We start from the raw sequence: 124,007 nt of genomic DNA, 5'->3' as shown, positions 1-124,007 counted from the left end.
TTTCGAGGAGGCATGTTTTCGGATATTTTTGAGTTCTAATTTGGAGCAGGTTAAGATTAGGATTAGGAAAGCATAAATGTGAGATTTTTGAAATTATCCATGCGCCAGGTACCAAGAAATAACAAATGACTGGCTACCTTCCAAAAAAAAATTCTTATCCACCATTCGTCCAGAAATCGGAGAAAATAGAAAATGATGACAACCTTTAATTACTACTTAAATATTTAATACACACATACGTGACAACTTGTTAATGATAATTTAAAACTGAATGAAATAGGACCCACGACGTATAATTACGGCCGAAAATTAACGACCGCATCTTTTTGAGTACATTTAGTTAGACACGTCTTTGATTGATAGTGAAATTCTAACCGTAATTGTTCCCTTGAATTGTGGAAGTAGAGAAAAAGCATTGTTATTGTTATTCAAGAATACGTTTTTTCTGTGTTCAAGGAGACAATGAATTTTATTGCTTACATTGAGCAATATTATTAATCGATCTATTACCGCTGTTGCCAATGTTTAGTTCATAGCGTATTTATTAGTGATCTTTTTAGTAAGAATTCTAATTTGACACTAACATTACTTGTAAGAAATTTCACATATATTTGTTTTATACTATACAAATCAATAAATTTGAACTGTGACAATGCCGCCACACCCCATGCGCCATCGCATTATTGCATTAAAACCAGAATATTTAAATATAACGGTTTTTTTAAATTGGCACCTATATTTCGTTTTTTATAATCTCAGGTCAAATCCTTAATTTAATTGCAAAAAATGGGTTTTCAAGATAACATAAATTCCTAAAAGCACATATAACACTGACAATTAAATTTTACAAACATTTATTAGCATTGAATCGAAGCACTCATCGACCCATTAGCGACATTGCCAGTTGTAAGTTTGTAGTGTGATTAATCTTAAATTGGTTTTTTTAAGACCTCTTCTTTGTCAATCAAAATAAAAAAATGAGAGATATGTAGTCTCTTTAATTAAAGGGATTATTGCGATGTGATAGCAACAAACACTGTTTTTAACAAATCTTCACTTAAACAAATTTATTCAGTATTAGAAAATAGTGAAAATACCAATATCCTCTCTTTTACACTGTTTTCACAGGCCAAAATGTCATACAATGCCGATTCAGATCTGGAGGTAATGGTACGAAAAGGTAATAGGCAATCAAGTAAATTCCATATCAGAACTCTTTACAACAATCTCCTTATAGCCACTGAAAGAATATCTGAGAATATGCACATAGTAGCAAATGAGCCGTCTCTGGCATTTTATAGACTGCAGCAACATGTGCGAAAGGCAATAAATCCCATGGTAGATCTTCGATCAGAAGTGAACAAATTACATACAGAATTGCAAGGGCGGTGTTACGATATGGAATATGCAGCAGGGTCAGTTTTATATTGCAATAGTTAAGAATGGATAAATTTTCTGCATTTCACCTACGACTTTAGCAACATTGTACTTGGAATAAACTATGTTCCTTTTTTTTCTAGAGCCCTTAAATCAATGAAAAATGCAGATGAAAGTTTTGCAAACATACGTGAAAACTTAAAAAATGCTATCTTCCTAAAGCAACAACTCAAATATGAGAAATCAAGAAGAAAGAAGGTTGACTCAAGTTCTGTTTACAAGAGACTGTCTGCACATATTACACTTGATTTGCCTGAGCTTCCTGAACTTTCAGATGTAGTAAGAGAAACTGCTAATCGTGTAGAGAGTATTATGAGTAAGGCAACCCATTCAAATACGAGTTAATTAAAACTATGTATATGGGAATTGGCTCTTTACCTAGGCAGAAATAGCAACTTATTGCCTCTTAAATAATGTGACACCATGATTGTCTCAATTGATTATGAAAATCTCATGGACATTGGTGCAAACTAGTGGTTTCTGCTTTTGCGGCTGGTTCCCAGGTTTTGGGTTTTGTATTCTTTCAAAGGACCACTCTTGTTTTTGTCAGGCCAAGAAAAACTTAATTGAACTGACTTGGATTTTAATACTTAAATGATTTATTTACAACTGAACCCTTAATTTAAATGATTTTTGCAAATGGTGCAAGTATTGTACATGATTTAGTTATGGGTTGTGAGTACCTCACTTCTGGGGGTTGCAGCAATATATTTACTCTACCTGAATTGTTGTGGACTTGAGCAATCTTAAATTTCGTCTGTGTCTCCTCCTTTCTTTTTTTCAAGTTCTTTCTCCTGCTACACTTAGGTGGAGGTTGGATTTCCCAGTCATAAAATCGGGCGTAACAGAAGGATAACACAACCTTTGTTTGTTAGTTGTCCGTGCCCTTGTCGGCCCATGGTTCTTTTACTTTAATTTTTTGCAACCATCAAATGTTGACCCTTACCTATAGTCCATTGGAGTCGAGTATCTGGGAAGATTCTGAGTTCCTTAATTGCGTGCAATAAACCATTCAGCCCGGACCCTTGAGCCAAGTCGGGAATTTTACCCGTGTTTATGATAGGTATTCGGCTTTCGGCATTTTTTTTTAAAGGAATTAGGAATTTTCCCAAAAGTCTGAATGAAATTCAGACAATTTGCATTGCACCAGGCAAAGCTTGATGTAGCCTACTTCACAACTTTCCTGAATATTCCAAGATTTCAATTCTATCACTCTGACAAACCCAGTTGGGAGAAAAGTTTTGCTTATGACGTAAGATATGATTATTTGCGTTAGGAAGTATCAGTGTATTTTATGAACACATTGGATTTGGACATTCAGTTTATATAGCTGAGTTCTTTTAACTCTAGTATCTCATATGCTGCTCTTGGACATCTGAAGCTTATGTTATCAGTGTTGTCCCCAGAGCTAGACCATATTGTTTTGTGAACATAAACATGGTAGTGGATTTGCCTGGAGTGTTTTTTAAGGAGAATTTTTTACGTTTTTAATATACATCAGGCAGGATAAAGTTGCCTAAGAGTTTGTGAAATAAATGAGAGACGTTATGACTAAATGCAATATAGAGGTAAAAAATCTCTCTGCGAACTGTAAAATGGGCAGGATAATTAGATGCTGCATATCTAAAAGGAATCAAGCGCCTTGTGTTTGTAACTTCTCTAATATACAGGGTGAGTCGGGAGGATCGTGCCAAACTTCAGGAGCGTGTTGTATATGAAAAATAAATGTAAAAAAACTCAAATGTTGTTATCCGATTTTCGTTTTTTTACAAGTTATAGCGTAAATAAAATTTTTTAACTAGGATTCTATTTACCATAAGCGTACCTTTGGTATTAGTGATATTGATACTGCTTGATGTTTATTTTCGAGTTCAATTAAAGTGTTACAAGATGCCAAACATTTATTCAAATTTAGAATATGCAAATATGGTGTTTGTTTATGGTTTTTGTAATGGGAATGCTAGAGCTGCTGCTGAAGAATATCGTCAACGGTTTCCACATCAAAGACATCCTTCTAAAAACGTATTTATCCGAGTGTTCAACAATTTGTGCGAGACCGGAAAGCTTCCCAGTGCCAACATATCATCTGAACGATCTACTGAAGAAAGCTTGGAAGAAGTAGAAAATATCCTGGATCCAGTAGAAGAAGATGCAACGACCAACTCACGAAGAGTTGCTACTCAATTGGGCATTCCACAAAAAAGAGTAATAAACACATTTCACGAGCAAGGCTTATATCCATATCACGTACAGAGAGTACAGCACTTACAACCCGGAGATTATGCTAAACGTAGGGAATTTTGTGGATGGATCAATAATAATCATGGTGTTGTATCAAGCATTCTTTTTATGGATGAAGCAACATTCACCCGTGACGGCATTAATAATACACGTAATTGTCATGTATGGTCAGACGAAAATCCTCACGCAACAGTCGAAAGTAATTTTCAACATAAGTTTTCAGTAAACGTGTGGTGTGGTATGATTGAAAGTTATTTAATTGACCCTTTTATTTTGGAGAATCGCCTCACGGGAGAACGCTACTTGAATTTCCTTCAAAATGAATTGCAGAGACTTTTTGAGAATGTTCCTTTAAACATCCGAATCCAAATGTACTATCAGCAGGATGGAGCTCTCGCACATTCTGCTCGACAGGTTAAGCAACATTTAGACGAAACGTTTCCTGGACGTTGGATTGGTCGTGGTGGCCCTATTAGTTGGCCTCCAAGGTCTCCAGACCTCACACCACTAGACTATTGTTTGTGGGGTTGGTTTAAAACTGAAGTGTACAGAGTAAAAGTGAACACTCAAGATGCACTAATTCAACGCATTAGAAATGCTGCAGCTGCTATTAAAGAAAGACATGAAACAATCAGGAGCGCAAGGAATGCTCTTCATAGACGACGCCGAAAATGTTTAGAAGTTAATGGCAATATTTTTGAACATTTACTATGATATCCAAACGTTAATTTATGGAATTTATAAATTTATAATTTTTTTTAATTTTATGTTTTAATTTTATTTACGCTATAACTTGTAAACAAACGAAAATCGGATAACAACATTTGAGTTTTTTTACATTTATTTTTCATGTACAACACGCTCTTGAAGTTTGGCACGATCCTCCCGACTCACCCTGTATATGTATATACGTTTATCCAGTCATTGGACCAAACACCATTCCGTAAAGAGCCTGGTACCTACAAACATGCAAAAGATTTTTGTAGAAATATGTAAAAATCATTCAATTTCTTTTAGATAAACATTTCTGAATTATCGATCGTTTGCTAATTTGTTTCCAATGCTTCTAATTCATTTTTAATAAAAATATTGAAAAAACAGGATGAGTATACGCGTAATGATTGTTTCTTTGAAGTGTAATTGATTTACTAAATAAACTGCAGCTCAGTTCGACTTAGATATGTCAACATTTTAATCTCTTCTTGTACTAAATCGCGAATCTTATAAAATACGTCAGTTAATTATCGAAATTTTAACTGCGACCTTTAACACCCACGTTTGGACTGTTTGAATATTGGATAAATAATGTCTGTATATCCGAAGAAATACGCAACCTTGATGAAATTTGTTTTCAGACTGCGGAAATATCACTTAATCCCACAAAAGCCCCAAAAAATAGAAAATATATAAAGCACAATAGAAGGCTAATTGAAGAGCAGGTGTCGAAGGTTAATGTGATGTGTTCGAGCGGAACGCTTTAGATGATGAGTAGTCGCACATCATACGCGACTTCCGTTACAGCTAATATATAGGAAACATCGTAATCTGGGTTTTTCGCTAGAATTGGGATCAATAAAACCTTCGACTGAATCTTGAAAATATTGTCAAGATCAACTACACCGGCTTCCGAAAGTGGGGATGTGGGAACCAATACAATGCGATATACCTATATATACTATATATATGCTTATAATACGTTTATTACCAAAAAGCGTCTGAAGAAAATCTTTTAAGTTGAGTCATATTTTTGTGGTATCATGATCACCTTTAGACTTTTGGTTCTTTCAGCACTTTTAGCACTTACAGCGACATTTCCTCTGAGTAAGTGTTTTTATTTGAATGAGTAATAATTTTAAGATATTGATATAGGTACATTGATATTGTCCATTTAACTTCACTTTTAAGAGAAGGTATGTATTTATTTCCCGGTGTCCTAAATGGATTATTTTTCATGTTAAAAGAAATATCTGTATTTTTCAATCATAAAAGGACAGCTAGGTTTTCTTTTGCTTATTTTGTATTGATGCTATTAGTTATTAAATTTTCATTGCAAGTAGTGCAAATTTTAGCAATCATTATAAGTACAAATCTACCTATTTGTCATTGGAAATTAACTCTTTTTACTAGTGTTTTTTATTTTATTACATCAACTGCTTTTGGACACAATTGTGGATAAAATAAAAACTCAGCTGATACATACAACTACTATGAGGGTTGTTATACTCCACACCCCAAAATGCCCCATTTGACACCTATTCCCAAACCATATTCCCTTTACCCCTAATCACCGTCAAAAAATCCACCGCACTAATCTTTTTGTCTCACCCAAACCATTGGAAAAACTTTTAAGCAAAGGCATCAAAAACCTGGGGAAAATGAAATAAATTTATTCAGAATTTTTTTTTAATCTAGAAATTTGAAATTGATTTAGAAAATGAAAATAAAAATAAGTAATTCAAAATAATATTTTATTAAATCTTACACTTTTTCATGCGAACTATTACTACTATTGTGCATACTTGCACCACTACTACTTGGTTCGCCATTACTATCAGTGCTACTTGGGGGTATAGGTAAATTTCCAACTTCCTCTCTGAAAAAACATTAAAGAGTTAGTGTAGATATTTCCCACAAAAAGTCAGAAAAGACTTTTTAAAAGTATTGTATGTATATAAAATGTTACAATCACGTTGCCTTATTACCTTAAAAAAATTTCCAATTCTCTCAAGGCTGCTGTGTAATAAACCGGTGTTTGAAACCTAAGTATAGCTCGCATTTGTTCTCTACACAATATTTCTATTGTGCCCTCTCTTTCATTGGGTGTATACCCATTGACTCATTCCAAAAATATAACATACTGTAATTCGTGATTACCTGAAAATACAATTTTTTTCTCCCCTTGTATTATAAAATTTAAATTTGCATCAATGTTTGTGTGTATTGTTGGATTCGATAATTCTAATTTGCATAGATGGTTAATTTTTAGTTTTTTTTTTCAATTTACCCCACTGGAATCTTCTAAACTCTTCTATTAAGATTTCGTCTGAAAATGAAAAGATTATTTTGTGTTCAAAAGGTGTTCGTTATAATTACTTTTTATCATGATTATAAAAAATCACTACAGATAAGTTAAAGGTTAGTGTTATTGTTTAATGTGAAATGTCAAAATAAGTGCGTACGTAGCGTTGGCCAGAATTTTATTATAGATTGATGCAGGAAACTGTAATGTAGGAGGTTATTCTTATGTAATATATCTTTTTGCCATAAGATGACGCGACCATATTGAAAATATACGTAAAAAGTTAAAAAAATGTATAAAGGAGTATTTATAATGAATTCATTAATGCAATTTATTGTGTAGATTTGTCTCGCCAGCCTGTCAATATTTTTGGCTTCAAAAACAAAATTATTCTTCATGTGGATTTTAGTAAAACTGTCACTGCTCCAACGGGCACCTCAGAAGGAACAAAATAGATAGATACAGATAACTATTTTTTCAAATCTAAGTTTTCATCACGATATACTAAAAAATACTCTAAAAGAGGAACTTTCATGTTTTAAAGTAAGTTTAATCTGTTATATTACTGTTACATTTACGTTATACGATTATATTGTTAATGTTTCGGTAATGTTATAAAATTTTTATTTTAATATTAATAAATATTGTTAAAATGGGTCCTGAACAAAAATTCGAAATTTACGAACTAGTTGAGTACGAAAAGTGTTCTATAACAGAAATAGGACGTAATTTTAACACTTCTAGAGCGAATGTGTTACGAATTTATAATCAAATTAAACCGCTATATGAATATATGATGAATAAACATGGACTAAAAGATCCTGTAACTAAGTTGAAAGAGGAACTTGAAAACGTTACTACTCAAATGCAACAAATGCGTAGTAGTACTGAAGCGCAAACAAAATGTGATGATAATGATAATGTAATTAACAGTAACAAAGAGATAACGAGAAGTGAACAAAGTGAGCAATTGAGGCAATCATCGAAACAGTCAAATGATAATCATCAACCTGTGAAAAATGAATCTGAATTGTGTAACGCTGTAATAACAGAAAATGAACATGTGCCTGACAAATTTATATACAATTCAAACGACAAATATATAAATGGTAATTTAACCAAAAAACAAGTTGAGGAAGAAATTAAAAATTTAAAAACCAAACCACAAATGTGTTTGTATGTAACTAAACATCAAATATGCACCACAAAAGGGAGATCAAAAGTTTGAAATGTTTTGCACATTGCACATTGCAACATTAAACAATTGCTTATTATGATTATAAAAGTATGTGTTTCTAGAAAGAATGCTAATAAAATAATAAAAAATATTCCAATATATTTATAATGAATTAGTGACTTCATTATAAATACTCCTTTATTCGTTCTAACTTTTTACGTATATTTTCATTATGGTCGCGCCATCTTATGGCAAAAAGATATACTACATAAGAATAACTTCCCTACATTACAGTTTCCTGCATCAATCAATAATAAATTTTGGCCGACGCTACGCACGCGCTTATTTTGACATTTCTCATTAAACAATAACACTAACCTTTAACTTATCTGAAATGATTTTTTATAATCATGATAAAAAGTAATTATAGCGAACACCTTTTGAACAAAAAATAATCTTTTCATTTTCAGAAGAAATCTTAATAGAAGAGTGGAGAAAATTCCAAAGCGTTAAATTACAAAAGCGACTCAAAATGAATCATCCCTGCAGATTGGAAGTAATGAATCCAATAATAGTAATTGATACTACTTTAAAATTTATAACACAAGGAGAGAGAAAAATTGTGTTTTCTGGTGATCAAGAATTTCAGTATGTAATATTAATGGAACATATTAATGGATATATGCCCAACCAAAGGGAGGGTACGATTCAAATATCATACAGAAACCAAATGCAAGCTGTACTTACCTTTCCCACACCCATTTATTACACAGCTGCCTTAAGGGCATTAGAAAATGTTTTAAGGTAATAAGGCAACGTGATTGTAACATTTTATATACTATCGGCCACAAAAGTGGTCGACCAGTTTCCAATCAAAATCGCTTGCGGTATTGTGGGTCGGATACCTTTTTTTGTCACGCTTGACCTAGATTACTTTTTGTTGGATCCTCCTTTTTGTGTAATATACATCAATATTTTGCACACAAACATGTATTGCTGGCCCAATTCATTGAGACAATTTCATTTTTTGGAATTTTCTCAGTTTATCGTTAAGACGCAATGGCTCCGAATCTGGGTAAAGATATTAAAACTAGTATAGTACTTTTGTACGAACAAGGGTGCAATATTTCCGAAATTAGTCGTGAGTTGAATATTATGGTACATAATCACATTGTCTTTTTTCAATTATGCTAACTTTATCACTGGCTTAAATTTGGGGACGTTTTTTTGTTTATATTGTTACTTCTGGCAAGAAATTCATCTTGAGTTGAGCGAAAAGTCTGTGAGAGGTAGGAAACAGTCGGACTAGTTAATTCCTAATTCCCAGCAAAATATTATTGTTAATAAAAGTCTTGAAGTTTAGTAAGTTTTACTACAGTGTTTTGTAAATTGTTGGTCTTGTTTATAATTGAATTTAACATTTATTTTTTTAGTTTTCATCTTAAACAATTATATAGCCATATCAACTTTTGCAATTTACAATATTCAATGTTAATATAGTGATGTTTCCATACAATTACTAGCAGAATTGATTTATTTGAAATTATCATCCTGAAAATATTCCGGCAAACTTGGTATTCGATGTAAGATTCTAAATTTATTCGCTAGACACGTTTTTGTTGTGGATCATTTTTTGTGAACTGATAAGGTACCTCCGCTCAGAATACGCGTCAAGCGATTTTGAACCTTAGCGTGGTCGACCACTTTTGTGGCCGATAGTACATACAATACTTTTAAAAAGTCTCTTCTGACTTTTTATGTGAAATGTCCACATTAATACTTTAATGTTTCTTCAGGGACGAAATTGGAAATGCACTCACACCACCATCAAGTGGTGAAAGTAGACACAATAATAGTAATAGTTCCAATGAAGATATATGAGATTGAATAAAATATATAAGAAAAACAAAATATTATTTTGAATTACCTATTTTTATTTTCTTTCTCTAAATTTAATCTAATGAAAGTTTTTGATGCCTTTGCTTAATAGTTTTTTCAATGGTTTGGGTGAGATGAAAAGATTAGTGCGGTGGATTTTTTGGCGGTAATTGGGGGTAGGTAGGTACCTCAAGGTAAAGGGAATATGGTTTGGAAGTAGGTGCCAAATGGAATATTTTGGGGTGTGGGGTCTAACAGCCCTCATAGTAGTCGTACATGTAGTGTGTAAAGGATGTTTCAACAGGAAAAGCCTATTTCCTGATTAGATAGAAGAAAATTAATTTCGATGTCACAGGCTCGATTTTTGACAAATGTTTCATGTCAAAAACCATTTTTCAACATCGTCACAGCTTATCAAGGTAGAGAAGGTTTTTCGATTTTTTACTATTTTGAAAATACAACGTATTAGTTTTTTTAACATAAGTTGGCTATAAAAATTGCTGTTGCTGTTGTGTTGTGTACCAATGCCACATATGATTTATATTTGAAAAAATGAGGTTGTAACAATTTGTAGGAAAACAGTGAACAACAGAAAAAATTTGAGCACTCCATTAGATTCCTCTCAAAAAATAAAAATGTTTTTTACGCAATTCCAATACTTTAATAAAGAATAAAGTTATTGGCGGTTTTCAAAATAGCCAAAAATCGAAAAACCTTCTGTATCTAAGTGGGCTGTGACGATATCGGAAAGTGGTTTTTGACATTAAACATTTTTCGAAAATTGAATCCGTGACACCTAAATCACTTTTCTTCTATCTACTCAGGAAATAAGTTTTTCTTGTCAAAACGTTTCAAATTGAAACATCCTGTACATAAAGCATCAAACAAATTAATTTTCTCAATCTGGAATTAAAATAAAAAAAAAATTTTGGACGCGTCGACTTCAGCTTAATATTTTACATGTTTTGGTTGGATAATATTAGCTATGACGTCATCATTGTTCTAGATATGACGTCAGTATTAAATTTTTTTAATGATTTTTGATAATTTTATGTGAAATGGTGTCCTTTTTTACGCATAAAACATAAACTTTTTTACTACGTTACATAACTGATTTTTGAAAAATTCTCAAAATCATATTTTTCTTTGCGGTAGCTCGTTAGGTACAGCAACTTCTTTTATCGTTATGAAAGATAGACATCGACTAAACGAATCGGGGTAGTCTTTTGTTGATTTATTTGGTAGACTTGTTTACTTATTTTCATAGAAAATGCATTTTTATTCGTTTAATGCACAACATTCCAATAATGTTTAAATTTTCATATTTGTTAGTTTTGGTCTGACTTCGTGAAGGTTTAATTTCAAATAAAAATTTTATTACAATGCGTTTACCATAACAAAGAATAGAAATTGTTATGATGATCAGCTATGATGATAGAGTGCGAACAACGGGAGGTGTGTGTTTTATTTAACTACAAATATCCGGTTAGAAAATATGTTTTTGAAAATTTATCAAAAAATCTGTTATGGAACATAATAAAATAGTTTATGTCCTGATTGGAAAAAAGTGCACCCTTTTTCATAAAATTGTTAAAAACCATCAAAAATGTAACACTGACGTCACATCTGAAACGATGATGACGTCACAGCTAATGTTATCCAACCAAAAGATGTTCAATTTTAAACTGAAGTCGCCGTGCCCAAGCAACCTTTTTATTTTAATTCCAAACCGAGAAAATGAAGTTATTCCATACTTTATGTACGCACTGTATATTTCACGTAGACAACAAACAACTTCATGCCACTATCTTCGTATTCTCAGAGCTCAACAGATTATCTCGTTCAGCATCTCCCCACCATTTCAAGAAACACGGAGGAAACCCACTTTTCAACGGGATTCTAGGTGGGTACGGAGGTCATGGGTATGAAGGGAACTACGGGGGTCATGGGGGATACCCGATAGGAGGATACAATATCGGATACGGAGGACATCCAGGGGGGTATAGCGGACAAGCTCAGGCACAAGGTAAGCATCAATGTCATTTCACTTTTATTGCTGAAAATGTTATGTTTCATGACAAAATTCCCAAAATGTTACGAAGTTAGGTAATTTGCGAATTTTTTTAATTAATAAAACCATTTGGTAGCTCAAGCGGGAGCGATTGCAGGCGGACATGGAGGAGCTAGTGCAATATCGCAAGCTCAATCTCAGTCGGCTTCCTTTGGGTTCGGTCCATTTTCTGCGACAATCTCTCAGGCCCAGGCGCAGGCTTCGGCAAATGCAGGCGGCGGTGGCCAATTGTAAGACCTTTGACTGTTTTCTTATGATAATCCTGAATTATTTTATTTTTTAGTTACTGAGCTGGTGTTTACGAAATGTTATATACTTTAGAATTCCTTTGGTAGTTAGTATTGATAAGTGTTAACTAGTCGTTTTTATACTGTAATTTATTTATAATAAAAACTTTTTCTTGAAGTAAGAATCTATATAACACTTTCCATCTCTCATCAATAAAGAGATGTTATTATACAAGATGTCACTGAACATAGTACCATAAATTCAACCACGTATTCTAAGTCCCAAAATATGACAAAAACTTCATATAAAGATATATCAAAAGGCGCTTTGTTTTCTATATACAGGGTGTGGAAAGTTGATTCCTGGGGATGGTTTTTTATTACTATTATTTTCCAAACATTTCGAGACAAATTAATGAAATTTTGTACTTTATTATAACTTTTTGTGCTCTTACTGAATCTTTATAAAGAAATTGCCACATTTTTCCAAAGGCGAGTAATATATAGTAATAATAATATAGTGCGTAAAAAGTACCTAAATGTTTTTGTATTTAACTTTATTGACGGTGTTATAGGAAAAATATTAAATTTAAACTTTTTTATTTAAAACAGATTCTCTTATAAAAAATCGAAGTCTCTAATAATTTTTGAGAAAATAGAAATTTAACAAATCGGTGGAAACTGTGTTTATTTAATAAACATCAGATTGAAAACCCAGTTGGCTTTAAAATGAAACAAAAAAATATTTTTGACACTTCCGCATACGACATTTATTTATAAAGTCGATGATTTTTCATTGTTACCAAAATAATGTTTAATTATAATTATTATTAAAGAAAAGGAATAAAAAAGGGTTTTTAATCTGATATTTATTTAATAAAACATAGTATCCACCGATTTAAGAAATATAAGTTTTCTTAAAAGCTCTTGAAGATTTCGACTTTCAATAAGATTACTGTTTTATGTAAAAATCTTCAAAATTTAATATTTTTCCTACAAAATCGTCAATAAAATTGGGTACAAAAAATTATAGATATTTTTTAAGCACTACTCCCATGGAAAAATGTGTAAATTTCTTTATAGAGATTCAAAAAAAGCACAAAAAGTTATCATAACCTACACAATTTCATTAATTTATTTCGAAACTTTTCAAAAATATTAATAGAAACCATCCTCAGAAACCAACTTTTCACATCCATTATATAGAAAACGAAGTGTTTTTCAATATATATTTATATGAAGTTTTCGTCATATTTTAGGACCTAGAACATATGTATAATTGAATTTGTGGCATAATGTTCAGGTTAGTTCAAGTTACACCTTGTAGGTCTCATAACACCCTTCCTAATTTTGCTATCTATTCGTTGTGGAGTAGGAGATATAATAGCGGGTACGTGGTATGATTCCAAATAGTGTGGTAAACATCTTACAAAATACTAATATACGGTGTATTTTCGGGTTGCCAAGGGTTGTTCACAAGGGACTGCGTTTGTACGTTAACAATACAATAATTCTCATTTTATTATTTATTTGGAAATAATACTTCACAAATCAGTAGAGGTTGTCGAAGCGGTGGAATTGTATAATATTCTCAGTTAAAACTAACTGAAAATAACATTTACGCTTCCCTAAGGGTGCGAACAAACACCCTCGTCTGACTGGACGCTTACTGGTGTGTGTAAAGTTATTTCCAAAAATGAAAAACAATTAACAATCCGCTTCAAGAATATAAAACGTGTTATATTTACACTCTTCTCAGTTAAAACTAACTAAGAATAACATTCGCACTTTAACAAGGACTAGAAGGTAAATTCTCGTTAACGTTTCGGCGGAAAATCTGGAAGGAAAAATTAGTAGAAAAAGGTAAATTAACGGTTAACTACCATACATGGAAGGTAAATATCTACAATGTGCGAGGTATTCTAAAATTATCTTTTTAAATCGCTAAAGAATAAGAGTTTATTTTACATAAATTATTGTCATTATTCCCAACTATTGATTAGAGGTCAGTGGTTGGTGATTAAAAATATTAGATGATTTAAAGAAAAATTGAAAGATATGGCTTTAGACCCAACACAGAATCCACAAAAAACTTGTATCTCTAACGGTTGTCGAGATATTTTCAATTAAAGTAAATCCGTGCATTTAAAATTTTTAATTAATGTTATTTTCTTGATACGTCTCGCCTGTCAATAAAAATGCGAAAACCACAAATTTTTTGTTTAGTTGAGTTTAAAAATAAAGTTTGCTTTTATTTAAAAAAATACAAAAAAATTAATTAAAGTAAATTTTCGAAATGTCAACTGTCTACACCAATACGTTTAATAAATTTTCATTCATTTTATTTTAATCATTTTTAAAATTTTAGAAAGACTTGAAGTTCTAAACAAAAATTCATATTCAAGAATTCCCTTACACGTATAGGGTAATGAGCAATTCCAAAACTAAAGATAACAATGAAAACGTCAAGCAATACTCCGAATTTGCTTCAAAGACCGCTTGCAAATTAATATTTGATTTATGCAAGACGTTCAGACGAATGTAATTTACGATTATGAGAGCATTAAACGCGGAAAAAATCATTCTAAAAGACGTCCGGTTTATCTATTAAGCCCTTTGTGAAAGAGTTGACTATTAAGTAGATACTGTTACATTTTTCTGCGCAGCTGATTTGAACGGACAACACCTATAGTGAATATATGCAACTTACCCTCTAAAACAATAATTATGAACTGTCAAAATATAAAATCATGTGTTTTGAAAAAATGCGACACACAGTTGCAATTATCTTCTTATATTTTGTTTTTGCTATGTATGTTTTCTTAAATATTCGCAAAGATGCACGAAATTCAACAATTTTACCTTAAATCAGTACATGGAGCCTATACCTTCTTCTTTAGTGTCAGAGAAATGCAAAAAAAAACGAAATCCTTCAACCAAAATTAGTAATAAAAGTGGAAATTTCGATCACGGTGTCATGCGAGTTGCCATTTGCTCGCAACGTAATTTTCTATTCATCTATATTCCGTATTTCGAAATCGACAATTTTTCAAAAATTGATAGTAAAAATCAACGCTTTCCCTTAGATCTACCTACGAGTACATTAAAATTTTATTCTGGGACGTCATGGAATATACTGTGCTACTATAAATACTATCTTTTGGCGTTTGTTCATTTCTCTAAATGTTGTTTGCGTCAACGGTAGGGCAAAATGGCGGATTTTTTTAAATTTAAGCAAGAGTCAATGACGTTTCAAATTAAATGTGTTTCAAAACTGCATTTAATGGTGTAATGCGATTTAAAATCGATCAATTAGTTTATGAGAAAAATAGCATAAATAGAAAAAAAAAACAAAACATAAAACATGCAATGCAAAGTCAGTTTCATAGTACATAAACAATTTTAAAAAATTGTTTGTTAAAAAAAAGAAGATAATTAATACTACCTTCGTTCGGAAATAAGTGCCGATTTCAAAGATTTTTTTTCACAAATAAATGTCCAGTTTTACATAAAATATTTATTAGCGTTAAAATAAAGACGAAATACTTAGTCTATTGGAGTATTCTATCGCTAAATACTCGTATCACTCACATTTAATTCTTCGGTGATATGATTTTTAGTGTTTTGAACAACATTAATATCACGTAGCAGGCTAAGTGGCAGCTGGTCTCGACAAATCAGACGATCTTTCCCCAAATGGGGTATTTTGTAGTTACTATCGCCATTGATCATGCTCTTGTGTTATTAGACATATTTAATTTTTAATTTGTTGGGTTAACCATATTTTCGTCCTCACCTTTCATATTTTTCTTAGAGTGGTATTTCGAACTTTAGACATAAAATTGGATATGTATTAAAGGTAAAAGAATTATAATATAACTTTGCTTACATCATAGTATATACTGTTACGTTTATGAAGTAATCAAACATCCGGTAAAAAAAATCAAAGTTAGTAAAACTAACTTCATTTCTGAAAAAAAGGAAATCGAACACCTATTTTCGAACGGAAAATAATATTAAAATAATATTTTAACGTGGCCATATTACAATTCTTTAATGTTCCAACTAAGTCCCTATCGAAAGTATGGGTACTTGAAGATGAGGAAACTCCAACGGTGGTAAAACAAGCTAGATCTGTTTGCAGACAAATGATCGGTGTTTTCGTAGCAAAACGCGAAATAATTAGTCGTGTTTTATTAGATAGTCAAAAAACTGTTACTGCAAAATGGTATACCGAACATTGCCTGCCTCAAGTTGTTCAGTCTCTTAAAAACTTTCGACCAAATTCACGACTCGACACCTGGTTTCTTCATCACGACAATGCAACGGTACACCGTGCTCAACTAACTACAACATTTTTGGAAAACTCTGGGTTGCAGCTACTAGAACATCCTCCTTACAGCTCAGATCTTGCTACCTGTGATTTCGTACTTTTCTCCTATGCAAAAAAACAATTAAAAGATCGATTTTCCAAATGCAGATGAAATGATAGCTGCCTGGGATGAAATGTACTCCGAGATGCCTCCAGAAAAGTGGGAGCAAATATTTGCAGAGTGGTTTCGGCGTACATTGAAGTGTATTAGTTGTGATGAAAAATATTTTGAAAATGTTTATTAATAAAGTCATACAACAAGACTTTCTTAGTACCTTACTTATGTGTTTCCATGTAAAATTCTTTGTGTGGAGTTTATTCCACACAAAGATCTCCAATTTTATTCCACACAAAATGTTCGGTGTTGAATCCGGATTCTCGGCATCAGAAATATGGGAGTTATATGCTGCTTTATCAAATCCGAGTTATCCAATGATTGCGCATAGATAAATTATTGAAATATGTAGACAGTTTATTTACAACATTCTGAATTAAACAAGTCCTAATCTCAGTGAAGGCTGATGCCTGCTAAATTACCAACGTAAGTCAGACAGTTTTATTAGGTGTACAACTTTGCTTCCGCCGTTTTTGAATAGATGTATGTAGCGGTAAGTAATGATCGAAATAAATAACCCCATGTGGGCATGCAGGAGCCTTGGGCACCTGTTAACATAACCTCATAAAAATATTAGTCTATTTGTGTCTTCATCATAAAGTTATTCGCAATTGAAAATGTCAGTGTACGAGCCAAATTCTCGTCATTTGCGGGAGGTTTTACTTTTCTGCTTCAATATGAAGAAATCTGCTGCTGAGGCTCATCGAATGCTCTCAGATACTTATGGGGAAGCCACTATTAGTGAAAGGACATGTCGTGAGTGGTTTCAGCGCTTCAAGAACGGTGATTTTCACGTCGAAGACCAACATAGCGGTGGAAGAAAGAAGGTTTTCCAAGATGCGAACTTGGAAGCATTACTTGACGAAGACTCGTGTCAAAGTCAACAAGAATTGGCACAATCATTGGGAGTGACTCAACAAACAATCTCAAAACGCCTCAAAGACATGGGAATGATTCAGAAGCAAGGATATTGGGTGCCGTACGAGTTGAAACCAAGAGATATTGACAGGCGTCTGTTCGCTTGTGAACAGTTGCTTGCAAGGCAAAGACGGAAGGGATTTCTGCATCGTATTGTGACTGGGGACGAGAAATGGGTTCATTACGATAATCCCAAACGCAAAAAGACTTGGGGATATCCCGGCCATGCTTCCACGTCGACGGCCAAACCGTCTATTCATGGTTCCAAAATCATGCTCTGTATTTGGTGGGATCAACTCGGCGTAATATATTATGAGCTGTTACAACCAACTGAAACAATCACAGGTGCTCTTTATCGAACCCAATTAATGCGTTTGAGCCGAGCATTGAAAAAGAAACGGCTGCAATACAACGAGAGACATGATAAAGTGATTTTGCAGCACGATAATGCTCGACCCCATGTTGCGCAAGTGGTCAAGAAATACTTGGAAACATTGAAATGGGAAGTCCTACCCCACCCGCCATATTCTCCTGACCTAGCTCCTTCTGATTATCACTTGTTTCGATCCATGGCACATGGGCTAGCTGACCAACACTTCCGGTCTTATGAAGAAGTAAGAAATTGGATAGAATCGTGGATCGCTTCAAAAGATGTCCAATTTTTTCAACACGGGATTCGTATGCTGCCCGAAAGATGGGAGAAAGTAGTGGCCAGCGATGGACAATACTTTGGATCCTAAAGGTATAATTAGTTTTTTACAATAAAATCGCGAAATTCGGAAAAAAAACGGCGGAAGCAAAGTTGTACACCTAATACAATTTAAAAAATCACAGTTGAAGGCTTGTCGACTTCGCTTTAAAAGTGAATACAATTTGTCTTTAAAATATAGGATATACTTCTCTTCAGTCGTTATAGGTGAAAGCACCCACTTTGCTATTTTCTTCTTCCGTTCTAAGTATGTTATAGCCACTGGGCTTTTTCTTATAATATAAAAATGCTAATAATAAAAGCAGCATACTGCAACCTATTACAACTAGTACCACTATAAAATACCATTTTTCGGAAAATACATCGGACATCAAGTGCGATGGGTAGCAGTAGTTTTCTGATCGGGATCTATTGTACAGGAAGGCATCACCAAAGCACGCCGTGCATTGGTAGTCCATAGATCCCCTACATTTCATACAACTATAATGGCACAGCAAACATTTGGCATTACTGGGCAAGTTGGCGTCCTCCGAATTCGGATTCAAATCGTTTCTGCTATCATAGAATCCAGGAGGGCAACTGCGAATGCACTTCCAGTTGTGCAAGACGTAGTCCGGATTACATTCTACAAAAATGTAGTCACGTTCAGGTTTCTTTGGTTAGTTCGAGTTAACTTATCGCTAAAATCTATAAACTACAATGTATAGGAGTTCATGTTAGCGTTTACTTTTATTGTATGTATATAATGGGTGATCATAAAAAAACCTAGCACTAAGCGGTAAATCGTAAGCATGATACGTTGATTAGTTTATTTGTTATTTACCATCGAACATCTGACTGACCAGCAGACGCAACAAATGAATTTATCCAAGAGGTGCCTTTAACGTTTCAACAGCTACTTGAAGCAATTTTTCAATAATCACCCTTTATTATGTACACGTGTATGAGACATTACGTGTGCAGTGGTATTGGCAGTAACAAAACAATCTGACAACAATTTCAACACAATAATTCATGCAGTTATTTAAAGATTTTATAACTTACCTAAAAGTATAGCTTCACAAATTACGGTCCGTTGGCATGGCTTATTCTACAGTTGACCAAAGCGGTGGTCCCACCAGGGGAAATCCAAAAAGCAGAATGACTTTGCCACAGATTTTATTGTATTGTAAATTTTACAAACAGTGGTAGGGCTAAGGATACTACAGCATAAATAACAACGACCGGTGTTCAGCGGTTGTTCACCCGGCCAATTGGGATTTTTTTACAGAGGAATATATAAAAATTGGGCCGAGCACAACGGCAAAAAACCTCTTTTTTGGCCAGTAATTTATAGTTTACAATACTATGTCACAAAACTCAAGTACAATATGGCCGAGACGATCACACAATCAAATTCACCCTTTTGAGCGTTTTTTTACGTTAGGTAGGGAATATAACCTTTGGTTCAAAACTGTTTCGTTTAATAATAATTTAGAAAATCAATTAAAATATTTGATTTGAAAATTATAATACCTGAAGGCTATATCCCTTCTCCACTGATAATACTTCAAATTGTAATGTGTATTACGAATGGAGCAGCGATTATTTTGATTTGTTATTTTGATTTTCAAATAATATACACTAGTTTTTAATATATACCTATATGTAAATTGGACAATAGTTAAAGCATTGCTTCATGATTTGGAACCGCATAAGAAACTTACTTTAGTTGGCAAAGAATCGACCAAATAACGATAGGTACCTAAGAGAGAAGCATGTACAGCATATATTCCGCCCGTCCACGCATTTTTGCATCAGGACGTGGCGTATAATTCAAGAAGTGAGATAAAGAATAATCTGTTAACGGCATCCTCTTAAAAGACCTACGTAGCCCGTAGTTTCACACCTAAGTACTAAAAATTCACGTTTCAACTATTGTCCAGTTTAATTTATAATATTATAAAAAATGACTAGAAATGTTTATTCATATATAGTATATAAGATTAATAATTAAGATCGACATTAAAATATAATTTTTATCAAATTATATTAAATTTGCACAAATTGTTGAATATTTTTTCTTGAACTAGGTAAGTAGTCGTTCGTTTCAATTATTACTTAGCTCAATCAGAATAACTTTAAAAGGACATACAACATTTATACCCTAAATTAATGGTTAACATATTCATTCAGGAACTACATTTAATATACAAGGGACCAAAGAAATTAGTAAACATACCGGAAGAATAACTAAAACAGATTAATCAAGATTCATAGTGGGATACAATAGTGACAAAGGTCGACGTTTCTTTTAAAATTAGAGTTAGAGTAAAAAAGTTAAACACGAGAGTTGTAGAAAGAAGTGCTGCACATATTTTGAAGTTATATACAGGGCGTCTTAAAAAGTGTATCATTCAGAATTTATCAGACTGCGAAGGCTTTCACCGCCGGTCAAAATACAATTGAAAATATTTTCCAGTTATTTAAGCCGTGGTTTAATGGAATCACCTCTTGACTTTTTAGAGTGAATGTTGAACCTTACCATGGCCAACCGAAAGCGCATGTTCTTCTAAAGCAGATTTCTTTGGTTGTCCGACTCTGCAACACCTCCGTGTATTTTTATTTTCCGTATTTTTTATTTTAGTTCTGTAATAGCTTTTGTAACGCCTATATACAGTGTGTCCGGGTTAAGGACTTACCGCCCTTGTAAATCTTAATTTCTTCGCCGATTTTAAGTTTTTTTTTGTTACTTAGATGTATAAAATACGTATTTGTCTAATACATACGATGACTCTTCACCTATAATCATAGCTTACTGCGTGCATTTTAATAGGATCAAATTTCAAAAAGTACTATTAGGGTTTATTTTAAGATCAAAGTGAAGCTAGATTCTCAATTAGAATGACCCTTCTGTAGCAATTTTCATTTTTCTGCTATACAGGATGTTCGAAAAAATTAATAAAGCATGTTTTTTTTATATAAATAAGTTTTAAAATTGGCAAAAAATTATTTTAACAATAAAAATGATTGGCGGTTGTTCAAGAAAAAATGTAGTACTAGTACTAAAGAACTTTGTACTGTTTAAGTACTAAAAACTAACCTTGCGGTAATAAATTAATGTTAATTTCAATTTAATTTAGAATAATCAATTAATAACTGGGACAAAACAGTTTTTTGAATTAAACATTAGCATTTTCAATTAACCCCCCAAATTCTCTTATACATTTTTCAATACGTCGACGAATATTTTTCAATACTTTACTTAATTGATGTCGAGTTATAGTCCAACAAATTTGTTTAATGTTCCCATAAAGCTCTACGCGTGTCCGGGATCTTGTCGCACAAGCTTTATTTTTTATTGTTCCCCAAAGGAAAAAGTCCATAGGCGTAAATCCGCAGATCGCGGCGGCCAACAAATAAAATTTCGTTCGATCCAGCGTTTGGGAAAATTATCATTTATTGCAAGTTGGAAATGTAAACTGTAGTGATAATCAAGAGGAAGCTAATCGAGTACGTCAATAAACTTATTTTGTAGAGATCTCAAAAAACGAGCTGTATTCAAATTTTCGTTGAAAAAATATGGCTCAATAATCTTTTGATATATAACACCATAAAAAATGTTTACTCTTTAGGAGTATTGTCGTTTACATTCGATCATCCAATTTGGATTATGATCACTCCACTTTCTACTACAGTAAAATCCGTTTATAACGAAAATTCGGGTATAGTGACCAAATGTTGCTTAGTTGTTTGGAATTACATGTAAATGAACATAAAAATATTTAGATAGGACTTCGTTTGTAACGGCAAAATCAGTTATAGCGACTGAAAATCTTCAGGTTGTGCTGCATTTTTCTCCAATTATAAAGACTGTTCAGTAACAAGATCGACAAATTTTGGCCAATACTGTAACAGGAAATTTGGTGAATACCCGAGTGCTACTAAGGGATTCCCCAAATTTTATATATGTATGTACACCTGAAACTGCAGGTAAAAGTAATTTCATTTATTTCTTTCGATTTATTTTTGAACAATTTTAGGTACATTTTATAAGTCCAAAGCATTATAAAATGGCATCAATTTCAACGCCTAAATGAAAAAGGAAATGTTTTTTATTTGAAAAAAAAAGGAGCTATGGCAAATCGATTAGAAAATAGAGAAAGCAATACGTAATTAGCAATGGAGTTCGGAGTAGTACATTCCATAATTTCAAGAATGTAGAAAAATAAAGATAAAATTAAGGAAGCATATAACAAGAACATTCTGAAAACAAAGAAACTTCTCAGCGTTCGTCATGATGATTTGAATTAGTGCCTGTTGGAGTGGTTTGAAAATCAGCGCAGCAAAAACGTGCCTATAACCGGTCCTATTTTAAAGCAAAAAGCAAATGATTTTGGAGATTTATTGAACAAAAAAAACTACCAATGTTCCGAAGAATGCATGCATAAACCAATTTCGAGCCTGTGATAACATTGTGCTTGGAAAAATATTCGGAGAAGCAGGAAGCGTCAATAAAACTATTTCAGAATCATGGCTAAAAAATGTTTTTCAAAAAATTATAAATATGATGATAATGAAACCTTTAATGCTGATGAAACGGATCTTTTTCATAAAATAACGCAAGACAAAACGTTAAGATTTAAAGGAGAAACATTTTCTGGAGGGAAAATGTCCAAGGAAAGGATAACTATAATGATTGCGGCAAACATGACTGGAAGTGAGAAACGAAAATTGATTGTTATAAGAAAATGCAAAAATCCGAGGCGTTTCAAGAATGTGAAAAATTTACTGGTTGTATACGAACATAACAAAAAATCATGGATGACAAGTGAATTATTTACATTTCTCCGGGAGTGAACTTAGGAAATTTCCAACAAAATTTTGTTAATTGTGAATAACTGTCCTACTCATCTAAAAGTTGAGACTTTAAAGTCAATTAAGTTATATTTTTTACCTCCAAATTGTACTTCCATTTTATAACCTTTACATTAAGATGTTATTAATCCACTCAAGACTCACTACCGTAAAATGCAACTTTTGGAGATGATTAAAAAAATAGAACTAAGAGACGAAGTCACTATTGCACTTTTAAATGCTATTCTTATGATACTGTGACCTGGGAAAAAGTCACTCCTGAAACTATTTAAAGTTGTTTTCGACATGCAAGTTTTAGGAAAAAACAGTACAAATGATGAAAATGATTCCGATGATGAAGACAACATTCTCTTAGCACAATTTATGCAACTTATTAATCCTGCTTCAATATTAACAGATAACGGATTGCTTGAATTTACAAACATTGATAATAAATTAAAAACCTGGGAAGATTTAAATGAGGCTGACATTGTCAAAAGCATTGGCACTGATACAATTGAAGCAATAGAAGAGAGTGATAATAAAGAAGGGGCAAACGCAATTCCATCGTGTATCAAGGCCTTAGAAGCAGTTTCAATAATAAAAAAGGTTGTTACTTGTGAAGGCTTTGATTACTAACAATTATTAAAAAGCATTTCTGTTATTGATCAAAAACTTGAGAATTCCTATTTTGAAAGTTGTAAATGCGCAAAACAATGTAAAATAACTAATTTTTTTAAAATTTTATAATTTTGTATGCAATACACATTTATGTAAGTTGTGTGTTAAATAAAGTAAGTAGGTATGTATTGTATAAAAAACGTATTAAAGGCAGCATTTTTATATATATGACTTTAATAAAATTTATTTTCGGATATAACAACCAACGGCTATAACGACCTAATACCCACGGTCCCTCCAATATTGTTATAACCGGATTTCAAAGTATTTTGTGCCGACACACAACATTTATTGTAAACGTAGGTTCATCGGTGTATAAGGCGTTTTTTGAAAAGTTAGGATCTTCTTGGTACATACCCTGCAGCCATAAACAGAACTCCATTTTTAGATTTTGATCTTCAGCTTCAAGTGTATGAAGAAATTTTGGTTTAAAACGTTTCTTGCCACTTTTTTTTAACATGTTTTATTGACTATCTCGAACAACCTGTATAGCAGAAAAATGAAAATCAGTAAAAGTGAGTTTTAGTTCATTTTATCTGAGAATTTCTCTTCATTTTTATTCTAAAAAAAAGTCCTAATGGCATTTTTTGAAATTTGATCCCATAAAAATGCATGCAGTTGGCCATGACTATAGGTGAAGAGTATCTACTAGACAAATGCGCATTTTGAATACCTAATTTTAAAAAAAACTTTAAAATTGGCCAAGAAATAAAAATTTTACAAGGATGGTAAATTATTAACCCGGACACACTGCATAAATATATAGGGTTCGCCTTTAAGAGTTGACACAATTCATATATGGAAAATTACAAGTTTAATATATTTTTGAAGTTTGTATTTTTGTTTTGTGGAAAAACCTGACATTGCAAAAAAACAAAAAAAAACATTAAACAACATGATTATGTAAAAGTGCGCTGAAATATTTATTGCTTATGCAGTATAAAATAATTTTTTTCGATTTACTCAAAAGGTATTAATTTTTTATGCTTACGATGCATATCGTATTTGTTAATTTATTTCTACTGGTCTAATAGTGTAAAAATAATTGTAGGGTGCTAGTTGAAAAAAAGACCTTTTTTGATTTTAAAAATTTTAAAGTTCTATAATTTTTTTCAAAATATTTTTCTTAATTCTTGAATTGTTTATAAATAGTTGTTAATTTCCAGTAATTTAAAATTTACTTCATTAATTTATGTAAAACAGTTTTGTCAATAATTGAGTTGTAGTAAAACTCTAAAAGTATCGAAAAAGTTGTAAAAATCAAAAACAGTTGAGAATCGGTACTATGTTGTATTATGAAATATATGTTTATTTTCGACAAAAAAAACATTTTTATAAAAAAAACTGCCATGTTCTATTTTTAAAAAATCAAGTAAGGGTCAGTTTCCGGTTTAATCAAAGTCATATCGGGTTGAAAATATTTTTACAATGTCAGGTATTTTTCCACAAAACAAAAATATACACTTCAAAAATACATGAAATTTGTAATTTTCCTTACAAGGATTGTGTCAGGAACCAAAGGAGAACCATGTATAGAAATAATTTTCAATCCACTCACATGAGGTTCAGTGCCATATACATTCTTAGGTATTTAACATGAGATGTGAATATTCTAAACCTTCTCTATCATATTTTATGTTTCTTACGAAATAGCATTGAAACATGATCAGAGCATGTATTACCGATATGCTTTGTCATTCTGCTAACATACGTTATATATGATCTCATATTTAATATCTTATTAATATAAGCTGTTTAGAAGAGACATGTACTTGATTTCAGAACAATTGCCTCTAATTTAAGATTAATTTAGTTTATACTAGCCAAGTCATCACACCATACACTATATTAGGAATGTCAATTTTTATCGAATATAGAAAAAATTTTTTTAATAGTTTTCCAAAATCGATTTTTTTGGGCGGTTAAAAATTAACAACCAAAAATGTGTTCGTATTTCTTTTTGTTGAATGTCAATGAATGTTTTCCTCAATCTCAGTCAAATCGCAAAAAACTCGATTTTAATAGGATAGACTGATGGCTATGCTGACAGACGACTCGATATTTTCATTTGAGATTGAGGTTAGAGTTTTCTCAACCGCGCCTATCTACTGCCACTCTTTCTATTTTCTATTTAATTCTTTCTTCTACTTTTTCCCTACAATTTAGTTATAAACATTAAATATAATTTTTTGCATGTTAATTAATAAGACTTGCTGCCAACTGCTATTTTATTTGATTTCAAATTGTTGGCATGTATGGTGCATGTTGATAATAAAATGCGATTTTCTCAAAAACAGTACCATATATCGATTAAAGCAAGATACACTTTTTTGTAGGAAAGTTATGAAAAAATCAAGCTCTAAAAGAAAATTCTGATTTCGTCAATTCACTAAAAAATAAATAAGTTTAAATGAGAAATGTTGACTTCCCCTGTATAAGGAAGACATATGAAACATCTGTTTTCATATAGAAACAAGCACGACTATGAGTTATTTAAACCGCCCAACTTTCACTGTTACTATAATAATTTTTTTAAGATTGTAACAAAAATACTTTTTTTTAACTTCTTACTTTGAGAGCAAATAACTTGGTAACGAAAATCGCTAGAAATCTTTTTTATACAAAGTATTAGTATTATTTTAGTTTTCTCTATAACTCTTAAAATTTATTACACGACCTTTCCGGACACCCTGTATATGGAAAATGGTTCTGGGTTTAGTTACTATGAGTTAAAATTTTATATTCGGTCCTGCAGAGAAAGTACACAAACTCATGCATTATTTTTAACAGTGTTGCCTCTATGATTTCGTTTTTCTGACAAATCCTCATTTCTTATATTGAGGAAAAGAACTTCCGTTACAAGTTATACATGTTCTAATTTTTATCAGAGTTTAAATTTGTATTTATTATAGGTATCATGCCTATTGGTTATAATAATTTGAAATAGGTTTAATTGCTTTTTTCCATATTTTTAAGCAAATTCATTTTAAAAATCTATCACCCTAAATCAAACCCTTTCTAAATTAAGGATTTTATGAGTAAAAGCTTTTAAACCAATAGGAGAACCAAGGAATATCCGTTATAAAGTATATGAAAACGGTGCTAACTCATTATTTTTTAAATTTTAACAAAAAAAAACATTTAAAAATATGATAATAAAAGAGTTTTCGTTTTTTTATCACAATTTGAAGTATTAAAATGTGGTATGATAATATTCAAAAGAACTTCCTATTTAATGTGTTTGTAAAAATATAGTTGTGGAAAAAATTATTAGGTTATATATTAATTATCGATTAAATAATTAATCTAGGAATGCTACACTTTTTTGAGTCAGTCTGTATATGTTTCTACAATTTAAAAATCTGCGCAGTACTTGTTTTATAATTCTCCTATTTAACGTTTTACTCTCACACTATAACACTAAAAGAGATGTCCACTTTTGACATATTGGCGGGACACCCTGTATATGATATAAGAAAAGCCTAGCACGAGTATGTGTTAGTACAATTGAAAAGTCAATAAACAAGTCTTCCGCAGAAAATGTGTTACATATTAATATGGACACCCTGTATCAACATTAAATAAACTGAGTCTTTTAAACATTATGTACATCAAACAATCACAGTAAATATCAACTTACGAGATATATCTATATGTACACATGCCTATATATATATACTAGGAGATTATTTAAATTTCATATCTAACCAACTGTGAGATTTTACATAAGAGAAATAAAAGATAAAAAGTAGGTCTTAACTTGATTATATGCCGCAAAATGACGTTAAAATTAATTTTTTATAAGGGAGTCAAGTGAGGTTATATTGTTTTATTTACTTTTATCGACATACGTTTTTTTCTTCAACAAACTTCACAGCTGACTAGATATGAAATTTAAATCTCTGTATATATTATATATATTTATTACTGAACTAAAGAAAAACAACTAAATTTAGACAATAACGTAATTACTTCAAACAACAGTGGCTAGATTATTATTCTTAGGTGCATATTTATATTAATAATACGCACTAATTTGGCACACGCTCCTAGTTGAGATGGCTCCCCAAAGTTCACTATTTCAATAAGAAAAAAGTTATCGCTTTTCACGGATGGAACGCAGATCAAACTGCCTTCCCTGTTCTCTTTACTTATAAAAAGTTGTTGATCTATTCAACTGGACTTTAAACTAAAAAATTTGTTTAAAATACAATTACCACGACTAGGAATCGTGTCTTTATGCTAGGTAGGGCGACTGAATATTATACTAATCGTCAAAGTCAATCACGATGTCATACAGTATCGATCTATCCATAAAAATATTTGGTAGGTAGGGTCGACAAATCAAGACAATGTAAATTTTGACTAATTTGACTGGTTTAAGTACAGGGTGGCACTCCATCACATGGAATCGAAAATTGCGACCCGGGAGGATAAACAAAACATACACATGAATAAGAGCAATAAGAAAAAGACTGATATATCAGACTGTTATAAGCCCGCCTGGCAACAATGTAATGACCAACCATACGTCAGAAGTATTAATGGAAGACTACAATTGCTTTTACATAGACTATACACATATATGTACATACAATTACGAGTAGACAGATACTCCTAGAAACCTGCATCGCCATTAATCCCTTTAGTACGCAAGCAACAGCGCTTTGATGAGGCACATGCGCGGGATACATTAATCATAACGTATAAATTTCCTCTTTTTATAGGTAATGGCACAATACTAAATTCATATTGTACTCTATAGTCTAATATGATTTCATATGTCGGCAGTGAAGCATAACAATTATTTTTTTTAACACCCACGACCACAAGTAAAACAATGAAGATTATATGTAACATAACGAAAAATACTGCAGATTTGGGCAACGAAATCGAAAAAGTTTAAGTAAGTATTTCTTTAATTGCCCCTGTGCCAGCACAGTAATGAAAATGTAATGAGCTGAAAAACCACTTTCCAGTACTACAAGACATCAAATAACAGTTAAATTAAATTTGTACTTATGAACGAAAACGGTCAATAGAATATACGTTTTGAGATTCATACATTTCGACCACTAATGATATGTAATTTTTAAAGATATTTTTGGCGAACTATAAGTATCTATTAAAAAAATATGAAGAGCTGATAAAGGGCGAAAATTACTTTGAAATGAACAATGCAATTTCGTATAGTCACCTCTACAGAATGTGCATTCGGCTGAAAAAAACACTGTGCTAATCGAAAATGTATAAATCACAGACACAAAAAATCACAGACAACAATAATATCAACAAAATAAGTTTGCGGGTGTCTCAAAACATAAAGCGATTATATAAAGGCTGCTTATAGCTTATTGAGACGTAAATACAGTGTGCGGTTCTGTACATAAAAATGTAGACCTTATCCTAAGGAGGTTATTGCGGTCTACTAATTCTAGGAACGTCCAACGATTTGAATGATATTAAGTGAGAATGACCCCCTTAAAAGTAAAAAACAATTTAAAAATATATATCTAAAAACTGTACCTGAACATCATGACCTCTCGTACATCGTGACTTTGGGTCATTTATGTGAAAATTGTTGTCAGAATTTTGTTTTATGGTAACTTTAACTCTACTTCTATCGTCTATGGCAAAGCTATGACGATATGGATGATCTGGGATTGCAACTAACGATCTCTTATTAATTACGAACACATGTCTTATGGATGAAATTAGTTCACTACGGGATATTAGTAACACAGAAAGAATATCGTTATTTATAGGTGAACGCATTAACAAAACAAAAACAAAGCATAACAAACCTAAACAAAAATTGCCGTTGCCGCTTCTGCAGGAAGACGAAGTGCTCTTCTCAGTTTCTTCGACTTCAAGTGTGTCTTTGCGATTCTAAAAAATACGACCATTTTAACTATTTGGTAATCAGAAACATAAGCAATTTTTACACGAGAGGGAACTAACACGACCTAACACGCACGAATTCCCAAATGTCCATTCAGTTGCACGCGTATAACCTTTTTACTAAATCGTTTTCTGAGACAGAATTGAAAGAGTCTATCAATTTGTTACGGATGTCAACATTCTGGTGATCTTTTTATGCGCGCAAAGTCTTTTATTTTTATCTAAATATGAATAAGAGTTATAATTATAGTTAATGGTTTCAAATTCTATTTGACCGCGACTGGTTTCGCGTACATGGTAAATACTCTTATGAGTAGAAAACCATCGTACAGTTTCAAAATATAATTCAGTAATGGTTCTGCTTATTACTTAAAAGATAGTATGTAAAATTTCAAGTCAGTTGATTGTTTAAAAATACAAGTCCCAGATTCAATGTTACAGCCACTATTTTGACAACCCCTGTAGATAGAGAGAAAATATTCTTTCAAACGGGATGCATTTAGAGCTGTATGAAGCATAATTTTTCCACACGGGGTGCGTCAAATGTAAGTTACGGGTATACCTTTTATTTTTTCAAATGGAATCCCCTGAATATTTTGTTAATTTTCTGATTTTCGTTTCAATTCTAGACACTTTTTATGTAAGGTACATGTAGTCTAAAAGCAACGAATTACCAATCATAATAATGTTTCAATAAATTTCTGAATTTATTTAGAACTTTATTATAAAAAACATAAAACAAAATTAAGTAAATGGCTATTTACAAATATGCTTCGAAATGTTCTCCGTTATGAATGAGACTTTCCTCCATTCTCTTATTAAATTCCCTTGAGTAGCAACATTAACCATAGCAGGGATAATGTGTACACAAGCTGTTCTTATCCTTGTCTTTAAACCTTCTAAACTCTAAGGTTGGGAAAAATAGGCAGTATTCTTTAGATAGCCTCCCCAGAAATAGTGAAGTGGCATCAAATCTGGGCTACGGGCTGACCACTTAATGGGTAATCCGGTCATTATTAACTTAATTCCGTATGTTGCTTCTAAAAATTCTGTGACCCTCCTAGAATTGTGGGAAGGTACACCTTTATTTAGTTGAAGCAATGATTAAGGCCGCTTTCTCAAGGTAATTTAATAGGAAAACGGAGGAATGAATAAATTCAGAAATTTGTTGAAACATTGTTATAATTGGTGAATCGTTGATAATAAACCATATCTGCCTTATGTGAAGTGTCTAGAATTGAAACGGAAATCGGAAAATTGACAAATATTCAGAAGGTTTTATTTGAAAAAATAAAAAATATACCGGCAACCTGATATATCTGATGCATCAGGTATACCAAAATTATTATGCTTTATATAGCTTTAAATGCATCCTACACCTTTTGTATGAATATTTTCTATCTACAAGGGTTGTCAAATAATGGTTATAATATTGAATCTGGGACACCCTGTATATATAGGGGAGCTATTGTTATAGTTTTTTTATATTTTTATATATATATTTTTTTTTATAGTTAGTTTTTATTACTTTTTTTGTATTATCAAGTCCAGAATCTAATTTAGTCACATAAAAGTAGAAGTTCTTTTTATATAATATAATATAAAAATAGAGAGAATATAAAACTTACTATAGCATTTTTCACTACAAAATAATGTAAATTTCACAAATTCCATATCTCAAGTTGATAGTGACAGATTGACACCAGTTTCTCATTTCCACGAATACTCGTACTTGCTCGATAAATTTTTAAAAAATGCTTGACCGCACGACCGACCAAGACTTAAAGTTCGGATATTTTCAGTGCGGCGGTTTAACTGGTCTAAATTGGCACGGGTTCAATCGTATGCATTATCGCGTGGATAATCCCTTTCGTGTTAAAGCTACTACTACACAATTTTCGTGATTCTAACCTCTGCGCCCCCTTTCCAGTTCGGAGAATTGTCTATTGAATTATCCAGAACATCTTTGTACACCTCTGATATTGAAATTCCACCTTCAGTTTGTTTTGAGTCATAGGCTGGTGGAGTTGCTGTGCCATAAAGGGTTAGATCCCATAGTTTTATGTGAGCTACAAACGTACACAAAAAAATCAGTAGAAATAGCAGGAAAACACGGCGTAGCGTAGACATGCAACAATGTAACATTGTATAGAAAAAATATAAAGAAAAATCTAGAAACAGCAAATGAATCGACGAAACAAAAGAAAGGTATGAAGATTTGAACTATACATATAGTATGATGGACTAGGGTGTCTTAAATCTGAATTTTTATAAGTCACACCAATGTGGCAATAATGAGCAGTTCTATCAAATCAAGCATGTATAAACAATTAACTTTTATATGAATATTGGTCTGACGTCATATTCTCTATAAATTCACAAAAGGTCTATTTTTACATCTGTTGTCTATAAAATAAGTAGCGATGAGATGTGCACTCGAAATAGGTGCAGTAAACATAGATCAAAATCTACCACGAGTTTCAAAAATAATCAAATATTCTAATGTGCGATAATAAACTAAATAAAAGTTGCATAAACAATAAAACTTAAGATCAAATAACTCGTAATAAGCCAATAACTTGGTAAATAGCTACACAAATTTTTATTTTAAATTACCCTTCGTTTCTTTGCTAGTAGAGGACTTTTCGGCATTATTTGGAATAAGCGGCTTAATGTTTTGACTGAAATTAACGTCGCGGCTCTTTTCCTTTAATTTTTGGCTTTTCTTGAAATTTTTCTTTTCGGTGGAATCCCTAGCCGGTATCATAACTGGATATGTGATAGTGACATTTTTAACAAACTTTAAATAATGCTTGACCATATTCTCGTGACTTAACTTCAATTTGTTGTTCGAGACTGCATAGAAGTAAGGTGAGAAGTCGCTAGGCATAGAAGTAGTACTAGATGCAATCAAAGACTTGCTTTTATTTTTTGAAATAACGCTGGAAATTGTGTTGTTAAAAACGTTGGCAACTGAATATTTTCCTTTAGAGACACCCATTTGTCTGGGTTTAGCTTTAGACGAAACTTTAGCAGACTTTGTACTGTGCGCTGGTTGCCGCTGATTTTTAATTTTTTGCAAAATTTTTTGTTTCGACTTAATTTTTTTATTTAATACTCTAGACGACTTATTTTTGTTCGATACTGCTGACTCGTTAGTTATCGATGAGAACGACAAAAATTGTTTCGTCCCATATAATACCAAGGACCAATTCTGTAACGATGCTCTTCCTGAAAATTAATAGCGAAATGTTAGATCCGCTGCCGGAACTAAAGTTATAGGTAAAGATACGACAAAGTAATCCGGTTTTATTCGACAAAAGTATTTATTGTTTGAAAGAAGTTAATTACTTATTGAAAATAATACACTTCATTTTCAAAAAACTTGGTCAACAAAGGAAAAAAGAGTTCTTAAACTTACCCATAAGCCGACCATCATTATGAATTTCGAGCTTCCAAGTTCCCAGCGGTGATTCTCCCCAAGAATGCACTGACATAAAGGGCCAATTGTTAAAACCTGCCCTCGAATTATCATGATCTCGTTTTGCGAGAAGAGTGACTTTCGTGCCCATTGGAGAGGTGAGCTGAATTTTCAAATCTCCCCTCCTCTGGGCATAAATGGTCAGTTTGGCTTGGACATGCTCCAAATTTTCGACCCCTTCACATTCTGTGACTTCTAACGGAACTAACACCGAGCTCTTTGCCGGAATGGGTCTAAAATTGTCAATATTATAATAAGGATATCAGGGTTTAAACCATTCCGAAACCTACTTAGCAGCCTCCGGAGCTGAAACCTCACATTTATGTTGCTCAGGGACCGTAATCCAATTCCTCGCAAGAAGCACCATGGCATACGCATCCATAAGGCCGTAGCCAAAACTGTGAGAAACGTTCCTACCCACTCCATTCACTTGCCAATCACTAGCTGTCAAATGCTGAGGTCTTGCAGTTCGCACTACAATATGTTGCATATCTCTCCAGGTTAAATTCGGATTTGCTTCAAGGGCTAGTGCGCAGATGCCCGCTGCGAGCGGAGCACTTGCACTAGTCCCCGTATGACTGCTGGTGCATGCATGTCTTAAGTCGGTCGTAACTACTTGACGTTCAGTAACCGCCCCGCTGCTGTAAGTCGAGGCAAGAGTCGAGCTACAAGCCTCACTATACCAGGGAACATTTCCATGCTCTGTGGCACTCGAAATCGATAAACTATATATGGAATTAGTGTAGCCATCACAGTTGCAATTGTCGTGATCTCTACCGCCGTTCCCCGAGGCCCATACGAAGATTGAACCCTTACCGTTGCGACCCTGCGCATATTTGCTCAAATAATATCATCTTACTTTTTAACAACAGAAAGTAAACTTGCCTTAGTGACTCCCTCAATAAAGGCCCTAGTGGCCAGCTCTCCAGGACCATCAACGGTTTTCCCATCGTCATCGGGACCCCAAGAGGCACTGTAGATATCAATATGCTGCGGATTTAGACTCAAACTTCTTGCCTCAACCGCATCTGTCACATCACCATCGAGCATGCGTACGCCACCTACTTGTGCTCCATGTGCCACCCCTAATGCACAGATACTGTTGTTACTGGTGGCGGCCACTTCTCCGGCACATCTTGTACCATGTCTGTTTGAATCGATCATGTCATAGCGAGGACTCGGATCCGAATCTTGATTATTGACATCGTAGGACGCCAAGGGATCCTACAAAACGAGGAGCAGGGTATTGGTTGTACTCGGAAAATTCGGTGTGTACTTATGTACCCGATGTTCAGAACCTGGGAAAAAAATTGCAGAACAAAAGTGTATGGATTGTGAATATGTAGAATACGTAACACACTCAGAAAATTCCTCGTTTTAATCGCTCAGAAATTATAGTTTTTGATTGATGTCATTATTTTAAAGGCATTGATTTGAGGAGTAAACTTAATTTAATTTGTTTTGTTTAAAACTTTATTATAAGTGTTGGTGATTACTCTAAGTGGAATTTGTTAGTGTTTTCTCAATAGTAAATTATATAGTAGGTTCGTTTGAAATAAATAATTCAGAAAATTATTCAAATAATTATTATTATGTTCATATATTGAATTGGTACATCAATACATCTCCACCAAACTAAAGAAGCCATTGCCATCCCAGACTTGTGCTGATAATATTATAATTACTTTGGTATTGAGAATAACTAATTCTCACATAAACCGTTAATAATTTGATAATACTGTTTATGTTAAATTTAGTGCATTTTTTAAAATTGACGTCATTTTTAAGTTTATTTGTGATAATTGAACATGTTACAGCTAGAAACATGAAAACTAACTAACGTGTAATTTGGATTTAAATCTATACCTTATAATTTTTTTGAAAAATTATTCGAATTTTTAATATAAGAATCTGTTTATTCCTTCTGATTTAGAGAATTTAATAAAAATCAAAACAGTAAATGTACGGATGAGTTTTTGCCACTAATAATAGGTCTTAAGAGAAGATTATTTTTGAGAATATTAAAAACGCTACAAAAATGAAGTATTTTATGGTTGTGAAGCCTTAATGTGTATATTTCTACATCCGTGAAACTATTTTTATGTTTTTTAAATGTATTATAAATTTATATTTACGAGAGATAATTAAATCCTTTGTGCATGGTTTTGAAGACCTTTTAATTGATTTCGTGCGGTCGACTCCTACTATAACTGTTTGCATTGAACCAATCACAATACCTATGCATGATACGTGAACGATATCTGTCATTAATGAAGATTTCGATTTTTAACATGAGATTTTTCAAACTCGGTCTGAAGTATATAACTAACAAAACCAATTAGAATGACTTTGGACTTAAAAGAAGAAAATGACATTCATTTGGAAATACTTAATAATTTTATTGCTTTTTTTGTTTTTCAACTTCTAATTAACATGTATATTAATGAGACATTAATGATCTCGAGCTTAACACATGGGACTAGTGAATGCAGTCTCTATTATTAATTGTCGTCATTAGGAGATTTTTTGAACTTTTTAAAGAACTTTAAAAATATCCTTAAAAAATCCTAAACATTAGTCTGTAATTTCATACGTAGTTAATGAGAAAATTAGATACAGTTTTAATTTTTTCAATAGTAATAGTGGAATTTGCATGCTACGAGTCATTTATATTCTATGTTCCTATTCAAAAAATAAAAATTATGCTTTTAAATTTCTGGATAATCACTTAACCAATTATAGACTTAGTTAAATTATAAATGATTTGATTCAAGCTTTTTAAACATGCAACATTATAGAGATTCATTTGTTTTGATTTTCAAAATATAAGGAAAAACCTTGTACAAAAACGTAAGTAGATAAAAATATAGATATACGAACAACTATTGCCATCAACAGATTTTCTTTTATGACGGTCTATTATTTAAACCGTTCCTATCACTTTTGGTTAAATTCTCTCAAAAATATCTGAATTAAATTAATAATAAATAAAAAGTAAAGCAGCACACAAAAAAAACATGAAAGGCCCACAATACGGGCAGAGAATGGTGATTGACCCCTTACTCTCGAATTCTACGTAAGTCCACAAGCTAGCTTACCTTTAAAGTGTGGCTTATATTAACAAATTTACACGAAGAAATGCAAATTAAATCACGTTTAGACTTACTCGGCTTGCAAACCTGAGACGAAAATAAGGGTTAATCATTATTAATCGGTTTTTTATCATTCCATTTTTCATGATTCTCGCGAATTTTCTCATAAAATAAGATATAGTACAATTAAAACAAAATAAATATTAATACTTACTAGGTAAATATCTAAATCTATCAAATTAGGAAAAAACTCTGAACAATCACATAGAATTTCAGTAAATTTGCTTCACAGCATGTAAACAAGCCGTTAAGTCAAGTTGGTAATATCATCATTTGCTGCGATTGTTAGGACTTGCGACGTATTGTTTTATCACGGATTAAAAGTTAGTTTAACAAACTGATGTTACGCCCATGGACAACCCCAGCCATTGGGTAATACTGTTGGAATTCCCAGCGCTTAACACCCATCTTCGGCTGAGGGAAGTTATTTTATGATTGGGATTTCCAGCACTATTCTTTGTCGGACTAACATTGCGAATTTAAATTAAAGGTACCGCCAAACGAATACAATGGCTGGGCTCCAATAAAAGCCCAGCGATCGTGCCTCTAAGTGCTACGCTTTAACGTAACAAGGTAGCCTAGAAGCCGCTAATGGGGCCCTATCGGGGGTACGTCTATGGGCGTTACACCTCCGTATCAATACTTAAGGAGGGTGCGAAACTGAAGAAGCTCTCTTTTCTCGCCACTTCATCACGAACTCGTACGCGTTAAAACTCTCGTCAACATTCTTTAAATAACGCATTTCTCGATATTGTATAGTTGTTAATGTTACCAATAAACCTTTGTTAAGTTAAGGTTTAGTTTCTTTTATACGCGAAAACAGTGTCTCTGAGACTGCGAACTCAGGGTGGTCCTTCATAATCGATCAATCCAGTCCACGATCTACGTAGTTCACGGTTATCATATCGAAAGGGGTGAATCGACCCAACCACGTACACGCGCCAAAATTTGGACCTAACAGCGATGTTAACGTTATTTTTGGTAACAAACAATATATCCACGAGGAATTTATCTAGTGTTGATATGTGACCACCTTTATGTCTGTACTTTATAACATATTATTATGGTTGTTTAAAATATATCCAAGTTAGTCAACTGACTGCAAGGAAAACCTTTAATGAAAATGAGACTTGATGGCGCTCTGCGACCAGTCCTGTAATCTAACTTATTTTGATAGTACCATCTAGTTAAATAATAATTGTCAATAGATACTTACATAATTTTTTACTAAATCAGGATGATCTTTTTCAAGACCATCATCCAGTATTGTGACGACGGCGCCTTTTCCTGTGACACCGTCCAACCAAGCTGGTATAACGTTCATGTCGAATCCATCGCCCCGATTCTAAAAGAATTTAGTTTTACAATGCATTTTAAAAAACTATCGTAGAGGCCTTACCAAATACCACATGCTGCCCCATTTAGGGTCAGAATCTTGGAGCCGCATGTCTCTTTTGGAACGTTTCTTGGCCAACTGTTGGGAGGCCCAGAGCACTCGAGTGTCAGCGGCCAACCTGACTTTTTTCTCTGAATTCGGATATAGCGAACGTTTGGCAACGTGATAATGCGAGAAAAAATAATGATCTTCAAATATCTACAAAATAATAATATACAATTACTAAAGGTTAATACAGGATAAGCTTATACATAAGTGTTAAAGATCAGATGAAAATGTAAATGTATATTAATTTAAAAAAAAACAAGGCGAATATAATGAAAGCTTCTAAAAATACGTTTTACCTAAAAAATAATTTGTAATGCATTTCTTTAAGTACCATTTTAATATTTTCTCAGTTCTTCTTATGCAAGAAAGCACTAATCCAACGATTTATATATTTTATAAGTCTTATAGTATTTGCAGTAAAGCTAAAGCTTAAAACTTGATGATCATTAGGTATGGAAACCTACAAAAAAATAAAATTCAAAAAATGATAATTTTTTGAACCCATTAAGAAAAAGCTTTTTTATAGTGCACTTTTCAAAGTTTTATGGAATATTTTCAAAGTCTTTTAATGTTGGTTTATTTTGTCTTGACAGAAATAATGTAAGTGAATTTTAAAAAATGATAAAATTTTAAATTTCCATCACATAATAAAATGGTATCAAAAGTGTAATTTTCGAACGTAGCTGTTTTAAACAATTGACATTTTGCATATTCTAGCAATACAAATTTTTTCCAACTACGTGCAAAATTAAATTACATCCTCATTTTTATTATATTTATTATCGTGTCTAGAATTATGTTATCTTTTTAAACTGAAAATAAAAACTGCGCAAAATAACAATATAAAAATACTTGATAAAGTCCCTAATATCCTCTTACGAATTTTTTAGAAGTATTTACGTCTTTACAGCCTTTGATGTTTCTTGGTAATTCCCACATCGTTTTTAATATAACATTTTTATTATTACATATTATTATTCTCATTGTACCGAAAATGTCTGACATCGAAGATTATAGCCCATAGACGCCAAATATGGTCAAACAAACCACAAGAATGTAAATAACCAGAATAGCGGTACATATTATACAAATTATTAGCTAGATATTGATATAACTAAGAGTTTAGACAAATATATAACAATCTTATTAGTAGAACCAAGTTAATAGGCAGCTACGTTATATTACATATTACGCTACTTGGAATAGTATGTTAGGATAAATGTACAGAGGTTTCATGTTTTAATGTATAAATACATTAATAGTGTTTCCTACTTCGAAAAATAATATCTACTAAATTCGTTGTGCAGAGTTATTGCAAGTGTACGTATACACATAAGTTTAAAATATCCAGAGTGGTCCCCAACTAGTAGGCCAAATTTAATTACTTTTGCAAAAATATTACAATCTGGCTAGGTATATCTTACATGACAGTTGACAATAGTTTTCTATATGATAAATGTCAAAGTTTCAATGTTTTCTAATTTTGTCAAATCACTGACACATTGAAATACAATATTTAATTGAAATTTTGACGTAGAGATATTCATTTAGGTTTACTATACTATATGGAACAAATTATTATTAGAATATATGGTACATATATTTAGAGTATTAGTATAGAACGATTCTTACTATAGGGTCAGTACCCTTTTAGTTTCCCTAAGTGTTTTGTTGTGCACCACTGTTTATTTGTTTTTTAAAAATATAATTTTTTTCAATTTAAAAAATTTTTCGTTTTCTTATAAATATGGAACAAAACACCCAGTTTTTTAACGTTTTTTAGAACTAGGTATTTACTAAATCACAGTATATGTATAGAAATGAAACATTATATCAATAGAAAAATGACATGTAAAATGAAGGGGATGAAAAAGTACTTAAATTTAATAGATAATTCAATTTTTCAGAAAGAAATAGTTAGCATTTGACGCACCACTGGCCTATCCCATGGAAAGTATCATCCTATAGATTTTAGTTGCCACTTTATCTTTCTAGTAGAGTAAACCTAAATGAATATCTTAATGTCAAAATTTGTATTAAATGCATTTAAAAAATTGGCAAACTTATAGGAAAAATTAGAAAAAATCTTATAAAACAATTTTAATCATAATATTTTTGCAGAAAAAATTTAACCCACAAAGGGGAGAACATCCAGTATGAAGGATGTCCCGTTATGAATAAAAACCGGCCACATCTTGGAAACTATAAATGGTAGTAGTTCGAGAGAAAATCTTATTTAGAAATATGCCGATTAGGAATAGTGCATTAACGATTTTTATTTTTTCATTTAAAAATAAAGAGTAGTTCTAAAAAAGAAAAGAGGAATTATTCTTCTCGACTTAAACGGGAACTACCAAATGAATTTTCATTAAAAAAAAAAGGCAGTAACCTATCATTTATTTCTTTTTAAATGTCTTGTGACATGGATGTACCCATGTCACTGAGAAGTTTAAAAATTATTTTCTTGAAGAATATACACTTTCCTTGGGAGTGGTCGTCTACAAAATATCATTAAAATAAATCTCAACGATTCAGAGCAGTAATAATTTACATTTTTTAGATTAAATATCAATATTTCGTATTTCCTGCTTATTAATTTTCGCAATATAATATGCTGTTCAAATTCGTACTTTAAAGAGGGAAACTGTTTGTGTAATGAACTAATACAATTTAACAAATAACACCCTATTATTGTTGGTGGTATATAAATATAGATACAGATAAATAAATAATAAGTTTTTATTAAGATCTCAAGCCTGATTCTATAAGACAATATGACAGTGAGCACGACATTTTTGCTCAATGAAATCTTTTATCAATTAACGTTGCAAAAAATGTAATTTTTATTTTTAGATGTTCCTAGAGAATCAGGGCTCATTCACTGCTAAAAAAGCAACTTCATTTTCCTGTTACAAAGTGCTTTTTTAAAATTAAACTTTTCATGAAGTTTTATTTAAACGTTCCGACTCCTTTCTATTGTGTGCCTAGAGCTATTTGCTCCTCAATAAGCAAGCAATATTGATTTGAAAGAATATTTTAGTAAATGTAAAGGCTCGAGATGTGTTGGCACAAGTTATTGTTAAAGTCGTATGTACAGTAATATTTGGTTAGAATTTAACGTCATTAATTATAGATCACAGTTCAATACGGTTTAATAAAACTGCGACCACTTTTATAATATTGCCTATCATTTGGATCTTTGAAAGGGTGATAGGTAGTATAAATCGAGAAAAAATTGTGCATTTTAATGCTTATTAAGAAGATATTTTGAAAGTAGATTCAGTTGTAAAAAAAAAATTATATTTTGAAAAAGGTGGAAATGTATTAATTTAAAAAATTAATACACCGCAAAAACTGTTGATCCGATTTTAATGAACAATGGGTTCGCCCTCTAGGTTTTTCACAAGGACAATACGGTTTTTCACACCTACAGTCACAATTTTGTATCAGGAATAAAGGAAAAACTACCTTTTTAATTGTCACACATGTGCAAAAAAGGAAGTTAATTATTCCTTTTTTACATTATTTGATTTTTTGAGTATGTGTGATAAATCATTAGAAACGCAAAAATGCAATATGGCGTCCATACGAAAAATAAAAGTTCACTATCGTTGTGACAAATCTAGAAGACAAACGAGAAATCCGTCAATGTCACTTAAGGCGCCGTTACAAAATTAGTCGGTAACCCAAGTTTCATGAAAATCGAATTCACCGTTCATCAATAATAATTTTATAAACTAACACATTTCTACTTTTAGCGGGACATTTCAAAAACCGTAAAAGCCATATCTACTTATCTACTTTCAAGGTGGATTCTTAATGAGCATTAAAATTTGTCCTAATTTAGCCAACCTTACAACTATCATACTTAGGCAACCCATTGTTACTCATTGTAAGAGTGACCACTTGTATAGACCTAAATATTGAAAAGAATTGTTAGATTAAATTTTACTTTTTAATTATTTGTTGATTGGAAATTTTAATACTGTATATAAGAGAAACATTGCGGTTATTAGGGATTTTTAATTGCTCATTTCACAGATCATTGGATCAAATACAATGCATTTTCTTTGTTTCAGGTTTATAAAACAATACATTACATTGAATAATCCTGCTGGTAGATAATAAGTTTAGATGTTGAAAAAAATATAATGGAAAATAAAGCCTAAAAGTACATAACCATTAAGGAATTCCCAACAATTGAGATTTGTATTGATGAGGTGTCGAAACTCTTTCATAAAGAATAAACAAAGCGAAGTTTATCACAATAGCTGTCAACACAAATTATTGGCTTTTACCGAATTATTTTCAAAGAGCGACGTTAACGAAATAATTTGGTGTATCTGGATAATAAAGATTAATAGTGACTCATTAAGTTTAACATTACTAACAGGATATGAATGTAAACAAATGACTGATGATATATGCACCCACTTCCAGTAGACACACTGTTTGTACTTCCAGTACAGTTTTGTTCGATAAAATTTGATGAACACCCAAGAAAAAGAAATTAAAACCTACTTATGCATCAATCTATTAGACGACTTTACTTACTTGCCTATAATCTTTTTTAACTTTAATGTTTTTTCTTGACGCACATACAGTTGCGGACAAAACATCGGCCCCAAATTCATAAACTTTCTTTATGGAAACATTGCAAGCTTCTTACTGATCATTCAAACAAGTGAAATACATAATTTTGTAGAGAATTTGAAGCTCTATAAAATACACAATTTTGCTTTTGCTTAACTTTTATTATATATACAGGGTGATTCACGTAACTGTTTCATTGGAAACTTTTGTACTTGTGACAAATCTAAATTTTTCATATTTGGGGGTTAAACTAATATAGATACCCTCTACGTTTTTAAAATATTTTGAAGGTCATATCACTTCCGGTTATACTGAAAGTTGAGGTCAACTTCCTTATTTCAAATGGAACACCCAGTATATTTTTGCATTTTTGGAATCTAGTGATTAAGCTAATTAAATTCTTATTAGGTACTCCTATACCTAAACCTAACCGTTTTAAAGATATTTTAGTTTAAAAGAAAAATCTTTTCAAAACACCATTTATATAAAATTTTAAATTCTCAGCTATTATTGAAGCTGGCTTTACGAAAATTTGCTGACATGTTAACTAGGTATGGTAGATTAGGCTAATGTGAAAAGTTTTTATAAATATCATACAGGGTATCCAAAAAAACACGTCATATTTAAAGAACTTTGGTGGCAAAAAAGTCGCTTATTTCAAATGGAACACCCCATATATTTTCATATGTCTAGAATCTAAATTTAATTCTGAATCGATTATTATTAAGCATCCCTATACCTAAAATTAACGCTTTTGCTCTAATTTGCGATTTTTTAATATTGTACAATAATAATTCTAAGTATCTTAGTTGGCTTTGAAAAGGACATGGCTGCTTCCTGTAAAATGCGTTAATATAATTATCAATTTAATAAGTTCGCTCAGCAGTTTAACGCATGTTACAGGAAGCAGCCCTGTATCTACAATTAATATTGTACAATTATTATCGTACATATATATATATATATATATATATATAACGTAACAATCTTATTTAAACAAAACAAGGTAAAAATTCGACCGGACAAAACATCGGCCCCAAACTCAAGTCAAATGTTTCATTTTGTTTGTGTCAATATTTTTAAATGTTTTTTAGGTTATGTTTAGGTTATTTTGTTGTTATGTGTATTTTCACATAACCAAAATTAATCATTTGACTTTTAACTAAAGTGTGTAAAGCAAATTATGGCTCCCCCGTAAGTTGACGATCGTGTACAGAGTTTAATTGTGCGTCTGCGAGACGAGGAGGGATTGACGATGGAAGCTATCGGAAATCACGTTAAAATGCACCGTAGCAACGTTTCACGAATTTTTCGCCGTGCAAAACACCCGAAGGAAGTAAGCAAAGGAGGAAGACCTCGAAAAACCGATGATAAGTGTGCGCTTATTGTTGTTATTTCTTACATCAGAATTACTGTAATTGAGTTTCGATGAAAGAAACTAAAAGATTTTTATTTTAGAACCGATAGAAAAATTATGCGCACGTCCAAGAACAATCCGCGACTTTCAGCACCTGCTGTTCGAAGTGAAGTTGGAGTAGCGTATATTTCTTCCCGCACAATTCAACGTCGTTTGTGCGAAAACGGTCTTTATGGACGACAACCAGCGAAAAAGCCATGGATATCAAAAAAGAATATTGCGGCAAGGCTTAAATTTGCGCATGACCATATTGAGTGGACGGTGGAGAACTGGAAAAAAGTCCTTTGGTCTGATGAATCCAAATTTAACCTTTGCAACAACGATGGCAAAGGTTATGTTCGTCGACCAAAAAATGAAAGGTATAACCCAAAGTACACCACATCCACAGTGAAATTTGGCGATGGCAATATTATGGTGTGGAGTTGTTTTTCATGGTACGGTATTGGTCCTTTGTATCGAATAATCGACACGATGAACCAAATTCAGTATCGTGAAATTTTGGAAGGGGTAATGTTGCCTTATGCCACGTATAATATGCCAAATGGATGGCTATTTATGCACGACAACGACCCCAAACACACAGCTAAAAATGTGAAAACGTGGATCAGCAATAACGGTATTTCGTGCCTTCACTGGCCAGCGCAATCCCCGGACCTAAACCCTATTGAGCACCTCTGGGAAGCGGTTAAAAAGGAATTGCGCGGGCAAAAATTTGGCAATCGAGATGATCTGTTTAATACCGTAAATAATATCTGGAGTGCATTATCTAATGAATTGATTCACCGTCTAATTGAATCAATGCCGCGCAGATGCCAAGCAGTAATAAAAGCTCGTGGATTTGCTACGAAATATTAAAGAATAATTTTGGGGCCGATGTTTTGTCCGATCGAATTTTTACCTTGTCTTGTTTAAATAAGATTGTTACGTTAAAAATAAAATTTATGCAAAAACAAAATTATGCATTTTATAGAGCTTTAAATTCTCTACAAAATGGTGTATTTTACTTGTTTGAATGGCCAATAATAAGCTTGCAATATTTCCATAAAGAACGTTTATGAATTTGGGGCCGATGTTTTGTCCGCGACTGTATCTACGACAGTAGGAAAAAATACATTAACTGCGATATTCTAACAGAAGGATAGACCACTAAGTTTCCAATCAAGATAGTAATATACCATGTTTATTTATGTTTTCCGGTGCCGGCCTAAGTTATGAAAGTCTCCTAGTACCTAATAATATCCGCAGTTCAGTTATTGATCAAACTAAAGTTTTTATTACACATCCTTTTTCAGAGTAATTTTAAATAAGTATTAGCTTCCGTCTTCTCTAAGAATAAAGCGGTGGGGAGTATTGTTTATATTTTACGGTACAAAACAAACTCTAAACTGGTTGGTTAGTTTTAAAAAGTTTCCTAAGGAAACTAACAAGCGGTTTCACGGAAAACGAAGGAATCGTTCAAAGAACCACTAATTAGTATTGAACAGTAGAAGCGACAAGAAAGAAACTAATTTGTCTCTTTAAACAAGAGTATCACCAAACTTTTGTTTTCACAAAAGAAAATTGTTTAAAATTGAACTTTTTTAACGATCGCATACAATAGCATTGAAATAAGTAATTATACGGTTTCAGCAAGACAAAGCATATACTTAGTGGGACAACTTCAACGCCAGAAGGATTGTAATTAAGTATAGAAAAGTGGTAGGTAATTTAAGTTTTCCCAGAAAGGAACGTCTCAAGTGCGAAATCATTATTCACATGAAAACTCTTAAATAGAAACTAATTTGCTTTGCACCACGGTTGCAAATAGCCTAGAAATAAAACGTACATCTATTTATTTATTTCTACTTAAATAGATCCTACCTCCAGAACTTTTTCGACACTACAAACTTTATATTGAAATTCATATACACCTTGGTGCATAAATCAGTATCCAAACATGTAATAAAAATATATTATCACAAAACAATACCAATTTAGAATCCGCATACAGTAATGTAAGAGCTATAAATATCGAATTCCAATTGTAATAATAAATATATCGCGAAAACAAAACTTTTATGACATTTGAAAGTACTGCGATATTTACATAACAAAACGGCAATTGTGCGAGGGTTTCTTAAGTGAAAAGTAGGAAACGTGATACTATTGAAATACAAAACGCTAAAAATGTTACAACATCTCTTGAAATATCTAATATACAGTATGTATGTACATAAAGTGTGGAATAAATTCATTTTTTCGGTTTGGAATTAAAATAATAAAGATGGCTTGGGCATGTCGACTTTAGTTTAAAATTCCACATATTTTGATATGATAGTGTTAGCTGTGACGTCATCATTGTTCCAGATATGACGTAAATGTTAAACTTTTTTAATGGTAACCCCTGTTTTTAACAATTTTATGTGAAAGGGCACATTTTTTACGTATAGTACATAAACTTTTTTACTATGTTATATAACAGATTTTTTGATAAATTCTAAAAAGTATATTTTCTAACCGGATCTGGCCTATCTGGATATTTGTTGTTAAATAAAACACACATTTGTTGTTTGCATTCTATCACCATAGCCGATCATCATAAAAATATGCTATAATAAATAGTTTTGCATATTTTATAATAAGAAAAAATGCGTATAATTATAAGCAAAATTAGTATCCGTAACAAAAATAAGATATTCCATTTTAAAAAATGTATTTTCCACGGTTTTCTGGACCACCCCATGACTTCGAAAATATTAAAAATAAAAATTCATGTGAAACTATTATATGTATTATATATATTAAATTTATATTTATATTCAATTTTCTTCTTAACCTTTCGGTTTTTAAGATAAGGTAGTGGACCATTTTACATGGACAGCGCTGTACATATGTATGTATATAGATAGAGAAGATCCGATAGTCGACAACTCCTTAGATGTTTACGGAAAATTAGACAGAGGCTAATGGAACTTGGTCTATATACAATACTACTCGCTTAATACGAAGACTCAAGGGACAGGCAAATTTGCTCGCTATAAACAATCGTTCGTTGTATCGGGCCCATTGTATTTCTAATATACTTGTATGCATGTAGGCATATATACAGTGCGCGACACGTGATTACTCTCACCTATTTATTTGATCTAATTTTCTTCAACAGTCAAATTTTTGTTTGGCAAGCTACATATGTGATTAGATTAAATATTTTAACAATATTTGTTCAACATTCCGTTTAATAGTTTCGAATTCTAAAGTTAGAAGAATTTTCAAAGCAAATGCTATTATTCACACTGCGACACTTGATTACTCTCATTAACTTTTTGAAATCCTAGATGGCTATGTACGCAGAATAAACAAGACCAGATCACTTGACAACAGATTGACAATCGATTGATAACAATTTGCACGTCGTAAATGCTTTTGATATTAGTATGGGACGAAGTAAAACTTTACCTTTGGAAGGAAGAGGGAGCATTCAAGCATATCGACAGGAGAATTATTCAAATAGAGAAATTGCAAGAAAAATCGGACGAAGCTCATGGGTAATCAATGCTTATTTAAAAGATATCAATAATTATGGCAACAATCGGCGAGGACGCACCTCAACTGCAACAACACCAAGGGAACGTCGTGCGATTCTTCGAATTACGTCAAATTGTTCTTCTACAGCTAGGCAAATTAGGGATCAGAGTGGAACTAATGCATTCGTGCGAACCATCCAAAGAATAATAAAGAAGTGTCCACATTTGAAAAGAAGAAAACTACGCAAGAAACCTTTACTTCTCACGCGTCATCGGCAAGAACGTTTGGAGTTTTCACGCAATCATCGTAGCTGGACAGAGGAATGGAAAAAAGTGGTTTTCAGCGATGAAAAAAAGTTTAACCTGGATGGTACTGATGGTTTCCAATATTACTTTCATGACATAAGGAAGGAAGAAAAAGTTTTGGCACGTCGTCACAGCCGGGCAGGGACAGTAATGATTTGGGCCGCTATTTCAAGTCAAGGGAGAGTTGGTATAGAGTTTCTAGAAGGTCGGCAAACTGCTCAAAAATATTTGGAGTCGCTTCAAAGGCAGGTTCATAACATAAGAGTTTTATTTCCGGATCAAGAATGGATATTTCAACAAGACAATGGCGCCAATTCACACCGCCCAAGTAGTCGAAACGTGGTTGACTACCAATAACATTCCAGTTTTAGAATGGCCTGCTATTTCCCCTGATTTAAGTATTATCGAAAACTTATGGGGTTGGTTGGTCAAACATGTTTATACCGAGGGAAGACAGTTTAACAACAGAGAAGAACTAATGGTTGCCATTAGTTCTTTGGCCGCTTGGGAATCAATCCCAATGAACCTAATAGAAAATTTATTCAATTCGTTGCCTCATCGAATGTTAGCAGTCATTGAGAAGCAAGGAGGACGTACTAAATATTAAGATTAGGAATTAGGTTTAAATACAAATTTTTGGCTTAATTCTAAAAGTGAGAGTAATCATGTGTCGCATTATGAATTTAAATTTTTGCTTAAAATATTATCGGACTTATAAAGTTCGAAAGTGTTAAAAGAAATGTTGAACAAATATTGTAAAAACATTTAATTTAATTATATAAGTAGCTTACTAAACAAAAATTTTATCGTTAAAGAAAATTAGACCAAATAAATGGTGAGAGTAATCAAGTGTCGTGCACTGTATGTATGTGTATACAGGGTAAGTTTTTTAAGTGTGTCACGTAAATATTTCTGAAGTTATGAGTTTTAGAAAAAAAAGTTTCAAATAAAAAAGAGATTATATGAAAGGGGAAAACTTTTGGCATCATCACTGTTTCGATTCAAGGCCATCTTCAGGCTCTAATCAAGGTCAACTTTGTTTTTGCAAATGGAAATCCCACATTTTTTTGACAGATTCTGATTTGTTCAAAATAAACATGTTTTTACTTGAAACATTTTTTTATTCATTTGATAGTTTTGGCACAAATTGACATTTTTAAAGAATTTTGTTCTAACGAAAATGCTTGTATCGATACATTCAAGAGAAGAAATTTAAAAAAAACAAACATAATTTTTAAACAATTCAATCAAATAAGTGTTCAAAATGATGTCCTTCTACTTTAATGCATTTAGCGATCCTCATTTTGAATGACAGTTGGATATTCCAATATGTTTCTGGTCGAATAAAGAAAGAATAAAAAAACGTAATAAATAGATGTTTTATCAATTTGTAAACAAGTAGAACCCACAGTCCTACTCGCTTACAGTTTTAATTCAGCTTTAGAATAATAAATATTGTAAAATGGCAGTGCGATTTTCAAAAGACGAAAAAATTGAAATTATTTTTGCTTATGGCGAATCAGGTAGAAGTCCTACTGCAACGGTGCAGCGTTACGCCGAGGGTTTCCCACAAAACGTACTTCCGTCATGGACTTTTGTCAATAAAATTGTGAGGTTATTTCGAGCAATAGGAAGTGTCGAAACACAAAAAAGAGCACGTTCAAAGACTGTCTTTGGAAATGAAGACAATCAAATTGATATTTTAGCCGCCATTGCACTTGATCCTCATGTAAGTACTCGCCAGCTGGCTGAAGAGTCTGGTATTTCACAAAGTAGTATTTGTAAAATTTTAATAAATCATAAGTTTCATCCTTATCACTTCTCTCTTCATCAAGAACTACATGGTGATGATTTTCAAAACCGAGTTACCTTTTGTACTTGGGCTCAAAGAAAAATCAGATAAAATGATGATTTTTTCTCGAATGTGTTGTTTTCGGACGAGTCTGGATTCACAAACTATGGGCAAGTTAACAGACACAATATGCATTACTGGGCTGTTGAAAATCCCTATTGGTTGCGAGAGATGGAAAACCAGCGTCCATGGACTGTAAATGTTTGGTGTGGCATTGTAGGAGAACATTTGATTGGCCCTTTTTTTATCGATGGAAATCTTAATGCTGCAAAGTATCTCGATTTTTTAACACATGACTTGCCAATACTTCTGGAAGAAGTAAATCTAAATCGACGAATGACCATGTGGTATCAACATGATAGGTGCCCAGCTCATTATGCACCAGTTGTTCGGGAAAAATTGGATGAATTGTTTCCCCAAAAGTGGATTGGTCGTGGTGGTTATGTTAACTGGCCAGCACGTTCACCAGACTTAACATCTCCAGATTTCTTTCTTTGGGGGTACTTAAAAGAAATTGTCTACGCTGAAGTGCCAACAACTGCTGAAAACATGAAAGAAAGAATAAGAGTAGCTTGCCGTAACATTCGACCAGAAACATATTGGAATATCCAACAGTCATTCAAAATCAGAATCGCTAAATGCATTGACGTAGAAGGACATCATTTTGAACACTTATTTGATTGAATTGTTTAAAAATTATGTTTTTTTTAAATTTCTTCTCGAATGTGTCGATACAAGCATTTTCGTTAGAACAAAATTCTTTAAAAATGTCAATTTGTGCCAAAATTATCAAATGAATAAAAAAATGTTTGTTTTGAACAACAAATCAGAATCTGTCAAAAAAATGTGGGGTTTCCATTTGAAAAAACAAAGTTGACCTTGATTAGAATCGAAACAGTGATGATGCCAAAAGTTTTCCCCTTTCATATAATCCCTTTTTAATTTGAAACTTTTTTTTCTAAAACTCATAACTTCAGAGATATTTACGTGACACACTTAAAAAACTCACCCTGTATATTGAATAGAGAGAACATTTTGCATGATATTTTCTTGGTTTATGCAATAAAACGGTAGATTACATTTAACCTTTAATAAAATATTAACGAAAAAAATTAAACATGGTAAATAAACATTAATATGTAAAAAATCAGGTATCTTTGTATCTGTTTTCTATTTTCTAAAATATAACGTTGAATTTCCGTTCGAACAATGTTTAAAACTTGAACACATTTAGTGCCAACGTCGTTAAAACTAACTAATCGATTCACTTTATCCACTAAATTCAATGCAATCCAAGCTGTGGGCACCGTAGTAAGATTTTCCTGATCATCAATCAAATCAATTTTATCGCCTTCTTCAGCTCCGTATCCTAAAGAAACGATTTCTAAATCGGAAGAAACACCAGCAATCACTAAATCATCATCTACCGACAAAAACACGTTTAAATAATCATTTGCAAACAGTATTACTGAGTTGTGCGTTCTTCATTCCTCCAGGTCTGTGTTATTTCTTGATTCTGGTAGTTTTTGTAATTCTATCCATTCAACAAATGGTAATTCGTCTTCATCAAACTCATCACATAATAAACTCGAATGTCGAAAACAATTTAAAATTGTTGTTAAAAAATTTGCCGCTAAGCATTTGCCAACATTATTATTACATCTAAAACTGTAACTTTTAACAGTATATTATCATCTGCAACACGAACTAATTTTATAAAAAGTTGTTGCCTATAATAAACTTTTAAACACCATATAGCTCCTTGATCCATTGGTTAAAGTGTGGCTGTTACATTCGGTGGGAGGAATACCACTTCAATATTTCGTAACATCAAAGACTTTGAGTGAGCAGGACAATTATCTACACTCACTTTCACATGAAATGCACCACCCAGTAATAATAATAATTAAGTCTTGTAATTTTGGCAAAATAATGCTTCATAATAGAGTATCAAATGATCAGACTTTCAGTTAAAAGATACAACATTTGATAATGAAAAAATTAATAATAAGTGACATCGCCTCATACGGCAATGCAAGCACGTACTCTTCGCGGTATGCTTTGCAACAAATGATCAATATCTTCCTGGGGTATTTCATTCCATGCTACCTCAAGATGATGTCGTAGATCATCCACATTGTTTGGAGGCCTCGGTAAATTTCGAAGATGGCGACTCATCATATCCCAAAGATGTTCGACGGGCGATAGGTCCGGTGACCGTGCAAGCCAAGGCAGTATTTCCAATTGTGCTTCTTCCAGGTATCGTCGAGTAATGTTCACATTATGTGGTCTTGCATTATCCTGTTGGAAAATGCCATTTGGTAAAGTTTGCATGAAAGGTGGCCTCAGAACATTGTCAATGTAGCCACATGCGTTTAGGGTGCCTGGAACGAACACAAGAGAAGATCTTCGACCAACACATATCGCACTCCAGACCATAACACTAGGTGTTAAAGCTGTGTGGCGCCTTTCAGAAAATTGCAAATTTCTTCTTTCACCTCGGTATCGTCTGACTCTCCTACGACCATCATTGATCCATAAACAAAATCGCAACTCATCACTGAAGACGATATTGTTCCACTCATGATTCCAATCAATTCGTTCTTGACATCAGGCCAATCTGGAAGCTTGGTGTTGGGCGGTTAGTGGCAGTCGTAGATTTGGGCGGTATGAATGCAGGCCAAAAGACGAAATTCTTTTGTAAACTGTTGCCGTCGACACCCGACGATTTAGAGCTCCCATCCAATCTACTGCAACAGACATTGTTGTTTGAAATCGATCACCAATGGCCATCCGTCTAAGAAGTCGATCTTCACGTGCGTTGCTGCTACAGGGAGGACGTCCAGCTGGACGATGTCGCTGAACCCTTTCTTCAGACCACGTAGACCATATTCTCGCAATCGTGGTGTGGTTCCGATTCATTCTTCGGGCAATCTCACGAAAAGAAAGTCCACCCTCCTTCATGCCGATAATTCGCCCTCTATCAAAATCCGAAACGTGGGAAAAATTTCGACGCTGTCTCACTGGGGGCATTCTGAGATGTTTTGTTCACAGTTCAACAACAAAATAAATTGATATTTCGATGTAAATATTATTTTATTTATTTACAATTGAATAAAAAATCTAATAGGTCGATGACAAAAAAACCACTAACATTCTTTCTTTTTTACTGAAAGTCTGATCATTTGATACTCTATTATGAAGCATTATTTTGCCAAAATTACAAGACTTAATAATTATTATTAATGGGTGGTGCATTTCATGTGAAAGTGAGTGTATTAAAAGTAAAATTTTTCTGTTAGTCTCATGTAGAGCTTTGTCCCAATCTTCCAGAATATATTTTTTTATTTCTGCAGTCATCCATGTTCCACCGTTTGCAAAATAAATCATAGGAAGATTATTAACATTAGTATTCTTGAAACATCTGGGAGAAGCGGATTTACCAATGACAAAAAGTTTATTTATCTCACTGCCGTCGACAGCTTTCTTTAACTTTGATCTTTTATACTGATGATTCGTTTTAAATTTGGTTATCAAGCTTGCTCGTTATATCCGAATATTTATATATTTATTTTTTCATACTACGACTTAAAAATGTGTTCGTTCTAAACGCTACCTTATTATACGCAAGCTCATTTTAAACAGACACAAATGCATGCGTTTATATGGAACTTTTGACGAAACTTCATAAATTGAACGTTATAACCGTGATCTTGTATTAAGCGTGTTCGTATTAAACAAGTTCTACTGTAGATCTATTTATTCACACAAAAAGTAATAACTTTAATTTTCTAAATGGCACATGCTGTATATTTTCCGTGTATATTCTAGGTGGTATGGTAAATTACCAAGAACCCGATTTTGTAAACTGGACAGAAGAACGTTAGCCAATCAATAATATCAAATTTGTCGATCAATATAGATCTGGCATATACATATGGTATATACATAAAAAGATAACAAATACACGTCATTTTGACGTGATTTCCGAGAGCGTTCTACTCTAAAATCAAGAATCGGGCTCTAGTGGTGGCAGAATGCCTATACAACATATAGGTGCCTATAAAGCATACAGGTAGCATTGAAGATCGAAGAAAAAACTTCTATTCCCTGACTTTCGTTGGAAAACGATTGCTGAAAGAACATTCCAAAAAAAAACAAATCAAAGGGTATGTGTCAGGCACCAGGACGCGCAATAAGTATAGTTATGTGATCAATAAAATGAATCAATCTTATATTCACAAATTGACTAGTTTCAGAGTCTATACATGCTAAAGTGCCTAGAACTTTTCAAAGTAGATATTGAAGAAAGAGCAGCCCTTGAACGTGCAAAAACCTGCCATCTTTGCAATTCAGTATCAGCAAAACAGTCAAAAATTGGAGTAGAGTTCAAGTGGTAAAAAAAAAACTGGAGATTCAAAGTGGTAAAAACTTCAGTGTCCATCACGTTACAACATGCAAACATAAAAAATGAAAACAGTGGATAAAGAAAAAGGAGGCAGACATTAAAAAGATTTTTTTCTTTAATTAATAGTGTAAAATTTCAATATGGCGTCCATAAGGAAAAAGTTAACTATTAGTGTGCAAACCTAGATAAATTAGAAAATATCTGTTAATGTTATGGAGTCATCACAAGAAATACCAGTAGCCCAAGATGCCCAAAATGAGATTGATAATTTTCACGAAATAATATATTTTTAAATTGACATGTTTTCACTTTTTTTTAGATATTTTAAAAACTATGACCGATAAATCTAGTTTTACGGGGGATTCTTAATAAACAGTAAAATCCTAATTTTTTCCTATATATAACTAACCTTACATACCTTGTACCTTTCGTCTTTTTGGAAGACTACAATGGTGAGCACTGAAATTTTCACTACCCTTTATGCAACATGAAATATTCTTAAAATATGAACACGTAACAAAAATTATAAATATTCACAGACTGTTACAATTGAAAAAATAAAAGTTATAGCCACTTTTCGATAGAAGAAGCAATGTAGCATATTGATATGCATGTGATAATATTTTAAGACGATAGACCAATTTCTGTTATTTAGAATCTATTAGGTTGTTCGGAAAGTAATTTCGTTTTTTCCCGACAGAGGATTTAATGGTATTTTTTTGCACTTAACCTCACACTTAAGCCATATAATTTTTATATGCTTTGAGAGCTCATATAACAAGGCTTGTGTGTGAAACATTTCAATTAATTCTACGCAGTAGTTTTTGGTTGGTGCCCTTTTAAATATGGAGAGCGATAAGCAGCATTTTCGACATATCCTACTGTTTTACTACAGAAAGGGTAAAAATGCTGTTCAAGCCAGAAAGAAATTGACCGATGTGTATGGAGAAGGTGTGTTGACAGTACGCCAGTGTCAGAACTGGTTCTCTAAATTTCGATCTGGCAATTTTGATGTCGAAGATGCACCACGTTCGGGAAGGCCGGTTGAAGCTGATAAAGACGCCATAAAGGCATTAGTTGATGCGAACCGTCGAATAACAACACGTGAGATCGGATTGAAGTTAAATTTATCGAATTCAACAGTTTATGACCACTTGAAAGGCCTGGGATTATCCTCGAAGCTCGATATATGGGTTCCCCATGTTCTCACAGAGAGAAATCTGTGTCGCCGCATTGACGTCTGCGATTCGCTTCTCAAACGTGACAAAAATGATCCGTTTTTGAAGCGCATCATTACTGGGGACGAAAAATGGGTTGTATACAACAACGTCAAACGCAAGAGGTCATGGAGCAAAAAAGATGAATCGACTCAAACCATTTCCAAAGCCGATATTCACCAAAAAAAGGTGATGCTGTCTGTTTGGTGGGATTTTAAAGGAATCGTTTTTTTTGAGCTTTTACCGGATAACACAACGATTAATTCGGAAGTCCACTGCCAGCAGCTGGACAAACTGAAGGATGCACTTCAACAGAAAAGACCCGAACTAATCAACAGAAAAGGTGTAGTGTTTCACCAAGACAACGCGAGACCTCACACAAGTTTGGTCACTCGCCAAAAGCTTTTACAGCTTGAATGGGACACAATGCCACACCCACCATATTCTCCAGACCTGGCACCATCGGATTATTATTTGTTCCGGTCACTCCAAAATTTTTTAGACGGTAAAACTTTCATCTCAAATGATGAGGTCAAAAACCACCTCGATCAGTTTTTTGCCAGCAAAGACAAAAAATTTTATGAGCGTGGAATTATGCTACTACCAGAAAGATGGCAAAAGGTGTTGGACCAGAACGGCCAATATATAATTTAATAAAGCATTTGTTTATTATACGAAAACTGTCATTCATTTTCACATAAAAAAACGAAATTACTTTCCGAACAACCTGATAGATAGCCAAATTTTTGTAACAATTCTATATCTAGTTTAACATAAATATTTAAGGTACTTCTTAGGTAGGAAAATATCTCAAATGGTTTCCCAGAAATTAATATATTTGTATTTTTCAAGTTAAACGTAAAATAACCTTAAAACACCCTGTATGTACAAGGACTGTATTTTTTAGAATATTCTGTCTTAAAATGATACACGCGATTAAATCCTACAGTTTGTGGAAATAATTTTGAATCATCATGTATGACGAGTTCGAAAGGGAGAGAAAATAGAGAAATGTATGAGTTTGTAAAAATACCTAATCAATTTCAAATTTAGAAAAAAGGAGAAGAGGTTGTTTAGTGGCTACTTCTTCTGTTATACTTGATCGAGTTACAGAAAACACAGTATCTCTAAATAGTATCCGACGTCCCTGTATAGACATGCGAAGAAATATAAATCTTCTTATAGAAAAATAGATTTAAATTTATGACTTTTATCACGATTTTAAATGTATTTTTTCCAGTCACAAAAATTGGCCTCGCATTGCAAGGAATGTTCACTTTCGGGTTTTAATTGTTTAACCAAAATAAGCAAAAATAGATGAAGAAAAATTCCAAACTTGAAAAAATATTTTATCGATGATTAGAATTTGAACATTTTTTAGAAGAAGAAAGAATTAGAAATGACAACTTACCAGTCCATGATTGAGAAACCCGTGATCCCTGGCGACCTGGGTAGCAACTTCCGAACCACCCGGTATATGAACAGCCCATTGTTGAGTGTAGTGCGCATGCGTAAACTGAATGCAGCTAACAATAACAGTAACTACACAAACCAAATTAAAATAAAATTTCATCGTCATCTAACGATGAAGCGTTTTCTAATATTCTTTGTTTGATGTATCAGTCTTTCTATTTCTATAGTAGGTTTGTGCTTTGTTCAAATTAATTCTTAATGCTTAAATTTAATAAAATTCCGAGGTTGCTTAATTCTAGCTAATATTATGGATTGAACGTGTATAAAGTATCTTCACTCTGAAATAGAAAAAAAAATGATTAAATTAGGAATCATATTAACATTTCGAGCATTTTACCAAATATATGCAACTTCGCCGGAAGTTTTTAACAATATGCAAATATGTGTAAAAACATGACCGAGACTTAAGCTTCGCAACGTCGAAAATCTGTTTTAACATTAAAATTCCACAAGGCAGCTGGTTATAATAAAGTGCGAATTTATAAGCATAAAAAATCTCAAATAAGCTGTTGAAAACGCATGAAATTTCGTACAAATTTGCACATGAAATGTGAAATTAAAATGGATGGAAAATTTAAAACTACAAATTTATATGTTCTTCATTAGCATAATATAATAAAAAACACAAATATGTATTAACATTTGCAATAAGAATGTAAGTTTTGATTATTGGTTTATTCAAAAATTATTTTATTTAATATTTCTTTTTCTAAATAAACCAATAAATAACTAGTTGTCCAAATTTTTGACAGAAAATCCCATTTTTCTACCACTAAGTACATGCATAAGATGATAAAAATTATTGGGGCATATTTAAACTAAAAAAAATAAGTGTTTTATCTACAGGAAGATTTTGAACGCAACATCCTTTCATAACATTTGATATTTGAATCAACAGTTTAAATCCTGTATTTTTATTTAAAACTTCAGTCAGTTTATTAAAAACTATTTGTCGTGAAGAGCTCCGTACTTTTGAAGTATTATTTTTTAAATTTCCAATTACTTCCATCGCTTCTACGAATGCAAGATTTTTCTCTTTAAGTTTCGTGATTAGCTTCGCTTCCGAAACTGTAATAAGTTTTTAAAAATGCTAAATTTTGTTTAACTTATATTTTTACAATCTCTTGGCACTTTGCATTTACAAACATTTGAATTTTCAAAGGAGTTTTAAAAAAAAACCTTCTTTCCGCTCTTTTTTTCAAACCCTTTACTCACTAATCGAAATTGTGTTTGAATAGTTTTTACTGCACGATTAACCTCATGTGTTATACATGTACAAGGAATTAGATGTTCAATAACAACTTTTAAATTTGAATATGACTTTAACATGTCTGCAGCTGCATCATACACCATCAGTAATATTTTAATATTTTTTTACTTCAAACAGGATTTGACAAAAAAAAATGTTGACTCATCGTGAATAAACCTCGATATGGTTTAATCATTCGGATTTTCTAATTGCTTAGAACTTATTAGAAATTCATTAAGTGGACAATCTTCAATTAATATCCCTATTGTAAGATACGCCATGTACTTACAACACGAATCTGTAATTTCATTTACACAAAACCAACTGTAGATGTGTAATTATTCCCTGTTTCCGTTTTAATAAATTCAATTATATTCTCGTAAATTAAGTATACATCGCTTTTGTGTAAAGCCGACTCGACCAGAATTTCTTCCTGTATATTTTTCAAGAAATGATGTAAACATGCCATTATTTAGTTTTTAAGTGGACTCTTGAAAAAAACCCATTACGTTACACAAATCAGAATAAAATTCTTTTTGTCCAATTTGTATAGATGAGCCGTCCGTTGATTCCAACTGCTGTTTGTTCCATTTTCTATTGTCTTCAAATTTTATTGATTGCTTTTTCTCGCAATTAATCTAGAAAATATTATTTTGAACTCTGTATCAATTTTGAAGTCGAATGAAACCTTACCACTATTATACAGCCCTTGTATGTTAATTTGTTATTCTCATACTTCGGTTCTAAATAATGTTGCCCGTATGCATTCATCTACGGTTGATTTAACATTAAGCATTGTGTTAAATATTAAGTAAGTAATTGGTAATGGAAACACACCAATCATGAAATATTCGTACATAACATAAACATTACTGTGGTATTTATTAACAGGAATAGTTCAATCCCAAACCACAACTAACACACACTCTCGTGACATTCATCGGAATAGCTAAACGAATCCTCCAATGTTGTAGGGCCATTCTTGACCATTTGATGTATAGGTATGTAGCTTATCAAAGTAAAAATAATGAACAGGGCCTGGAGGTGTAATCAGGATATAATTTCATTCAGAATCTAAACTGGCTTTCATTGAATATAAAAATAATCACCAATTAGAGATTATATATGTATATGGTACTTAAAGTAGAACTTAAAAATGAACTTATAAAGTTATGGTATTTATTAAAAAAAAACAAGTGACAATATTTGCCATATTATACATAAAATTGTGAAAAATATATGTTTAAAAATAAGCAAACATAAACATCTTAAGAAATGTTCAAACATTTGGTACATACAATGGTGGCTATAGAAATAGGACCACTTCAAAAATCTAAATTTTTTATTTCTATGAATAAAAAGATAAAAAAATGGACACGAAAAAATTATAACACATTTAATAATAAAAAAAACATTCTGCAATGACATAATTTAACGAAAAATAAATAAAACTATTCAATCGAAACGATGAAAACAAAATCAATGTATAGTCATAAAAATAAGACCATTGAAACGTTATCAAAAAAAAAAATTAAAAAAATAAACGAAACTAGGAACCGAATATCGCCTGATGCCTAATATTTGGTTGTTTCTCCCTTTTGGGCAATCACTGCCTTTAATCTTTTAGGAATTGATTTTATTAAGCGCTGACAGAGCTCAACAGGAATTGCTTCCCATTCCCGTTGGATTGTGGATCACAATTCTTCTTTGTTTTTGATCTAATGATCCCTCACGGCAACCCTAAAGTGTACCTAAAGCTTTTCGATAAGGTTCAGATCGGGTGATTGCGAAGGTCATGACACAACCTGAATTAATTCATCGTGAAAAAACAGTTTCATTCGCCTAGCCGTATGTTTCAGATCATTAACGTGTTGATATTTCTAAATTAATGACATTTCTCCCGAAGCATACGGCAATATAACAGCTTTCAGTATTTTAAGGTATTTCTCTTGGTTCAGCATCCCTTTTCTCCAATAAATGGGACCAACACCGAACTAAGAGAAGCAGCCCCAGAATTTTATATCGACACCTCCATGTTTAATGATTTCTAAAGTATGTTTTGGAAGTAATTCCTGTTTTGCTGATCGCCTCACATACCATCGACCATCCGAACCAAATAAATTAATTTTTGTTTCGTCCAAAAAACGGACATTTTTCCACACTTTTATGTTATCGTCTTCGTTTTCAAAGCAAAGATGATTCGTCACAAATTCTATTCTTTTTTATTTATTTGTTTTTGATAACAACGGTATCTCTCAAGCCACTCAGCCATGTAAATGAACTTCCTGTAACCGTCTTAGAATAATTCTGAAACTTATTTCCAATTTCAGGTTCTTTTGAAGTTGTTTGGAACTCACAAAGGGATTTTTTTGAGATTCTCGCTTTATTTGGCGGTCAGTCAAAACCATTGTTTTCCTTTTACGACTGCGATTTTCCTGTCGGTCTTCGTATTTAAGGGCATTTATTATCAAGGTTTTCGATCTTCCCACTTTCCGAGAAAGTTCACGAAGGGAATTGCCTTCACCTCTGAGCGTTCGTATTTTAATTCTTCGGGTTAAAGAACGGTGATTTTCACATCCCATCTGTTTGTTTATTAATTATTAAAACCCATCGAAGTGCTTGGAAATAATTAGTTAGGCCTACCTTTCAATCATTATCCTGTTGAATAGAGAATATGAAAGTTAAAAAAAATAGCGAGTTTTTAATACTTTGACCCTATTATTATGGCCACTTTAGCTTTGACTGTTTAAACGAAACAGGGGAAGTAAAATTCTAGGATAAGGTAATTTCCCTAGTTTCTGCTGACACATACAATTACCAACATTGTAGAAATTTAGGACCCTAATTCAAACAAGGAAGAATAACTTTCAACAGACTTTTTGTCCATTCTTGAAATTGGACCAGTGGTCCTATTCCTATGGCTACCACTGTGTACAATAAAATGAAATTGACGTTAATATATATATTTTTTTAAGTAAAAAGTAAATTACCGAGGATTATGAAAAAACATAATGGTTCACGATGGAATGATCCAGGGTGGCCCATTTTTGATGATTTTCGGAGGTATTGTGAAAACTACCGTAGATAAACGTAAACGTAAACGTAAAACGTATTCCGCAATAGTGTGTTATTTTTTTTGTGAAACAAATGATGGTGCTAACAAAACTTTCATAGTTAGCTTTGTTTTTGAACTACAGGGTGATTTTGAAAAAATGCCATTTTACGACCCCCCTCGTATTTCCTTTATCTTCTGTCTTATCGAAACGAAGAAAATGGATTCCCAAATACAATTTTTCGTAGAATCCAAAGACGAACTCAGATTTTTTTCTGTATGTTATAATTTTTTAATTATTGGCTAAAGTTGGTTTTTTTCTTATGGAACACTTTGTATATTTTTTCATAATAAAATTTTAGTTGTAATTCTCTTTTAGAAAATATATAATACTATAGAGTTGTTTCTATATTCAGTTGGCGAAATTAATATTTATTAATTTCTAAATTATTTTTAGTAAGTAGATTATGAAAATCAGAAGGCTTTTTACTTTGACAGCAAATTACATGTATTTTCTGAAAACTTAAATTGTTATATTAAGTTTCCCACCTCTTGTTATGGTAGTTTTTTAAAGTTCTGAAAAATATGATGCTTTAGTTTGTTATATACAGTGCAATGAGAATATTAAACAAACTCAAGAAATGTATTTCAACCGATAAGTGTATCGAGATTTACTTAATTTTATTTGTTATTGGTTGTTTAAATTGTGATGAATAATTTTAGATTTCCTGAACGTAGATAACCCGAAAAAAGATTTCATCCACGACTTAAGAGAAATTTGATAAATTACGGTTCGTTTTGCAAGTCACATTCAATAATTTATAATAAAGAATATAGGGAAATTGAAGAAATTAACGTCCTAGCTAGTGTAGCAAATAACTCATTCACCTCAAGTAGAAAAACTGAAAGTAATATAGGCGTTGCAAGATCAACAGTTTTGCGAATATTACATAAGCATAAATTCAAACTATATAAATATAAAATTGTTCATCATCTTTTTCCTGAAGATGCAGAACGCCGGCTCGATTTTCGTCATTGATAATTGCAAAAGTTAAACAGTAATAGACATTTTTTTCGGAAAATAATTTGATCCGATGAAGTTCATATAATTAGTGCAGGTATATTAGTGAGGCATAACACTCGATGTTGGCTGCAAGACAATCCACATAATACCCTTCCTTGAGAACAACAAGGACGATTTGGGCTCAGCATTTCCTGCTTCATAATAGGAAGTAAAATGTTTTATCGTATTTTTAAAGGAGGATTGAATGCTAATAAGTATCTTCAAATTTTACAAGATGTAATTCCGGAAATTATAGATGAGATTCCGTTAGCTCATATAAATCACATTTTTTTTAATAAGTTGGAGCTCCAGCTCACACCGCCCTTGTAACTACTATTTTCCAAAAGAGAATTACAACTAAAATTTTATTATGAAAAAATATACAAAGTTCCATAAGAAAAAAACCAACTTTAGTCAATAACTAAAAAATTATAACATATAGAAAAAAATCTGAGTTCGTCTTTGGATTCTACGAAAAATTGTATTTGGGAATCCATTTTCTTCGTTTCGATAAGCCAGAAGATAAAGGAAATACGAGGGGGATCGTAAAATGGCATTTTTTCAAAATGACCCTGTAGTTCAAAAACAAAGCTAACTATGAAAGTTTTGTTAGCACCATCATTTGTTTCACAAAGAAAATAACACACCATTGCGGAATCTGTTTTACGTTATCCACAGTAGTTTCCGCAATACCTCCGAAAACCATCAAAAATGGACCACCCTGTGCAAAACAAGTCGTATCTTTTACAATAATAAAATTTCCGTCTTCTGGGGACTGTACCTAATTTAAAACGAGGAGGTACACGTCGAAAAATTCTACGATACTTGATAGAAAAACAAAAATGTTAATCAAGAAAAACCTTTGGATGTCTGCAACTAATATTTACAGTGAAGTAGGCGATATTAACCTTTTTTCTCGAACCCTCGAGAGACGTCTAGTAAAATTTGGATTTCGTATGCATCGACCAGCGCGGAAAACGCTTCTGTCATAGAAAAACAAGGACGCTAGACTAATTTTCGCAACGTTTCACCTTGTTTGGTCTGGTAAAAAAGTGAAAAACAGTGTTATTTAGTGAAGAATGCAAATCCAATTTGATCGATATTGAAGGATCACAATATGTTTATCAACTAATTTAGAAGAGGCTTGATCCTTGATACGTTTCTAAGATCGTGAAAAACGGAGGTGGAAACATCATGGTTTGGGGCACTTTGTCTGGTAACGGTATGAGACCTACACATAGAAATATTGGGAAAATGAATCATTTCATGTGCTGCAGTGATGCTAGCGCATGCTGAATTCGAAATGCCATTGTCATACATTCTTCAACATGACACCAATCCAAAACATACATAAAAAATTGTAAAAGAATGGTTGAATGAAAAAAAAAATGTGTTTTGAAGTGGCCTGCTCAGTTTCTGGATCACAATTCGGTTGAGAATCTTTGGGGAATCGCGGGAAAAAAATACGAACAAAAAAAATTTGCAATGGAGAACAATTTTTCAAAACAGTTAATAAAATTTGAAAAACCATTCATCCTACAATAATATGAAATTTAATGGAATCTACAAGGGTCGCTTGATAAGTCAGTGACTTTTTGAATTTCTCGCGTAATAACTTTAAATGCAACACTACTCCCGTCAACTGTCATCTGTTAGTAGACTACCGTCAAATTTTAAGCAAGCTAAGTCATTTAGTTTGTATTTAACTGCCATTAAAAGCAGACAACCTCGTGAATTTCGACGAAAATGTGAAAAAGTAAATTTCGTGTGCTGATCAAGCATTATTTTTTAAGTAAAAAAACCATCGTCGAAACCAAAGAAAGGCTTGACAAATACTATGGGAACTCTGCACCATCAATTTCAATGGTTAAGAAGTGGTTTACTGAGTTTTGTTGTGGTCGTACCAGCACAAATGACGCAGAACGTTCAGATTGTCTAAAAGAGGTCCTCACGCCAGAAATTGTTGATAAAATTCATGGAACGATATTGGACGATCGGAGAATGAAAGTGTGTGAGATGACTGAGGCTGTTGGCATCTCAACTGAGCGGGTACATTACATTTTATAAGAATATTTGAATATGAAAAAGCTATCCGCGTGATGGGTGCCGCGATTGCTCACACTCGACAATTAACATTCCCGTGTGACCATTTCAAAAGAGTGTTTGGCGATGTTCAGCCGCAATTCGGACGAGTTTTTGCGCCGTTTCGTAACCGTTAACGAAACGTGGATCCGTTACAAAACACCAGAGACCAAGGAATAATCGAAACAGTGGGTTTCTCCAGGCGAACATGCACCAAAGAAGGCCAAGATGGGTCTGTCGGCCAACAAGGTGATGGCCACAGTATTTTGGGATATACGCAGTGTCATTCATATCAATTACCTTGAAAAGGGTAAAACGATCACTGGTGAATATTATTCAGAGCTTTTGGACAGATTCGATATTGAATTGAAACAAAAACGACTGCATTTGGCGAAAAAAAGTGCTGTTTCATCAAGACAATGCACGGCTGCACACGTATATAGTCGCCATGGCAAAAATCCATAAATTAGGCTATGAACTGCTACCTCAACCAACATATTCTTCAGATTTAGTCCCCTGCGACTATTTCTTGTTTCCAAACTTAAAAAATGGCTGGTCGGTAGATTTGAGTCCAATAAAGAGGTAATCACTGAAACAATCGCCTATTTTGAGAACCTTGATAAAACCTATTACTTGGAAGGGATAAAAAAATTGGAAAAACGCTGGACTAAATGTATCGAGCTAAAAGAAGACTATGTTGAGAAATAAAACGTTTTTTGGCCGAAAAAAATATCATTCATTCAAAAAGTCACTGATTTATCAAACGGCCCTCGTATGCTAAAAAGATGTCGTAGTATGATAGATTATACAGGAAGTTGGACAAAATTATTAATCAATTAGCAACAAATTCCTAGCAATTCCATTTTTTATGAGAGTTAATTCGATTACGTCGCATTCCATTTTTGTTGTTCGAATTTTACTTTTTGTAACTGTATTTCAATTGATTTTGAAAATTTATAGTTTTTTACAATAAAAGTGATTAACCATTTGCATCGAGTTATTTTCAACAATTTTTAAATTAATATATCTTATAAATATTAACATGTTTTAATAGTCACTTTAATTTTGTCCGATAGCGTATATATTCTATATGTGAAGGGTACTGTTCATTTTTTAATTTTTGGGAATAACACCTCACAACCCAGCAGGAGATATTGTAGTGTTGGAATTGCACGCAGTTAAAACTAACTGAGAATAACATTCACTCTGCACTAAGGGCTCGGACGAACATCTTTATTAAAATTTCGGTGTCAAATTTGTCATCGCCTTCAGAACTTTGAAAAAAAAGAGAACAAAAAATAATAATAACCGGTAAACTAAAATGTATGAGCGGTGAATATTTAAATTGGGTCAAACTCTCCGAAATCCTCTTGTTAATGGCTGAGAGATGAAGACAAGGGATGATCATACGTTGGAATTTATGTATCTATAGCATATCCGAAATCATTTAGCCATAAAAAATAACGTGAGGTATATCTGTTAGAAATTTAGTCACAACGCTTTAGTTATGGCAATGTACAACTCTATTGTTGATTTATTTCAATGTCACGTTTGTTACACTTATAGATAGGTACATGTACCGTGAGTATTTGATATCAAATAAGCTCATTAAAAATATTCTCGCTTTCTTTTAACCAAAAAGGTTTCTTAGAAAAAGAGATGGCCAGTAAAGATAAGTGGGCCATAATCAGCCCAAAATGCAACAAATACATGTATTGAAAAGTTTGCTTTCATGGGCATACAATTTTTTTACGGCCTGATTGCAAATTTATGGAGTACATAAGTATGTACCTAGCGATTTAAAATCAAAATATAGTAGGCTACAAGTTTTCTTCTAAAATTTAACGAGGCCAAGTTAAATTCTAGCCCGCAGCTCTACTAACTTCGCTATCAATTTGTAAATTAAATTAAAAAAAAAAACACTTGATATATGAATATTTTCTTTTACGTCTCGAATAAAAAGGAAACTTACGAGGAGCAAGGTCTTTAACGCTAATTTGTGTTACTAAGTCCACAAACAATAGCAATGACAAATTAAAACAAATATTTACGAAACACTTTAAAGCACAATGTTAGTTCTTGACGCATTAACTTCAATTTAAATCTCTAAGCTAATTGGAAATCAATTTACGACAAGTAAAATAATTCGTATTCGCGCCCCAGATCGACGTGACGAACTACGAATCGTGTGACACGAGGCATCGCAGATCGGTCCAGGAGGATGGCAGTGCCGATAACTGGAATTACTGGAATTACTGGAATGCTCCGTAGTGGTGGAGATACATTTTTATGCGATATGGTGCGCGCGCTTATTCCTTAATTGTTTTTATTTGTATCTACATATTTTTCTAAATTAAAGTATCCGCTAATAGACCTCGTGACGGTACTTAATCGTTTCTAATTGACAAGGCAACGCTTACAGTTAGGTTTTGTAATTAGAAATTAAATTTTTTAGTTGAAAAGCGAAACTTTTATAGCACAGTTACGCGTAAAGAATTCATATATCGAATTTTTACTTGGTTATCTCATTTCAACGTTCACCAGAGAATGATTGAAACATCAGAAAGGTCATGAACATATCAACATGAAGTGCGTTGTAATACTTATAAAACACATCATTAGTATAGTGCAAAAATTTAAGTTTAAGCGTACAAAAAACTGAAGACGGGAAACACAATTAAAGATTTGATTTAAGGGCTCCCACAGAGGGACCAATGAAATCCATTTTTACTTTTCACAATGGCGGTACCAAGATTTTTCCCAAGAGCACACTTCTTTTCTAAAACACATCAAGAGAGCATTTGGATATCTTACGTAACCGGCCGTATTTTAATTCATTTGAGGCTTAGCTTACACATTAATTCACATTGAGAAAACATCATAAGTCATGTTGTCAAAAACTTTCAACTCAAACTAACTCATACTCTAAAGTTTTGATTAAATTGTTGAACTTAAAATGTGTCGTCAAAACATTAATTAAAACATGGCCGTCGCCAAGGCCGGCAGCACGATTTGCTTTCATTTAGTAGTTTTCCATAGAGTCCTAGTTGATTTTAGTCAACATCAAACAGCAAAAGTCATTGAGTAAATATAAATTATTTAGATACACATCTTCTTAACGAAACTTAATTGCATCTTTTCAAAAATTGAAAAAAATTAGCAATGACACTAGATCCACCGTTTTGAAAAGAGTAAAAGAAGCTCTGAGGTTTAAGACCGCTTTGTCAAATCTAAATTTTGTTTCCCGATTCCTTGCAATGCAAAACGTCAGACGAACAAAGTTTGAAACACACTGTACAAAAACATACTATGCACATGTTCAAGTTTTAATTTAATGTAGTTAAGTAACGCTGAGTTGTTTAAAACTGGAAATGAACCGCACGAGATTGTGGCAAAAATTTTAATTGGATTTTGCATTCTGATCTACTTAAAACCATTAATTACTCTCCAGAGGCGTCCATTTATAAGGGTTCCCTAGTAAGGGTTTTATTAAAAGCCCTCGAGCCCTCTTCTTTAGCTCTGGGAAATCGTTTTGTTAAAAGGATTTTTAATGTAGCTCCGTTAATTATTTGCTAAAAGCGCTGGTCACTTTGCAAATTGAAAGTCAGTTTTCACAAGGTATTTGGATGGCCATAATAAATATTTGGACACCTGGTTCTAAAGGCAAATTGGAACATTTTAGAGAATATTTAACTTTATAGAATTTTCAAAAATAAATTGTCAAGGATATCAATGGGATAATTATTTGCTCAAATAAATCAATTTCTGAGATCTATTAGTTTGGTTGTGTCATTTCTTATTCACTATAATTTTGTGACACACGGCAATTTATAATAAAGTCGTTAAAAGCGAAATATGTCAAAAATTAATGACTTTCATATACCGGGTGACTTAAATCTACAAAATCAGATATTATTACTAACAGAAATGCGAAATTAAGAACATCAATAAAACATCATGGAAATAAAATTTTGATAACGTCAAATATCATTTTACGATTGGTTGAATTTTTTTAATAATGATATTAAAAAATGTGTATTAAAATCTTTGAATCTGCTTATGCTGTCATGTATCGAAATATTTACATCAATCGACCAAAAACCCTATACAGTGTGATTGTCTACTTCGTGCTGAAAATCTATTAAAAAACGCAAAACAATTTAAAACTTTATAGAAATTTATATTATACAAAAGCTGTTGCAGTGAGCCTCAAAATGGAGGCGACTGTAACGGAGTTCTCAGCAAATAATATTTTATTTCACATATTTATAATCGTTTTAATTTTTTAAAAAAATTTTTGTAATGGCAAAATTTGCAAACAAATATCGTATTCCTGAACCTGTCCAATAGCCCGGTTGTTCGCCTGATTTTTTTTTAAATTAGCATAAGCATGATAATATGCAAATTATGCGCCCTTGAGATTTAGGAATACCTTAGTTACCGAATAATGAACATTTTAGGTATCAAAGGTCCAATATTTGCGAATATCTTCTTAGGTCCTTCGGGGCCTCCAGTCTCTTCTTTAGACGCACGCACCCCTTCAAATCAAAGTCAGTTGCGTGGGAAAAGTAGACACTGTGATCACAAGGTAATTTTGCAGAGTAAAATATCACATTATACGTATTTGTCGCGTATCACAAATAACCAGATATTAATAAAATGGAAATGTAATACCACGAGGACATAAAGTCTTTGTATTTACCTATATTATGCAAAGTAACCCCTAACTCTTAAATTCGTTACATCGATCTGTCATTGTATAAATTTGAATAGAAAATCTCTTGACTGACCTTAATCTATGTTTAAATTGATTATTTATTCCTATTTGCGGGCAGTAGGCAGGCTTAAACAGTTTTCAGATTTACACCATTTTTCACTCGATATTTTAATACTTTTAGAGGAAACTACTTAACTGGAAACAATTGAAATAAATAAACACTATACAACCATGAATTCAAATCAATATCTCATCAATGTTGCACTATTTTCTGTCTATTTAACTTATAAAAAAATTCAATTCCCTTGTTTTGAGACAAGTAACATGTCCATGATACATCCCCTGCTAAAGTTCAAATATTGAATATCTTAATTTTCTAATAGCTAAATGCATTGGATGTCGTTTAAATGCAATTACAGTATCAAAAAGGGTGCGTCATTTTGAAATGCCTCGCGACACTCCTGTTATTTGCTGGGAGTACCCGTCGTCGCCGACGAAGGAAAATACTAAAACCCAAGCGAGATGTTTTAGGTATGTTATTCGCATTTCAGAGTGAATGTCTCGGTACTTAAATGTTGAGGCCATGAGAATGATTTTTGGAACCTTTACATCACTATATTTATAATTTTTGACATATGTATATGAGAAGTAGGCAACTTTTCTATTACATAAAACGTCTAATTGGGGGCCAAAACCCTGTAGATATATAAAAAATAACTGCGAGTTAAACATTCATGCAGTTTCCATGTAGTTTTTTTTCCATAATGTATTATGCATGCAAGTTGGTAGTTTCATGGTACAAATTTATAATGTTACGAAGGTCAGACTTTCAGTCTGAACTTTCCCTAAACCTAAGAAAAAACAATGGTACAGGTATACAAGTTCTCTCATTCCAGAAAAAAGTTACACGGATTGGTAACACTATATTAAGGAATGTCTCAAACTCATCCGTTAATACGAATTTTCAGTCCTCAAAGTCTTCAAAGAGCGAAGACACCCATAGAACTCCATGTATTTTCCATGTCCTGATATGAGCTGACTAGAACATTCCCGAAAACTTATAGACGGCTAACTTATTATTCGAAACTATTCAAAATCATTCCGGAAGTTTCTTGCTAATATCGCAGTTCCAGCCGACAGATATACAGGGTGTAATAAATTCGAGCCTCTGTATGGAGATCTTGGAAACGGTAAAAAATACAAAATCAGTTAAATGGAGGCAAAATTGCGTATTTTGGCGGTCAACAATAATCTATTCGCGACTTTTTAAAAATCCGAATACTTTCGAAAATGTCCAATAAGAACCAAAAATTTTCATTTTAATTTTTCTCAGAAAGTTTGATAACCATTATTCAGAGATAGCTGACAATGAAACATTATTAGAATACTTTATCATCTGGCTTTCTACTGGTGTAATCGATATTTTTACTCGACGACTGGTTTTTTAGATATGAACTATTTTCTTATGGGAGCTATCTTGGATTTTTACAAAATCGGAATTTACACGAAATTTTCTTTTCAGTAATGTGTTATATTTCAGTATTTTAGTGGAATTTATATGAATAAAAGTAAAAAAATCTTTTCTACCTAAAGAACCTTGAATTGCGATGTCACGTCAAATCAACAAAGGTCGGATCGTATTTTGTTAATTTATTTATTACTTAGTCCACTAATTTTATTAAATAATGAAGTTTTCAAATGAAGAAAAGATTGATTTAATTAAGATATTTTATTTTTGTCAACGAAACATATTTCGTGCATCGGAAATGTATCTTCAACAGTATCCCGAGAGAAGACAACCGCATATGTATAAGAGCCTTGAGATAAATGGATACCTTTTTGAACATTTACCTCATTAAACTAAAAATGCTTAATAAAATTAATGGAGTAAGTAATGAATAAATTAACAAAATACGATTTCACTTGACATAGTAACGCAATTCAAGGCTTCTTAGATGGAAAAGGTTCTTTTTACTTATATTCATATAAAGGCCACTGGAACATAATGCATCGCTGAAAAGGAAATTTCATGTAAATTCTAATTTTGTAAAAATCCAAGATGATGTCCATAAGAAAATTCAAAGTAGTTTAAGATATATCAAAAACCAATCGTCGATTAAAAATATCGATCACGCCAGTGGGAAGTCATACAAAAAGTGCTCTAATAATGTTTCATTATCGCCTTTCTCTGAATAATGATTTTCGAGTTTTTTGAGAAAAACGAAAATGCCAATTTTCGGTTTTTATCGGATATTTCCGAAAGCATTCAAATTTTTTTTAATTCGCAAATAGATTATTGTTGAGTGCCAAAATACGCAATTTTGCCTCTATTTAACCGACTTTGTGTCTCTTACTGTTTCCGAGATCCCCATACGTAGATTCGAATTTGTTACACCCTGTATAACGTGAGAACGCGCTATAAGTTAATTAGGTATTAGACCTTGTAATGAAGAGACTCAATAGGTACAATTAAAAGTATTCCAAGTAGTTCAAATCGCTGTGTAAGTAATTCATGTGTTTTTATCTGTTGTATTTGTATCGAAATGAAGTTTATTGAGTCTCACAAAGTTAGAATCAGTTTCAATTATCGTGAAACCCACGAGAGGTGTAACAATAGTAATATTTAATTGCTACTAGATAATAGACCGCCAAGCCTCGAGTGGGGGACCCCGGCCATCAAGATCGGAGGTAATACCCCGGCTGTCCAGTTCTAAGCGTGGAACCCCGCATACGGTCGATTTTGCTTTTTCTCTACATCTTTTTCATTGCTCTTGCGACCAACTGATATGAACGAGGTGACCTTTGCCATCCTAGATCTTCCCAACAAGCATTGCCAGTTTGTATATTAAGCCACATTACTTTTCTCATTGGCAAGACACTTGTACACTAATTCCGTTACAGACTAAAGAAAGCCAAGGTGGATTCAATATTCAAAAAAGAGACACATGTAATTGCAAGAACTATGTCCTGTCCTTCGTTTCGAAAGTTGAAAGGAATTTTATATACAAAAATTCTAAATTTCTGTCTGAGTCCCGTATAATAAATAAAAATCAATAGATACCAAGGAAATCCATCTAGCTGGTTATCTTTAACTCACTCAAATAAAAATTTGACAACTTGGACAAAAAAGGTTCGTCACGAGAATTTGTTTTGACCTTTGAAAGGTGTTTGACACCTTAGATGATAAACTGGTCATTTATGAGTCGAATAATTATAGCATTCAGGAGATGGCTTCCAGGCTAATCAAGTTGGCTTCCATAGCAAAACTGGGAGATGGCCTCTAGACTAGCTTGAATGCTTTTAATTTGATACAGGACCTGCCCCAGGGGCCCATATGTGGCCTCTCCTGTTTGTGCCATCTATGGAGTGCTCTAAAGCTGTAATTATAATGACTGGTTGGTGTGAGAATAACGCTGCTAAACTTATCTCCATAAAGACCTTCTTGATTTTATACTTTGGAAAAACTTCCCTCAGGTCACCTTTCACAAAAACTTATAATCAAACTGTCCCTGTTCACAACTCAGTGAAGTTTTCATCTTGATGCTAGATTGGATAGGGAATCTGAAGTCTAGGCACTTGTGTTGAAACTTAACACTTAAATTGCTTCTAAGGATTGTTTGCCCATACATTATATTATCAAAACATCTAAACTTTAAAAACTTTCAAGAGAGTTGTTGCAGTGCACCTCAAAGAGATTTGTTTTTACTTATTATCACTTGTTAGAATAACTTTATGATTTCCCAATCTGCAATCTGTAAGTATAGCCACAGTTTGGGATGCATTAACTTGATTATTTGTTATTTATTGTTTTCTTTCATTGGCTCTTTAAATAATTTTGATGTCATTTCAATATATTGTCACTTTAATCATGAGAATTAAGTAGGGCTTAGAATTAGTTAGAACTGCATGATTATTTTCAAACTCTTGGGTTTATTCACTGATCTGTTCGTTTTGGTATTGTTGCTTTCCAGTTTAGACATAGTTGTGAACAAAGAAGTATTGATATTATTACTATTTGTATCTCTTATTGAACCACCCTGTATATTCAAAAATAATTTTAAGTTATTCACCTTTTGTAAGGATACAACATTTAGATTTAACTTTTTTTGGCAACCTAATACTCCAACTGTTAAGTACTTCTCCACACTAATAGGCCACCCTGTATGTTTAGAAATATACAGGGTCCTGCAATAGTGCGTCAGGCTTCCTTAGCCTCTACAAGAATAAAATTAACAATTTTTTTCTTTTGCAGAATTACAGAACACATAAAGGCGTATTTCCATAAATTATTTTCTAATATACAGAGTGACCCCAAAAAGTGTGACGACATACAACTTCGTTATTTTAAATGGAACCATCTCATTTTTTTGCCATTTTCGGATTTCTCGTTAAATTTTAAAGTCAGTTTATATGAGGTATACCATCTTTAAAATTTACCCTGTATGTAATACCTATCCTGTAAAGCATTCGACTTAAGAACCATGTAAAACAGAATGCATAGATTACTTCAAATCACAAGAGAAATAAAGAGATCTTTTGTTATAGGTAATTCCGAATTGCCTGCTTTTGAACACACATTCATTCTACATCTAGATAATATTTATGCGCAATTAATGCATGTGAGAAAAATTCAAAAAATCAAGATTTTAAATAAATAACATTGGCTAGGTTTTAATGACGACCTTTGCTCCTAGAAATACATAATAGATAAGGAATAATTACATTTTATAATGTGGGTGTAAAAATAAGTTTACACTCGCCCTAGCGAGGAAGAATAAAACTTAACAGAATTATTTCCAGCATCACTCAGGTTCAAGCAACTTCCTACGGTACTTTTACTAGATACAACTAGGTTAAATAAGTGGAGATCCGATTTTATAAAGACTCACCGTTTAAATATCATAAAAGTCATTGTAATGATTCCGTTGGAACATGAGCTTTTTGAACGACTAGACGATCACATGTGCGTATTCTCAGTTAAGAGATTTCCCACGAACATTACGATTACGTACTTCAAACTTCAACAAAAACACAAACAACTGTATATCAAATAGACCGTGCTAACTGTGAAACTGTTACTGTGTACTGTGTGGGATATAGGAACTAAACAAGGGAAAATTATTTTCATTAACAAATGACAGGTGACAATTGTGAATTTTTAATTTTCCATCAATCACAACTTGTCACCTTCACATCGCAGATTCATTTTAGCTCTCGGTGAATTTTCGAACAGCAGCTGACCTTTTTTTCTATCGAACTGACAAGGAACAACACTAGTTCCAGTGGAGTACTTTGTCCTTGCCAGCTATGTTATAAAACGATTGAATTATGATCTAGTGACGCCATCTACTACATGTTCCACAAAACTGCTATGAAAAGATTCAACGTGGAAGACTGATTACACATAAAAAGCACATAAAAATGGATAGTGCACTTCGTCGAGAACGAATAATGGAAATGAACCGTTAGCTGATTCTGGCACCTTTATGAAATATTTGAGTATTTCATGTGAACTAACCATTTTTTAGTTTTTGCCTATTTTTTTTCTGCGCCTGCGATTTTACTTTTAACTGTTGTATGCAGGGTAGAGAACTGCGATAGCAGAGAAATGAGCCAGAACCTCATTTTTTGCTTTTATTTCAATATTAATATCACAAGTTTCAACCAAGTCCACAAAACTAGCTATCTTCAACTCGTTTAAATTTGTATAAAGACTCCTTGGATCACACTGCTTGTTTCTAAGTGTATTATAAGTTTCCAGGCTAATTGAGTTGTACATTGCCGACAAAACAGTCTGTGTCAGAAGAATGTAGTGACTACTTTTTAGATGCTGTTGATTTGAAGACTGGGAATGCCCCAGAGCTCTATGCTTAACATTCTCCTGCTTGTTTTGTACGCTAATAATCTGCCAGAATCCATTGTGGGGTGATTGATGGGACAATATGCAGATGACACTTGGGTGTTTGTGGCCTCTCGGCAATCCTATTCTAGCCTATCGGCGGAAATCTCTCTAGCGGTAATTGTGTGAGAATAACCCCTTTAAATGTAATTGAGAAAGACTTGGTTCTTTTCCTACTCCCCAAGAGCCCATTGAATTACTTCTTATAAAAATTAATAACCAATCTGTCTCCATTCTCAACTCATTAGGGTTTCTGTGCATTCATGTTGACGCTGAGAGTTTTAAGCCTAGGCGGTAATATAGAAATTTTACAGAATATATTATATTGTGCGCCAGTTAAAAAACACTGTTTCTCTTGATTATTTGAGTATATTATATCGTTCACATGTAGCTTATTCTGAGCACTGGAATTACATTTTGGAATGCCTAGGCATTTCCTAACAGGGTTTTTAATTCTCAAAAAAAGTAATGCTGTGACCACTGTGCCTTCATCTACATGTGTCTTGTAGAAATTCTTTTAAATAAATAGGAGTCATAACTGCCCCCTCACTATTGACATTGGTTAAAAGAAGTCCTGTGTTTTTTGCAAGGAACAGAGATTTATAAGTAAAGGATATGTAACGGGCGCAATGCCCTTAGAGTACTAACTCGTAACTCTTCACTTAAAAAAAAAGATTGTAATATGAGGATATTAATGCTTACAACAGAAGGAAATCGATAAAAAATACATTAAAACATTGAGATATTCTATAAAATTCTGTCTCAGGGGGTATGTCACCGCCATAATTTTTTTTAACGCAAATACAGACTTCTTATTTCGGTTCAATAAGAGACTTAACTTAGATACACTTAATAACCTGCATTCATGCTGCCGACAATTAGGGTTATAAATAAACAATTCTACCATCAATTCCTGTATTAAACATTTTCCGATTTCAGTTACTTCAACATAAGTTATGTTTACAATCTACCTATACAAACTTTATTTATATTTATGTGTCAGTCCCAGTATGTTTATCCATTTAATATTTAACATTTTGACTTAATAATATAATAAGAAACCGACTTTCTTTTGAAGTACTTTTTCGATGCTGCGCCATTTGGATTCATTAAATGACAAGGAGGATGTGTACGATAGGACGATCGATAAATAAATTCGTTTTATGCTAAACTTGCAAGGAAGAACATTACGGACCAGAATTGGACGAATACAGATGGGAATGAATTGACTAGAACATTTAATGACCTCTTGTAAGGCAAGCATTCGGTCATGTGAGATCCTTAATTGAACTAATTCGTAAACTTACAGCAAATATTTTTGTCTTCCATATTCCCTAATGATTTTAATATCTACCTAATATCTAAGTTTCCGCACGGTTTTGCCTTAAAAGTCCCCTTTTTTTAAGATGCTTCAATGCGCATTTGGCTGCAGTACATTTCGCTATTCTATAGTTCCTGCCAATCCCTTTAAAAAATCCTTTTCCAAACACTTCAACTGTAACTCTAACTCTCCTGCCATCAGCCAATTTCTCGGGTCTTCCAAATTTCGCAGTTTCAGGTTCCAGTTCTAATAATTCTCGAATAGGTGACTTCGGAACTCTGTTGGAGAACAGTTCTATTTCTAATTTCATCATTCGATAATAAACCTTCCAAACATTGTCTAAAGACATTCCAGAATCTAAAAATATTGCTCCCGCTACTGACTCAAACACGTCTCCGAGTGCTTTTGGCACTTCGACGTCTTCAACCTACAATACTTTAATCATCTAACACCATTTTATGAGGATTCAATACATTTCACCTCTTCACATTCAGTTTCAACGACCAAATAAAGCTCATCTAAAATATTATGTCCTCCCTCCTCTTGTAGCCTAATAAATCGTTCAATCACTTCGTTCAAGCCCGGCGATAAATGCCTAAAGTATTTGTGAAACCCGTGCCTAACAGCCAAGGATGCAAATATAGTGTTATTCACTAAAGCCGATCTCAAATCAGTCAAAGCTCCAGGGGAATGCATTCTAAGATCTTCGTATAAGTGTCTGGTTATCAAGTAATCTAGGACGGCATCTCCTAAAAATTCCAGCCTTTGATAACAATCGGTCAGACGATTGGGGCTATAGGAGGCATGTGTCATGGCTTGGAGCAAGTAAGATCGGTCACGAAACTTGTAGCCAATGTGCCGCTCAAATTCGTCATATCCATCCAAAAGACGATCCAGCTCCTGATCCGCATTTGGTATATGCCTTAACAAAGGAGACTTTGGGATGTCTACCTATTTAACAATCAGCGAAGGTTAGTGAAAATATGTTCTGTTGCGCTACATAATAAGCTGCACGTTAAATTAAACGCACCGGCATTCTTTCTGGTCATCCGTGAATAGCTATACCTTTGGCCTGCGTTATTCCATAAAAATGACCAGTACATCTTTCGAAACCTTGTTTTTTGTAGAATCGTAGGAGATTGGGGAGTAAAACTTTTTTCTGACTTTTTTATGAGACTATACAGGATGAGACAAGCACTACAAAAATGTTAAAATTTAACTGTTCATATTTTTGACAAAAGCTTTTTAAATTCGTATTTATGATCAGTTGTATCTCTGGATTCCTTTGAAAAAGCTGTATTGCTATGATGTGAGGTGAAAAGCATTACAGTTAGTTAGATCTTACTTCTCGGACTGTAAGTCAAAAAACGAATCATAAAAAGTAGAAGTAGATGCACACATATATCAGAATTTAATGAAAACATGTTACGCGTACCAAATGGCAGCATAGCTAGTCTGATTTTAAAAATAATTTTTGTGAATACGTAATGGAAACATAGTTATACTTATGCCAGTGAGTTAATTTAACATGCAGTTTACTTACCTCTCCATAACTGCCATCGTCATTTTTAGGTAAAACTCTAATTCCCAGCCAAGCCATAAATAACAAGGCACCTCTGGGCCCACATTCAATAAGATATGCTCCTATAAGAGCTTCTACACAATCTGCGATACTTTTATCTGGGATGCTATGTTGGGTTACTAAATTATAAGGAATGAAATTAGGCAAGGTATGCAAGCTTCGTTCCCGGACCATGGAACAAACTTCTTCGATTGTCATGTTTCTGGTGGCAGCCATATCAGCCACTGTCCAACAATTAGCAGGAAACTGGGCATCTTTAAGCGCGTCTTCCAATTCTTTTGGCACGTAAAAACACGGCGGAAGCCAATTGTCATGTGGATCAAATTTCGTTGCTATCATAAATTCACCTAGACGTTTTCTTTTGCCCAGTTTATACAAGTTCAAGTTGCTGACTTGTTTTGATCTCAAGTGACTTAGCTTACCTTCATGTACATGCTCGTATTTTGAATACAGATAATTCGTAATGGCATATTTTAAAAATGAATCGCCAATGGTTTCCAATCGTTCTAAATTGATTCCATCGTTAGCATTCGACATTGTTAGAGATTGTAATACGACATTAGGACTCGGACCCGGATGTGAAGCCAGCTTTGGTTGTAAATCAAAACTAAACTCGAATTCTTGAGAGAGATCGTCATATTCGTTTACAAATGGATGAGAAGGCACTTCACCATATTTCTCCAAGCTTATTTGGTCGACATATAAACTGTTCGAATATTCGTCATCTGGTTGCATTTTATAAATTTCCATATTACCATCAACAACGTTACCCGATTTTCTGCAAAACTCCTGGTCACTTTTTATTAATATGCCACTCGACATGATATGTTCTTTATTTCTGGTGCACGCTTTGTGAAACTCCGCCCTCAATTCTTCTGTTTCGGAACTATTATCGTCAACTGTCCAAACGTTGTTGTCTTCAACGAGGCAAAATACTTCGTCCTTCGTATTATCATCGTCAACGGCTTCAGCCTGATGTTCTCCTGTGAATTCTATCCGTAGGCCTCCCCATTCGTGTCCAGAGTCTTCAGAATCAAACTGGGAATTTTCTTCCGACATGTCAGAGCAATCGTCTTCCCACCCTCCGTTTGGGTAACAACTAGTTGGAGAACCGTATCGTACTATCGAGTTCGAGCTCAAAGTACCACCGGCCATTTCATTTGACCAAGTTCCTATTTCCATACCCCAATTATTTGTTTCATCCGCCTCATCCTCACGACCAGAATCTGCATTAGAAGATTTGTCCTGATCTAGATCATCATCATTGTTTGTTATTATTTCAGTTATTTTTAAAGCCTCTAACTTTTCTTCAGCTTTCTCTTGTAAAATCCTCAATTCTTCCTGCTTGCGGAGCTCCTCTTCTTTCGACTTTTTTAACACGTCCGACAAATTCCATCCAAAGTTCAAAGAGGGCCACTTAAAATCTGTAAAACGATCTGTTTGAGATATTTTGCCTGTCTCATTGAACGCTGCATTTTAATTATATTTACAAAAAAGGCTATTGATAAATCTTGGAAAGCAAAATATACTCATGTAGTGAATTTTTACAACTTTAATTTCATATTTTTTATTAAAGTTTTTAATGTGTCCGTAGTTTTGGTGGGTTTTTGTCAAAGGGTTTGAAATAAAATCTGTCGGAACCCTTAGTTTTCTTTAAATCTTATTCATCGATGAAGCTACACTTTCTAAGGAGCATACTATAATTTTCTCAACATAATCATGTGGGGACTAATGAAAATCCCCATAAAATATTACAAGAATGTTATCAACACTAATTTTTGGTAAATATATAGGTCGGAACTAAAAGAAAATCATTTAATCAGTTCATACTTTTTGCCTTTAAGTTTAAATGAGATTAAAAGTTTATCAATATTTTCTTAAAATAGAGCACCAGTGCTATTAAAAGATATATCACTAGATTTATGAAACCAAATACATTTTATGCATGATGGAACTGGAACACATTTCATAATGATTACTCATTAATGGCTGGATAACGTTTATCCTAATCGGTGGATAAGTTGTAGAGAACTTGGCCGCCTAATTCCTCAATTTAAGTGCACTAGATTTTTTTAGGGGCGCCTTAAATTTACAGTCTATACAACGTCAGGTGAAAACGTTGAGGAATTCAAAACCGAATTTGGAAGTCTTAAGGGAATCAAGATAAGAAAGCCTCAATAATATAAATTAGGCTAAAGAGATCTCTGATGCTGCTATATTACTCATGTAATGTAATATAATCAGTCACAAACATTACACATCAGAGACTTTCTACAACTGTTTCTGTTGCCCGCTTTGAGATATTTTATTGTTTTGATCGATAACCATATGTTTTATGAAAAATATATAAGAGACAAAATTAAATCTATACAAGTGAAGATTTCAAATCTAATATTTCAAGTAAAATATTTAACTTTGGCAGAAAGACCAATATGGTCGATAGCCTATTTCGATGAAATGAAGATTATATATATATATATATATTTAACTTTTTTAAAAAGTTCTAAGAAAAAGGAGGCTGTGAATTTCTCGTTTTTTCCGATGTAAAAAGAAAATCCAAAAAATATTGTAAAATATCCCTACATGAGTACATTCCGTTTTCCAAATTTTATTAAAATCCCTTTTTGCCAAAAAACGATTAAAACGAAGTTTTCAACACCAACCTTTAAAAAGGGATAACACACAAAGAGGCATCTTCAGACATAAGTTTATATGAATAATTACGCTTACTTTTTACCGAAGTATTACTTCCTAAAGTTCTTTGTATTCTTTAGGAAACACTGTATACTACTTTTATTTGAAAAAATATGTAACATAGATTGACCTATTTGTGGGTAAATAACTGACCTGCATGAAGTTGAGTTTTTCCTAAATCCAGACTGGCAGCTACTGTAGTTCGTATTTGGTCAGCCAATAAAAGTGCATTGATTCGGTACAAAATACATGGAAGAGCAACAGCTTTTCGCCAAAAAGATGCTGGAAATGGATGAATGGCGCACAATTCGGGTACTAAAATTTGTTTCTGTTCCAGGTTTTCTCTTTTGGCCCTTTTCGTTTCTTCACTACTGGTTGGCAAAGCTACTCCTTTCCTATTCACATATCTGGGAGTCAAAAAGTTTAACCTTGCTGAAGTGTGATCGACATCTAGCAAATATTGGTCTAAGTTTTGAATTTGGATCCCATACTTTCGGAAATAGTATTCCTCGAATGTTTTATATTCTGAACCCGGAAATGTTGATTTTGGATTCAAAAATGAACAAATTTCTGCCACATAAAAGTACTGGGGTTGATCTTGGTTCCTATACCAAGGCATTACAACTGCATCTTTGTATTCCTCAATATCAAATATATAATCCTTCCTGTCTACATCAGAAATCAACCGAGGAACGAAATTTAGATTTTCATAAATTAAATCTATGAATTTCCAGTCTACTTCCACGCTTTGCTGGACTGAAGGGAAGTAAACTTAAAATTCTTATATGAATTAAGTAAAACGACTTACTGTCGATTGTAGGGACAATTAGGTAATTCTTCATAGAGCTTTTTGGGTCAAAGAGCATCAGGTACTTCTGAAGTCTTAAGACACTTGTGAAAGTATAATTTACAAACTCTTGAACTTTGCGGGTTTGCTCTTCATCTACTAAAATATTATCGGAACATAGGACTAGTTCAACACTAACTTCACCAGATCTAGTAAAAATCGGAAACGCACTAATCTAAAAATTGTCACTTAGATTAAATTTCCATTAATGAGTCACAGGTACACTAACCTTAGGTACTTTTTTGTTTGTTAATATCCCAAACCCTTGTGGTGACTCTTCTGGTGGGTATATCTTCCTCCCTCTAGTGTTTTGTTCTTCTGGCAGAGGACAAGTCAGGGTCATCACAATTTTATACAAGTATGATGGTTTACCAACTTCAGGATGGCAATCTAATAATGCATCTGCGATTTTCTTGTAATAATATTGGCGTCTTTTAGTGGTACCTTAAAAAATAGGAAATAAAAAATCTTCAAAATAGAAAAAAATATTTTGTTATACATACCAGGTCGAATATCAGAATTCTCATCAAATTGTTCTTCCAAGGTAATATTAGTCCAATCTTCATCTTGTGGGACAAAATTTTCTTTACTTATTGGCTGGAGCTGATCATCCAATTCTCCCAATTTATGTAAATATTGGCACAATATAAATGCAGCGGCTCTCCTTGAAAGCAAAGAATTTGCCATTGGTGGACTTGTGACAGTTTGCTTAACAGGACTGTTTATGGGCAACCTAATATGACACACCCACCCTTCAAATAATTGTTCTTCTGACCATACTGGCGTTAATCTAGTGAAACTGTCACTAGGTAACTTGGCACAGTACTTATTTATTAATGCTATTGAATTAAACAGTGTCACATTAGGAGCACCATCTTCTTTCAGTGGCTTATATGGCGGACAGCACGCAGAATAGCTGTCGGCTATCCATTCTTCAGTTTTGCTAGGCTCTAAACTTTCACACCTTCTTAGTAAAGTGTTTTCAATTTCATTATATTCAGCTAAATGAGTGACAAATTTATCAACTTCATGTTCATTTGGAAAAAGAATGTAGTGCGCCTCTGAAGCCCTGGCACGCGCTTTGCTTTGAATATAGCTATGGAATGTCTCTGGTAAATCAAATCTAACAACCAAGTTGCACTTGGGGAGATCACAGCCTTGCTCCAAAACTGCCGTCGATACAAGAATGTTACATTCATGACACCTAAATTTCCTCAATACTTCTTCTTGAGTTTTGTGCTCTTGTTCAGCTTCTCGCGGCTCTCTGGCAATGTCGGCCACTTTTTCAACTGAAAACAGAGCAGATATCCACCAAAAATCATCATCTTCTTGAGATAACACCTGTAAAATTAATTATTTAAATTTAACAGTAACTGAACTGTGTTGAGCATATGTATACTCTAAACGTACACAGAGTAAAGCAAAAATGGCTTTTGCTTTATATCTATTGTGAACAAATATTAGGGCACACAGCATATCCTCCACTTGTATTCTTGGAATTGGTCGTTTTGGCTTTCCTTTCCCCTTTTTGAGCATTCCTAGAGTAGCATCACTTTCTGAAGTCTTTTCAGATTCTTCTTCAATCTTTGGCTTTTCACCTGCTGGTTTAAATTGTCTTAAAGTATTGATAAATTTCAAAACCTTGGAAGTGGAGTAATTCCTCATTTTTTCTATTTCTGTTTCACATTTTTCAAATTCATGATCACATATAGCCCTAGTCCTAACCAAGGTAGTTAATGTCATACAGAGTAACAGATAATGCCGTTCATAGGGTGTTTTAATCTAAAAAAAATATATTTTTTTTAGCTAATTTAATCTTTGATATAAAGTGCTCACCAAATCACCCACATAATGCTAATTTTTATTTCAATTTTAAAGAGGCGCAATTTGAAAGTGGGTAAAAACATTCAAATACAGTTTGGGTTAAATTTAAACAGCAAGCTTGCACAATGTTATTGAGCCCCAAAATATTTTCTAATGTGAACAAAAAGGTTTCATATAGGGTAATTTAAAATGTTGTGCATATTTTTCAAGGGTTTACACATTTTTGTAGCATACTGATAAATCCTTATTTTGTATTCAACCAGGTATCTACATGTACAGGTCGAAACAAAAAGTTCCAGTCACAACATATGATATATCAGCTATTGGGAACAGCATCCCTTCTTTTAAGGTATTTCCACAAAAGAAACTTAACCCACAAATAATTATAGAAATACCAATGAAATCTCTTGGATGGATTTGAGATTCTGGCTGCATGACTCGTGAACTACTTCTAACAACTACTAAGACAATTTTTTAAGCGCTCATTAAGCTAATCAACCATGCATTCATTATTTATAATGAACAACTACAAGAATTACCTTATGGTAGAAAGGTTGAATTTTTGCCAAAGATAATAGTGTTATCATTCTAACCTTGTCACTACATATCTAACAAACTACAACCCCTGGGCTAAAAATACAGATCTGGATGTGACTGTATTTTCACATTTTTGAACTCTATTTAAACTTTAGAAAAATATGCATGACATTCTAAACCAACATATATAGTACCTTATTGTTCAAATTAAAAAATGTATTGAGGTCTTTTTCCAACATTGCTACAAGTTATCGCTTGAATTCAATGCAAGCCATGTGCGAATATGTTGTTACATTTTTAAGTTATGTATCTTTAAAGTTAGAGTAAAAGTTAGTATTACATGGTTGATTTGGTCTGCAGTTTATTTTTTATACATACTTTTAGTTTTTCTATCTTAGACAATATGTTGAGAACAGCTTTATCAGCACCCCAAGGACCTAAGTCATCAAGTATTGCTAAATAATTATCCAATAAAGCAATAGGCAGTTGTTTTGGATCTGGAATGTCTTTGAATTCTTCTAAAAACTCTTCCTCATAAATTTCACTAGGATCATACCTATGGTCTTTTAAAAAGTCTCTGCATTGGCTAATGAAAATTATCAACTCTTCTTGCAAAGGAAAAGAGATGGACTTAGGGCACATGATTAAATATTCTTTAGGATGGCAAGATAAGCGAATCAATGTTACTATTTCACTAGAGGTATCTACTTTGGAACATAAAAGTTTTTCCAGCCTTCTAAGTTCTGCCTCTAATCTATCAGATTGTAACTCAGTGCCTAACAAACCTGTTGTTAGTCCTAATATTCTGGGTTTATTGCAGTCATGGAGATGTTCATATTTACTCATAATTTCACTAATTCTTACTTGTCTGCTACCATTTAAGCAATTGTCAATAACTAATAAATTATATCTATCAAGGTTTAACAAAGAAGTAACTCTTTCACAAAGTTCTGCAGTGCTGACAATGACTTGGTTCTCTTGGAATAAAGCTTCAATGTATGTGTCTTCTTCAAGTAAACTTACAACCTTCAAATCGGTAAGGTATTTTATATGAGAAGCAAGAAGTGCCACATTTTGCTGGTCTAAAATAAGTAATGCCTTTTTATGAGGTGCTTTCCGCATCTCCCAGGAATATTCTTGCAAGAGTTTGACCAACAGAAAGGCTTTTGATGAACTTGTACTTGAACATACTATGGTGTTTCGTTTTTTAGCAGATTCAAGTAATTCCACCTGGTATTCTCTGGGGGTAAAAATGTGGGTGTAGACATTTTCGTTCATGTAACAAGCCATTTTTCAGCTCATGTGTTCTCAGACGTTGTGGTGATAAAAATGAAAGGTTACACAGTTTTCAGGAAAATACTACCTGAGCACTTGGTATAAAAGTTTGAATTCCATTATCTTTAGGTCGATGATCGAAATGTTACTTTAACCTTTACGCAGGAAAGATATTTAATATTAGACAGGTAATAGGTATTCATAGTTCTTCATAAAGTTTATAACATTTCTTATTTTCTAAATAAAAATAATTAAAATAAATATCTAAAGTTCATTAAAGTATAGGTTAGAACTAGAAGAAGGGAAAGGATTTTTTGAAAGGAGTGAGAGGAAGGAGGTTAGTATGTCCAAAATGACATGACATTGGGTGAATAAATATAGATTTGATTATTAGAATTTAGATCGTTTCAATGCAATAATCGAACAAATTGAATTCATGCAGAAAATTAGTTGATTAAAACATACATATTTAAATCAAATTTAAACACATATTTTATCAATTATCTGTGATTTCGGCACTTCCAGATATTCTAGAAAATGAAGTACATAAATATGCGCACACTATACATAATGCCCCAAAACTAGCCAGCCAAACATCAACGGAATAATTCTCCACCAAAAATAAGCCTGACAATTTTTATAAACCGAAATTGGCAAACACTTCGTTTTCACTGTACATTACAGTTAGTTAAAGTTTTTTATTTTTTTTATTTTCTCTTCATAGCTCCCAGGGTTTACGAGATATTTAATCAAATTGAGACTGCGAGATTTTACTGAGCAGGGTGAGGAATATGCTTAATTTATTTCCGTTTACGGTACTATGAGATTTAATTTATAATAAAAAATTAATGAAGTTTGTGTTCACCCCCAAAGTGTATTAATTGATGTTTGTAATGCTGAGTTCGGTAATTGCATTCCGAGAGCTCCGAACATTAATCTATCTCACTCCAACTTAATAAAAATGATGCTAAAAAGTGAAATAACATTTTTCGTGATGCGCTCCGAAGTTAATATAATGAAAATGCCGAATTTTGAGTTCGTTGTTCTTGTGACTTTTAGTGGCACTGTCAGTGCCTGACAGCTTGGAATACAGATTTCCAGATAATTCATTAATTTACAAAATATTTATTTTATGCCGCGCCTTACGCATTTGATTTACCCAAAAAGCTGATTAAAAAGAAAAAAATTGAGGTCCTTGTTTTTGGGACAACTCACAAGCAGAGAGAATGTTGAATAATCGATTTATATAGAAAGCATCACTACATCTAGAGCACCAAATTGAAGTGAACAGGAAGTGATTAGCGTTCACAAATTACAATTATGGCAGGCACAGACAGGGTTTCAATGAATGATGCTTTATCCAACGTAGAAGTCTTAGATGAATTACCTCTACCTGACGAACAACCATGTATTGAGGCCCAGCCATGTAGTGTAGTGTACCAAGCCAATTTTGATACAAATTTTGAAGACCGCAATGGTTTTGTCACTGGTATTGCTAAGTATATAGAGGAGGCTACAGTGCATGCAAGCCTTGTATGTTCCATTATACGATTTTTAAAAGCAAATTTTTTTACCAATGCTGTTTCAGAATGAACTGTTAGATGAAGGTCAAGAGCATGCAGTTATGTTGTATACCTGGCGATGTTGTTCACGTGCAATACCACAGCCTAAGTCAAATGAACAGCCTAACAGGGTAGAAATATATGAAAAAACTGTAGAAGTGTTGGCTCCTGAAGTAAATAAACTTCTAAATTTCATGTACTTTCAGGTTTGTATTTTTTATAGTTTAATTCAATCTCATTACTTACTTTAGAACTATATTCTTGTAGAGAAAAGCAATTGAGAGGTTTTCTCAGGAGGTAAAGCGCTTGTGTCATACAGAGAAGAGAAAGGATTTTGTTTCTGAAGCATACCTTTTAACATTAGGAAAATTCATTAACATGTTTGCAGTATTAGATGAGTTAAAAAATATGAAATCGAGTGTTAAAAATGACTACTCTACATATAGAAGGTAAGTTTTAAACTTGTTAATAGTATAGTGTTGGGTGATGCTACAAAAATATTGATATTGAATGTTGCTCCACATCATTTTAAAGATTATTTATACATGTATCACCACAAAAAATAGGAATTCACAAATGTATGGATATAAGATATCAAAATGTCAAAATGCTCATGTTAATTTAGTAAATTAGTAACAAATAAACATATACATATTTATTATTAAATATCTACAAGCTCTGAGTTTTAACAATTAAATATTCAGTCTATAATTTTTGTAAAAAAATTGTTTCTCAATGACACTCCCAGATTTTTGAAAATCCATCTAAATGTAATTTTTTTTACAAGTTTTAAAGGGTTATGTGATAAAAATTTTGATTATGTTAAATTTTTGCACATACAAAATTAATTTTTATTTACAAGTTAATATTCAGAGAAGCTTAGTTAAGTACAAGTAATCCTCAAAACCAGAAGTCTTAAATGTTACCACTCAACATTTATTAAGATTTGATTAATAATTATACAATATGATAAAGTCTACTTTTATATCTATAAAATGTGGATAATTGCTTAAAATTTCAATACAGACAGATACTTCAAAATATTGATATGTATCACCCAACACTACAATAATATGATTTCTAAATTTTAATATATCTTTTATCAATGTTTAGGGCTGCACAATTTTTAAAAGTCATGTCAGATTCTCAGACTTTACAAGAATCGCAAAATTTATCAATGTTTCTTGCAACACAAAACAAAATTCGTGATACAGTAAAAGAGAACTTGGAGAAAGTGAGTGGTTATGAAGAACTTCTTGCTGATGTAGTTAACATTTGTGTGCATATGTTTGAATCAAAAATGTACCTAACACCCAGTGAAAAACACATGCTTGTAAAAGTAATGGGCTTTGGCCTGTTTCTGATGGACAGTGAATTTTGTAATATCAATAAACTTGATCAAAAGAAAAAACTGAGACTTGACAGAATAGATCGCATTTTTAAGAACCTCGAGGTTGTCCCTTTGTTTGGGGATATGCAAATTGCTCCTTTCAACTATATTAAAAGAAGCAAACATTTTGATGCAAGTAAATGGCCATTGTCTAGTAGCCAAACACCTTCCCCTCAGGCAGATCTGATGGTTCACCTGCCCCAGATCCGTGAAGATCATGTCAAATATATCTCTGAGCTTGCCAGATATTCAAATGAAGTAACAACCACATATAAGGAATGTGGCAGTGATGAAGAGAACAAGGAAACAGCAGATTTGGCACTTCGTGGTTTACAGCTGCTGTCAGAATGGACTAGTGTAGTTACTGAATTATATTCCTGGAAGCTGTTGCATCCCACAGATCATCATCAGAACAAGGAATGTCCAAAAGAAGCTGAAGAATATGAAAGGGCGACCAGATACAATTATAATGATGAAGAAAAATTTGCTTTAATTGAAGTAATTGCCATGATCAAAGGCTTGCAAGTGTTAATGGCCCGCATGGAAACAGTTTTTACTGACGCAATAAGAAGGAACATCTATGCTGAACTTCAAGATTTTGTACAAGTAGCTCTCAGGGAACCCCTAAGAAAGGCAGTAAAAAACAAAAAAGATCTTATTCGAAGGCAAGTTTTATTCTCTCAGTGATAGTATATTTTATTTGAAGAAGATACTTTCTTTTATAGTATTATAATGTCAGTCAGGGAGACTTGTGCAGATTGGCAAAGAGGAATGGAACCCAATCAAGATCCAGCTTTAAAAGGGAAGAAAGATCCAGATAATGGATTCAATTTAAAAGTTCCCAGAAGGAATGTGGGTAAGTCATAGTTGGACTTTATAAGAAAAACCAAAATTTTTTCTCCTCTACAGCCAGGTGCCATTTTAACTTGTTGCCATTGTTACTAGTGGATCTCCTTTTGTATGTACCCAAAGTGATGTGGATAGTGTTGAAAAATAGCCAATGTTCAGCACCTAATGTATAAATCAATCAAATCATAAAAACAAAACTAACCATTAATAAGCCGTGAGGTTGACTGGCACCATTATGCTTATTTCAGCCTAAATGTTCGTTTTTTTATATTATCGTCTTACAGATTCATAAATTGCGGACTCAAACTCCATTTGTTGCTTCAAATGCGAATATTACGTTGTACCATACGTAGGGCAAAACGCCACAGAAATCGATACTTACTGTGTCTTGTTTGTGTGTATTTGGTGTTTCATTTTAAAAAGTTCATGTTGGTGCTATTTGTGTGTGACACCCTGGATACCTGTATAATAATCTAATGTATTAAGTTTAACTATGCCTTATTTTTAGACCACATGATCATATATATTTCAAACAACACTGTATTTGTTTTAGGACCATCATCAACTCAATTATATATGATCAGAACAATGTTAGAATGTCTAATTTCTGAAAAATCTGGTGGAAAGAAAACGTTGCGGAAAGATATTGATGGCACATACTTAGTACAAATTGACCAATTCCACAAAACATCGTTTTACTGGAATTATTTGCTGAGCTTCAGTGAATCTTTGCAAAAATGTTGTGACTTATCGCAATTGTGGTATCGTGAATTCTATCTAGAAATGACCATGGGTAGAAGAATTAATGTATGTGTTCTCATATTTATGTACAGTCTTTCACTGTTAGAATCTGTTCTTGCAGAAATGTACTGTTAAACACCATCATAATGAGGAGTGTAACGATTTAATAACTATGGAAAAGAGAATTCAATTTCCTATTGACATGTCAATGCCATGGATTTTAACTGATCATATTTTAAAAACTAAGGAACCATCAATGATGGAGTGAGAATTTTATTTTTGGGTAGAGTCTAATCTTACAAAATTTTTTGCAGATATGTACTGTATCCGTTGGATTTGTATAATGACAGTGCTTTATATGCCTTGACTATATTTAGGAAGCAATTTTTATATGATGAAGTTGAAGCTGAAGTAAATCTTTGTTTTGACCAATTTGTGTTTAAACTTAGCGAACAAATCTTTGCATACTACAAGCAACTAGCCGCCAGGTATATTTTATTATTCGGTGATTTTCTTCAGAAATTGATATGAAATAATTTTAGCATATTTTTGGATAAGAGATTTAGAGTGGAGTGTTCCGCCATAGGGGCCTACTTACTACCTTATCCAAGAGCAAATCGTTATGAGACTTTACTTAAACAAAGGCACGTACAATTATTGGGTCGATCCATCGATTTAAATAAGCTGATTACTCAAAGAATTAATGCGGACATGCAGAAATCTTTGGACTTAGCCATAAGTAAATTTGAGGCTGGAGATATTACTGGCGTCGTTGAATTAGATGGGCTGTTACAAGTTAACAGACTGTGCCATAAACTTCTGAGCAAGTGGTTAGCCTTGGACGATTTCGATTCAATGTTTCGAGAGGCCAATCATAATGTTTTGGCACCATATGGTCGAATTACTCTTCATGTGTTTTGGGAAATGAACTACGATTTTCTGCCAAATTATGTGTACAACGCAGCTACGAATAGGTTCACTAAATACAGAGGAATCTCATTTTCACAGGTAGTAGTCAGAGATCGTCCCCCACAAATGTCTCATCATTACTTGTGGGGAACCAAACCACTTAACATGGCGTATACTACACAATACAGTCAATATTCCGGCTTTGTGGGCCCCCAACATTTCCACACAATGTGCAAACTATTAGGCTACCAAGGAATAGCTGTAGTAATGGAAGAACTTTTGAAAATAGTACAGAGCCTAATTCAAGGAAGTTTATTGCAATTCACCAAAACCTTAATGGAAGAAGCTATGCCAAAAATCTGCAAACTTCCTAGATATGACTATGGATCACCAGGAGTACTCGAATATTACCACGCGCAATTGAACGACATTGTGCAGTATCCTGAGGCTAAGACTGAACTATTTCATAATTTTAGAGAATTCGGGAATATTATACTGTTTTGTTTGTTGATGGAACAAGCTCTGAGCCAAGAAGAGGTCTGCGATTTGTTGCAGGCAGCGCCCTTTCAAAACATCTTGCCCAGGCCTTTCTGTAAAGAAGGAGAAAAATTGGAGACCAAACAAAAGAGGCTGGAAGTTAAATACGCTGCTCTTCAAATTGTACCCAATATAGAAAAATTAGGTACTGCAAAGGTACAATTTATTTTCCTATAGTTTATATTATCTGAAATCCTATGAAATAACACGTTTTAGCAAGCAATGATTTCAAGGGAAGGAGATTTACTTACAAGAGAACGGTTGTGCTGCGGCCTTTCAATTTTTGAAGTAGTTTTAAAGAGATTAAGAAGTTTCTTAGACGATCCCGTATGGGTAGGCCCTCCCCCTGTTAATGGAGTAATGAACGTTGATGAATGCACAGAATTTCATAGGTTGTGGTCAGCATTGCAGTTTCTTTACTGCATTCCTGTCAGTGAAAATGAGTTAACTGTCGAGTACGAATGTATCAAATTGTTTCCACCGTCCATATTTCAACAATAATAATTTTGCAGGGAATTGTTCGGGGAAGGTTTACATTGGGCTGGCTGCACAATGATAGTCCTTTTGGGGCAACAAAGAAGATTTGAGGCCCTGGATTTTTGTTATCATATTCTTCGCGTGCAGAGAGTCGATATGAAGGACCAAGTCGTTAAAAGAATTGTAAGTTTTCATTTAAGGTCACATTAACGTCCTTTGTTTCATACTTTTTTTTCTTGCTACAGGATTTGAAGCGAATGTGTGACAGAATCCGTCGTTTCCAAGTTCTAAATTCGCAAATTTTTGCAATTTTAAATAAATTTCTTAAATCAGGAGAGAATGACGAACTTTCAGTAGAACACGTGAGGTGTTTCCCACCACCTGTTCATCCGTCACTATCGACAACACAGCACTATCACGCACCTGATCATGTAAGACCCTGAAGTTGGGACGATAGGACTAAGATTCGTTTGCCCCAATAATATTTCTAAAGTAACACATACATATTTATTTATATTGTTTTATAGTATTGTTAAACGTCTTTTTAACTTTTATAGTCTTTTATAAAACGGCATGATAATCTAAACTATTATTTGTATCAGGCACATTACGATACTACAAAAACACTGTATATATTTCATGCTTATGAGTAAAAAAAGGAAATCAATGTGGTTTAAATGTTTATGGAACTAATCATACTGGGAAGATCTGGCTCGAAGACTTTCACGGACGTTTTGAATATCGGAAACGAGGCTATTACGATAAGGTCACAACGATCTTCAGATTTCAATTTTAAAATATATAAAATAGGACATGTAGTATTCATTGTTTCAGTCTAAAGATAAAGCGGACTTGTATTGGGCTAGATACCGAATATTCGGTTTAGCAAACAGATTGGATGTCGACCTAATAATTTTATCTATAGCATAATACATATTTCAATTGATTTAATGTCTTTGTCATTAATTAAAACAATACATACAAAGCGATTCGCAACTCAATGAAAACGGAGTAGGTACGTAAAAAGTACCTCAAAACAAGTCGATTTTTCATATGAGTTTTTTCTTTTATGTCTATAGTTACTGAGATATTAATCTCAGAAAATGACTTAAAAAATCGCGATAACGCTGTATGTCAACAATGCTTTAACGTAGAACAATCAAATTTGTAAAATATATATCTTTTATTGACATCTTGAATTGATAGGAAGTTGAAGCGACTGGCAACTCAAGAGAAGGTGGATCAACCATAATATTTTGTGATTTTTTAAAATCCTAATTTAATTTACCATTAAGGCCTAACAAGTTTATAGAAAATTCATTTTTACGTTTTTTATTCGTATCAATTTTTCTAGAAACTGTTCGTTTCTGAGAAAACTAAAATTTTGTGACAGGACGATTAAACTCTTGAATCAAAAATAAGGTGTAGTAGGCAAATTTACCTATACTCAATGTTGATTCGTTTCGCCGCTACAGAGGGTCAAAGTTCTCAAATTAATATCGTTTTTTGGAAATAATTGCTAAACGCTTTTATCAATTTTCACTAATTTTGGAACTAAAAGTTATATAAATTGGCACATTTATAGTTATTTCAGGAACAACCTGTATAAATATGGTTTTATACTAGCGAGAGTAGGCTATATTGCTCTTCAATTATTTTGTTATTAGAATGTTATTCGTATCCATTGTGGTGTGAATCACCCAGTGTATACTTGAACTACCTACATGTGTGTCAACTTTAAGAATATTAAAATCCGTGTAACAGTGCGTCAACTATGAGTAATGGTGTGATTTTTGATTTCTTGAACAAAACCAATGCCCAACTAGTACAATAACTGTGGCAGTAGCACTAACAACGTTTGAAATTCAAAGCTTTCCTCCACATTACATATTAACTTCCTACGAATCCCTAAGACAATAACGAATAATAAGAATAATTTAGTTATCTCTCGTCCATGCTTTCTTCTTTGCAGACCATGAATAACCAATGTCTGGTGGAGATGTACATTCGTTCCATCCCGATTTCAATCTACGGGTCTCCGTTAACAAACTTTAACCTGTCCCTTGAAGTTATAGATGAATGTCTAAAACGTTTCTTCTGTGATTTTAAAGTGCCCTATTGGGATTTTAAATTATGACATGATTGACGTTTCCAAGTCAATCAAGGTTTAATGAAAATTTATTACCACCTTTAACACTTTTACAGCACATGACACCATAATTAAAAGTTTAATGGTGTTACTGACATGATGGATTTCGTAACACATTTAATGGCACTTTTTGTTGTGACAAATTTAACAGTTCAGTAAAGTGAGACGACATATTTAAAAAACCATTTTTCCCTCAACGATTACAAAAGAAATGCAGCTGTCCAATTTTTCCGAGAAGGTCCTAAATTTTCAGCCATAACTTATTCTTAAACTATAAAAGTCGAAGATGTTATAAGTTGAAACTATATTTTTGATTGGACGCATGTACTAAGTCACAAAAATGTATGAAATTAAAACTCATAATCACAAATACAAAAATATATATAATTAAATAATACTAGAAATATCAAAAATCGGGAAGAGTTCAAATTTATCAATTATTACAATATCCTCATTCAAAATTGAAATGTATATGAAAAGGCACTATCAGCTCTTCATTTTGCTTTTAAACTGCAAATACATTCGTGTTTCCAGCGTACACTGCTTAAATCAATGGCAGGATAAGGATGTTTGCAAAGAGTGCATAACATTGGTTGTTCCATTTTATGCTCATCTTTCATATGATTCGCAATATGCCCTCCATTGTCAAAGTTTTTTTGACAGTAACTGCAACTGAATGTTATCTGAGGCAGTGTAAACTTGCCTGTAGTTAAACTAGTTTCTGGATTAAAATTTTTAAGATGAGCTAAATATGCATCAATCCTTTTGTCATTTTCTAAAACACACAACGCAATCTCTACTTTAGGGATTATAACTTCTGTGTATCCAATATCATAACGAGATGGAATCCCTTTGGAAAGTTTCTTATTCCTAAAATAAGTGCATTTACCAGTGTTAAAAAGAACTGAAGTATTATTAGCTATAGTTGGTTGGCCATTTCTTTGAATATTAAGTTCTTCTATATCCACTAAAAACTCATCAATCACTGTTTGAAAAGCATTCACTACTGCTGGTGACGTGTAAACAGTTTTAAGTTGGTTTAAATAATCTCTGGTCATTTTTTTCAAATAGTCTAAGGTAAATGCAAATCGAGGCATCTGAGGATTGAGTACTTTCATCTCTTCAATAAACTCTACTGATGTAGGTGGTAGTGGAGTACCTACTAAACTGATATGCCTTCGAAACTCATGTAGATTTCGCCTTGTAAATGCAAAAACTGGACTCATCAGATGAACACCCACATGTGGCCAACTGATTAGTTGCTTCAATGTGATTGTTTCTGCTATTTTTCTGTCCCATTCTAACACTCCATGCTGTTTTAAAATAACATCTCCATCAGAGCTGTCTGTAAAAACAATGGTGTTCAATAGTACAGGTTTAGATGATATTTCTATGGTAAAAGGAGCCATAGTTTTAGGAGCCAAATTATCTGTCTGGGTATTATGGTCAGTAATTTTCTTTTGCATGTACTTCTTTCGAATTTCCATAGAATTTTCCTTGTGAAGTTCAGCCATAGCTTCTTTGTAATGCACATTGATGGCTTCATTCAGTTTTATTGTAATGAATTTATGAAACTTCTCATACCATATTTGAAAAGTAATGTGTCCTGAGTAATATTCAACACTCTTTTGCCATCCTGGCCAATTTTTAATATAATAAACAAGCAAATATGGTAGCATATTGGCAAGTGTTGGTTCAAGATTATCCAAAGAAAAATTTAATTCTTTGCGAAGCATCAGTCGGAGCACTTCCAGCTCTAAATTCACCTGCTTCCTATCTACCAGAGCAGAGAAACATTTTCTTAAGCCACAAAACTTTGAATTTTTACCCTTCTTTCTCAGAGCTACCTGTGAGTTGTTAATAACTGATGAGCAAGTATTGGATAAATCTGTTTCTATGCTTGATTCTAAAGAAATTTCTTTTTCAGTTTCCATATTAAAAAACCTCGTCAAGTGGCTTCTGAATTGTCTTTTTCTCCAATCAAGTCTAGTTTTAACTACCTTCTTCCCTAATTAGGTGAGAGTCAAATAGGTAGACCAATGTTGTATTAAGTAAAATAATAAACACATATTAAAAAATAATAACAATTAATATAGGCCTTTTCACTTAACTGTCACAGGTTGGTTCTTTATTGCTGAACTTTTTGTGCTATTCTACACCGGAGCGTTTTTTATTGTAAATTTGACAGAGTTGGTTGTATTTTCTATAGGAGTATTCAAATTTAGTAGAGTCGTATGATCACTTGTTCTAAATTTAAAGTTAGGACTATTTGTTCAGCATATGTCAACATTGTCAATAATGAACACAAAAGCTGTATTATTAAAATTGGTCCTTAATGCAAAACTAAATTTACAGTTTTCTGTACTAGTTCTTCTAATAAAATGCGTTCTCTTCTGATAGAGACATCGTTGGATAAAGAACATAGAATTTTTAAACGTACCCAATTGCTAAGGCAACATGTGGATTGCGTTCTAGGTCATTCTTTACAGAGTCAAACATTAATTTTTAAATCCGAGTGGATTTTCATAGTTAATATTTATACGAAATAACATTTGCTAGGTTAAAACAAACAATAAATCAGCCATTGTGTGCACTTTTAACATGTTATGAACTGGCTAGTGCCGCTCTGAGTGGGTCTTCTTTGGTTCAAGGTATTTTAGAACATCCACCAAGAATGTGACATTTCATGCAATGTCGGGAGCTCATTCCCGAAAGAGAATTACAGCAGACGTTCGATAATGTAAATATGCGATAATAAAAACATGCGTTAATTTAAACGTAAAATTCGAACTATAGAATCAAGCGGAACGCGTGATAACGTAAACAATGTGTACGCTCAATGACGTAAACAGTTCTTGGCGACTGTTAATTCCCGATTCACGTAGAGAATTTACCTCTGCGATAAAGTATGACAAACTGGGCCGGTCGTATGAGCGTTTAAGATGCGTTTGCATTTCATTTTTTAATTTAAGTCAGTACATTTCACGCGTTTAGGCATTCTTACGACTATGGGCATCCACATCTTATAAAAGAAAATATTTGAAATTAAATGACAAACTGAAAATCGTAGACGAGGTTGCACTAGATGCGGGAATGACAGCAAAAAAACATGGAGTATCGAAGGCAAAAATCTGCAAAATTAAGTATTTAAAAACACAAATTTTAAGAACCTGCAATACATTTAGAGGCCTAGGAAATTAAAAAAAACTAAAAAATGAGAAGGTGCCTGAAATGGAAAATTCCCTGAATAAGTGGTTTTTAAAACAACGGGAAAAGCATGCCCCAATTAGTGGCGAAATAATCAAAGATAGAGCTAAACTGTTAAATTAAAAACTTGAAGAAACTGAAAATTTCGTAACTAGTGATGGCTGGCTACAACGATTCAAAAGAAGATATGGAATTCAACTACTCTCTATATCTGGAGAAAAATTATCAGCACAATCAAAATTAATACAACAATTCAAAGAAAAATTGATAAGAACAATCAAAGAGCTGGATTTAAGAATGGAACAAATTTACAATACCGATGAAAGTGGTCTTTATTGAAAAGTGTTACCGAAGAAAACCTATTCTGCATCATTTGAAAAATTTGTTTCTGGTAGAAAATCGGAAAAATAACGAATAACGTTTTTAGCTTGCATTAATGCTAATAGTTCGCACAAAATAGAACCAATGATAATAGGAAAATGTTACGCATGATAAACTGTTCTATTTTTTATTCCCCAAAAATTTTAGCTGACTACTCTTAGATTAGGTTCCAGGGATCGCATCGTCGGCTACCTTTGTTATCGGTTTCTCTATTTTAAAACTGTATCTTTCTTTCGAATCATAACTGATGAATAAATCGTTCAAACTAGCCTAAATGATTCTGTAACAGGATAGTAATTAAATCTTATTCATTTAACATAAATGATTTATAATAATTACTATAAATGTAAATGAGTAATAATAATCACTCGATATCTATGACATGATTAAGTTATAACAAAAAGCAAAAAACCCTCGTTCATTTAAAAATTTTAATATCCCTATTGATTATGACTGTTTAAAAACCGCTTGAATGACGAGGAGTATATCCCTGAAAAGGTTCCATAAGCGCTTTGTCCCTGAGGTATGACGATGAATGTGTAACCACAAATGTTCTACATATTCATAGTTTGAAGATTATTTAATTTCTAAATAAAAGATTTCCTAACAAAACCGAAACTTCCAATAAAAGCGTTATATTAGATAATGCACAGTCATCCTCCAAAGCAACAACTGAGGAGCGAAGATGGGTCAATTTTTGTAAAGTACATACCACCCAATGTAACTCCATTAATTCAACTCATGGACCAGAACGTAGTAAGACTCATTAAAATATACTACCGAAAATTTCTACTTTCATCCGTCTTATCAAAGAATCCCGAAAATGTATCTGAGGCTTTGAAACAGGTAACATCACGAAAAGCTGTTTTAAATTTTCATACGGCTGGAAGAAAGGATTTAATTAATCAGCAAACTATCAAAAAATATTAGGACAATTTCTTTTGTACCAACGATCAAGATGAAGGTGTTCCCTTAAGCGTAATTAGAGAACAATTGCGATCAAATTCTGATGTTTTTATCAGTGCATCATTGGATGTTCTTTATTATTGAAAATAGTGAGTTTCAACATTATTTGCACTCCCGCTGATAAGTTATGGAACGAAGATAAGCAAACGAATGATATTAATAAGGAGGAAGATATGGACAGTGATGGGGACGTTCTCATTGAAGTTAGAAGTGTAGTGACCGATGCGCTAGCTATACAAGTTTTTAACTAAACTTTAGATTGGGCTGAAAGAAAAAGACAATCATACACGGATTATTCAGTTCTTCGTAAATTACAGGCTCAGGCATTGGAAGACAATGTTAAGCGCCAATTTATGGAGACTAAAATTGCAAATGATTTTTCTTCTAATCAAAAAATATTTATCACTATACTATTTGTATATATAACATTTTGATATGAACCATACGATTACCACCACAAACTTACAAAAATATCTTCAGGTTACACTTCATTTACCATGTGAAAAGAGCTATTTATTAATAAGTCTGCTCAATAATTTGGGGACGCCTTGTCGACAAAACTAACGATTCCCTCCTTGTCCTATTAACAGTTTTCAAAAGTTTGCACAAAGTGAAACATTTTTAATTCTAAATGTAGAATCTATAATTTTGTATGAAAAATAGGGTGTCGATTAAGTTTTTATTTTATAAAGCAACATTTAATAAAAGCAAATCTGTAAAAGTTATTGATGTTTTGGTGAAGGAAAATCATTGTTAGAACCAGCAAAAAGAAAAATTCTAAACCAGGATTAACACCTGCAGTAAAACTTGTATAAAAAGTCCAAGGAGACATGAAAAATACGTAAAAAGTGTAGCCGGGTATGTTAAATGTCCTGAAATCGAAAACCCATTCAAAATAAGCTGCAAATAATGCCTAATTAAAATAAATGGAGTAGATCTGTCTGAGGCAAAAAAAACAAACAATAAGAAAAATTAATCCCTATACAAAGCACAATAAAATGGTGCATAATGAAGATGCAAAATATCGTAGATGTATACTGCAATAAAAATTTAGTACTGGATATTTTTTACCACACACGTTACCTCTTAAAAGCATTAATAACAGATATAGTGTGGCAGATCCAGTAACATACGCAATGGAACCTTTATAGTAAATTTAACTGTTTAGTAAAGTAAAATGGCAACTTTAAAAAACGATATTTTTCTCTTTCTTGAAAATTATAAAAATTGTAGCAGTCCCCGTCCTCCGGCAAAGCCCTTACAGACAGGTTCGTACTTAATTAAACGAATGCAAACGTTACAAATAAAAACTATTTTCTATTAACACAACGACTTGAAATTATTGATTTATGGGTAAGTTCAGAATCTGATTGAAAATAAAGAGAAATATATAAAATTAAAATACTTATTATCGTCAATACAAAAATATATATAATCAAATAATACTAGAAATATCAAATACAGGAAAAAAAGTTCAAATATATGCAACTATAACATTCTCATACAAAATTTGAAGGTAAATGAAAACGCAATTAGAGTACTAAATCCTAATAAGAACATTCTTTTAATCTTCAATTGCAAGCATAAAAAGTTACAAGAAAAAAATTAAACGAAAGATGCATAATAACTGATTAAGTAGGTACATATCAGCCCTAACAAAAAATACAAGAGCTAAGTCTTTAAAAATGTCAAATGGAATTAGTGGTTCCTACTAATCATTTAATTATGAATATTCTGCAATATTATAGTAAACAAGTTTGATATTGTGAGAGGGTGATAATGTGACTCTTTATTTTATTCTAAAACTGTAAATGCAGTCATGTTTCCAGCGTACAGCACTTAAATCAATGGCAGGATAAGGATGTTTGCAACGTGTGCATACCAATGGTTGTTCCATTTTATGCTCATCTTTCATATGATTAGCAATATGCCCTCCATTGTCAAAGTTCTTTTGACAGTAGCTACAACTGAATGTTATCTGAGGCAAGGCACATATGCCTGTGGTCAAACTGGTTTCTGCATTAAAATTTTTAAGATGAGCTAAATATGCATCAATCTTTTTGTCACTTTCTAAAACACGCAGTGTAGTCTCTACTTTGGGAATTATCACCTCTGTGTATCCAATGTCATAACGAGATGGGATTCCTTTGGAAAGTTTCTTATTCCTGAAGTAACTGTATTTACCAATGTTGAAAAGAACTGAAGTGTTATTAGCTATAGTTGGTTGCCCATTTCTCTGAATATTAAGTTCTTCTACATCCATTAAAAACTCATCAATCACTGTTTGAAAAGCATTTACTACTGCTGATGATGTGTAAACAGACCTAAGTTGGTTTAAATAGTCTCTGGTCATTTTTTTCAAATAATCTAAGGTAAATGCAGTTCGAGGTACCTGAGGATTGAGTACTTTGATTTCTTCAATAAATTCAGCTGATGTAGGGGTCAATGGAGTTCCTACTAAACTGATATGTCTTCGAAACTCATGTAAGTTTCTTCTGGTAAATGAGAAAATAGGACTCATCAAATGAACACCCACATGAGGCCAACTGATTAATTGTTTCAATGTGATTGTATCTGTTACTTTTCTATCCCATTCTAACACTCCATGCTGTTTTAAAATAATATTGCCATCAAAGCTGTCTGTAAAAACTATGGTATTCAATAGTGCAGGTTTAGATGATATTTCTATGGTAAATGGAGCTATAGTTTTAGGAGCCAAATTATCTGTTTGAGTATTATGGTCAGCAATTTTCTTTAGCATGTATTTCTTTTGAGTGTCTATTGGGTTTTTCTTCCTAAATTCAGCCATAGCTTCTTTGTAATGCACATTTATAGCTTCATTTAATTTTATTGTAATGAATTTGTGAAACTTGTCATACCACATTTGAAAAGTTATGTTTCCCGAATAGTATTCAACACTCTTTTGCCATCCTGGCCAATTTTTAATATAATAAACTAGCAAATATGGGAGCATATTTGTAAGTATTGGCTCAAAATTTTCTAAAGAAATATTTAATTCTTTGCGAAGCATTAGTCGAAGCACTTCCAGTTCTAAATTCACCTGTTTTCTATCTACCAGTGCAGAGAAACATTTTCTTAAGCCACAAAATTTTGAATCTTTATTTTTCTTCTTTGAAGTTGTCTGGGTACTATTAATACCTGATGAGCCAATATTGGATAAGTTTATGTCTATGCTTGATTCTAAAGGTGTTTCTTTTTCAATTTCCATGTTGAGAAAACCTTGTTAAGAAGCTTCCAAATAGTCCTTTTCTTCAATCAGGTCAAATTTAAACTGCATTCTTCCCTAATTAGGTGATATGCAACAGTCAAATAGTTAGACGAATTTTGTATTAATTAAAATAATAAACACATATTAAAAATAATAATAACTAACCACCACCAGAAACTGGAACTTAGCTAACCAGGTGCGGGGTTGAAAGTCGTGTAGTAACGTGCGAGCAACCCTACTCAACACATAACCCATCCCCTTTCACATTATGACGGCCGTTCGTCCTGTCAGAAGCGTTGAGCCAAATGATTTTTTGAAATATGACAGATTAGGGTTGGTGTGAGCACTCCCAAGGATTTTAGAACCGTTCGCAGATGTGATTGTAGATGAATTTAAACAGCCGCTATCAAAGCTCCAATCCAGGTTCTACAGGTCTATAACTTTCTTCGATCACGTGACGACCCCCATTAGATCTAGACCAGGGTTCTCTAAGCAATCACTCCAACTTGATGAAGGTAACGGAGACACACACCGATCCATTCCCCAGTAATTCGACGCTTTTTCCAGACCAACAAAATCACAATCATCTCTCCAGACCAAGTATGTCTGCGACTAATCCTCAAAAATAGAGGTAAACGAAAAACTGATGCTGGTTAGAAAAGGAGTACAAGATCCTATTTTATAGAACTTTCCCAAAACTGATATGGTTGATTGTGTTTTCCTTTGGGGTGGTCAAATTTAATAGTTTAGTGTGACGAGTTTGCTGCCCTAAGTTTTAAGATAGGGCTGCTTGATCAAGACATGTCAACATTGTCAATAATGATTACAAAACCATATTATTAGCTTTGTTCTTTATAACACAACTAAATTCAGTTTTCTGCACTAGTTCTTAAAAAAAAATCCTTTCTCTTTTAACAGTCAAATCACTGTTAGATAAAGAATACGGAATTTTTAAACAGTACACAATTGCTATGGCAACTCGTGGATTATGGTTTGGGTCATACCTTACTACGTCAAACATTAATTTTCAAGTCGATATGGATTTTCATAAATAATATTTAGACGAAATAATAGCTGATAGATTATTAACGGTCGTAAAAATTCGCGCAAAGTGAGAAATTTAAAATTTAAAATTTAGAGGTTTTAAATTTGAAAGAAAATATTAATGTTAGTAAAGTTTATTTTTACAGCAAAAGTTAACGAAACGTAAATTTAAAAGAGTTCTTGATGTTATGGTGGAGGAAACCTAGTATGATAACCAGACAATTAAAAAAATGTAAATCAGGGCTAATGCTTGTATTCACAGGACCTCATAAAGAAAATGGTGCAACTGCACGACACAACTCTACCTAATAACTTGAGGCAACAAGTTCATCACACCAGTAGAAGATAGTACAAAAAGTTTAGCAATTTAGCATTATCAACATCTTTTAGTGCCCTTTTCGGTACAGGTATCACCAGTTCAAATCGGAACATAGGAATTGTACATGTGGGAGAAGGATCGCACAAGTTTAATATGTTTCCGACAAAGACCAACGAAGTGGGTTGTGGACTTGCGGTTGAAGTGAACGAAGTCAATCCAATGTTGTCAGATCTTTCACCGTTTCAAAATGTTAACTGATAGTCAATGAACCATTTCTGTACAGAATTCAAAGTTTTTCTTCTCTAGCCGTTCCAATACCATTTCAAGAGACAAATTATCGGAATTATTGTATTTGATGTATCCCCGGTTTTGTCTCCTACAGCTTCAGGTTGCGTTGATTTTTTAAATCGTGGAACAGAAACTTCTCTTACGTCATGCACTTAAAATGTTCTGAAACTAATTAATATTTGTAAAAATTTGAAAAAATTATCTACAATCCTATAGCAATCATTGTAAAATATCAATTTTTTATCTCAACCAAAGTTTGTTTACATTTATCAGCTGTTTTTTTCTTTTACCGATGGTGCAAATATCCACAACAAATACTTACTTTCCAAATTCCTTAACCTAACTCTTTCAAAGACAACTCTGATACAAGTAAAACACTCCTCTTATAGAACTTCGCAGTGATCCACAAAATAATTTCATTTTTAAAATTGTATAGAGTCTGGTTAATTATGATTTACCCGAAATTATGATGATGGAACGAAAGATCAAACTAAAAATTCTTAATAACCATATAACTTGCAAAATTTGCAGAGGGTATTTGATAGACGCCACCACAGTAACTGAATGTTTGCATACATGTAAGGGTTATTCCTATTTTGTAATTATTTATTTAAATTTATCAACAAATGTATTTCATATAGTCTGTAAGAGTTGCCTGGTTAAACATCTTGAAGAAAACAATACTTGTCCAACATGTAAAATAGTAATACACCAATCTCATCCACTTCAGTATATTAGCTTTGATCGGACAATGCAAGATATAGTTTATAAGCTTGTGCCAGATTTGCAAAAGAGTAAGTTATTAGATTAGTTGCCGATTACTTTGTGCATTTAAATGTTTTTTAAGATGAGTTAGAAAGGGAGAGAGAATTTTATAAATTAAGAAGATTACCAAATCCCAAAGATGTTCCTCCAGCCATTGGGGAAAATACTATGGAAGAGGAGCCAGACCCTCATGCTGAATCTGATTACCATAGGCAAGATGAGCAAGTTAATGTTTGTCTAGAATGCATTAGCTCTAGCCTGAAAACACTCAAAAGACGTTTTATTAGGTGTTCCGCCCAAGCAACTATTTTACACTTAAAAAAATTCATAGCCATGAAAGTCTTAAATGGCATGGAGAAATACAGGGACATTGATATTTTGTGCAATGATGAATTGTTAGGGAAAGACCATACTTTAAAGTTTGTGTATGTGACTAGGTGGAGATTTCAAAATCCACCTTTAACTTTGCAGTACAGACCAAGAATTGACATTTAAAGCTTCTGGAAGCTGTAAAATGGTTATGTGGTGTCTTGATGATTTTACTTGATAAGCTCAAGACCTCATTTGCTTATCCAGAGGAAAACTATCTAACATTTTTTTCTTACAAAAAAGTTCTCAAAGTATATTTTCTAATATGAGTATGAATAAAAAGTGTTACATGTCATAAGTTATTTGCTGAAATTAGTCAATAAATATAATAAGAATTATAACTAACAAGTCATATAAACCAATTTTAGTTAAGATTCATATTTAATTTTGCTAAAAATAGAATTTACAACTTTTTTCAGTTTTTCTATGGATGAGCCATACAGGCAAAAGGTCCTATGTCTATGTACCCAAGTGGAATATTGCTTTTTTTGTTTTACAACTAGAGCTATTTCAATCTTTTTTATGTTAAGAAAATCCTGTGATACTTCATTTTATATATTTTACCTTTATTGTAATGGTAAGTAATGTTTTATGTATTTGTCTTGTAATTGCAATCATCGTGTAAGTTTTAATGGAAAATGAACTAAATGAGGTTTATTTTAGCTAAAAAAATAAATGGATTGTGCCAAGAATTACATCACCTACTATTTACTATTCATTGCTTTATTATGAAAAAACTATTACAAAACAACACATGGAAAAATATAACTATGAGGCAGTTGCCACGAACACATTATAACTAATTATTTTCAAATAGGAATTCCTGTCTATGTAGGCCCTCCACATTCAATGAGATCAACTACCAGGCATTAAGCTGTGAACAAAAATACTACATTCCAGTCAAAAATGACTAGAGGAATTCTTCAATTACCTAAATACTAATTATCAATTAGTCTTTAACTTGGAGGTATTAACACAGGTCTTAGTTAAAATGATCACAGTTTTTCTTACAATTACATGTACAACTCTTAGAATTACTTTGCAAAAATAACAACAAAGAAAATAAATATTATTTTCAGCCTCCATTTTATGACGTCGTGGAGGAAGACATAGTGAAATTGATATCGTTGATATCATGTTCACCTGTTAACTTTTCTACATACTCTATCCACTGTTTACACTAAAACAGGTTTATAGAAATTAATGGAACTTGAAGTATATTCACACAAACGCTTACCCTGCGTCCCAGAATTTCTTTCCGATTTGACTTTGGTTCTTTTTTCATTATAGGCAAAATTGCTTGTAAGGCTTGATGAAACATATCTAATGCTTTCTCTTTGTTCCCTTCCTTTAAAAACATTTCAGCTGCGCAGCCGATATCAAAACCATCAGCCAATCTTGGCGTTGATGTTAAATGCTTTCGAAATGCTTCATCACTTATAACCTCAGTGGGGTTTAATTCAAAGGATGGTAAAGTCAGAAGTGTCCTTTCTAAGTATGATATGAATTTCTCATAGTCAATCCATTTTTTTCTAAGAAACATTCTATCACTCTCAGTTTCAGATAGGTTATATTGAATTTTTAATTCAATCACAGTTTGCATGGCATCAACAAGGGCCTCGCCAAATTTGTTATTTTTGGAATGTTGGAAACCAGAATCTGCATGACCTTTAGCTCTTGTAAAAAAGTAATTCTCATATTGTAGCACAAATTGAGGCTCAATATTCATGAATGGATGTTTCCTCAATGCATCACCTTGTGTCCTCAGTGATTTGTCGTAAGTTAAAAGACCTTTGAGGAAATCGATGCATTTTTTTGAATATCTTTCGCTTCCTTGAAACTAAAGGTTCAAAATTAATATTATCATTTGTTTTCTAGGAATAGTTTCAACAATTGATATTAAAACTAACATGATCAAATTGAGTAATTGAAAGCAAAGTAATTTAAATAGCTACAAATTTAAGACAAACAGATGGCTTACATCAGGTAATGTTCTTCTGTTCAGTAGGCTACACCATTTTTCTTTTTCCTTTTCTGTTACATTAAAAAGAGTGCGGTTGAAGATTGCATTATACATTATAACTCCTGCTGACCACAAATCACAAGTTACATCTACAGGATGCCTCAATACAACTTCAGGGGCCATGTACAATAAGGAACCACACTTGTAATTTAAAATCTGGCCCTTTAACTTTATTTCAGATAAGCTAAAAGACCCACAAATTTAAGTTCAGAAAACTAATGTCACACATATCATAGGTACCCAAAATCACATATTTTGATTTCAGGGCCATCAGGTTTCATACTGGTGCAAATGACATTATGAGGCTTTAAATCGCCATGGAAAATTCCCAATGTATGCATGTAATCCAATCCAGACATTAGTTGTATCATAATACGCTTAACTATCGTTTCGGAAATGTTCTTGAAATCTTTTAAAAAATCCTGAAGGTTCCCAAAGGCTGCATATTCAGTTCCAATGTAAACGTGTCTGAAATTAACAAGTCCCAACTGTAGGTTAGAAGATAAAAGGAAAAATCTCAAATTTCTAATAGTTACATTTTTTCTAAATTAACATTTAAAATGTTACCAACGAAACTTAAGGCCAACTTCAAAATTAGATTTCTTTAGAACGAATTAATCGGTTTTTGTAAGAGAAGTCCATTCAGATAGGTGCATCCCATGACTATTCTACAAGGTGCTTAATGTTTCATACGTTGTGCAAAAAAAAACTACAAAATCAGAGAAAGACTGTTTTTTTTGGTAAAATTTCTTTGGTTCTCAACTTTTATGAAAAAAATTCTGAAACCATTCTTTTGTACAGGAATATAGAGAGGAATATAGTAGCTCAGAACAAGAAATATAATTTTTTTTCTTGAAAATTTCGACTTTTTTCAACATTTTAGTCTGCGCATCATATTTCTTCTTGCCTTCATATAAATGAAGGTGGTTCATTTATATAAAGGAGGTAGCAATAGATTTATGATAACTGCTTTATAAGTATTCTGTAATGTCTTGTTAAGAATGAAGATAACAAACTTTAATTTAATTTCAAAAACCTTGTTTGTTCTATTGTTCTTAATTATAAACACAATACATGTGTCAAGTGTTCGTGTCAAATAACTAAAGCTTGTACTGTTGGTTCTTTTAGATATATTGCCTATATAGGCAATATACCTATTTGAAGCCTGAAGGTAGGAGTTTAAACCTTCTGATAAGTTTCATTTATCATCATCTATAGATTGGATGTTATGGAGGCAATATACTAAATAAATTAACATAACAATATTATTACCTCAATAAGGTTAGCTAAAGTTAGCTGATTTTATATATATAAAAATATTCAAGTTATTGAAAGTATATTTTGACGTTAATATTTAGGTTGCTACAAAATATTTGTAAAATAGGTGGTTCCCCTTTGCCAAGTTTCAACTTTCTGAACATTTACTTTTATGAACATACTGTAGTTAACAGAACATTCAATTTATAACTACTTAAATAGTGAATACAGAAATAGATACTATTTAAAGTTAAAAATTGTACATCATACAAAAAACTCTTTTTACTAATTATACTAATTGTCAAAATAAACTTTTTAAAAATGACATATCATGGTTATATGATGGTCATTTGTTACAAAAATAAAATATATTTATTGTACATTATTAATTCCCAGTTGAAGGATGCACCTACCTGAGGTTGTTTTGGTATCAAAAGTTAATTGAATTGTTTGAGAAAAATCTAGTTTTAAACTTAAAAGTTAAGTTAAATTTCGTTTAAAACGCTTCGTCGTAAGTTTAGATTTGGTCATTAATGTTTTAATTATTGCTTAGTTTAGTTCAACAAGGAAAAAATTAACTGAAACTGGAAAAATACTCTTACGTTCTGCTGATTTCATAAATCTTTAAGGTAATGATGTTAGGATGTGTTAAAATCTTCATGATTGCTATTTCCTTGGCAGCAGCAGCAAATTCATAATGCACCATAGTACGTATTTCCTGTCGAAAGCACTTCAAAGCTAAAATTTCTTTAGTTTCCTATTGAACAAATTAATAATATACTTAGATAAGGGAATTTATTTTCACACTGAGTTTCAGTTACCCTGTTGTAGGCTCTATAAACTTCTGAAAATGTGCCAGCTCCAATAATTTCTCGAAGGTCAAAATTTTTTATGGATTTTTTAAATCCCTCATTTACATGGGGGACATGCGATTTGTGAGGATTGTTAGCCATCTAAAAGTTTAATAATTTGTTGGTTACATGGTTCAAATGATATTATTTTCGGTAATATTAGCGAAATATTTTTCTTTAGATAGGTGGCAAAGAATTAACATTAAATTTATCATTTGTTATCATTTAGGAAATTGACCTTGAAAAAAGTTAGGTTAGAGGTTTTAAGAGAAAATCATTTATTACAGCGCAATCGCCTAACATTTGAAATATTTGGCGCTAGTATAAAAATATTCTTTTAATTTTTTTAAGCTTTGTCTTCTTATGATAATAAGTTCTATAACGAATGATTTTTAAACTAATAATTTGGTGAGAATTGTTTATGTTCAACACAAGGATTTCTTTTCATAATTCTAAAAGGAATTCCATCAAAATGGCAAGGAGAATATCATTATTACCTTAACCTTTAATTGATTTAGGAGGGCAATATGTGGTTTAATTGCTTTTCTTTTTACTGAAGTTCCGAGAATGAAAGGCAGATTTATCTGAATTAAATAAATTATCATTGAGAAACAAAAGCGTAAAAAACAATTGGCAATGATAAAACAAAATGGCCGATCTGCATTGTGTTCAGTTATTGCAATTGGAGTACTTCAGATGATTCAATCCTATGATGTTTTAAAAAAATAGTTATTTTTGTATCAAGTTCGCGAAATACTATTTAGTGGATGAGAAATAAAGCCTTTTTAAGGAAATCAAGAGAATAAATATAGAAACTTTGATTTTCATCAGTTTAAGGCAACCTACCACGCACAAAATCATGGAGCACATTTCACATTTCTTCGTGAAAATAAGTCCCGATGAGAATGACATCTTTAACGACCTCTCCAGGCATCAGCTTTTCACACCTATTTACCAAAAAATAATGGTAAAAAGAAAAACGAAAGTTTGCTCTAAGCTCTTGGAGCGTAATTCTGAAATCGGCTCCGTTGGCATAATATGGAGATATGATGATAGTGTTGCACACTGCACGTAGGAACTGCTAAAAAATCAGCTCTGGCTACTATAAGGCCACTTTCACATATAACAAAAAATACCTAAAAGTGAAACAGAATGTTCCTGAGGCCCCTGACACAATATGCTGATATTTAATATTTAGAAGTAGAGGTCGGATCCTTGAAACTTCGACTCAATTTTGCTTGTCAGTTTATCAAGTTGAATTGTCTTTTTAAATAAGAATTTGGAAAAACATTTTCAAGGTCTCATTGGCTCCAATTATTTTGAAATGTATTTACCCAAACTTGCCGAAAGTTCATTAATTAAATTAAATTAATTAAACTTGATAAAATGGCAATAGAAATCAAATTCGGCCTCAGGTTCTGTTTATGACATTATCGTTTTAAACCTTACCCGGCTGGTCCTAATTTCGGTTCAAATTGGTTATGATTGATTCTGGTTGAATCGAAAACGCTTTTGCAGCGAAAAATGTTTTAAATCGTGTGACAGCGGAAATGTCAACCATGTAATACTCCCATTTGATTGGTATAAAATGAAGTTTCGAATTCCATTCGTGGTTCAGGATCAAACAGGAGCGTTACATGTTTGACATTTTCACTGTCTTACGCTTTTGAATATTTCCGCTATTTATGCCGGCGTCTTCACAGGTATTAAAGTAACCATATGAAGTAAACAGAGAGATCTAAACCTCAATCGTTTGGCGTGGAGTTATGTCTTAGATCCTCAGTTACACTTTTATGTTTTGATTTCATGTTATGTTTGCATCTTCTATTTAAATTTTAAATTTCGTTTTATTGGTTAACACAAGAGATTAAAATTTGATCGAGATGGCCCTGGCTCAAACAGAAGATATATGGCACTCCTACAAAGAGCTGAAGAGTATAGTGTGGAAATATTTGAATCAAGAACTTGGGTCTGATTTACCGTCCGCTGACTTTGAAAATATTCTTCGGAGGCATAAACAAAACTTTTTTAACCTGTTGCAAAATCCTGTAAGTCCTAACTTTAATTCTAACGTTGGATTTATAATACCTTTAATGTAAGTCGTAAGACTTAATGTTCAAACATACAGAGAATAAATATAACATTTATTGTCATCTTTTTTGTTGTACAAATTCTGATAGGCCTCTGTTGGATATCCAAAGCTTTACCACAAATTTCAGTAAAAAGTTTATCGGTATCTCATTACCTATATTTATGTTAAGTATATGTAGTAACAGCCACCTTTGGAATAGAGTGTCAAAAGATAATTGTTTTAATTAGCTAAAAATTACACTAAGTGATGTTTTGTTAAAAAATCAAAGTGCTGTTTTAAACACAAAATTGATTTTGGTATTGTTTTTCAACATCTTAACCTAAGATTCTCATATCAATATAATATTAAATTTACAAGGTCTCCCTGAACATATTGCCACAATGCATAAGGGCATATTTGTAAAATATTCATTAAAAATCATCCTCACAAACTAATCTTTCATATCCTGTATATGGAAAACTTCTCCGAAGTTTTTGTCTTTTCTTGGGACGTAGAATATATGTTAAATTTGTGGTTTTCTTTTCAGAGATGCCTTATAGGACCTTAATAATATAGCCTACTTTAGAGAAACTATAAATCCAACTTACCACATCAATTTTTTTACATTGCATTTTTCAGCCCAAAAGTTCAAAAAAAAGAGAAGAACTTAAAAATGCCATGGTGGATGGTATTTATCTGAAAGGCATAGGTCATCAAATAATAACAGAAGATCTATACCAAGAATCAGTTATTTTATCTGATATGTATAATATGAATGAACTTGTTGCCCTTGATTTACTGTGCACTGCCCAGTTGCAAATGCCTTCTTATCCTGGTATTATGCATCATATTTTTCATCATATTTCTTATGTTTATTAATTATGCCATGTTTATTTAGGTCTAGCTAGAGGGCTTGTTGCCATACTCCTTTATTATGATGGTCAAAAGGCACTATTGACTTCATTGCTGTATTTAGTGCAAGCCAGAAATGGTGTACAGTGGAGTCTTAATGTAAAACCTGAGTTGTCTAGGTTCATAACAGATTACACAGATCAATTAATGGAAGGTGGTATTTTTAAACGAATTCTGGAACTATTAAGAATATTAGATTTAACTGCTGAAATTGAAAAACTTCAAGATAATTTAGCACTGGGTAAGGAAAGCAGCCTCCCAATTTATAAAAGAATCAAGTTTGGATATATTATTTTCAGGTGGGCCTAGACATCGCAGAGAAGTCACAGATCTTTTCAATGATATTAGAGTTGCCTTAGCAGATATAATGTTTTCCTGGTCTATACAGAGTGGACTTCCAAAAAATTGTACTTTAGCTTTAATGAACTTTTTAAAGCAAGCTACATTAGATACAGAAGCCACAGGAATTATAGATGATGTCACTCTGTATTTAGAAGTAGGTTTTATGTACTTAATGGACTAGTATATGAGTAGTTGTTTTTGTTAGATGGCTCTATTATCAGCCTTTGATCTGAGCATTTTTCATACAAGAGAAGATGGAGAGGAAGTGGTGCAATCATTGCCTATTTTATCAGACACAACTTTAATCACATCTCTGGTCGCAGAATTACTGAATTCATCTCCTAAGTGGGTTTGTGAAGGTTTGCAAGCCTTAACTATGTTTGCCATGGCAGTATCTTTGGCATCCTTAAGGGTTCTTCCTCAAAACTACATTTTTCAAGACGCCATAAATAAAGAGGATACTTTGGTGGATATGTCCATTGAAATGAATGTATTTAGTTTTTTACATAATATAGTGTTGGAAAATAAAACTCTTTATAAGGCAAGTATTTAGAGTAATGGTTATAAACCAAAAAAGCAGATATTTTTGAAAAACAAAAATTTTTTCAGGAACAATATTTATATAACAGAATGCACAATTTACTGACTGATTTTGTGGTTCATATGTATCCAAAAGCAAAAGATTTAAGAATGAAGGCAAATGAAGTTGCCCGGACTTTACAAGTTTATATTAGAGAAGATTTGGAAGCGCCTGGTAACTTGCCCAGGTATGTTGCCAAAGCTAATTATTTTGTTTAATTAAACTGATGATGATTTCAGGTACTTTGAGTTTCTACTCTTATCAATAGGAAAGTTCTACAGTAAAAATACTGTAGATCCTGAGTTAACTATGAGTTGGTGGAGCCCTATTGAGCTCAATTCTAATAAAAATTTAAACATAAGAATAGCTCCGCGTTCAGTAGCCCTCTTTAAGTTTTTGAAGCTTTCTGGTGAGGAAAAATATTGCACTTAAATATTAATTCTGTTATACATTCTATTTTAGGAGACATGCTCCCTGCTACTCTTTTTGTTCCATTTCTTAAAATGTTAAGTGGCCTTTCATCTACCCCAGAAACAGCAAAGCATTGCTTTAACATGCTGAAGCAAGCTGGTTTGTATTGTACTGTGTGGGTTTAAAGCTGAGTTGTACAGTTATAACTTAAGTTCCAACTGAAAATAAACTTTAGATTTTGTCAGATTGATTACAACAAGAATATTATAAATTGAGTAAACAATTGTGTAAGATTGTCTGCAGTGATTGAGTTTAAATTCTGATTGTACAATTACGGCTTAATGTTGGTTATATTAAATAAATTTGTGGAAATAGGGACCCATTTATCAAGGACTTTAAGCTGGGATCACTTCTTTCTATCGTTTGGCCAATACTACCACAATCTCCGACAAGAAACGCCGCCTCAAATCGATACAATATATCGGTTAAGGACGGGGTATCACAAAGGTGTTAGTCCCCAAGAACTCGAAGGTAGGCAATGCTGTTGTATAGGGTCATTTAAGGAGTAGGTACAACGTTTCGCAGTCAAGCGTATGGAAAAATGTACTTTTCCGCTGTAAATGAAAACATTGCATCTTTAATACTAATTATTGTACGCAATGTTTAAGCCTAAATATTTGAGACACGGGTAGAGATAAACATGAAAGTAATTAATTACATATTTTAAATCATGGAAAAGAGATCGTTTCATTTATAAGAAGATATAAAATGATCCATATATAAAAGTGATAACATTTTGACAGATTTGCGATGCTTATCTTTTCAATTCGACAATAGATTCTTACGATTATTTACGAAAATTGGCAATTTTGCTAATTCAAAAATTTTAATTGAACCAGTAATAACAGAAATCTTTTAAATCAAATATAGCTTGACTTCCATCCATGTTGAAGACTTTGAAAAAATTTGTGAATAATGTTTGTTTCAGGACTGCATGCAGTACTCCTTTTGATACGTACAGTAGCTGAACACGACCCGTTTGCACGTGTTGCATTATGTGAACATCCTGTGTGGTCTCCTCTAGGTATCCTTTTGGGTAAATAGTTTATGAGTAACAAGTTGAAGTGATCTTTAAGCCTACGAAATTAGGGTTGGTGAGCTGCTCCGTTCCAATCTTGTTGAAAGCCGATTTACTTCAAACGTTAGCAGTGTTATCTCAGTCTATAGCTAATGCCAGTCAAATGTGGGAGAACTTGGAATCTTCTCAAATAATAGTTACCATACATACGACATCTAGTTATGCACCCAGGTGATTTTAATTGACATATATACCTATCTAGCAATCCAATATTGCTGTATCCTTAGAGGAATTCAAACGGAGTTGGATGAAATCGAGTCAAGGATGGAAGAATATCCTCTAACAAGGGGTGTCCTGCAGCTTTTAAACAATCTCACAGTCTTTGGAATACCAAAGTCATTAGGGGCTGGAACGAGAAATCCCAGTTTTGACCCTTATTTATCATTCATTATTAACTCTGTCTTTCTGACATATAACTCTAGGTTAGCTCTGACTTTATTTTTTATATAACATATGATTGTAAGATGAACTTGTTTTAGAGGTTATAGAGACTCTGCTGAAAAGTACGAAGTTGCCCTCTTGTGCTTAAAGCTTTTTGAAAAGTTTTTGAGATGTTATGTTCCAAAGGCTATTGATTTTCCAACGAAGAATGCCAATTGTGAATTGAGTAGTCATCCAGGATACCATTTGATGGTACAGTTTAACAACAAGACAGAAACTCTGAGTGTGATTCTGGACATACTTAATGATGGAATTAGGCTTTTTGACACTTACGTATCGTTTCATGGAGAAGAGAGAGTGCAGGAATGTACTTTGGCGTGTTTGAATATTATATTGCGAACATTAAAGCTTCAAAATCGATTTTTTATGTAAGACTTCTTGCGTCATAATATTGTGTAGTTTGATTAAAATGAAAGATTTTCAGGGCTCTGACGGAAACGTCAACAACCGTGATATTAAATAGCATCAGCAAACTTCTTTTGTCTATCAACAGGAGATCCGGAAGGCCTGATCATTGCATCAATATAGCCAAATATATCAGTTATCAGAGACATATGCCTAAACACGCATTAGTAGCCGTTCAAATATTAGTGCATATAACCGGAACGGCTACTAGCCATAGCCATTTTATGAATATTCTGACGTCAACACACGAAAAAGAAGAATTATTGATTAAAGGAGCCTTTTTCCAATGTTTAGATTCAAATATTGATGACATAGAGACAGCTAATAAAACTAAAAATGAAATATTAAATTTACTGAAGCAATGCATGCAGTACCCTGCTCCGAATTTAACTCATTTTCTCATTGGTTTTGAGCTGACACGTGACATATCGAAGATGGACTTTCAGTATCCAGGAGTCATGGGGTTTTCCAGAACTTGTTTACACTCTTTACTGTCAATTTTAGATTCCACAATTTCCAAAATAGTAGAGCCTCCCCCGGTGATGATAACAGAATCTGCTTACCATCTGCTTTACATTCTTGCTTCTAATTCGAAGACAAGGGGGCCTATTTTGAGGTTTGTGAGGCTTAATAAGCTTTTTTTTCCATGTCACTTAAAACAGTGCAAAACACTAATGAGGAAAGGTAATTTAAAATACATTTTTCTCTTATCGTGTATTTATTTTTCTCGTTCGATGTGGCAGATCCGAAATGTTTGATGCAAATGTCATGGTTGTTGAAAACCTTGGCAGTTGAACTAAAAACGGCCAGTACTACCAAACAGGTTACATATCTTAAGTTCCTAATAAGCTTTCTGGGAAACATGTCATCAAGTGATGAGTCCAATCAAGATAACATGTTTTTGCATCAGATTTTACAAATAGAAGTACACGAGTCGAAAGGTAAGACTTTAAATTCTTATATGAATATCTATTATATCTTTTTAACACTGTAATAACAACATGTAGATATTCCGGATATAGCTGATATCTCAACAATCCCCGAATCAAACCCGAAACTGTTGAAAAAACACGCAAGCGATATGAAATTGTATAATGAAGCATGTGCGGCTGTGGTAGAATTTGCAGATGCGTGGTGCCAAGTGGCTGAGGTACTTGTCACTTTCATGCCATTGGAAATTTTAGACGCAAAGGAACAACAAGTATTTAGCATTCATTTGCTTCTATATTTACTTAAAAAAGTAGTCCGGTCCCAGTTGTTGACCGCTGTTGCGAGATATTTGTCAGGATCAGTACTGCTGATAATGGATAATATTAAAAGGTGTCTATAAGGTTTTGACTATTTAACTTTCTTATTGAACTTCCGTTGCTTCTAGGTATTATTTGAAGGAAAGAAGACACTTCAACGTGCTGGTTTATTATTTAGGGTAAGTAGATGTATTCTTTGGAACGAGCTTTGTAAACACAAATTGGGTAATTTTCATCACTAAAGGCAATTCCAAAGGTGAAAATTATGGAAAACCAAATATATTTTTTAGTAATTCGATTATTACATGTGCACCTACTGAGTATTATTTAACTATTAGTAGTGCTTAAGAGTTTTCAGTATACAGAGTACATGCCCTACTTTAATAATTAAGTCTCTAAAAACCGCTTGTCTGCGTAAGGGTTAATAAGTTTTAAAACTATCTTTAATTTGCTTTTTAGTATAGAGTTGAACTAACATCTTTTTATTGGTTTTGGTATTGACTTTTCGTTTTTAACTTCTCATTTCTGGTTTAGTATAGGCTTTGCCCTACATGTTATATATTACATTATAAAACACTTTATTTACAAGGCATTGCTTTATGATCACAGTATAAAAAACTCAACGATTCTTACGATTTTTTTGTGGAAGAATCAAATTGGAACACCTAAAGCATTTTAAGTATTGTTAGGAAAAAATCATGTACATTTCTAGATCTTCTTGCAAATAACTGCAAAACGATGACAGGCGCGGAAAAGACGCAAGAGAAAATTTTTAAATTGAACAGAGGCTTGAAATGGTGACAACTAAACGGCCATAAACACTAACTGTCACTAACCAAACGGTAAAAATACCGGGAACCGGGAAAAAAAGTTTGGTAGAGATAAATGAGAAACTGATCCCAGAATAAATATCATTATGTAAATTTAGGCAAATAATTGAGAAGTATTTATTGAGAGTATTGAGAAGTAATTAGTTATATTTTTCAAATTTTAATTTAATATTTCAAAAAGTGGAGCAGTTATAAGGGAAAACGGAAAATTGAATATGAACTTTAACACTACGTATATCTTAAAGCTTTATGAAAACAAAATCTTGTTTGCTACTCTTTGATTTCTTTATGTTCAAGGGATCTGCGATTAGCGGAAAGGCCTCTTTTTTTAGGACACTCTGTATAAGACAAAAAGATAACTGACTATCCCTTGTAATTAAAACCACTTTATTATCTTTTATATAAAAAAAAGACGTCACATCAAACAATAATTCTTAATTGTGTCGAATAACTCTATGAAGAACTAACGACTTCGAAGTAGCTAAGAATCGAAAAAGCTATAGTTTTTTTAAATAGAAAACTGCATTTTTATTCAGGCCACTCAAAGAAATCTTGGAATCTCTAGTCCAATGGATAATGACCTCGGATGTCGTAGATGGAGAACTTCGCATTAATCTCTACGCAGCTCTTGTCACCTTTCTACAACTAATAAGTAGTATACAGTCTGAGCCACCAAAAGTGTCAGTGTCAGCCAGTGAAAATTTATATGTAGCACTTCTAGATGGTTCCAGGTGAGTAGAAGTTTATCTGCAGAATTTAGTATTGATTTTTTTATTTAAATTAGGCACCATCTCGAAACGCAAGATAATGACGTTACGATATCTACAGATTTGTTGGGGGATTTTGGAGATAAATTGATGGCAGTTGTGTGTCACGATTGCATTGGAGGTCAAGAAATATGCAAAATTCTTGCCATGTCCAGTTTTAGTCATTTAATGACCTTAAGCGGGAATGTAGGATGGCAAAGTTACCTTTCAGGTCACGGGTTTTTAAAGCATATCATACAAAGCTTATTAGATGGCAATGACGAGTTACGAACGATGTTGGAACCGGGCGGCGAAAATGCCAAAGCATTGTATTTATATTCGGCGAAGGTTTTGCTCTTGGTACGATTGGCTGGTAAATGTTTGTCGTCACTGTAACAAGTTGAGGAATTCAACAATCCAAGTTTATTAGGTTCCAAAGTGGGTGCTCAAATGATCTTAGAACAGAACCTACTGGGAGTTTTTAGCAAGATGAATGTCTTTAGTTCTCACCCGGAAATATCCAAAATCTGGCATAACGACGCCCTCACCAAAGATAAGTTTCTTCCCTCCCCGGATGTGCACTATCTACAAATATTCTTACCTACATTAGAGATTTGCAATGCCATATTAACAACTCTGGGTACGGAAAACCAGTCTGCTGTGGGTCAAATAATGTTTTTCTTAATCAGTCATCTAGATGTAGTTGAACTGATATTGAGGTAGGGTTGGATTTTATTTTTACAGAAATTGTGAGTCTTTGGGTGTTACTTTTTACAGATCAGGGGATACTGCCTTATCTGCGACATATCTAAAAGAATTGGCCCTTCTAACATCTGTAATATCTAGAACTGCCAACAATGACCTTATCAACGTTTTGGAAAATCCTAATCTCGTATGCAGTAATAGGGCGCATTTGTATCGCGTGCAACGACTCATGTTAAATCTAATTCCAAAGTTTTTGTTATCTGAGGAGAATGTTAAAACGTGAGTTACTATTCTAGTATGCATTAACTTATTTTAGGCGATTGAATAACATTTCAGGTTATTAATGCATCCCGATTCAGACACAATTTCGTTCCAAACATCTGACAGACTGTTGTACGGTTTGCAGATTGCTGCAAATCTCTTATGGTACCCTCGGAACGTCATAGCCAATAATGACGTTGAACATGGTGAAGTTGGCGTCCTATTTTATCCATCGTTATACGATCCACAACTCCATTCACTCCAAAATAAATCTATTGGTCACACGAACGAACAGGAGCCAAGTTTAGGTAGTATAATCTCCCGATTCAGTGAATTTATTTCCTTAATGACCTATTAACAGGTTCGATTGTACAGCAGTTGCTACACACGGTAAATTATCAACATCAAGGCAAGGTGACTCTTGACTTGCTTACGAGAAAAATTAATGAAATTCCCGATATGAATTCCATGGATTTAAAACCCTTAATTGAAGATCATATGGACATGTATGATCTTGAAGTTAAAAGGGAACGAGCCTATGAAATAATTTCAGAAAAACTCGCGAAGAAGGTTATTTGTATTTCCAGAAGTAACACCAAGGCCGGTTAATTTACGTATCTAACTTTTATTACAGAAAAGAGAAATGGAGTATTGCGCCCTTATCATTGAAAACTCCCTGTATGTGATTTGGGCCCACTTGGATTATTTCTTGCTACGTGCTGTGCCTAATCCCCGAAGTACCACTTATATTCACCCAGTTTCCAATGCGAGTGGCACGGAAGGTAAATTAAGTTAATGAATGAACCCAAACTAAATGGGGACAATAAATATTTGATTGCAGTCTTTCCGTCTGGACACTCTGATCCTATCGCCAAAGTGTCAACAGAAATTGTAACAGGCCTGAAACAAGGTTTGGTGGCTCTTTTTAATGACAGCTTTAGCAAGCGATTATTAGAAACGTCACAGGTAACAAGTAGGTATATTTTTCTTCGCATACTTATTAAAATAATTTTGTCCAGGATCGACCTGAGCTTGATAGAGGATTCATCGACGCACTACTACGTAAAATTAAGAGACTGGTTCAATTCGTGCGTGTTCGCTAATTTAGTAAGAGTGTAAATTTTGATGTTCATTAAGTGCTTATCAAGTCTCACGTTTTGGTTAATTCTTTGATTTCATTGGCAAGAATATATTTGTTTTTTCCCTTAAAGAAGTAATTTTTTCCAAACTACTTTGTTTTTGACAAAATTTATAAAAATTGTCTTGCATAATTTTTTAATGTGTGTCTATTAAGTAGTTCATTTAAAAGCATCGAGTTAAATCTTGGGAAATTTACATTTAGGTCAAGTGGTATTGAGGGTAAACGTTCTATGAAAACAACTGTGGTCTAAAATGATTCATACCGAGCTAAATTGTGGAGATTCACATTTAGATTAAAGCGTTTCAAGGGTGAATGTTAAGTCACTTTGTGTTTTTTTTTTTATAAGGAGCATCTAAAGACACCCGGCGTGTTGTTCTGGCGGCTGAATAAAGTAGAATTCGCTGAAGTGTCTACCCACTAAAAACCTCGGAGTTTCTTTGTGTTCAGCCTACGGTGACCCGAAACTGTCCTTGGGGGATAAAAGCATAGAAGCCAAGGAGGCATGAAGATCAGTGTCCCTTGTTCTTATCTTACTTTACATCTGTTGTACTATTCAGTTTTTGCCCCGTTGGTGGATTTTAAACGTTATGAAGGGTCCGTTTCAATTGTTCTTTTTCCTTGACCATTATACAAATTACTTCGCAACAGTGCTCGCATTTAGTTTTGCTCTCCATCATTCCTTCCATCAGGGATTCTGGTATTAGCGTATCTATGGAAGCATTTAGTTCTTCCCGTTGAAACTCAAAATCTAGGTATTTGAATATGCAATGTGTTTTGCAGTATTGAGAACTGCATGTCCTGTACATCGGGCCGGTTTTTCCAATCCTGTGCGTGACTTTTCTATACCTTTTATGACCGCTTCACGTTTGTGTCTAATAGTAACTCAAGTGTCTGTGCTTGTATGAAGTTCAGATTTCAAGATCATGGATTAAGTTCCAAGTCCACTGATCCTTGTCCTTTATCCTTGTTCAGTGTGCCTGCCATTTCTGCATGGTTTGCTTTCTTACCGCTCATCTGTCCGCTTTCGCCACACGTAGAAGGTTACCCTTATATGACCCTTCCTCCGGGAAAAAATCAATGGGGGTTATGTCTGCAAGTACCTGCATTGCTTGGAAGGAAACAATGCGGTATGAACTATGACCAGCATCAGGGCCTTCCTTTGTACTACTCAGAATCAAATGTGCATATTTTTTTTATCTCCTGCATCTAGCCCCTTATTGAAGTTGCGTATAGGAAAGTCGATTGCATCACTCCGTAGAGTAAATGTTTTTTTTTGTGATGGTGGGATTTCGATTGTCGATATTATTCTTTACAGTTGGCTTAATATATCCAGGATTTTTTAGCCAATGTTTGTTATGTGCTGCGAAAAGTACATATTTGCGCCGAACTGAACTTCTAAATATCTAATGGACTTTTTAGACTTTAATTGTATGTCGGAGACCAGAAAAGGTATGTCTTTCTTATCTATAATTCCGCTGAGGATAATAGTGCCAGTTTTTTTCTGGGACGAGCTTCAGCGAATTGTCGGTTAGTCATTTTTCATATCCATGAATGGCTGCCTGCATTCGCTTGGCTCATGAGTTTGGCCTTGTCGTCTCCGCGCACCATTCATTTGATATTATCTGAGTCCGATAGGCGTGATATTATCCAATTCTCCCGCTTTTAGAATCGAGTCGTAAGATTACTGGGGTCTTTTTTTTGTTCACGAGGAAAATCCTCAAAAGACATCCAGCCTGTTCTTCTGCCATCTGGATAGTGTGAGATTCGCTTAAGCGTCTACCCACTAAAAACCTCAGGATTCCTTTTGCAACCTGCTTCCACCAGGAACTGTCTGTGGGAGATAAAAGCATCAGTGTCGGCGGAGGCTCTGATGTTATTTTGTTTTTTGTTTTCCGTCCTGGTGGTATTCTCGACTCGAAATTTGCAGAAAAAGAGAATGTTTTCCGTAATTTACTTTATCTTTAATTAGTATCTTTAACTAGCCAGACAAATGCGTAAGTAATTCTGTGCCCAACCAGGTACAAACCCCACCCGCATTAATGTATTCAAATATTTCCCAAGTTACCATGAGTATATTTTCACTGTTACTCGGAAAACTTTGAAATTCTCAACTGACTTAACCTTCAATCACTGACTAATGCATAGAAACATTTTTTTAAATCAAAATGTGTTCCAGGTCTTTAATAAAAATCTATTATACTTTTTTACCCAAAGACAAAATTCAGAAATTTTTTAATTGATTGCCTCTTTTAATTGTTCAAGCAATGCCCACAAATTTCCCCGCCCTATCAATTATGGACCCCTTGCCTGCAATCATTAAGCAAATCTTAGAACTTCCGACCAGCTATTTGCTCAATTACCACACAATAGATGACCGTGGTCTGTGAGCACTCGTTTCGAGTTATTATTAATCGAAAATAAACGTTCCAGGCCAGAAGTCGAATGGTACTCTCGATACTCCTTCATTTAAATGTTACACAATTGAACTCGAAACTTTGCGATATTCCAGACTCAACAGGTATATGCATCTTCTGGGAATTGAGGGTAGTCCGTGCAAATATTGCAGTGGGCGAGAAGAACCTTCATACCACTTCCTAGAAATTTGCCATAGGTGGGCACGTTTTAGAGTTTTTTGAGTCCCTTTTTTCTCTAAGAGGACCTTCCGACTCTGGCATGGGATACGAAGACTCTCCTTTATAAAGCAATCAGACAGTTTTGCGCAGGAAGTAAAAACTGTCTTTAACGACCTTTAATCGTAGCCCCCCACTTTATTTCTACTAGTACTTATGTAAACCGTGTATAGTACAACTCAGGTAACTTTTTATTCACGTCACAAAATATAAGGACTGAGAGATGCTTTACGTAAAATGACAAGTCATATAAATTTAATATGCTAAAAAAGAATAAAGATATATTTGAATGTCTAAACTTAACACTATTTTTTGCATTATTGCTGTTTAATTTGTTGACGTTTCTCGGTTGATCCACAGCTGACATTCTGAAAGTATCAATTTTCGTTCATTTTTGTTGTCTTTGGTGTTTTAAAGTAAATACTGATAGCGTTGCATCAATACAGTACAGACTCAATAGTCTGGATCCCCGATACACCGGATGTCTCGTTAATCCGGATGACGTCTTTTTTTAACATATTATATTATATTTTAAAAAACTTAATAATGTGAATAGCAAAGTCTTCAGCGCAAAACGAGTAAAATAAGTCGAAACATGCTCTAATCTCATTAATTTAGAGCGTTTATAGAAATAATCGAAGAAACACGTTTTAATTATAGCTCTGCATAAAAGGGTCATACCACCCTTAGAATTAAAAAAAGACATAATTAAACAATTAAATGCAGGTGTTCCAAATAAGGTATTGGCAGTAAAATATAGCGTTGGTGAGTCACCCATTTCGGGAATTAAATCAAAAAGAACAGCGATTCTGCGGCAAGTTTTTTTTTTGTTCAATTACTTAGAAAAAAGAGTGGGATATTCTTATTAGGTTTGCTGAAAGCTGCGATTTTGGTCCGGGAGGAAGAAAAACTTTAAGAAACTGTGCGTATCTTAAGTTGGAGAAGTTATTATACAGGGTGTCCCAAATAAAGTGAGTTTTATGTAGATTATAGAAACGATAAGAGATTCAAGGTGACTCAAATTAGAAAAAAGATGCGTATTTTTGTGCCCATTCAGAAAATGTTATCTGAAAATGAGTCGAAAACTCGGCCGAATCGGACCAGAAATTTCCGAGCGCGGAGCGTGCAAACTTTTAATATTTACCCGGTTTATTTGACGTGTGTGAATTTTTTTCTCAGGAATTCATCAAAATAGTCCCACGACAGGGGGGACCAAGATTCATCCAGGGGGGGGAGATATTCCGGGAGATTTTTGTGACGATACAGGAGTTATGTGTATAACATGGAATTGTTGATGCATATGTTATGTGAAATAATTGTGTCAAGACAAGGTATTCATAGCGGGATCAATTTGGATTAAATGGTGGATGCGAAAGAAGAATTTTTAGGGGTGGCGCCATCTGGGAGCGTGGGTTATAAATTTTTCTCTTTGTGTATACTTGTAGATTTCTTTTTTCTGTGCTTTTACAGATTTCTGTTTCGTGTGCATTTGTAGATTTCTTGTTTATAGGAATTTTCTGTTCATCATGCATAACAATAATGACATTTTTCAGTAATTGTGCTGTGAGAGTTTTTCGTTTGTTCATATTAATTGAAATGTGAAAATTAACTTAAAAGTGTGCGTTTGAACGGAAAATGTGGAATTTAAACTTGAAAAGCAAAAAACAAAAGTGGTGTCATCTTAGTCGATCGATAGAATGTCTGTGGAATTAGGAACTAGGAGGTAAGAAAGAAAAGAAACCCATTGCCGAAGGAGTTTTCAATAATTCTCCATTTCCAATACCTATTCTAATACTTACAGACCATAAAAACTATTAATAAATATCCCTTTTTTCTAATGCAATCAAAACTTAATTTTGGTACCGTCCTAAAGAAGTTTTTTCATAAAGATCATTGTTTTGCCTCAAGTTGTACTTGTCATTAGAGGTTATCTCGTGTGAGTTGCAAGATTAGTGGGATTCCAATACAATACATACAATACAAACAAATATATATTTTGTGTTTAATTAATGATATTTTGAATATTACATTCTTCGTAGAAAGATACGTACTATAGCTGCCTGTCTCTTCTTTTCAGGACAAGAACTGCAGCCAAAGATATGAAATTGTGGTTCCACCATGAATGCAGCGAAAAAGATCGTACCATATCTAGGAAAGTACAAGTTGCCTGCTAGTGGAAGTATTCTTGACAGCGACAGAAAAAGGTAGGAATTCAAAATTTTTACGGTGTTAGATGTGAATGAGAGTCACCATGCAATTTATGA

General features: G+C 33.1%; 10 protein-coding genes and 1 long non-coding RNA gene across 17 annotated transcripts; 5 read left to right on the top strand and 6 right to left on the bottom strand.

Moving 5' to 3' along the window:
- The first annotated feature begins 961 nt into the window (after positions 1 to 961).
- Positions 962 to 1,970, top strand: LOC136417981 (BLOC-1-related complex subunit 8 homolog). The gene is made up of 3 exons (XM_066403858.1): positions 962 to 1,180; positions 1,238 to 1,415; positions 1,521 to 1,970. The coding sequence occupies exons 1-3, from the start codon at positions 1,135 to 1,137 to the stop codon at positions 1,780 to 1,782; spliced, it is 486 nt and encodes a 161-aa protein (XP_066259955.1). The 5' UTR covers positions 962 to 1,134; the 3' UTR covers positions 1,783 to 1,970.
- Positions 1,971 to 4,295: 2,325 nt separating this feature from the next.
- On the top strand, positions 4,296 to 12,131 carry LOC136417982 (uncharacterized). Of its 4 annotated transcripts, XM_066403862.1 has the most exons (4): positions 4,296 to 5,499; positions 11,575 to 11,778; positions 11,900 to 12,053; positions 12,107 to 12,131. In XM_066403862.1, the coding sequence occupies exons 1-4, from the start codon at positions 5,436 to 5,438 to the stop codon at positions 12,111 to 12,113; spliced, it is 429 nt and encodes a 142-aa protein (XP_066259959.1). In that variant the 5' UTR covers positions 4,296 to 5,435; the 3' UTR covers positions 12,114 to 12,131. The 4 variants fall into 4 exon arrangements, with proteins under 4 accessions (XP_066259959.1, XP_066259958.1, XP_066259960.1 ...); XM_066403861.1 differs by lacking the exons at positions 4,296 to 5,499; positions 11,900 to 12,053; positions 12,107 to 12,131 and adding exons at positions 8,246 to 8,294; positions 8,345 to 8,678 and having other exon boundaries at positions 11,575 to 11,711; XM_066403863.1 differs by lacking the exons at positions 4,296 to 5,499; positions 11,575 to 11,778; positions 11,900 to 12,053; positions 12,107 to 12,131 and adding exons at positions 8,246 to 8,294; positions 8,345 to 8,678; positions 9,671 to 11,480.
- Positions 6,130 to 6,833, bottom strand: LOC136417948 (uncharacterized). The gene is made up of 3 exons (XR_010752878.1): positions 6,772 to 6,833; positions 6,381 to 6,721; positions 6,130 to 6,271 (listed from the first exon to the last, which is right to left on the bottom strand). It is a non-coding gene; the product is annotated as an uncharacterized lncRNA (long non-coding RNA).
- Positions 12,132 to 16,869: 4,738 nt separating the features above from the next.
- On the bottom strand, positions 16,870 to 73,711 carry LOC136417961 (furin-like protease 1). Of its 2 annotated transcripts, XM_066403824.1 has the most exons (11): positions 73,481 to 73,711; positions 56,367 to 56,706; positions 37,615 to 37,809; positions 37,432 to 37,560; positions 33,949 to 34,287; positions 33,354 to 33,889; positions 33,004 to 33,296; positions 32,199 to 32,813; positions 31,494 to 31,651; positions 29,486 to 29,570; positions 16,870 to 18,789 (listed from the first exon to the last, which is right to left on the bottom strand). In XM_066403824.1, exons 2-11 carry the CDS (start codon positions 56,532 to 56,534, stop codon positions 18,359 to 18,361), a joined length of 2,949 nt encoding a protein of 982 aa, XP_066259921.1. In that variant the 5' UTR covers positions 56,535 to 56,706; positions 73,481 to 73,711; the 3' UTR covers positions 16,870 to 18,358. The 2 variants fall into 2 exon arrangements, with proteins under 2 accessions (XP_066259921.1, XP_066259920.1); XM_066403823.1 differs by lacking the exon at positions 32,199 to 32,813 and having other exon boundaries at positions 73,481 to 73,701.
- A 1,677-nt stretch (positions 73,712 to 75,388) lies between these two features.
- Dcr-1 (Endoribonuclease Dcr-1) lies at positions 75,389 to 84,914 on the bottom strand. Of its 3 annotated transcripts, none has more exons than XM_066403805.1 (10): positions 83,852 to 83,985; positions 83,674 to 83,792; positions 82,345 to 82,716; positions 81,438 to 82,275; positions 81,164 to 81,378; positions 80,896 to 81,109; positions 80,241 to 80,843; positions 77,355 to 78,817; positions 76,292 to 76,762; positions 75,389 to 76,238 (listed from the first exon to the last, which is right to left on the bottom strand). In XM_066403805.1, exons 3-10 carry the CDS (start codon positions 82,675 to 82,677, stop codon positions 75,852 to 75,854), a joined length of 4,524 nt encoding a protein of 1,507 aa, XP_066259902.1. In that variant the 5' UTR covers positions 82,678 to 82,716; positions 83,674 to 83,792; positions 83,852 to 83,985; the 3' UTR covers positions 75,389 to 75,851. The 3 variants fall into 3 exon arrangements, with proteins under 3 accessions (XP_066259902.1, XP_066259903.1, XP_066259901.1); XM_066403806.1 differs by having other exon boundaries at positions 83,674 to 83,801; positions 83,852 to 83,984; XM_066403804.1 differs by having other exon boundaries at positions 83,674 to 84,914.
- Positions 84,915 to 85,662: 748 nt separating this feature from the next.
- Sra-1 (Cytoplasmic FMR1-interacting protein Sra-1) lies at positions 85,663 to 91,706 on the top strand. The gene is made up of 12 exons (XM_066403815.1): positions 85,663 to 86,103; positions 86,159 to 86,338; positions 86,400 to 86,581; positions 87,246 to 88,187; positions 88,248 to 88,378; positions 88,925 to 89,178; positions 89,234 to 89,376; positions 89,427 to 89,600; positions 89,655 to 90,714; positions 90,775 to 91,013; positions 91,071 to 91,218; positions 91,281 to 91,706. The coding sequence occupies exons 1-12, from the start codon at positions 85,891 to 85,893 to the stop codon at positions 91,476 to 91,478; spliced, it is 3,864 nt and encodes a 1,287-aa protein (XP_066259912.1). The 5' UTR covers positions 85,663 to 85,890; the 3' UTR covers positions 91,479 to 91,706.
- Positions 91,707 to 93,639: 1,933 nt separating this feature from the next.
- LOC136417915 (uncharacterized) lies at positions 93,640 to 95,202 on the bottom strand. Its single transcript, XM_066403775.1, has one exon. The coding sequence runs from the start codon at positions 95,116 to 95,118 to the stop codon at positions 93,679 to 93,681; it is 1,440 nt and encodes a 479-aa protein (XP_066259872.1). The 5' UTR covers positions 95,119 to 95,202; the 3' UTR covers positions 93,640 to 93,678.
- Positions 95,203 to 99,282: 4,080 nt separating this feature from the next.
- Positions 99,283 to 101,135, bottom strand: LOC136417917 (uncharacterized). The gene has a single exon (XM_066403778.1). It carries the CDS (start codon positions 100,965 to 100,967, stop codon positions 99,528 to 99,530), a length of 1,440 nt encoding a protein of 479 aa, XP_066259875.1. The 5' UTR covers positions 100,968 to 101,135; the 3' UTR covers positions 99,283 to 99,527.
- A 1,848-nt stretch (positions 101,136 to 102,983) lies between these two features.
- Positions 102,984 to 103,958, top strand: LOC136417980 (polycomb group RING finger protein 3-like). The gene is made up of 3 exons (XM_066403857.1): positions 102,984 to 103,196; positions 103,260 to 103,412; positions 103,466 to 103,958. Exons 1-3 carry the CDS (start codon positions 103,085 to 103,087, stop codon positions 103,876 to 103,878), a joined length of 678 nt encoding a protein of 225 aa, XP_066259954.1. The 5' UTR covers positions 102,984 to 103,084; the 3' UTR covers positions 103,879 to 103,958.
- A 499-nt stretch (positions 103,959 to 104,457) lies between these two features.
- Positions 104,458 to 108,123, bottom strand: LOC136417968 (calcium/calmodulin-dependent protein kinase type 1B-like). Its single transcript, XM_066403834.1, has 6 exons — positions 107,854 to 108,123; positions 107,635 to 107,789; positions 106,016 to 106,243; positions 105,734 to 105,959; positions 104,990 to 105,592; positions 104,458 to 104,932 (listed from the first exon to the last, which is right to left on the bottom strand). The coding sequence occupies exons 1-6, from the start codon at positions 107,983 to 107,985 to the stop codon at positions 104,840 to 104,842; spliced, it is 1,437 nt and encodes a 478-aa protein (XP_066259931.1). The 5' UTR covers positions 107,986 to 108,123; the 3' UTR covers positions 104,458 to 104,839.
- A 1,429-nt stretch (positions 108,124 to 109,552) lies between these two features.
- Nup205 (nuclear pore complex protein Nup205) lies at positions 109,553 to 119,319 on the top strand. The gene is made up of 26 exons (XM_066403867.1): positions 109,553 to 109,931; positions 110,594 to 110,789; positions 110,853 to 111,107; positions 111,166 to 111,362; positions 111,414 to 111,749; positions 111,818 to 111,975; positions 112,028 to 112,197; positions 112,251 to 112,358; positions 112,575 to 112,730; positions 113,188 to 113,295; positions 113,349 to 113,508; positions 113,565 to 113,759; positions 113,817 to 114,146; positions 114,203 to 114,867; positions 114,927 to 115,124; positions 115,191 to 115,503; positions 115,559 to 115,609; positions 116,797 to 116,991; positions 117,045 to 117,379; positions 117,437 to 117,725; positions 117,784 to 117,990; positions 118,048 to 118,280; positions 118,334 to 118,542; positions 118,607 to 118,754; positions 118,814 to 118,938; positions 118,992 to 119,319. Exons 1-26 carry the CDS (start codon positions 109,767 to 109,769, stop codon positions 119,073 to 119,075), a joined length of 5,586 nt encoding a protein of 1,861 aa, XP_066259964.1. The 5' UTR covers positions 109,553 to 109,766; the 3' UTR covers positions 119,076 to 119,319.
- The last annotated feature ends 4,688 nt before the right edge of the window (positions 119,320 to 124,007 follow it).

This window comes from Euwallacea similis, chromosome 31 (genome assembly GCF_039881205.1).
Source record: "Euwallacea similis isolate ESF13 chromosome 31, ESF131.1, whole genome shotgun sequence".
Classification (NCBI taxonomy): domain Eukaryota; kingdom Metazoa; phylum Arthropoda; class Insecta; order Coleoptera; family Curculionidae; genus Euwallacea; species Euwallacea similis.
This window is presented reverse-complemented; position numbering and strand designations above follow the sequence as displayed.

Bases quoted from the DNA above. Each gene is read 5' to 3' on its own strand.
- LOC136417980 (XM_066403857.1), top strand. From the start codon at position 103,085: ATGATGATGGAACGAAAGATCAAACTAAAAATTCTTAATAACCATATA. The intron at 103,197-103,259 runs GTAAGGGTTATT...TATTTCATATAG, and splicing joins AACTGAATGTTTGCATACAT to TCTGTAAGAGTTGCCTGGTT. The intron at 103,413-103,465 runs GTAAGTTATTAG...ATGTTTTTTAAG, and splicing joins TGTGCCAGATTTGCAAAAGA to ATGAGTTAGAAAGGGAGAGA.
- LOC136417917 (XM_066403778.1), bottom strand. From the start codon at position 100,967: ATGGAAATTGAAAAAGAAACACCTTTAGAATCAAGCATAGACATAAAC.
- Sra-1 (XM_066403815.1), top strand. From the start codon at position 85,891: ATGGCAGGCACAGACAGGGTTTCAATGAATGATGCTTTATCCAACGTA. The intron at 86,582-87,245 runs GTAAGTTTTAAA...ATCAATGTTTAG, and splicing joins GACTACTCTACATATAGAAG to GGCTGCACAATTTTTAAAAG. The intron at 89,179-89,233 runs GTATGTGTTCTC...CTGTTCTTGCAG, and splicing joins CCATGGGTAGAAGAATTAAT to AAATGTACTGTTAAACACCA.
- LOC136417982 (XM_066403860.1), top strand. From the start codon at position 11,490: ATGAAGTTATTCCATACTTTATGTACGCACTGTATATTTCACGTAGAC. The intron at 11,779-11,899 runs GTAAGCATCAAT...ACCATTTGGTAG, and splicing joins CGGACAAGCTCAGGCACAAG to CTCAAGCGGGAGCGATTGCA.
- LOC136417915 (XM_066403775.1), bottom strand. From the start codon at position 95,118: ATGGAAACTGAAAAAGAAATTTCTTTAGAATCAAGCATAGAAACAGAT.
- LOC136417968 (XM_066403834.1), bottom strand. From the start codon at position 107,985: ATGGCTAACAATCCTCACAAATCGCATGTCCCCCATGTAAATGAGGGA. The intron at 106,244-107,634 runs GTAAGAGTATTT...TGTTAATTTCAG, and splicing joins ATTTATGAAATCAGCAGAAC to ACACGTTTACATTGGAACTG. The intron at 105,593-105,733 runs GTAAGCCATCTG...TTGAACCTTTAG, and splicing joins ACAGAAGAACATTACCTGAT to TTTCAAGGAAGCGAAAGATA.
- LOC136417981 (XM_066403858.1), top strand. From the start codon at position 1,135: ATGTCATACAATGCCGATTCAGATCTGGAGGTAATGGTACGAAAAG. The intron at 1,181-1,237 runs GTAATAGGCAAT...ATCTCCTTATAG, and splicing joins GGAGGTAATGGTACGAAAAG to CCACTGAAAGAATATCTGAG. The intron at 1,416-1,520 runs GTCAGTTTTATA...TTTTTTTTCTAG, and splicing joins GATATGGAATATGCAGCAGG to AGCCCTTAAATCAATGAAAA.
- Nup205 (XM_066403867.1), top strand. From the start codon at position 109,767: ATGGCCCTGGCTCAAACAGAAGATATATGGCACTCCTACAAAGAGCTG. The intron at 110,790-110,852 runs GTATTATGCATC...ATGTTTATTTAG, and splicing joins GCAAATGCCTTCTTATCCTG to GTCTAGCTAGAGGGCTTGTT. The intron at 116,992-117,044 runs GTGAGTAGAAGT...TATTTAAATTAG, and splicing joins GCACTTCTAGATGGTTCCAG to GCACCATCTCGAAACGCAAG.
- Dcr-1 (XM_066403804.1), bottom strand. From the start codon at position 84,585: ATGGCTTGTTACATGAACGAAAATGTCTACACCCACATTTTTACCCCC. The intron at 82,276-82,344 runs GTACGTTTAGAG...TTAATTTTACAG, and splicing joins CCATTTTTGCTTTACTCTGT to GTGTTATCTCAAGAAGATGA. The intron at 80,844-80,895 runs GTAAGTCGTTTT...ACTTCCCTTCAG, and splicing joins AATTGTCCCTACAATCGACA to TCCAGCAAAGCGTGGAAGTA.
- LOC136417961 (XM_066403824.1), bottom strand. From the start codon at position 56,534: ATGACGATGAAATTTTATTTTAATTTGGTTTGTGTAGTTACTGTTATT. The intron at 33,890-33,948 runs GCAAGTTTACTT...AAATATGCGCAG, and splicing joins TTATTGAGGGAGTCACTAAG to GGTCGCAACGGTAAGGGTTC. The intron at 33,297-33,353 runs GTAGGTTTCGGA...TGACAATTTTAG, and splicing joins TCAGCTCCGGAGGCTGCTAA to ACCCATTCCGGCAAAGAGCT.